Here is a 144,179-nt window from a genome sequence, read left to right as displayed (position 1 = left end):
CTCAGTTGAAAGAAAAGGTCAAAGCTGGAAATGTTTTGTATGTTGATGGCTTGAAGCATAACCTTCTGAGTGTCAGTCAGATGTGCGATCAAGGAACCGAGGTAATATTTCGATCAAATGGATGTAGTGTTCGTGATCTTGATACAGGGAAAACAGTGATCAAAGGTAGAAGAACTCCAAATAATATATACATATTTGAAGAAAGACAACAACAATGCTATTTGAGCAAGGATGATGAACATTGGTTATGGCACCGGAGGTTGGGGCATCTAAGCTTTTCACAAATAAGGAAGGCATGCAAATATCAAGCAATTCGTGGTCTTCCAGATATCAAAATTCCAGACAACACCATATGCAAATCATGTCAGTTTGGTAAGCAAACCAGAACCAACTTCCCGGAGAAGGAAGGATCAGCCAGCAGGCCTCTTGAACTAGTCCATACAGATGTATGTGGTCCTTTCAGGACAAGGTCACCACGAGGAGAAGAATACTTGATATTATTCATTGACGATTTCTCCAGGTTTGTTTGGTTAGGACTTTTGAAGCACAAAGACGAAGCATTCGAAAAATTCAAATCCTTCAAAGCCTTGGTTGAAAATGAATCAGGTTACAAAATTAAGTGGCTCAGGTCCGACAGAGGTGGGGAGTTTACCTCAAATGAATTTTTCAATTTCTATGAAGAACATGGGATAAGAAGGGAATTCTCTACAGCTAGAACACCTCAGCAAAATGGAGTGGTGGAAAGGATGAACAGAACAGTCCAACAAATGGCTCGTGCTATGCTTGATGAGTCTGGAACTCCCGCAACTTTCTGGGGTGAAGCTGCATATGCTGCGGTTGTTATTCTCAACAAAACAAATGTCCGAGTAAACAGCACTCAAACTCCTCATGAGCTCTGGTATGGTGAGACTCCTTCGGTAAAGCATTTCAAAAATTTTGGGAGCAAATGCTATATTAAGAATACTGATGAGCAACTTGGCAAACTTGAACCTAGAGCAGATGAAGGTATTCTTCTTGGTTATTCTCCACACAGCAAAGCATATAAGTGCTACAATAAAAGACTTGGAAGAATTGTTGACAGCATTGATGTAGTGGTTGATGAAAAAGGATACATTCCTAGGCAAGTAAATCATGAAAATATCGAAGAAAATGAAGACTACCCTCAAAGACAGAATGATGAAGAAGAAGAACCTCAAGGAGCACCAGAGGAATAGATAAGGATAGAAGAGAAGACTCCATCCAGGTACGTTTAGAAGAATCATCCAGAATCTCAGATTTTGGGGCAGAAAGAAGCAGGTGTACAAACAAGAAGAACAATTGCAGAAGCTTCAAGCTATTTGGCATTACTCTCCTCCACTGAACCACAAAATGTAAGAGAGGCATGCAAAGATGAATGTTGGGTCAAAGCAATGGATGAAGAACGAGCAGATCGAAAAGAATAACACTTGGGAGTTGGTTCCTAGACCAAAGGATAAGAATGTTATAGGGACAAAATGGATCTTCAAGAATTAAAGTTGAATGAAAATGGGGAAGTAATTAGAAACAAGGCCAGACTTGTTTGTAAAGGGTATGCCCAGCAAGAAGGAATAGATTTTGAAGAAAATTTTGCTCCTGTTGCAAGACTTGAGGCCATCCGAAAGTTCCTTGCTCTCTCAAGCTTTCAAAAGTTCAAAGTATTTCAAATGGACGTGAAATCAGCCTTTCTGAATGGAGACTTAGAAGAAGAAGTATACATTGAGCAGCCAGATGGTTTCATTCTTGGAAATGATCCAAATCTTGTATGCAGACTGAAAAAGGCTCTCTATGGTCTTAAACAAGCTCCAAGGGCTTGGTACTATCGTTTGGAAAAATATCTTCATCAACAAGGTTTTTCAAAAGGATCAGCAGATAGCAATCTTTATATAAAAATTGAAAATGACAAATTGCTAATACTTGTTGTGTATGTAGATGATATTATCTTTGGCAGCAATGAAGAAGCTATGAGTCAAAGCTTTGCCTTGGTGATGTAGAAAGAATTCGAAATGTCTTTGCTTGGAGAGCTGACATATTTACTTGGATTGCAAATCCAACAAAATGAAGGAGGGATCTTCTTGTCTCAAACCAAGTATCTCAAGCAGATTTTGAAGAAATATGGTATGGAAGATGCAAAACCAGTATGTACACCCATGGTCACAGGATGTAACCTCAGTGCAAATTATGAATCAGCAGCAGTGCATCAACCAACCTACAGATCTATGATTGGAAGTCTACTTTATTTGACAGGTACCCGACCAGACATCATGCATGCAGTGGGAATAGTGGGAAGATTTCAGGCAAATCCAAAAGAAACTCATCTTCAGACAGTGAAGAGAATTTTCAAATATCTTCAAGGGACTCAAAACTATGGCTTATGGTATCCTAGAGATACAGATCTCACACTTCATGCTTATACAGATGCAGATTGGGCCAGAAGTGTGGATGACAGGAAGAGCACAAGTGGTGGTGCATTCTTTATGGGTTCTAGATTAGTATCTTGGTTCAGCAAGAAACAGAGTTCAATTGCTTTGTCTACAGCTGAAGCGTAATATGTGGCTGCTACATCTTGCTGCACTGAAATCCTTTGGATGATCCAGACCTTGCAGGATTTTCAAATCACTTGTACACCACCTATCTCCATCTTATGTGATAACACAAGTGTAATCAGCATTTCAAAGAACCCAGTCATGCATTCAAAGACCAAGCACATACCAATCAAGTATCACTTTCTCCGGGAACAAGTGCTTGAACAAAAGGTCAAGTTGGAGTATGTTCCTTCTAAGGAACAAGTTGTTGATATACTCACCAAACCATTGCCCAGGGAGACCTTTGAATACCTCAGGCAAAAGCTGGGGGTTGTTGATGCATCATCTTGTTGTTGACTCTCTTCTGATTGTTGGTTGTACGCAAGGTTCATCTGGGGTATATGCGTACATTTGCTGAGTTGCGGATTGATCGAAGATCGAATGGCACAGGTTCAAGGGGAGCATATAATGCATTGTTGGCATTATGGAGGAAGTACAGAAGGAATATTAGTGCAATATGTCTCTATCTCTTTCATGGTCATTTATGGTGTTTGGTGGCTTATGGTTCTTCTTGAAGAAATTTCTTTCCTTTGCAGATCTGGTTTATAGTCAGGGGGAGCATGTTCTTAGGGGGAGCATAACCCTTTGCCCTTGATGTCAAAGGGGTAGAATGACATTGAGGATCTTGAGGTTGCCATCAAGTCCAAAGGGGGAGATTGTTGGCATTATGATTCTGGTTTGGCTCTATGGTACAGGTGTTGTACTTGATGGCAACTCACTCAAGTGGCAAAACTCTGTTCAGGCTCTCAAAATGATGAAAATTACGAGGTTCGCAGGTGAATGGTTCAAAAGGTGCGGACCCGCAGGTTCGTCGTTCATGAAGTGCGGTCATACTCGCAGGTTACCCGTTCAGAAAGTGCGGTCCCCGAGTTCACTCACTTCAAGGCAGAGAAGTGCGCTCATGTGGGGTTTCTTATGTTTGGCCCGTGGTATTTAGCCCGTCGTTCATGATCCTATGGTTTTGGCCCGTGGTATAGGATCTAATTTAGCCCCGGTTTGGATCCCTTGTATTGGTTATTGATGGTTTTGTCCCATGGTGTGAATAAGGGCTTGACTATAAATAGGGAAGGAGATCACTTGGCTGAAATATCTTTGAAAGTTGAATATCTTAAGATCTGAATTTTGGGTTATCAGTTTTAAAATCTAGATCTAAATCAAGGTAAAATTTAAAGGCGAATCTATTGCTAAGTCGTGATCTCTCGGGCACATGATCAGATCTGTGGATCTGACTGTTTGTGGTAAATTGGAGGACTGTTAATTTGGCCCTAATTAGAGGTTCGCAGGGGATCTACAGCGTAAATGCGGGGGTACGCAGTACAGAAGAAGGCGCAGTGCGGGTATACGCAGCGCAGCTGAAGGCGCAGTGCGGGGTACGCAGTACAGAGGAAGGCACAGTGTGGGTATACGCAGCGCAGCTGAAGGCACAGTGCGGGGTACGCAGTACAGAAGAAGACGAAGTGCGGGTATACGCAGCACAGCTGAAGGTGAAGTGCGGGTATCCGCAGGCTTATATTGGTGAAGTTGCGGACCTGTTTTGAAATATTTGTTGGCTGCCTGTTTTCTATTTGTTGTTGTGTTCTGGGTTTAGGTTACTGGTGTTGGTTTTCTGTTTACAGCATTCTGAGAAGTTTGGGTGGCTCATTGGTTTGATTGTATAAGGATATTGGTTGATTCACATGTTATTGATGTTTATTTGATGTTCTTGGATCCAGTCTGAAAATTAATGAAAAGTGGTCCTTGAAAGAAAAGAAGTAGGGGGTTGTAACTCCCTTCCAGGAGAGACTGGAAAACGAGAGAGAGTTGTAGCTCTCTGTAGGTTGCAGCCTGCGTACTGGTAAAGGACTGCACCAGTACAAAATCATTGTAAAAGGAGTTTCTAATTGAAAGAAGATAGAGACATATTGCTGCAGGTGGTTTTCACCCACATTGGATTTCCACCTTATATCTGGTGTTCTTTGGTGTGACTATCTGTTTTTCTTGTTCATGCTCATTATTTTATGGTACTGACATACAATATCTAAAGAATAATTCAAAGTATAAATATATTGAAAAGAATTTGATAATACTGAATCACCCCCCCTCTCAGTATTATTTCCAACAAAACATAACGAAGTATTCTTTTGGCTACTTTCCAATGACTTTCATGTGGTTTGTGCATAAACCGAGCAACAAGGCCAACAACAAAGGAAATTTCAGGACGGGTACGGATCCGATACAAAAGTTTTCCAAAAAGTTAACAGTATAAGGTAACATCAACTTCACGGGAAGTACAAGTGACTAAAAGTTTGACTCCAGACTGAAATGGAGAAGGGGATGGCTTACAGTCTTCCATGTGAAAGTGGCATAGAAAATCATAGGCATACTTGGATTGGGAAAGGGAAATACCTTGTTTGGATTGCAAGACTTGAAGACCAAGAAAATAATGCAAGTGTCCTAAGTCTATCATTTCAAACTATTTTTTAAGGCTAGACTTCACATGGTTTATAAGGTTGGGATCATTACCAGTAAGGATAAGATCATCAACATAAAGCACAAGAATGATAAGGGACTTACCCACTTTCTTGGTGTAGACAGTATTGTCAAAATGACACCTAGAAAAGCCAATATCTAAAATAAATCTATCCATTTTGGCATACCAAGCCGGAGGGGCTTGCTTGAGACCATAAAGGGATTTCTTAAGGTGACATACAAGGCTAGAGTCTTTTTGTATAAAGCTAGGAGGTTGTTCCATATAGATTTCTTCATGCAAGAAGACGGATTTAACATCTATCTGATGGAATTTCCATTTGAAAGAGGTAGCAAGGGAAAGAACAAGGCGAATAGAGTTCATTTTGGCAATAGGGGAGAAGGTTTCAATATAGTCAATGCCTTCAACTTGTGAAAAACCCTTAGCAAGAGGACGAGCTTTATGGTTATCAACTTTTCCATCTGGTCCAAAATTGGTTCCGTAAACCCATTTGCATCTAACATTTTTTTGTCCCTTTGGAAGAGGAACAATGTCCCATGTATCATTTGCCAATAATGAACGATATTCTTCATTCATAATTGTGTCCCAATCTAGATGCCCTGAAGCTTCTGCGATGGTGTCAGTATCATAATTCACTGAAACTTGAGCCAGTAAAGATGAGGCTCTATCGAACTAAGAACATGTACGACGTTGATCTATAGGATCACCTGCTGCATCCCGAGGAGCGTGGACTCATTTTGGAAGCTGAGGAGCTGAAGGAAGATCCCAAGAAGGTGGGGGAGGATTGTCATCCTTACTTTCATCATCTGAAGAAGGAACATTTTCAGAAGTAGAAGAGATAGAAAGAGGTGGCACATATGTCGAAATAGGCTCGTAGGCCAATATATTTTCATCAAACTTTACATCTCTTCTAATGATAACATTTTTGGATTTAGGTTGAAGAAGTATATATCCTTTGACATCTTCAGAATATCCAACAAAAATAAATTTTTCACTCTTAGGTTCTAAGGCTTTATGTTTCTCATCTGGAATATGGGCCCATGCTTCACTTCCAAAAACACAAAAGTGACTTACATCTGGTTTAATTGAGCTCCATGCTTCTTCTAGAGTGAGATTCTTTAAAACCTTAGTAGGAGTGTGATTTACTATGTAATTTGCATAGATAATTGCTTCTGCCCAAAAATTAAGACTAAGTCCTTTAGATTAAAGCATACAATTAGCCATTTCCTTTACGGTGCGATTCTTCCTTTCAGCTACGCCATTTTGTTGTGGAGTATATGGAACAATATGTAGCAATTGAATTCCATGCTTAGTGCAAAAGTTGATGAATTTGTTGTTAACATATTCTCTGCAATTATCAGATCTTAGCTGAAGAATTTGATGTCCAAATTGCTTCTCAATAAAGGCCTTAAAGGCCAAGAACATGTTAAAGACTTCGCTCTTGAGTTTTAAGAAGTATACCCAAGTGCGTTTGGAGAAATCATCAATGAAAGTTAAGAAATACTTGTAACCAGAGAATGAAACAACTGGAAGTGGACCACATAAATCATTATGCACAAGTCGTAAAGGGGTTGAGGCATGCCAAGAGGCACGTTTTCAAAATTATCCCGATAATGTTTTCCGAGTACACATCCCGGACAAATGCCATCTCTGCAAGATACCATAGGAAGACCTGTCACCATATTTTATTTACATAGATTTTGAAGGGAGCGATAGTTTAAGTGACCAAATCGCTCATGCCAAAGTTTGCTCACTTCATCATTATGAGCAACAAATACCGAGGGAAGAGTTGATGACCCAAGGTTGTTAAACTTATACAACCTTGTAGAATCATCAACAATGACAGTAACTAAAATCTATCTAGGATCTCTTAGGTCCTTAATTACAACATCATGAGCTGAAAATTCAACGATTTTACCTTCACCTGAATGAGTTGCCTGATATATAGATAGAAGGTTGTAGGATAAGGTAGGAACACATAATACATCATTAAATTGACCATTGTATAGATGAATAGTTCCAATCCCTACAACACTAAGAGATCTATCATCACCAACATATATATTTTTGGTGTTAAAATCATTTAAAGAAGAAAACATGTCTTTGCTTTTGGCCATGTGATAAGAAGCTCCATAATCAATGAGCCACTCATGAGAATGAGAAGAATAAGATACATTTACCACATAAACAAACCGAGATGCTTGACAACCACATGCAAAAAGTGTTATTCCTAAAGATGAAGTTGAAGTTGAAGAGTGCTCCAAATGGATGTTATGCTTCTTCATTATTGCTTCCAAGGCTTCCATATTCTTAAAGCATTTGGATTCTAAGTGGCCATCACAATTACAAAAGTTTCAATATCTATCAATATTCTTCCCTTTGTTTCTATTTGCCTTATCATTTTTTTGAGTTGATTTTTCATTTTGAGACTGAAATTGCTTAGGACCCTTGTTTGGTTTAGGACCATTCCTTTCGGGATGTTGCTTCTTAGGGTTCTTTAAACTTGGTTGTTGCTGGGTTGCTAAGGCTTTCTTAGAATAGTTTCTAGTATTAAGAAGACCAAGATGTAAGAGCTTTTCTTGTTCTCTTATTAAAGAATCACAAAATGCATCAAAAGAGGGGGACTTGTAGTCTTGTCCTTGAGAAATAAAGGTTTCTTTAGTAGAATGGAAGGTGGAAACAAGCACAGAGTAGGCTAATCCTAACTTAGTAAGAATGGAATAGATAAGGCTACCATCTTCCTTCTTAACCTTAACACCTTCCAAGAGAATTCTAAGGATGTTGAACTTGGACCAAAAATCTTCAGTGGAAGAAAAATTATTGGGGTCCAAAGTAAGCAACTCATTTCGAGTTGATGGACTATAATTTCATTTTTAATTCCAAAAACAATACTGAGCTTTTCCATTGCTTCATTGGGGGTATCAATTTCTGCTATATGGAATCTAAGGTATGGAGAAATAGACATCCCTATCAACCCACGTGCTTGATCTTGCTTATTTTCCCATTTGACTAGCTTATCTTCATCTTGAGGTTTAGACTCTTGGCCTAAGATTATTATATAAAGACATTTACTTCTAAGTAAATGCACCACGTAGGATAACCATTTGAAGTAGTTGGTGATGTCAAGAATAACTAGGCATGGGCTTTCCATTTTAAAAGAAACTGAAGTTGTATATGCTGAAACTAAGTGTTCCAATGGAAAGATCTCGAAAAATTAGGTCAATTAAAAAAAAACGACTTCCAGATGAAGAAGTTATAGCTTTTTGAAGAAATGTTGTTGAAGATGCCAACAATCAATGTGAATGTTGGGAAGTTGATGATAATGTTATATTTAAAACAAAAAAAAACCCTTTCCAAACTTAATCTAATTAGCTCAATTTAAGAAAAAGAAAATTACTTTATGTGACGCACTTTTATAAATAAGTGAAAGTCTCTTTTACAATGGTACTTTATGAACCATCCACTAAATTGTAACTTAAATAAAAGATAAAGTGACTTTAAAATTATAAGTGACTCAACTTTTATAATGTCTAAGAACACTTTTACATAAAGTAACTTTAAAACATAAGTTACATGTGCTTTTTGAAAAAGTAATTCAACATAAAGAAATACTTGAACCCAAGACCTCTATTCTCGTAAAGTAACTTTAGACCAAGTGAGCTAGTAAAAAGGTTTAGTAATTGTTAGAAAGGAAGAAGGGTTTTTTTTTTGCTCACTGAGGCTTTGGGGTGCGTGCTTACTTGAAAAACCCATTTTTGCGTGCAAAACAAAAAAAATAACCACACAAACCAAACGAACAAGCAAAAGTATCCAAGCCTTATGCCTTACAGTTAGATTTGGCCAGAAACTAGATATTTTCCTCAATGTTTCTAATTTTTCGAGATCACACTAAGGCACAGCAGAAAATAGCATACACATGAGAAAAACCATTTCTTTCTGTTTCTGGGTTGCCTAGATCGCACAGAGTCGCGAGGCAAAGAGCATACACAAAAATGAAAGATATAGATCGGGTAAGAAAAAAATTATATATCACTATAAACCGAAATAAATAGAGAGATAAATAACTATAACTGCAAATAAAGACTATATACCTCCAGAACTTAAAAATGACGTAGCTAGGGCTACCAGAAACCTTTTCGGGTGAAACAAAAGGGGTTCCTCACTGGAACAGATGCTCCTAACACAATAGAGTAGTCCTCTCGGTCTCAAAGCGGTCAGAAACAATATATCTAGGAAATGACAGTCAGATGCAGTTGTACCGGCTTCGGATTTGGATCACCAACGAATGCAGCCCTTGAATGGCTCTGATACCATGTAGGAATTTACAGGGTAAGTTCCTTAGATTGAACACCAAAGGACACCACTCACAAATAGATCACAGATCAGTACACCAGTATTCTTGACATGGTTAAAACCTTCAAAGAGGGAAACAGTCCAAGGCCTGAGCCAACGCGACCACTTCAGACAATCTTATTAATAAAATGAAATAAAATTTACATAAGCTTCTCTCATAAAACGGTCTTCATCAAATGACCCTCCATTCTCTTTAAATAGAGATCATGGACCAATCGGGTGTTAAGCCACGGATCAAGTATCGGTAATACCAAAGAGAGAATGAACCGTTGGATCACTTCATGTCTAAAACATATCATGACCGTCGGATTGTAAGCTAAAAAGTACATACTAAAGAAACACATTTTACCTAACTATACACTAGACCAAGTTATACTTAATTATTTCGTATGTGTCGGAATATCCTAACATCCCCCCTCAAGAACAACTTGGGATAAGATTGAAGGATGTACAAAGATGACACAATAAGAGAAGGAAGGAGGCATTAGAGCTTATAATAAATTGATTCAACACTCTGAGGAACCCTTTGAGACACATGACCTTTGCAACTTAAACTTAGATTTCTTAAAAATCTTTGTAGAATTATGACAAAATTGATCAAGAGAGCCATTTTGTCTATTATTTACAGTAGTTACACTAGGACAAAAAATTAAAAAAGACAAAAAAAAAAATATTAATATTATTTATTTTTACTATCATTTTTAGTTACCATGCCCCATACCTTTGTCCATTTATTTTTCAGAATATTTTTACTTACCATACCCATACTTTTGTCTTTGTTTTTTCCCAATATTTTTACAAACCCTACCCATACCTTTGTCAATGTTTTTTCCAAACCATACACTAACCAAAGTACCTACTTCTTATATAAATAGTAATTGATAATTTTAATATATATATATATATATATATATATATATATATATATATATTTTTTTTTTTGTTGGTTAAGGTAACTGTATTATATTATCAAAATTTCAAAAACATCGTACATCAACAGTTGAACTGTATACATCATTGCTACCAAACCAGGAAAAATAACAGGCTTAAGAGCTAACAAGAGAGCTGCTTTGAACAAGATTGAGCCTGTAAGGAAGCCAAGACAACCCGTGTCTTTGGTTATTTCCGAAACAAAAGTAGCACAAGAAGAGAATTTGCCAGAATTACACATTACAGAGGAGGATTGGGGGGAAACAATGGCGGGGCTGCAATGAATGCTTCCCTCTCATGCGTGTGGTAGTCGATATGCTCTACCCGGGTCTCCAATGCACGAAGGTGGTCATTTGTTTGCCGAAGCTGTCACCGAAGGCCATCTAGAGAGTCTACGAGTTCATTCTATATGTGTTGGAGGTCGTTGATGTAGGCCACCAATTCATTTCGATCGTCGTAGCACTGCTCCCTCAAAGTTTCCATGCTCAGTTGAGTCACTACGAAGTCCAAGGTAGCCGAGGCCTCTATGTGGCCCTGGGAGCGATATAGGGATATGGTTGCCTCTACATCAGTGTGGCATCTCTCGCTTGACTCCAAGCCCGAGCTAGGTATGTCTTGTGGTGGATGATTCTCCATAAGGTGACCGACTCCTCCTCTGCCGGCACGACCTCGCCGCCGCGACATGTAGCCGGCTCCTCCTCTACCCGTTACACGAACCTAGCTGCTCTGAGCAACCCACCACACCAATCGAATATGAATAAAACACAAAAACACGACTTACCTCCCCTGCATCGAAGTTCTTAGATTTCCTAGTGCAATTCCCATGCACCTCCCCACTGTCTGCCGACGAGTTGGGTGGCGCGTTGCAGGTCACGAAGGTAGACTAGCCACACCCTACATTCTCTGCCTAACTGCTGCTCCAAAGGAGCAATTCCTTGCCGGAAGAAGACCCAAAGTGAGACAGGGGAAGCAAGAGCCCACCACCTACTCACACCAGCCTCGAGACTGCAATTCTTGTCGCTATAGTTTGTCGTGTTCTCTCCCGTATCCCACGAGTTCATTCTATATGTGTTGGAGGTCATTGATGTAGGCCACCAATTCATTTTGATCGTCATAGCGCTGCTCCCTCAAAGTTTTCATGCTCAATTGAGTCGCTACGGAGTCCAAGGTAGTCGAGACCTCTATGTGGCCCTGGGAGCGATCTAGGGATATGGCTGCCTCTACATCAGAGTGGCAGCTCTCGGTCGACTCTAAGCCCGAGCTAGGTATGTCCTGTGGCGGAAGATTCTCCATACGGTGACCGACTCCTCCTCTGCGGGCACGACCTCACTACCGCGACATGTAGCCGACTCCTCCTCCGCCCATTACACGAACCTAGCTGCCCTGAGCAACCCACCACACCAATAGAATATGAATAAAACACAGAAAAACATGACTTACCTCCCCTACGTCGAAGTTCTTAGATTTCCCAGTGCAATTCTTGTGCACCTCCCCATTGTCTTCTAACGAGCTGGGTGGCGTGTTGCAAGTCACGAAGGTAGACCAGCCACTCTCGGGGAAGAGCCACACCCCACATTCTCTGCCTAACTGCTGCTCCAGAGGAGCAATTCCTTTCCAGAAGAAGACCCAAAGTGAGGCATGGGAAGCAAGAGCCCACCACCCACTCACACCAGCCTCGAGACTGTAATTCTCGTCGCTATAGTTTGTCATGTGCTCTCCCGTATCCCTTCAGTCTCTCTTGTCTTCTTACTTATGTCTTGCATTATGTTTTGGTTTAGCCTCTTTTGCTTGTGCTTCAGTTTTGCTTTCTTGTTGTATTGTGTCTTTTATTTTTTGTTCCATTAGTAAGACCATGCATGGAGATGCTTTCTTGGCCCAAAAGGGAATGTGGAAAAATAGAAAAGGACTTTGTAACACTATAACATTTGGCTAACTCTCTGTCCTTCTTCCTTGTCTGGGTTACATCTTTTGGTCGATGATGTTCTAATGGAAAATACGATCCTTGTGTTAAGAAAACCTTGTGTCGAACCATGACCTCCATGTCTATTCCAGAAACCTCATGCCTACACTCAGGTTTTTATGTTTCGATGTTTCAAGTTGATCCAATTAAGTATTGAAGGACAAGGGAAAAATATTAATGAGAAAACTGATACCAGAGGTCTTATATATGCTTCTCTGAAGGGACAACCTCTTCTGCTCTCAATAAGTCGGGATCCCTCTTTCGCCCATGAAATAAATAAGTGTTGATGCATAATCCTATATAAATAAATAAATAAAGGTGAAAGAAGAGAAATGCTTCTTGTGTAGAGAGGTGGATCAAGCAACTCTGTCAGGGTACTGTCCAGGCTCATTGGCAGCGAAGCAATGTTTGTGTCCCTGAAGTGACTCTACTGGGGTATAGTCTAGGTTTGTTGGTAGCGAAGAAACACCAAAGATGAAAAAATATACTTTGAAAATATAAAGCTTGTGAACTTCATTACCCTATCGTGAATTGAAACATTGTGTGATTACTAATATTCTATTTGTTTTTAACTGAATAAAGGAATGAAGGGGACTATGTTTATACACAGGGTGGTGGGGAAGGCCCAATAATCTCAATGATGAATCAATACTTCCTAAAGAACTAGATCCTACACGAGAGAATTGACCAAGGCAGAGAAGCTAGAGTTCTACCTGTGTGTCGCCAAGTGTTGTCATTGCGACAAACACCCTCCAAAATCTTGCATACACTCGAATTTTGGAGCCTATTGTGGATCTTGCAATCGGTCATTCCATAGTCACTTCTTGGTTGGATGATTCTTTTGAGCTTCCTGCTTGGATCAAAAGTGTCGAAGGTCACTTGCTCACACATGCTTAGTCTACAACATGTTCATGAGTTCATCCTTTTACACAAGATTGGACAAGCATAGCATGTTCCATCAAGACTGTGCCTGTGCGATATCCAATCCATGTCGACAGTCAGTGCGCATTGACAACAATAGTTTCTCACATTGTAGTTGCGTTCGTACTTCCATTTCGGTGAGTTTTGCAAACTATCGCTTTCGTTCACCTTTTCTTTCACAAGTGTCATTTTCATGTTTTCAATTGTCGCTTTCGCTTGCCTTCACTATAACTAGTGTGTTTTTCATGTCATCTTTGCTTTGGCATGCGTTACTTTCATTGTCGTCCACATATTGCAAGAGTCGATCACAATTTAGCAATTGGCGTCTTTTCACATGTTAGCTATCAGACATTGTATGTATGCTTGTTCGGGTGGTTTCAAGGTGTTATCTTTGTGTGAATGAGTTGGTATAACCATGTAAACATCGTTCACACTCATTCCCAAAGTTCTTAGCACTGTCACACAAGTGTCGTCACGATCATCGCGAAGTGTACCTTTAGTGTCACACTTGCTGTAAAGTTGTCGCAAGGTTGTCGCATTGAGGGAAATATTTTGTTAACATGTTTCAGATGATCTATGTTGTTGTGTCGTCAAAGTGTTTCAAGTGTGTGATCACATTCAAGTCATATCACTGTTCACATCAGTCTCTTCAGTCCCACACTTAGCCAATTTTCAGAAATTCCCCAACAACCTAGCCTCATCCGACCTTCCTCAACTGCGCACTACGCAGTTCCAACCCTCAAGATACATCCTTGTCCCTTGACACTGCGCAATTCATAGTTCCTACTTCCTAGGACTGCTGCACTGCATAGTTCCAGTGCTCAAGCCCGACCTTCCCTCCCAAAATTGTGCAATTCATCCTCCCAACCTGGCCTTAACTGCACATTGCGTAGTCTCAAGCCTGAAGCTCATCCTTGAGCTCCTAAATTGTGCAACTATGCAATGGCCCAACCTCCTCTGCCTCCCAAAACTGTGTAGTTCTCCCAAGCAATGCAAACCCCCGCAACCAAGCTCACTGAGTCCAAAAACTGCGCAATTTGTCTCCCCAGTCCTACTCGAACTACCCATTGCACAGTCTCAGCGCTCAAGCTCACCATTGACTCCCTGAGATGCGTAATTGCACAATCACTTGGGCTCATTTGTCCTCCAGAACTGTGAAATAGGCTAATCACTACCCATCCCCTCAATCTTTCACCCTTAGCTCCCAAACTGCATAGTTTTCTTCCTCAACTGAGCCTGAACTGTACACTACGCAGTCTCAAGGCTCAAGCTCACCCCTGACTGCCTGAGCTGCGCAATTGCGTAGTTACTGAGCCTCTTTCCCAACCTGTCATCCAGTTCCAGCTCAGTCAGTGGATCAATATGCACCATCTTAGATTAGGGGTTTATCAGACTGATATTGTCTTGTCATGAGTGGATTGCAGACACAGGTACTCTATCATGCTATGGAAAGATGATGAAGAAGGAGATGGAGAAGGAGGACATGCTATAAGACACATATGGAATTGAAGAAATAAGATAATCATCAGGCCATAAGACGAAGGAATTCCAAAATCTAACAGAGGATGAACATCAAGATCACATGGAAGACTCCTCATCTTCAAGTCATAAGGAGGAGGAAGAAGAAGAACATGTACCATCTTTTCAAGAAGACACAAAGAAAGAAGTAGCAAGAAGGACAACTTGGCACTGTCACATCATCATGCAGTTCATGTCATCAATGTCATGTCATGTCCTGTCACAAGTCATCATATGCCACATCATTATTGTGGATTATGTAATTACCTATTTGAAATGTATTGTAAAGTGGAAGTCCAAAGGACACATTCAGAATATGAAGAGTCATGTAAGGTAAAAAATTCATAAGAAGTCAAACAATCATGAGGGTAGTCAAAGAGCCACCAGGAAGGTGAAGCATCACCTCTTTGTTATATATACACCTTCATTGTATGAGCAAAGAACTTTTCACCTTGGCTCCCCCCACAAGGTATTAGAGAGATAAGCTAGTTCTTTTGAGGAGGAAGGAGTGGCTCTAACGCTCCACTATTGGAGCTAGTGGTGTTCATTGTATACATGTGTCTTGGAACTTTTACTTAATATAAGAAGCCTTATGGGTCGACATGTTCTTCATGCATGGATTATGGATATTTGTAAGACTATTATGTGAATGTTTGTAATTCATGTTTGCTTTCATCCGTAGTAAAGTAGTTGAACCATTCTGGTTATTTCAGTACTTATCATATTGAGAATGTATCGTAATTGTTATTACCACTGTCGCATCCTCGTGGAATATTCTGTTGGATATTAGACAGATCCTCCTCATTACATTGGTTGCACTGACCGTCACATCTCTATGGACTATTCTGCTTGATGTTGTACGGATCCTTCTCGTTTATGTGTGTCTCTAATAGGGTGCTACTACTACCTCTCTCTTAGAGGCCCACTTTTCCTCCCTCCACAATGAAAGAAATTTGACACACATATGATCGGACACTCACCAGGCACACCCCCTTTGCTTTTCGAAGGTACATTTGCATTCTTCTCTCTTGTCGATGGTTAGAGCCAAGGCATATCTTTAAGATGAATGACAACCGGCCCATATTCCAGATGGGGCTCCTACTCCAAACAGTGTGATGTCTAATTGGGACTTCACATCAGGGAGACCCCTTGGTTGACGGAGTTCCAACAACGTCAACACGTTGGAATCACTATGATAAAAAGAATCCAATGGAAAGGGTATCCAAGGTAAATTCATTAATCTACATCTTCACAATCCTCAACAAATGCGGGGCTTCAACCTAGTCATGCCATCTAGCTTGGTTCTTGAGCTAAGGTCTCATTAATCTGCATCATCTTATGGACATCATCACATCAGTGACCTTGGTGACCTCTAATTGACTTTAACATCAATGACTATATCTGCACTCACCTTGACATCAATGACAACATGCTAAAAAGCAGTGTCCACTATTTTTTTATAAATTAAACTAGTAAACAATAAAACCATAAATCTATGAACCTTTAAAAAATCTCAAAATTCATCTTTAATTTGGTTTACAGTGCAAATTTGAACAAGCTGATTTCGTGAAGGTTTGGCCTTAAAATTTCTCCTTGAGATTTATCGAACCTAAACAAATTTAAAGAAAATTTTGACGTTTTCCAAATTTTGAGCACCAAGGTTTGAATTCGGAAAACCTTGTGACATAGCCTGCACCTACCACCCAATGGGGTGAGGGGAAATATTGGGGGAAACAAATAATTGATATTATTTTCTTTTAACATTATTAATTATTTGTTTTTCCTAATGTTTCCACCCACCCTCGCTTGGTTTGTTCAGTGTGCGAGCGAGGGTAGCTAGAAATATTGAGAAAAATAAATAATATCAATTATTTGGCTAGCGTGCAGGTAAGAGTAGGTGGAAATATTGGGAAAAACAAACAATTAGTGTGCAGGTGAGAAATATTGAGAAAATCCAAAAAATATTATTATTTGTTTTTCCTGATATTTCCCGACCACCTCTTCCCAGTTTGTCCAATGTGTGATAATTTTTTTTTGCAATATTTCTCCCCACTCCCTCCTGCAATATTTATTGCCATGCCCACCCACAATATTTTTCCTGTCGCAATCTAAATGTTCTATGTTTTGATTATTTTCTAGGTATATTGTCTAGTTAATTTTGTTCAAATTCTGGTAGGATTTGTTGGAATTGCAAGTTTGAGATTTAAATTTTGCATAACCTCAGTGCCTCAAGCATTTTTCTAGGTGTTGTATCCATTTGTGCTTTCAAAAATGCAATTTAAACAATAAAAAATGACAGTCTCACCAAAAATTATAATGCAGATTCAATCCAAAAAACGAAAACATAGAATAATTAGATTGCACCTATTTCCCCTCACCCTGGCTCAGTTTGGCTAGTGTGAAATATTATTTATTTTTCCCAATATTCCCCCATCCCTGTCGAATACTGCACATTAGCAAAACTCGAGGGGGTTGAGAGAAATATTGGGAAAAACAATTAATTAAGGTGTGGGTGGGGGAAACTATTGTGAAAAAGCAAATAATTAAGGAAGGGATGGGAGAAAATATTAGGAAAGAGAATTAATATTGATTATTTGTTTGTAGCAGGTCAAGGTGGTGGTACATTTTTGTTTTTTCCAATATTTCCCCAACCTCTGCCTCCCAATATTTCCCTTCACCCCTTGTTTGTACCAATATTCCCCCAATCCACTCAATTTGGTCATTTTGCAATATTATTCGATTTTCCAGATATTTCACCCTACCCTCACTTCTACACGAATAGTTGGTGGGGGGGGGGGGGGAATTTAGGGAAAAACAAATAATATTGATTAATTGTTTGTAGTGGGTGGTGGCAAATATTGGAAAAAAAATATTAATATTATTTATTTTTTCCTAGAGGGGAGGAAATACTCGAAAAAATAAATAATATTAATATATTTGTTTTTCTTAATATTAATATATTTGTTTTTCTTAATATTAATATTAATTTTTTCCCAATATTCCCTTCCACTCATCACAATTATTTGTTTGAAGCTGATAATGGTGGGAGGAAATATTAGGAAAAACAAATAATATTTATTATTTGTTTGTGGTTGGTGGAGAAAAATATTAATAATTGGGAGAAGGTAAGGGGAAATATTGAGAAAAAAAAATATACCAGGGAAAAAAAATTCAAGGGTTGGGGAGAAATATTGATAAAAACAAATAATATTCCCAAATAAATAAATAATTATTTATTTCCCCAATATCCTCCCCTCCTCCCTCACAATCCTAGTTTGGCCCTACGTAAACATCGGATAAGGGTGGAGAGAAATAGGCACAATCTAACTAATACACAAAATGACCCTTTTCTTCTTAATCTAGTAATACAATTTTGGGTGATATTGTGATTTCTTTTTGTTTAAAATGTCTCCTTGAATGCATAAATTTAGGAATTTACAAGGTAAGTTCCTTAGAATGAACACCAAAGGACACCACTCACAAACAGATCATAGATCAGTACACCAATATTCTTGATGTGGTTAAAACCCTTAAAGATGGAAATAGTCCACGGCTTGAACCAACGCGACCACTTCAAGAAATATTATTAATAAAAAGAAAGAAAATTTACATAAGCTTCTCTCATAAAACGGTCTCCGACAAATGACCCTCCACGCTCTTTAAATAGAGATCATGTACCAATCGGGTGTTAAGCCACAGATCAAGTATTGGTAATACCAAGGAGAGAATGAACTGTTGGATCAATTCATGTCTAGAACATATTGTAATCGTTGGATTGTAAGTTACAAAAAGTACATACTAAAGAAACACACTTTACCTAACTATACACCTAGACCAAGTTATACTTAATTATTTCCTATGTGTCGAAATATCCTAACACCCCCCCTAAGAACAACTTGAGATAGGATTGAAGGATGTACAAAGATGAAACAATAGGAGAAGGAAGGAGGCATTAGAGCTTATCCCCCCTTAGTGACAACTTCCTGAACTCCAACCATAAATCAAAGTTTAGTAAACTTCGCCTCTGTGAGAGCCTTTGTAAAGATGTCTACAACTTGATCATCGGTTGAACAATATTACACTTTAAGAACATGGTCATGAATGAGCTTTCTGATGAAATGCATGTGTAGTTCAATATGTTTGTTGTGTTGATGTTGGATTGGATCTTTGCATAGTTGAATGACACTTTGATTATCACACCAAAGTGTAGTCGGATGTTGTTGTTGAAAACCAAACTCTGACAGGATCTGACGAAGCCACGGGGCTTCCTTACTAGCTTCAACGACGCCATGATACTCTGCTTCTGCTGAAGAAAGAGAAATGGCACTTTGTTTCTTGCAAGCCCATGTAATAGGTCTAGAACCAAGAGTGAAGACATAACGTGCAGTAGACTTCTGATCATCAGGGTCACCAACCCAATCAGAATCAATGAAACCAACCAATAAATGAGATGCTTCTGCACAATAATGAATCCCAAACTGAATTGTACCTCAAAGATAATGAAGTATTCTTTTAGCTGCTTTCCAATGGCTTTCATGTGGTTTGTGCATAAACCGAGCAACAAGGCCAACAACAAAGGAAATTTCAGGACGGGTACGGGTCCAATACAAAAGTTTTCCAACAAGCTGACAGTATAAGGTAACAACAACTTCAAGGGAAGTACAAGTGACTGAAAGTTTGACTCCAGAATGAAATGGAGAAGGGGATGGCTTATAGTCTTCCCTGTGAAAGTGGCGTAGAAAATCACAGGCATATTTGTATTGGGAAAGGGAAATACCTTGTTTAGATTGCAAGACTTGAAGACCAAGAAAATAATGCAAGTGTCCTAAGTCTTTCATTTCAAACTATTTTTTAAGGCTAGACTTCACATGGTTTATAAGGTTGGGATCACTACTAGTAAGGATAAGATCATAAACATAAAGAACAAGAATGATAAGGGACTTACCCACTTTCTTGGTGTAGACAGTATTGTTAGAATGACACTTAGAAAAGCCAGTATCTAAAAGAAAGCTATCAATTTTGGCATACCAAGCCCGAGGGGCTTGCTTGAGACCATAAAGGGATTTCTTAAGGTGACATACAAGGCTAGAGTCTTTTTGTATAAAGTTAGGAGGTTGTTCCATATAGATTTCTTCATGCAAGTCCCCATGCAAGAAGACGAATTTAACATCCATCTGATGGAATTCCCATTTGAAAGAGGTAGCAAGGGAAAGAACAAGGCAAATAGAGTTCATTTTGGCAATAGGGGAGAAGGTTTCAATATAGTCAATGCCTTCAACTTGTGAAAAACCCTTAGCAATAGGATGAGCTTTATGTTTATCAACTTTTCCATCTAGTCTAAACTTGGTTCTATAAACCCATTTGCATCTAACAAGTTTTCGTCCCTTTGGACGAGGAACAAGGTCCCATGTATCATTTTCCAATAATGAACGATATTCTTCATTCATAGTTGCGTCCTAATCTGGATGCCTTGAAGCTTCTGCGATGGTGTCAGGATCATAATTCGCTGAAAATTGAGCCAGTAAAGAAGAGGCTCTATCGAATTGAGAACGTGTACGACGTTGATCTATAGGATCATCCCGAGGAGCATGAACCCATTTTGGAAGCTGAGGAGCTTAAGGAAGATCCCAAGAAGGTGGGGGAGGGTTTTCATCTTCCTTTCATCATTTGCAGAAGGAACATTTTCAAAAGTAGAAGAGATAGAAAGAGGTGGCACATACGCCGAACTAGGCTCGTAGGCCAATATATTTTCATCAAACTTTACATCTCTTCTAATGATAAATTTTTTGTATTTAGGTTGAAGAAGTCTATATCCTTTGACATTTTCAGAATATCCAACAAAAATACATTTTTCACTCTTAGGTTCTAAAGCTTTATGTTTCTCATCTGGAATATGGGCCCATGCTTCACTTCCAAAAACACGAAAGTGACTTACATCTGGTTTAATTGAGCTCCATGCTTCTTCTAGAGTGAGATTATTTAAAAGCTTAGTAGGAGTGCAATTTACTTTGTAATTTGCATAGATAATTGCTTCTGCCCAAAAATTAAGACTAAGTCCTTTAGATTGAAGCATACAATTAGCCATTTCATTTAAGGTGCAATTCTTCCTTTCAGTTACACCATTTTTCTGTGGAGTATGTGGAACAATATGTTGCAATTGAATTCCATGCTTAGTGCAAAAGTTGATGAATTTATTGTTAACATATACTCTGCAATTATCAGACCTTAGCTTAAGAATTTGATATCCAGATTGCTTCTCAACAAAGGCCTTAAAAGGCCATGAACATGTTAAAGACTTCACTCTTGAGTTTTAAGAAGTATACCCAAGTGCGTCTAGAGAAATCATCAATGAAAGTTAAGAAATACTTGTAACTAGAAAATGAAACAACTGGAAGTGGATCACATAAATCATTATGCACAAGTTGTAAAGGGGTTGAGGCGTGCCAAGAGGCACGTTTTTCAAAATTATCTTGATGATGTTTTCTGAGTACACATCCTAAACAAACGCCATCTCTGCAAGATACCATAGGAAGACCTGTCACCATATTTTCTTCACATAAATTTTGAAGGGAGCGATAGTTTAAGTGACCAAATTGGTCATGCTAAAGCTTGCTCACTTCATCATTATGAGCAACAAATACTGAGGGAAGAGTTGATGACCCAAAGTTGTTAAACTTATACAACCTTGTAGAATCATCAACAATGTCAGTAGCTAAAATCTATCTAGGACCTCTTAGGTCCTTAATTACAACATCATGAGGTGAAAATTCAATGGTTTTACCTTCACCTGAATGAGTTGTCTGATATATAGATAGAAGGTTGTAGGATAAGGTAGGAACACATAATACATCATTAAATTGACCATTGTATAGATGAATAGTTCCAGTCCCTACAACACTAAGAGATCTATCATCACCAACATACATATTTTTGGTGTTAAAATCATTTAAAGAAGAAAACGTGGCTTTGTTTTTGGCCATGTGATAAGAAGCTCCATAATCAATGAGCCACTCATGAGAATGAGTAGAATAAGATACATTTAGTGCATAACCAGACCGAGATGCTTGACAACCACATGCAAAAAGTATTATTCCTAAAGATGAAGTTGAAGTTGAAGAGTGCTCCAAATGGATGTTATGCTTCTTCATTATTGCTTCCAAGGCTTCCATATTCTTAAAACATTTGGATTCTGAGTGGCCATCACAATTACAAAAGTTTCAATATCTATCAATCTTCTTCCCTTTGTTTTTATTTGCCTTATCATTTTGTTGAGTTGATTTTTCATTTTGAAATTGAAATTTCTTAGGACCCTTCTTTGGTTTAGGACCATTCTTTTTAGGATGTTGCTTCTTAGGATTCTTTGAACTTGGTTGTTGCTGGGTTGCTAAGGCTTTCTTAGAAGAGTTTCTAGTATTAAGAAGACCAAGATGTAAGAGCTTTTCTTGTTCTCTTATTAAAGAATCACAAAAGGGATCAAAAGAGGGGGACTTGTAGTCTTCTCCTTGAGAAATAAAGGTTTCTCTAGTAGAATGGAAGGTGGAAGCAAACACAGAGTAGGCTAATCCTAACTTAGTAAGAATGGAATAGATAAGACTGCCATCTTCCTTCTTAACCTTAACACCTTCCAAGAGAAGTCTAAGGGTGTTGAACTTGGACAAAAAATCTTTAGTGGAAGAAAAATTATTGGGGTCCAAAGTAAGCAACTCATTTCGAGTTGATGGACTATAATTTCATTTTTAATTCCAAAAGCAGTATTGAGCGTTTCCATTGCTTCATCAGGGGTATCAGTTTCTACTATATGGAATCTAAGGTCTGGAGAACTAGACATCCCTATCAACCCATGTGCTTGATCTTGCTTATTTTCCCATTTGACTAGCTTATCTTCATCTTGAGGTTTAGACTCTTGGCTTAAGGCTATTCTATAAAGACATTTACTTCTAAGTAAATCCACCATGTAGGATAGCCATTTGAAGTAGTTGGTGATGTAAAGAATAACTAGGCACGTGCTTTCCATTTTAAAAGAAACTGAAGCTGTATATGCTGAAATTAAGTGTTCCAATGGAAAGATCTCGAAAAATTAGGTCAATTAAAAAAATGGCTTCCAGATGAAGAAGTTATAGCTTTTTGAAGAAAAGTTGTTGAAGATGCCAATGTCGACGTGAATGTTGGGAAGTTGATGATAATGTTATATTTAAAAAAAAAAAACCCTTTCCAAACTTAATCTAATTAGCTCAATTTCAAAAAAAAAAAATAGATTACTTTACGTGACCCACTTTTATAAATAAGTGAAAGTCTCTTTTACAATGGTACTTTATGAACTATCCACTAAATTGTAACTTAAATAAAAGATAAAGTGGCTTTAAAATTATAAGTGACTCACTGTTTATAATTTCTAAGAACAGTTTTACATAAAGTAGCTTTAAAACATAAGTTACATGTGCTTTTTGAAAAAGTAACTCAACATAAAGAAATACTTGAACCCAAGACCTCTATTTTCATAGTGTAACTTTAAACCAAGTGAGCTAGTAAAAAGATTTAGTAATTGTTAGAAAGGAAGAAGGTTTTTTTTTTTTTGCTCACTGAGGCTTTAGGGTGGGTGCTTACTTGAAAAACCCATTTTTGCCTGCAAAACAAAAAGAAAACCACACAAACCAAACGAACAAGCAAAAGTATCCAAGCCTTATGCCTTACAGTTAGATTTGGCTGGAAACTAGATATTTTCCTTAAAATTTCTAATTTTCCGAGATCACACTAAGGCGCAGCGGAAAAGAGCATACACATGAGAAAAATCCTTTCTTTTTGTTTCTGGTTTGCCCAGATCGCATAGAGTCGCGGGGCAAAGAGCATAAGCAGAAATGAAAGATATAGATCAAGTAATAAAAAAAAATTATATATCACTATAAACCGAAATAAACAGAGAGATAAATAACTATAACTGCAAATAAAGATTATATACCTCTAGATCTTAAAAATGATGTATCTAGGGCTACCAGAAACCTTTTTGCATGAAACGAAAGGGGTTCCTCACTGGAACAGATGCTCCTAACACAATAGAGCAATCCTCTCGGTCTGAAAGCGGTCAGAAACAATATATCTAGGAAATGACAGTCAGATGCAGTTGTACAGGCTTCAGATTTGGATCACCAACAAATGCGGCCCTTGAATGGCTCTGATACCATGTAGGAATTTACAGGGTAAGTTCCTTAGATTAAACACCAAAGGACACTGCTCACAAATAGATCACAGATTAGTACACCAGTAGTCTTGACGTGGTTAAAACCTTCAAAGAGGGAAATAGTCCAAGGCCCGAGCCAACGCGACCACTTCAGACAATATTATTAATAAAATCAAAGAAAATTTTCATAAGCTTCTCTCATAAAATGGTCTCGACAAATGACCCTCCATTATCTTTAAATAGAGATCATGGACCAATCGGGTGTTAAGCCACGGATCAAGTATCGGTAATACCAAGGAGAGAATGAATCGTTGGATCACTTCATGTCTAAAACATATCATGACTGTCGGATTGTAAGTTACAAAAAGTACATACTAAAGAAACACACTTTACCTAACTATACACTATACCAAGTTATACTTAATTATTTCGTATGTGTCAGAATATCCTAACATCCCCCCTCAAGAACAACTTGGGATAGGATTGAAGGATGTACAGAGATAACACAATAGGAGAAGGAAGGAGGCATTAGAGACTATAATAAATTGATTCAACACTCCAAGAAACCCTTGAGACACATGACCTTTGCAACTTAAACTTATAATTCTTAAAAATCTTTATAGAATTTTGACAAAATTGATCAAAGGAGCCATTTTTTCTATTAGTGACAATAGTTACACTGAGGACAAAAAAATTAAGAAAGACAAAAAAATATATTAATATTATTTATTTTTACTATCATTTTTACTTACCATGCCCCATACCTTTGTCCATTTATTTTTTCAGAATATTTTTACTTACCATACCCATACTTTTGTCTTTGTTTTTTCCCAATATTTTTACAAACCCTACCCCATACCTTTGTCAATGTTTTTTCCAAGCCATATACTAACCAAAGTACCTACGAAGAGTAATTAATATATATATATATATATATATATATATATATATATATATATATCATCTAATTTTTTTTTGTCGGTTAAGGTAACTGTATTATATTATCAAAATTTCAAAAACATCGTACATCAACAGTTGAACTGTATACATCATTGCTGCCACACCAGGAAAAATAACAGGCTTAAGAGCTAACAAGAGAGCTGCTTTGAACAAGATTGAGCCTGTAAGGAAGCCAAGACAACCCATGTCTTTGGTTATTTCCGAAACAAAAGTAGCACAAGAAGAGAATTTGCTAGAATTACACATTACGAAGGAGGGTTGGGGGGAAACAGTGGCGAAGCTGCAAAGAACGCTTCCCTCTCATGCATGTGGTAGTCGATATGCTCTACCCAGGTCTCCAATGCACGGAGGTGGTCATTTGTTTGCCAAATTTGCTGCCGAAGGCCATCTAGAGAGTCCACAAGTTCATTCTGTATGTGTTGGAGGTCGTTGATGTAGGCCACCAATTCATTCCAATCGTCGTAGCGCTGCTCCCTTAAAGTTTCCATGCTCAGTTGAGTCGCTACAGAGTCCAAGGTAGCCGAGGCTCTATGTGGCCTTGGGAGCGATCTAGGGATATGGCTGCCTCTACATCAGAGTGGCAGCTCTCGGTCGACTTCGAGCCTGAGCTAGGTATGTCTTGTGGCGGATGATTCTCCATACGATGACTGACTCCTCCTCTACGGGCATGACCTCGCTGCCGCGACATGTAGCCGGCTCCTCCTCCGCCCGTTACACGAACCTGGCTGCCCTGAGCAACCCACCACACCAATCGAATATGAACCAAACACAGAAAAACATGACTTACCTCCCCTGCGTCAAAGTTCTTAGATTTCCCAGTGCAATTCCCGTGCACCTCCCCACTGCCTGCCGACGAGCTGGGTGGCGCATTGTAGGTCACGAAGGTAGACTAGCCACTCTAAGGGAAGAGCCACACCCGACGTTCTCCGCCTAATTGCTGCTCCAAAGGAGAAATTCCTTGTCGGAAGAAGACCCAAAGTGAGGCAGGGGAAGCAAGAGCCCACCACCCACTCACACCAGCTCCAAGACTGCAATTCTCGTCGCTATAGTTTGTCCTGTGCTCTCCTGGATCCCATGATCAAAGAGCTTGCCAATTCCAATCCCCCGCATACCCTTCAATCCCGAAACCATCCTACATCGTCGCCCCAAGCCTCCGTTTGAGCTAGGACGCCATTACCTCGCTGCTCTCTCTCACCCAATAGTCCCTCCTCATCGTCCACCCATTGCAAATGACCACCCTGTTGCCTCCTTCCTGCATTAAGTAACACTCGCAGGAGAGCTCGACTCCCAATAGCCATTAAGTCGAGCGTGCTACGCGTGGAGGCCCAACTGGCTCCACGCTCCAACCCGCAACCACCTGTCTCCTTGATTGGACACCGCCATCGAGGTTACCATCTAAATTAAACATTCTTTAATATAAAAATTTCAAAACTAATTGAAAATCAAAGCTTAAATAAAAAATAATATAACTTGCCCATAATATAAAAATGTTATAAAATAAAATTAAAATAAAATATTTTGATTTTAAAATGAGTTGTGGTTTTTGAGTAAGTGTTATTTATAAGCCATGGTAACGACCCATAGTATTATAACAAAGCCTATTTACAAATTAATAATATCTATTGTAAAATGAGATAAATATCTTATTTATTAAGTTTTAATTTTAAAAATATTAGAAAACAAAATATTTTGATTTTGAAATGAATTATAGTTTTTGAAAATGTGATTGTCAATAAATCATGATATAGTAACAAAGGCTAAATTATTAAAACATTTGACCAATATAATTATTTTTAGATTTTTTTTTTTATATATTATCATTCAATTTAAAATCATATATAAAAATAATAATTACCCATACATACACATAAACATACACATAAAACATTACTTTTTAATTTTCAAAATTTCCAATCTAATATATTTTTTTTTCCAAAATTTTATTAAATATAAAATTAAAAACAATATACACTACCTGCCCGGCGATAAAAACATTCGTAAGTTCATAACCTATAGTCCTCCAAAGTTGCCCAGATCAAAGTCAGAGATATCAATCAAGAGTCAAGTCCAGCAGGCAAACAACCAAACACCCGATATTAGTCAAAGCACGCTTTCTCTCACTGACCTGAGTTTTATGTTTACATTTAAAAGCAATTGATTGTTACAGATCCGAATAATTATTGCTGTTTTCAATTATGCTGTGAAGAAGGCGAGGCAATTATCCTCTGAAGAATACGAGATGCCTGAGAATAGCAGCCAGCAACGCGCGCCTTTTGGGGGATGGAGACACCGAGCTTCCCAATTTTATATGCTTCTCATTCTGTTTGGTTTCCCCTTGTTCAGGTATTTATGCCTAACCGTTTTCTGTTTTTTAACTCTACTTTCTTCTATTTTCGGGCAAGCTTCCTGCAAATCCTCTGTGGAGACCTCGAAATCGATCTCGTGACCACAGGCTAGTAATTGCAATCAACTAGCTGTGGACAAAAACCCACTCGGAAACGGAATCCATACGCATTAACTGAAGGAATTATTGAAATAGATATTACAATTTACTGTCACAATCGAGGAAATGGGCCTGTTGCCCAAAATACGATCGTATGCCACAGCCTTCAAATTATGAGGCAGGCCCACTGTAAAGTCCAATAATAACGTATTTTTTGGATTCCTGACAATTCTATATTTATGGCTGAGGACAGAGCAACATAGGACTTCGAGATTTCTATGGAAGCAAATACATAATGTTTATCTGAATGTAATGTATTTATCAAAAGGAGCGCTGACTTTCATAGACAGATTAATCAAAATGAGTTCTGGAGTGGGTTTGGAACTGTTATATGTTAAGGTTACAGTTAAGTATTATCATAACCAGTTTTGATTAAATTATTCGGGTCCACAAACTACAGCTGGACCTCCTCTTACCCCCTCCCTTTTTGTGTTATTCTGGGACGTGGTTAAAAAAACACACTTGGTGGGCCACACCACACAGAGCGTACTTCCTTTCACATGGCCTCATCCCTATGAAACCCGTCCCGTTTGGACGAGGCGAATTAGATCGAGGATGGAACTCCGGTGGACAGCTTAATACTATGTTGACCTAAATAGTGAACCAATTCCCTGTTTTTAGACGTGGACATCCTTTTACAGATTTGATTCCATATAATTAGGAAAGCTAAGAAGTTTAAACCTCATACAGGAGCAATTGCTAGGTAGTCGGAAGTCCTAATAATGTTTTTTCTGGGTCATAGTGGGTTTGCTATAGTGGCAAAATGATTTCGGGTGGTGTATTACTTTTATTACCAATGGAGTCATTGCTGTATCAATCCTGGACATCCTAGGTGGATGCAATGATGCTGACGAACTACGTCTAAGGAAGTTTTTTTCTTCTTCATGTTTTCTGGGTCCAATTTAAATTTTAGGTTGATAAGCACAGAGGTTTTGTAGTTTCCTATTTGCTTGTGTCCATCAACTAATACTTAAATGATAGATTGCCATCGACTTATATCGTTAAAATTAATAATTCCATCATTTTAAACATTTTGTTCGAGAGTAGTTTTGATCATTGTTGAAAACATCAGCATTGGCAAAAAAATCACTATTGGTCTAGAAACATTGGCATTGGAAAAATCGCTGAAAAAATAGACAAATATCGGCAAGATCCAACAAGCATTAAAAAAATACAAAACATTTTTTTTTTTCAAATTTTTAAACATATAAACTAACAAGTTCAAATAAACACATTGGCACAGAAGTATGGAAAAGATACTAAGATATATGGAGTGGATTCCAAATAGAAAATGATACATCAAAGTCGATACCAAATCCTAAAACTGAAACTTAATGACACATCAAAGTTGATACCAAATCCTGAAACCTGGTCTAATTAAGAACTCAACCGTGGACAACCAATACAAAATGACATCAAATGTATAAAAATGTATGTCAACATCCTGGGTCATCTAGTTTCTACAATTATGAATCTAGTAGCTCACTGTCAATTCCCTCACCCCCTTACAAGAAGAGGTGATGACTCGTTTGCCACTAGATAGTCCTACACCATCCAGCTGACGATCACTGGTGAGTGTAGGTGTATCAATTTGTGTAGAAGGTGGCACTAATGCTACCCCATCACCCTCCATACTATCAAAGTGCTCCTTTACCTCTCACTCTTGCTAGTGTTGCTCCTTTACTTCTCAGAACGCTGTTGCCACTCCTTTAACCACCTAGGTGCCTTCTCCTTCTCTAACCTAGGTGTCTTCTCCTTCTCTATAATAGGCATCTCATACTCCACTCCCCCACCAAGACAATACGCTAATGTTGTCCAAGGAAATGGCATCAACATCAGGGATTTTCAAGCCATATTATGTGGGACAGCTTCTTGCAAACTGGAGATTTAGTGGACATAGGTCATATTATTTTCAAGTGTCGAAAATCCAATCGGGTCATAATAAATTTAATGAATCTTGAGGGTCATATTTAGGATCATAAATATGTTAGGGGTCATAAATAATCAAAATTGTAATTGCTTAGTTGACGTCTTAACTTGTTATGCTTTTTTGAATGCATTTTTTGTGTTGGCAACCTAAATCAGTATAGATTTGCCTCAGCATCTGAATAGAAAAATTCTGTAAGAGTGATATTTTTGTGCCATAATTTCTCCACCAAGCATCTACAACAATAAAAAAAACTCTAATTACATTTTGTCATTTTATTATAATGGAAAATAGGAAATAAAGAAAATATAATTCAACTTTCAACTAAAAAACATAGTTAAAGTTCTAAAGTCTAATAGCTTACATGAAAATAGTTCGCGGGCATCCCTATACATTTCCATCTTGTGATTAATGGTTTTGCGAGCTTCTTGATTTGGTACCATCTTTGAAGACATGTAAGGAACCCTTTTATACCCTTGCCATCGAAATCAAAATTACATGAGTAAGCAAAGATAAGGCTGAGGACCAGAATTGCCACATGAAATGGAGCATCCTAGTCCATTGGTCGTCAATCAAATTCTAGATCTTCAAATATTTTTAATGTCTAATGGTACCCTTTCCCACATAATATGATTTGATTATTTCTTTGGTCCTATACATGGCCTCACACAGCTATCTCCTTGCGAGCTTACTCCCATCAACCAGGTAAAGAACCTTTACCAAAGGTTTTGCTAACCATGCTCACTGAGTCCACTCCTTCCTAGAAGGAATCTGTCTACACTACTTTAGTGATGGCTCTCCCATCCTATCTTGTGCTAAATGTACAGTTGCACTCATTGAAAATGAACATCTACTTCACTTCAAATTGGCAATGGAGCATAATTTGAAGAGAAGTGAAGCTTCTAGCAAGATGTGCAATTGTAGGACACAGCAACTCCCTATTTCATCCGAACTGCCTTATTAGGTTGGGAACAAATGCATATATGAATTTTGTGATGTTCTTAGCCTGATCAATGATTTCCTTGATAAAGAAGATTTTTTCCACATCCTCAAGCATCAGTTGATGCAATGGGAAGCACATGGAGTCCAAAACAGTGTGCGGTGCCTCTGATAAGCCCATTTAACAATTCACATAAGAATGTCATAATTTTCACATACACTGATGCGTCAATAAATTTAATAAACATTGTACGCTTTGGGCAATGTACCAAGAAATTAAGGAGGGTCCTATCCTTCTCATTTGTCCAACCATTGGACATTAGCATGCATCTAGTGGCCTGCCATAAATATTTTAGGTCCTTCAATCTAGCTTTGATATCATTATATTTTACTTGAAGAGCTGGCTTCCATAATCCCTAGTAGGTCGGACACTTTATATCCCTAGGCCAACAATAGCAATGTGAAATTCCCTCACCCTAGGTGACTTTTTTTTCATTGGAAAAAAACCATACTTCCATTCATAAATGTGAAAGAAAATACATTTTGTATATACACACAGAAGTGTGCATTCACTAGGATACTTCCCAGATCCTGTATTGGTATTAACAAAGTCAGAGAACGGAAAAGATAACTACTGTCCTGACATATTATGGATTTACAAAATTAATTTTTCTGTACATCAGCCAAAAATAAATATAGAGTTTGCTGTAGTGCTGTCGAAGCAGCAACCTCTGATAAACAGTGACAAAAAATCTCGTCACCCTAGGTGACTGTTGTCCTAATATTTCTATTAAGTGAATAACTCAAAAATTAATCTAGTTAACAACATATATTAATTTTTGAATATGCAACAATCACACAATATCTAAAAACAGTAACTAGCAGAAGCATAAAACAATTCACACATACATAGGTAATTTCCTCTTTCAAATCTGTTTATCATTCAACTAATGAAATCTTACAAGGGAACCTCCACAACTATTGAAACCTAGCAGTTACATGGCAAACAAATCCACCCCGACTTGAGGTCTATGGGCCATTGAAAAGAGATACAACTTGCACAAAAATCCAGCAAACAACAGTTGCTATTATATCATTGTGTGTCTTGTTGTATGATTTGTTGTACATTATTGTACGGATCGGTGAAGCCCATACTCTGCAAGTATACATCTATCTTGGAATATGATACTCTTGATGCTTGCTTGAATCCATGCAAGACCTTCTTAAATCTACAAATATGGGAATCCTTTCCATTTACCTCAAAGCCCTAAGTTTACTTTACGTACACTTCTTCCTCAATGATCCCATTAAGGAAGGTTATCTTCACATCCATCTGATGTATCCTCTATCCCATAACTGAAATTAAAGACGTAATGGCTCTAATGGAAGTGTACCTGGTGACTTGAGCAAATGTCTCCTCATGGGCCACTCCCTGTCTTTGGGAGAACCTTCTCCCCATAAACCTCATTTTGAATTTCTTAATGCTACCATCTGTAATATGCTTTATTTTGTGGGGCCACATGGAATTCACCACTGACTTCCTCTCTATTCTAGACACCATGCTCCATGCATCATTCTTCATTATAGAGGTATACTCCACGATGGCATCCCGCTAAACCTATTGGTTTGCTTCACCTTGAAAGCTCGAAAGCTTTGAATCTTATGATGTTGCTCAGCAATGCCATGTAGTCTAGAAATTTGTTTAGAGGTTTTCTCTCCCTAAATGCGCTCTTAAGAGTCTCAACATACTCTTGAGTGTCCCTTAATGTTTGAGTGAACCATCGACGTATCCTGACAAAAGTGGAAGGTACTTTAAGGTTGTCCTGTATTGAGACCCATTGATTTTTGTGGTGACCCAGGCTCATGTGCTTCTTTCCGCTCATCCTCTGTCTTTGGAATAGTCTCATGGTGCTTCTAGAATGCAAGATTCTCCTTGAACTTTATGTCCTTGCTCTTTACTATCTTCCTTTCATTTGGAATATAGACCCTATTGGCCTTTGGAATCTCACTATAACCTACAAATAAACCCTTTTCGCTGGAGGGCTCCAACTTGGCCCTCTTCTCTACCAGTACATGAATATAAATTTGTTAAATTTGGCAACTAGGGCCAAACTCCACCTTGGACAACTCATATGATGAAGCTGATATTTTTATTGGATTCCTCTTTCCGAGAGGTGTAGGATTGATCTAAAGATCATCTCATTCTGAGATGTACAAATGGAAATATGAATTTATTTTGTTTATGGACAAATTGCCAAGGTCGGCCAGCAATCTAATGTAGGCTCAGAAGCCCAAAAGACATGTCTTTTCATCTTCAACGTTGCATATAAATAGAAGGTGCATCTATCTCATTTGGACATCATTCATCTCACACATATTTCTCTCTCCTCATTTGATTGGGTCGTTCAAACTTCAGGCTGCCTTCTTCTCCCCTACATGTGTGAAGTTTGACTGCAATTTTCTGTTTCTAGCATTGACCAAGTTGCAAGAAGTTTGACTAGCGTTGACCTTGTTTGACTGCAATTTTTGTCGAATTATTTCTGTTTGGGTAGGCCGCATTTCTAGGCACATAAATCGAGGCATTCTGAGCTATTTGACCAACGTTGACCGCAGGTTTGACTCTGTGTTGACCAAGTTTGATTGATATTTTCGGGACTGTTTTGGGTTGATTCGGACTATCCTTGGAGGCCGAGTTGACTGGGTTTGACCGAGCTGATTTGGAGGAAGATTTCTGCTAAGTTGACCAACGTTGACTTTCTGGTTAGGGCATCTTGTTGACTGTAGTTTGATTGGACAGATTTGACTGTAATTGGGCAAGTGAATTTTGTATATTGTACTCTCTCTCTCTGTGCTGAACTTTTGAAGAATAATAAGAAGATTTGATCAAAGGGTTTTCCCACATTGGGGTTTTTCCTTGGCATTCGCCAAATATTGTGTCCTCTTGTCTTGGCTTGTCTTCTGCTTTTTATTTATGTTCTATTTGCATTTACTGTCATGTTAATGTGATTGCTAATCTGGAAATTGATATTGGGCTAATAAGGAAAATTGAAGTAAATTGCTCTTAAGCATAGAACATACCATTGTTATCTAAAATTAACATGGAATCGGAGCTGAGGTGAAGACAAAGCCCAAGCAAGAGTGAAAAGAGCAATCACTGAGATTTGTTGGACAAGGACAAGAGTCAATGGCCTCCGCATCTTACTTCAAGCCTGATGACAAGCTCAATGATAAGTCTGATTATCATGCATGGAAGATGTCTCTTGATTTGACTTTGGAAGAGCAGGATGTTATGGACTATGTGCAGGGAAAGATCATTGAACCTCCTTCAAATGCACCGGTTGCCGCTAAGACAAAGTACAAGAAAGGTGAAGTCAAAGCAAAGAAGATCATCAGGGATTCTATTAATAAGCATTTGGTTGCATACATCTTTGATTTGAACACATCCAAGGAGATGTATGACAGGTTGGTTGGCATGTTCAAGGTTAGCAATGCAAACCAAGTCCTCTTTCTCAAAAACAAGTTGAAGGACATAAAGAAGGGAAGAGGTGAAGATATCCAATCCTACTTCATGAGGATTACCGAGATAAAAAATGATCTTTTTTCAATTGGAGAAGTTATTGCTGATAGGGAGCTCACTCTCATTGCCCTTGGAAGACTCCCTTGTGAATGGCATGTGTTCAACACTACTATCCTCAACAATGATAGGATTTTAGGTTTTGATGAATTGTTGACTAGATGCACTCAAGAAGAAACAAGGATGATGGAGAGAGACATGCCTTCAAATAGGAATGAACCTACTGCATTCTCCGCTCATGCTAAAAAGAAGAACAATGCAGGTTCAAAGAAGCAATGTCAAGGAAGATCGGGATTCAAAGATGGAAGGAAGGGAAGATGCTTCATTTGTAACAAGTTTGGCCACTATGCTAGGGAGTGTCCTAATAGAAGGGATACACCTCATGATGATGACAACCACAACCACAACAATTTTAGGGGCAACAACAATCAAAGGAATGGCAGATTCAACAACAAAGGAAAAAGGAATGCTCCTGCTACTCAACATGGAAATGGTCGACCTCCCAAAAGATCAAGAAACTCCAGGTATGATGAATCTAATGTTGTAGATAACAAGCAAAAATAATTTTATCTTATATCTGCCCTCTCTACTACCTCTCCTCCGGATACCTTGGGAAATTGGTTGATTGATAGTGGTGCCTCAAGGCACTTCACTAGGTATAAGGAAGCTCTTTCGAATCCGATAGAAAATGATACAAATTTGGAAATCATTCTTGGGCACAATGCCACCTATCCCGTGAAGGGAGTTGGGAATGTTACTCTTCAATTGAATCAAGGCAAGGTTACTTGGGAGCGGGAGCGAATCCCAGAGTGTTTTTTTATATAATATATATATTTTTTATATTTTGATGCATATATGTCAACAAAAACATGTAGAATGATGATTCAGATATAAAAAACATAAAAATCATAGATTGACCCATATAACAACAACCATCTAGAAGTTATAATCTTCATCAACCACGTTCACAAGTTAGTAACATACAACATATTGAGTCTCATGAATCATGATTCATCAATCTTAAAGTTTCAAGCTTTCAAAATTCAATATATAACGTTTATCGTCATTGATCACCAAAGTTGTACTTGTAAGCTAAGTGTAACCATTACAACAAATAGTATCTAACATGAAATGAAATGTTATAAAATGAAATGAAATGAAACAACTTTCAATTTTCACGAAGCATCATATTCATAATTCATTACCAATGAGTTATAATTGCCAACTTCCAACTTAAATTGTCATATATTGTTTACAAAAAATATCATAATAAATATGAAAGAGTCAATAGTTATTAAAACTACTAGAAACTAGAAAAGACAAGTAAATCTATCATCTATTGCTAATGCTTGGGCCTCTTGAGTCTTGCCACCACGAGAAATGTCTAATTTTTTAGTCTTGTTGGAAAATCAGGATCTTTGTCATTAATATCACCCTCTAAGCATTAATATCCAGAGGTATCTTTGTAATTACCTCTGGATCTGTATAGGATTCTTTGTCATTAATATCACCCTCTAAGCATTAACATAAGATAGAAAAAACATAGCATGTCAAGTCAAGATTTTGTTTGAGTGACGCGTACATTTTTAGGAGGGTCATGAAAGAGTAGTTCGACAACCAATGTCACTAACATCAAGGTACATAAAGGGACTGGTGCTCTTGATTAAATACGAGTTCCATACCCTAATACATGACAAAATCCAATGGAAACATTGCAATCCCCCCAATCTTGAAATCCTGAAAAACTGATAAGTCTGCTCGATTTTGAATGAAATCTAAAATTCTACTTTCTCCATATGAAATCCAATGAGGTCGGAACCACTCTCAAACACCTTGAGTCATTTCATGGTAATGTTAAAATTTAAGTAAAAGGATGAAAATGAAGATTAAGGAGAATGTCACTTTTACTTTAAGAATTTAACATTACCATGAATCACATATCAATACTAGGGCCATAGGTTTGATCATTAGGTTGCCCCACTCAAAACTTATTTGTTTCTTCAAAAAAATTTGCATTTGGAATATTACTGCAATTTTTTTTGCAAAAAAGACTAAACGCTCCCAAAAAGGCAGGGAGCGCGCTTCCAGCATGGATTGGGAGCAGGAGCGAGAGTGGGGGGGCGCTCCCCTGCAACCTTGAATCAAGGTAACACCATTCATCTACAAGAAGTACTATACATACTTGATCTAAAGAAGAACCTGGTATCTATCTCGGCGATGGAGGACAAAGGATTCAAGGTAGCATTCATCGATGGAAAGGTACGTGTTTGGAAAAGGAATATCAAAGAATCATTTACTCTTGGATTCAGGGTTGATAGCCTATATCAAGTTGGAGGAAGCCCATTGGGAGCTATGTCTTGCGACACATCTCTTCAATCCGAATTGTGGCACCGGAGGTTTGCTCATCTACATTATAAGGCTCTAACCGATGTGAGGAAGATGGTGACAGGTATGCTCGAAATTAAAGTAGAGCATAAAGGTGTTTGTCAGGGATTTGCCGAAAGAAAACATACAAGGGGACCATTCCCCTCAAGTGATAGCAAGACTACTGACATTTTGCAATTGGTTCATTCTGATCTATCTGGTATGATGCCCGTGACATCTTTGGGAGGATATTTATATTATGCTATCTTTGTGGATGATTTCTCTTGCAAAACTTGGATATATTTCTTGAAGAAGGACGAAGTATTCTCATGGTTCCGTTCTTTCAAAGCCTTGGTTGAAAATCAAACAGGGAAGAAGATCAAAATATTGAGGACCGATAATGGAACCGAATATGAATCAAATGAGTTCAATGACTATTGTAGAGAAGCTGGCATTAAGAGGGAGACTACTACCACATATACTCCTGAGAAAAATGGTGTTGCTAAAAGGAAGAACCGTTCTATTATAGAAGCCACTCGTGCCATGCTTCATGATCAAAGCCTTCCGAAGTTCTTATGGGCGGAAGCTGCCAACACTGCCGTGTATGTTCAAAATAGATGCCCTCATCAAGCATTGGACTCCAAAACTCCCGAAGAAGTTTTCATCGGTAAGAAACCTGATGTTTCTCACTTTAGAATTTTTGGTAGCCCCATATATTTTCATGTGCTGAAAGAAAAGAGAAGCAAATTGGATGCATCTGGGAAGAAAGGAACATTTGTGGGCTACAGTGAAACTTCTAAGCTAAGTAACCAGATTCATCCTAAACCCCCTACGAATCCCGAATCCAGCGAATCTGACACGATTCGGTCTGGATTCGTGTCCAAATCATATGACACGTCGAATCCGAGGTCGTGTCACGATTTTCAAAAGCGTGTCGCGATTTTGGGAATCGTGTCCTGTTTCCAGGACTCGCTAAGCTCAGCGCAGGTATGAAAAGGGCGTGTTTGATCATTAATATTTTCATTTGGCAAGTGATTTGTGTTGTTGCAGCAAGGAGTAGAGCATTCAGCAAGGAGAATCGACCACCGGTCCACTAGGTAAGTGCATTTGCAGCATTTCTGATCTCACTGTTCAGTGTTTACAGTTTGTAGAATGCAATTTCTTCCATATGGCATAAACTAATGAATGGGGTGGTGAACCATTAACGGTTCCGGGTTTACATTATGGCCCCTCGTGCTGTCCATCAGTTCACTAAGCAGCTCCATGCCACAGACTTTTCTGACCTCGGATTACTAGTCAAGCCCTTTGACAATCCTCGGTCTCCATCTACAGGTCTGTGGCCTATATTTCTTCACTTGTTGGAGTCCATATCTCGGTCTTAAAAGGCCTTCTCACCTGGGTTGTGTATTGAGGTAACTCAGGCTTCTATTCTGCCAGCAACCAAGCTTTATGGCCTCCTTTTCATGGTGAACAGAGGCTTGGCCCTCCTCCACAGAATTGTGGCCATTCTCTCATAGATCAGAGAATATAATGCCTATTCTCGGCCTCTCCTTCCACAGGATCAAACTGCAATCTTGGAGAAAACTTGGCTGCCCAAATACACTGAAATCCTGTACGAGCTTGGCAAGATCAAAACCCTTCTTTGCTGCGAGTCATGAAATAACTTTATATCTGGACAATGGAATCTATTTAATTATAATTTATGTGTATTGTAACCTTCAATTTCTCAGAATACTCTGGCAAGTTGCAACCTTGAATTTCCAAAAGACATGCTAAAACTGTCTCTGTTCTAAGACTGGCATTTCACCTCCATTTTTTTGCATTTTTTACAGCAGTTTGTATATGATTTTCATTTTTTATTTACAAATTTGTGCATGCTTTGTAAGTTTGCTCATTTTTTTTTACAGGTAACAGTGTTCATGGCTCAATCAAAGGCAGCAGTTAGGGGGCAAAGGAAGGGCAAGAATGTCATGGGTAGAGATGCCCCTCCTCCCCCAATATCATCAGAGTCTGCTGCAAGTAATGTTGAGGGAAGAGAACTTAAAGACAATGATAAATATCCATTGTGGAAATATGTCACAAGAGAGGATGGGCCAAACAACAAGGGAAAGGGAGGAGGCAATGTGCAATGGAAATGCAATTTTTGTAACATTTCTTTCAAAAGCACATATTACCGTGTGAAATCACATTTGTTGGCTCTACCTGGTTGTGGGATTGGATCTTGTAGAGCTATTACTTCACAAAAGAGAAAAGAATTGGAAAAGGAGGCCAATGTTGGTATGGAACATGTGGCACTGGCTTCAAAATCAAAAAAACCCAAGAATGAAGACCCCCTTCCATTTTTGGGGAAAGCCACCACCAAATTTCCATTTGAGAGTTCTACTTCTACTGGGGGATAAGCATCAAAAAGAAGAGCACTTGGTCCAATGGACAAGATTTTCCAAAAAGAGAGACGGGAAGAGCTTGATCTCACCATTGCCTTCTTCTTCTATCAAAACTTCATATCATTTAATGTTGCACATTCACCTTTATTTGTTGAGATGTGCCGAGCTCTAACTCAAGGGGCTCCAGTAGGGTATGTGCCTCTTGGGTCAGAGAAGTTGAGAACCACATTGTTGACGAAGGCAAAAAAAGAGGTGCAAAAAATGCTTGAGCCTATTGTGGCATCATGGCCAACATCTGGGGTTAGCATTGTTTCTGATGGATGGACAGATCCAGCACGACACACAATCATCAACTTCATGGTGTCTTCCTTGAATGGTCCAGTTTTCATGAAAGCAGTGGATACACTTGGTGAATACAAGGATGCACAATTTATGGGTGAGTTATTTATTAAAGTTGTTGAAGATGTAGGTGTTGATTCTTGTGTGCAAATCATTACAGATAATGCACCTGTTTGCAAGGCTGCTGGCATGATTGTGGAAGCTAAATATCCACAAGTGTTTTGGACACCTTGCATTGTCCATTCATTGAACTTAGCACTGAAATCCATTGCTTCTGATGTGCTTTGGATTGGAAGCATTATTGAGGATGCAAGACATGTCCGTAACTTTGTGCAAAATCATACAAATGCCCTCACTATCTACAAGGAGTACAACAATCTATCATTGTTGAAGATTGCTGATACACGGTTTGCATCTTCATTCATGATGTTGAAGAGGTTGAGGGAGGTCAAGACCGCTCTTGGGTCCATGGTTATTTATGAGTTTTGGTCTTTTTGGAGAAAGACAGATCAGGCAACCTCTAAAAGAGTGAAGGACACAGTGCTAGATGATGCTTGGTGGGAGAGGGTAGATCTAATTATTCGGATCATGGACCCTATCATTTCTTTGCTTCGAGTTGCAGATACAGACAAACCCATCCTAGGAGAGGTTTATGAGGGATGGGATTCCATGATTGAGTCTGTGAGGAGCATTATTCTACAGAGTGAGTGCTCCGAGTATGAGACATCAACAGAGGCCTTCTGCGATACCATACATGATATTCTTGTCAGCAGATGGGACAAAAATTGTACACCTTTACATTGTTTGGCTCACTCATTGAACCCCAAATACTACAGCCATGAGTGGCTGAATGGTGGACCTTCCCGCAGATTCCCTCCTCACATGGATGGTGAAATCTCATAGGGGAGGAAAGAGGCATTCAGGTGGATTTATCAGGATAGTGCATTGCTTGCTGAGGTGGAGGATGCCTTTGCAGAGTTTTCCACTGGCAGTGGTCGATTTGGAGGTTATGATGTGATTAGAGGCAGGGGGGCTAAGAAGCCCTATTCTTGGTGGGCAAATCATGGGTCAACAAGCCCTCCTCTTCAGCAGTTAGCCATGAGGCTCCTCTCTCAGGTGACTTCATCCTCTTATTGCGAGAGGAATTGGAGCACATATGGGAATTTGCATAATGTGAAGAAGAGCAGGCTTGAGCAGTCCAGGGCAGAGACAATGGTGTATGTGCACACCAACCTTCGTCTTATTTACAGGCAGAGGGAAGAGTGGTTGAGGGGAAAGACAAAGATGTGGGATGTCTTTCCTGATGATATGGGTCTGGACACCACTGTTGAGTTGGCATTGGCCAACATGGATCTCAATGATCCAGTGCTAGAGCCTGTTAGATTTGATGACTTAGAGGGGTCAACCTCCATACCAGCAGATGCAGAGGCGACTATGGATACAGGGGAGGAGGAGGATGCAGAGGAGAGCAGTGGGGACCATGATGATGGGGACAGTGATGCTGATTGATGCCTTGAGGCTTGTATACCTGTAGTTGTTTTATATTTTCTATTTCTATTTGCCATTGGCATTGCACCAACACTACCTATGTAACACATTTTGATTTGATGACTTAATGAGAAAACTACAATTGTCAGTGTGTTTATCTTACTATCTTGTAGTTGTAAGTTGTCTTTCAGTTATGAATTATAAATCATGATTTAAATTTTTAATGGATTTATCATTTATGTGACTAGTACCACTGGCATTTATTTGAATTTTGTATGTACTATGCATGCTAATAGCTATAGATGAAGATCTATGTTTGAAATCAATAAATTTGTATCATTAATTAAAATTTGTGTAAGAAATATCTAATTTTTAATATATATATATATATTTTAATTTTTATATATATATATATATTTTTTTTAATAAAATAATATATAACGAATCCTAACGTGTCCTGTTCCGGGGGGTCAGCGTGTCTGAATCCGACACCGCGAATCTCGAATCCTACGTGTCCCGAATCCCCGTGTCAGGTGACTTAGCTTCTAAGGCATATAAAATCTATGTGCGTGGTCAAAGAGAAGTGGAGATAAGTCATGATGTCACCTTTGATTAAGATGTTGCCCTTGGGAAGATTCATAACCTTCCTATTCCAAGAAAGGACAAAGAAGCAGGGAGAACCACAGGATGAGCCGATGCCCAATGTTGAAGGACCAATGGATCCCATTGATCCACCTCCTCATGAGACCTCCTCCTCAAAAAGGAGACCCTCATGGCTTAGGGAAACTCTTGAAGATGCCGAGAGACATATTGCACCAAGGGGGACATTTTGTGAAAGTAAGAAGCTGAATAGGTACCAAGGGTACTTAACTGCCATGAGCACCATTGTTCAAACTGAGCCTTGCACATTCAAAGAAGCTGTGAAGCACCAAGTTTGGAAAGATGCTATGAACGAAGAGTATGAGTCGATTATGAAGAATGATGTCTGGGATGTGGTCCCTAGACCCAAGGACAAATCTGTTGTCACCTCGAAATGGCTCTACAAGATCAAGCATGGAGCTGATGGAAGTGCTGAAAAGTTCAAGGCCAGGTTTGTTGCTCAAAGCTTCTCTCAAAAGGAAGGTGTGGACTACGATGAGAAATTTGCACCAGTTGCCCGATATACCCAGTGTTCCACGGGGACTCGCCCCCCACCCTAGGGGTCTAGTTTCCTCGCTCCCCCGCGCTCCAGGGACTTGGGGACGAGTAGGGGACGTTTCCCCACGCTCCCAAAATGGAGGAAACTCGGGGGGACGTGCCAGGGAAACGTTTCCCTTCCTTGAGGGGACGTTTCCCCACGCTCCCAAAAAAATGGCCTTGCTTATAGTTTATGATTTAATAGACCTAAAGTGGTACAAAGCTACTCATGTTCTGTATGGGGATAACGTCTTGTGCTGTCTTTTGGTTTCAACAAGCGTTATTTTAGAGGGTCAGTATCATGGAAATTTGCTGGACCATATAGCACGTACATGAATTTTCCCTTTCAAAACTTCTCCTTTTTTTCTCAAGTGATGGCTGGATTACAGTGGGGAGATAACTGGAGTGACAGGCAAAGAATATGAGACATTTAGTTTGTGTTTTTAATTTGCATGACATTTGACATACAAACTATGGAAGCAACACCTATGTCATGTGGCAAATAATTGGGTGGACTATAGACTAACATGCGTTTACTGCAAGCATGACAAAATACTATGGGCAACAAGAAATCTCAGGAACTGTCGTTATATATGAATTTATACAGTTACAAAATTTACACAGAGCACAGTGGCTCAGCTTGAATTCTCAGGTCTGAAAATTATTTTCACCCCTGAAATACACTGCTAGTTTGAAGTTTGAACTGCATGGCATTGCTCTAATAAGGTAGACAAATTATCCATGCCATCGTTGGTCACCCAAGTTGGTTCGCAGATGGTCATCCTGCAGTCAATGTCATTTGATAGTAAACTGTCAGAAACTCTTTCATGTGATCTTCTCATCTCTCCTGGAACTAAAACTCTTCTTTCAGCATATGGTGTACTGTCTATATTATATATAATATAACAAACTTTCTAGCTGTTGGATCCAATACAGTTGGACAACCCATTGTAGTTCCCCCTTCTACTGCCAATGCAGTGTTCCTGATCTGTTCATTTACCTTTTCACAGAATTCAGTGGCTACCTTATCAAGCTGAAGCTCTCCCTCTGTCTGACCGAAATCTAAATTAGAATTTGACCAAGCTGAATTAGAATTTTAAATTTATTATTTTATATGATATTATAAATTTGGATAATGTCAAATGATATTCATATCAATGATCATGCTTTGCAGCTTTTCAATTCAAACCAAATTGTCATAGTGGACTCAATTAATAAATTATATTTTATATTTATAAATTTTTAAGACCCTGACGCTCCCCCACGTTTCCTAAAAAATGGTAGGGAGCTTTTGCATAGGCCGCTCCCGCGCCCCCTCGCTCCCTCGCCCCCTCGTCCCGGAACCTTGGTGGAACATTGGATATACCACTATCCGTTCGATTATAGCCCATGCTGCCTCGCAAGGATGGAACCTACACTAGATGGATGTCAAAACCGCCTTCTTGCATAGTTCAATTAAGGAGGAAGTCTATGCAGAACAACCCGAGGGGTTCGAAGTTCAAGATCGTCATACACATGTATGCAGGTTGAAGAAAGCCCTCTATGGGTTGAAGCAAGCTCCCCGAGCTTGGTATGAGAGGATCGACAACTATCTGATGAAGTTGGGTTTTACAAGAAGTGAAGCTGATCCGAACCTTTACTTTAAGGTTGAGAATGACAGACCTCTCATCTTGGTACTTTATGTGGACAATCTCTTTCTGACAAGTGCAGATCCTCTAAATCAATGTAAGAGGGAGTTGGCTTCTGAGTTTGAAATGAAGGACCTAGGACTGATGCATTATTTCCTAGGGTTGGAGGTATGGCAAAAGCCAGGTGAGATTTTCCTTTCTCAAGGAAAATACATTGTGAAGCTACTTGAAAGATTTGGGATGGTGGACTGCAAGTCTGTGACTACTCCGATGGAACTTAATTTCAAGAAGTTATGTGGAAGTGACGCTGGGCCTGATTTGAGAAATTCTTCTGAGTATCGTCAACTCGTGGGGGCCCTGATGTTCTTAGTGAACTCCTGTTCGGACATATGTTTTGCAGTGAATACATTGAGTCAGTTTATGGTCGAGCCTCATCACATACGTTGGATTGCTGCCAAGAATCTCTTAAGATATTTTCGGGGCACAATCACCTATGGACTGAGATACACTATCGGGAATGTGAGGCTCCATGGTTATTCTGATGTTGTTTGGGCTGGCAGTGTGGTGGATCGTAAAAGCACACTGAGATGTTGCTTCTCTCTAGGTTCTGCTTTGATATCTTGGATGAGTAGGAAGCAGAAGTCAATTGCTTTGAGCACCGCTAAGGCTAAATATATTACTGCTAGTATGGCCTCCTGTGAAGCTGTTTGGTTGAGGAAGCTCTTTAGTGAGCTGTTTGGACATGTGCTAGATACCATCGTGATCTTCTGCGACAACCAAAGTGGGATTCGTCTTTCTGAGAATCCCGTGTTTCATGACCGCTCCAAGCATATTGATATCAAGTACCACTTTATCCGGGATATGGTACAACGGGGAGCAATAAGGCTCCATCACATTGGGACTGATGATCAGGTTGCAGATATTCTTACCAAGCCCCTGGGAAGGTCAAATTCTTATCGTTTTGTGAACGACTTGGAGTCATGGAAAGACCCTCTTATGAGGGTCCCGTTTGATTCAGATATTGAGCTCCGGGGGGCTTGGGGTACTTCTTGGAGCGATGAGCGACCATAGGGTGAGTGGTTCATGTTGAAATTTGATGACTAAAAAGTTTCCTGCAATCCCAACCCGGTTTTAATTTCACCTTATTACTCCCATTCAGTTAAATGCCCTTTCCCATAAACATACATTCAACATATAGAATTCTGGAAATGAAATTTTCAGATTAAAACACATGGGACTGTCAACACATACTGAAAATAATTATGGACATAAACAGAATAGCAACCCACATAAAAATACACAGATTTTTGGTCAACTTAGACCCAGGCAAAACCCCTTCAATCTTCTCCAGGGAAAACCTGTTAGAGAGCTCTTCAAATTTATTTATCTTTCAAGTTCAGGAAAAATACATTTCAGACAAAAGAAAACAGCAAAATACAACTTATCTCTTCAACTCGAAACTCCTTGAAAACTGTGCCCACTTTGCCCCGATTTCTGTGCCCACTTGAAGTTGAAAATATGTACTATAGGGATATGGATTGTATTGTACGGATTTTGTACCACTGTACAGACTGTACATATTTTTTTTTTTAATTTTTTTCTCAAAAACTTCTCTTGAATGGCGTGCAACTCACAGCATTAGATGTTGTTTGTACTGTATCTTTTGCTGTCTTCTATGCCTTGATTTCTGTGCCCAACTTTGCCCAAAAATCACTCCTTCAGCTTGCTGCAACAAATTTCTCCTTCAGAACTTTTCTCCAACTTTCGGCCTGCTTTCTCCAATTTGCTCACGAACAATGAATGCAATCTCTGTTTTCTTTTCCCCCTTTCGTTTCCCTAAATGACTTTTGGGCAACCCTAAGATCTAATGGCTTAGATTCATTTAGATCAAGGGATGAGAATAAATGTGCATTTAATTCTCACTTTCTATTTTTTAACTCACCCTTTAAATAAAGTACCCACATTGTACTTTATGTCTAAAGTCACTTTTCACTTTATAATTTAACATTGACTTTAGCACTTATAAAGTCACACTTAGGAAAAGAATAATTTTGGACACTTTTCCCTAGGTAGAGACTAACCTATGGGAAACCACTTGTCCAAGGTACATTAAAAATGAACACTCCCTCTTATCGAGGAAAGTGTTTCTCACCACACCCATCTTTTCCATGAAATGGACATGCTTGCCTCTTGGCAAGGACTTCGTGAGAACATCAACCACCTGCTCATTTGTTGATATATACTCCAGCTTCACTGCCCCCTTCTGAACATAGTCCCTGATGAAATGATATCTGATGTCAATGTGTTTTGACCTATCATGAAACATTGGATTCTCTGTGAGTTTAATGCAACTCTAATTATCACAGTGAATAACCATTGGTCTCAACTCCTGATCAAATAGGCCATACAACAACTTGCGAAGCCAAATGGCCTCACAACTAGCTTGGCTAGCAGCCATATACTCAGCCTCAGAAGAGCTCAAAGCAACTGACTTTTGCTTTCGACTGAACCACGACACAACTACCGAACCTAATCTGAAGAAACACCCTGAAGTGCTTTTCCTGTCAGAAGCACAGCCTGCCCAATCTACATCTGTGTAACTTGCCAACCTCACTCCATTTCCCCGCCTATAGTCCAGACCATAATCAATAGTCCCCTGCACGTAACGAAGAATGTGCTTTGTAGCTACCCACTGCATTGTCTTGGGCTCAACCATGAACTGGCTAAGTGTGTTCATTGCAAAGCATATATCTGGCCTATTGTTGACCAGATATATCAAGGACCCAATAAGCTGCCTATACAATGTGGGATCCACCAAACTAGAATCTGAAGCATGAAGCTTCTTCCAGTTGGTGATCATAGGTGTAGACATGGGTCTACAGTCTGCCATGTGAAATCTGCTCAACACATCCACAACATACTGCCCCTACCACAGAAAGATATGCCCCTCCTCCTGCCACACCTCAAGCCCCAAAAAGTAATGCATCAACCCATTGTCCTTCATCTCGAACTCCATAGCAAGATCCTCCTTGCAACCACTAATCAGTCTCTCTGCGCCAGTAATTAACAAGTCATCAACATACAACACAAGAATGAGCGGATCATCCCCTACAACAATGTAGTATAGGTTCGGATCTGCATCACTCTTCGTGAAACCCATCTGCTGCAAGTAAGTAGCAATCTTCGAATACCAAGCTCTTGGAGCTTGCTTAAGTCCGTAGAGTGCTCGCCTCAATCGATATACATGGGTCTCTCGCCTAAGTACCTCAAAGCCCTGTGGCTGCTCAACATACACCTCCTCTTCTATAACTCCGTTCAGAAATGCGGTCTTCACATCCATCTGATGGATCTGCCAACCCATTTCTGCAGCAATAGAAATAAGGGACTGGATAGAAGTGTACCGAGCTACGGGAGCGAAGGTCTCATCATAGTCAACTCCCTCTATCTGTGAGAACCCTCTAGCCACAAACCTCGCCTTGAACTTCTCAATGCTGCCATCCGCAACATGCTTGATCTTGTAGAGCCACCTGGAAGTCACAACTGACTTGCCCTTAGGCCTAGGCCTTGGCTACATAACTGCAAAACCGCTCAGGTGGCACACTCTCCTTGTTCACCCTCTTCGGAGGACCAACGGACTTTGCTTCCTTCAAGGTGCCTTGAAGCCACTTGGGCCTCCTCTTCCCTGAAGAAGCTTCCCCATAGGGAACCTCATCCTCTGCCCCCCAGTCTGGTGAACCTGAAGGTCTGCCAACTAACCCTGGTGTGCCTGTACCAGCACTTGTCCTCGAAGAACCTGTACTGGCACCTATGCCTGTGTCAGCTGAAGTGCCATGTGAACTCTGTACCAGTGGACTCCCTAAAGAAGTGCTTGGTGAACTCGCCACTGGTGCCCCAGATGTCACTGACACTGAAGTACCTCCTGTACCAGTCGATCCAGAACCCTGAGGTCCTGCTCCCTGTACCTGACCTCCTTGTTGAGGAGAAGTCTGTGACTCTCTCTCATCATACTCCTGTGATCTCCGATAGGCCCTCTCCTCCTCGAATTTCACATCCCTCTTAATCACCACTCTCCATTTAGAAGGAATGAAGATCCGATAGGCCTTCAAAGTCTCGTTGTAACCCATAAAGATACCCTTCTCTGCCATGGGTTCCAGCTTCGTCCTTTGCTCCTTGGGGATATAAGAATATGTGAGACATCCAAAGATACGAAGATGTCCCACATGAGGCTTCTCTCCAGTGAAAGCCTCCTCCAGAGTCATATTCCCCAATACTCTGTGAGGACTCCTGTTCTGAAGATAAACAACAGTATTGTAGCCTCAGCCTACGAAAACAAAGGCAACCCCTAATCATGAATCATCGCTCTAGCAACCCCAACAATAGCTTTGTTCTTCCTTTCAGACACCCCATTCTGCTGGGGGTTGTAAGGAACCGTGAACTCTCTCCTAATGCCCTCCTGTGCACAGAAGTCAGAAAACCCACCATCGGTGTACTCACCACCATTGTCTGACTGCAAGACCCGAATTTTCTTACCTGTCTGCTTTTCCACAAGAGCTTTGAACTCTTTAAAGCGACTGAAGACCTCACCCTTGGTCTTTAGGAAATATATCCAAGTCCTCCTAGAGTAGTCATCAATGAATATAACATAATACTCATAACCACCCAAAGACACATGAGACATACGACCACTAACATCAGTATGAATCAAGTCTAGTATACCTGTAGATTTGTTGTCGCTCGCTGGGAATGGTAACTTGGTGTACTTGCCCAAAGCACACCCTCTGCAGACCTCATAATGCTCGACACTGAAATCAAGAAGTCTAGTAGTGATCTCCCCCAATACTCTCAAAGCTCCATGATGCATATGCGCCATCCTCCGGTGTCATAATCCACACAAGTCTCTACTGCTGGTGGTACTAGTGTGAGTGATACCAGATGTGCTACTCACCAATGCTCTTGCCCACAAAAAACTGAACCTGTATAGTTTCCCAGAGCAGACTCTAATCACTTTGGCCGAAGTGATGGAAGCTCCCCTGGGATGCATCAATACCTACCCTCCTGAGAAAGTGACGTCAAACCCCTTCTCCTCCATAGTAGACATTGAAATCAAGTCCTTCATCCCCGGAACATACAAAACATCCATGACCTTCAAAGGAGGCAAAGACTTCCTCTCAAAGGCCACAGTCCCCACACCAACAACTCTCACAGTGCGGTCATCTCCTAGTACAATCTCAATATCAAGTGCCCTCTTTGCAAGCTCTGAAAAGAACTCCCGTGCACCTGTCATATGGCGGGAAGCCCCACTGTCTATGTACCACACATCGGATGATGTACTCCTACTAGATGTAGAAGTAATAAATGCAAAGTCCTAGTCAAACTATGAAGCAAACTGCTCCACCTCTACTGAAGCTGCAGTAACCTTCTTCCCCTTGTTCTTCCTCTCAAGACACGTAGCAATGTAGTGTCCCATCTTCTGACATGCCCAACATTTGACTTTGGACATATCCGTATCTTTCTTCTTCTTCTTCTCCTTTCCCTTAGCCCATTTGATGAGGCCCCTTTCTTGGCCTTCCCTTTGTTCTTCCCCCTGGTTGTCAAGGCTACATCCTCCTCATCTGCTATCTTCACCCCACCATTGCCAGTCTTCCGTATCTCATGCTGCACACAATCATCCCAGAATCTGTCCCAATTGGGAAGATTCTCCCTAGCGGTAACAACATCTCCAAAGACTGATCGAGACTTAGGAAGTCCCGCTACAACTATCCTGACTAACTCTGTGGGTGCAACTACCTCACCAATAGCAGTCAAATCATCACGTACCTGTTTGACCCTGCCAAGATAATGAACTACACTTTCAGCCTTTGTCATCCTGATGTTCTTCAATTGTTCTTTGAGTACCATCTTCCTGCACTCATTGGTACTTTGATAGAGAGTGGTTAGAGCTGTCCACATCTGATATGCATGTGTGTTTCCTCTCACCTGAGGAACCACATGATCTTTTAGACTGTCCATCAAAATCCTTTTTGCCTTTGCATTATTTTTTGTGAATTCAGCAAGTTCATCTGCAGCAGTAGGAGGTACAACCACTTGCTGCATTATGTCCCAAACTGCTGCCTCCTCAAACACTGTTTGAATTTTGTCCTTCCAAACAGCATAGTTGGATATCCCATCCAGTCTGTCCTCTATCCTTAAGAACATGGCCATGACTGCTGTCCAAAATTTACAAAACCAAGAAAATGGAGAAATGAACTTTCCAGCACACTTTGCTATCCCAAAAGTTCAGTTTGTGTGAAATTTCACCTTGCTGTCCCAAAATATTAGTTTGCTGTCCAAAAATTCAGTTTGTTGTCCAAACCACTGTTTGCTGTCCCAAACTACTGTCTGCTGTTCAAACTGCAATTTTCAGCCTATAGCTCTGATAACATGTTAAAATTTGATGACTAAAAAGTTTCCTGCAATCCCAACCCGATTTTAATTTCACCTTATCACTCCCATTCAGTTAAATGCCCTTTCCCATAAACATACATTCAACATATAGAATTCTGGAAATGAAAATTTCAGATTAAAACACATGGGACTGTCAACACATGCTGAAAATAAATATGGACATAAATAGACCAACAACCCACATAAAAATACACATAGATTTTTGGTCAACTTAGACCAGGCGAAACCCCTTCAATCTTCTTCGAGGAAAACTTGTTAGAGAGCTCTTCAAATTTATTTATCTTTCAAGTTCAGGAAAAATACATTTGTAGACAAAATAAAACAGCAAAATACAACTTATCTCTTCAGTCCAAATCTCCTTGAAAATCGTGCCCACTTTGGCTCGATTTCCGTGCCCACTTGAAGTTGAAAATATGTACTGTACGGATTTCCGTACCGTTTTACGGACTGTATGGATTTATTTATTTATTTTTTCCTCAAAAATTTCTCTCGAATGGCGTGCATCTCACAACATTAAATGATGTTCGTACTGTACCTTCTTTTGTTTTCTATGCCTTGATTTCTGTGCCCATCTTTGCCCAGAAATCACTCCTTCAGCTTGTTGCAACAAATCTCTCCTTCAGAACTTTTCTCCAGCTCTCAGCTTCCTTTCTCCAATCTGTTCATGAAGAATGAATGCAGTCTCTCTTTTCTTTTCCCCCTTTTGTTTCTCTAAATGACTTTTGGGCAACCCTAAGATCTAATGGCTCAGATTCATTTAGATCAAGGGATGAGAATAAATGTGCATTTAATTCTCACTTTCTAATTTTTAACTCACCCATTAAATAAAGTACCCACCTTGTACTTTATGTCTAAAGTTACTTTTTACTTTATAATTTAATGTTGACTTTACCACTTATAAAGTCACTTTCACTTTATAAAGTCACACTTGGGAAAATAATTATTTTGGACGCTTTTCCCTAGGTAGAGACTAATCCATGGGAAACCACTTGTCCAAGGTACATTAAAAATCAACAGTTCACCTTCCCCTAGTGGTGCGCGATGTACAGAGTGAATGGTTCACCTTCTCCTGTGATACCCCATGATGGTTGAGATATGCATAGGATGAGTGGTTCACCTTCTCCTATGGCATATGAGCATCATGAATGGTTCACCTTCTCCTGCCGATACATCCTACCCATGCAATCCGGGACTCTTGGGAAGTACCTCCCATTTGGCCAATGAGTAGGGAAATGAGGATAGGGACCATAACACTATCGATGGATGCATCGTGTACTACCGTACTCCGTATGCTAGGATGTTTAATATTGATCTAGGATCAATAGAGACTGACTTCGGGTCAGTGGAGAGTGGTATGATACACTTTCGATCATTGGGGATTGACTTCGGGTCAGTGGAGAATGGTATGACACATTCAGAGCAGAGTATAACATGGATGTCAGAGAACGTACATATTGACAGATGATTTGGCAGGTGGAGTTCTTCCTAGTTGAGTTAAATTTGGCAACTAGGGCCAAACTCCACCTTGGACAGCTCATATGATGAAGCTGATATTTTTATTGGATTCCTCTTTCTGAGAGGTGTAGGATTGATCTAAAGATCATCTCATTCTGACATGTACAAATGGAAATATGAATTTATTTCGTTTATGGACAAATTGTCAAGGTCAGCCAGCAATCTAATGTAGGCTCAGAAGCCCAAAAGACATGTCTTTTCATCTTCAACGTTGCATATAAATAGAAGGTGCATCTACCTCATTTGGACATCATTCATCTCACACATATTTCTCTCTCCTCATCTAATTGGGTTGTACAAACTTCAGGCTGCCTTCTTCTCCTCCACACGTGCAAAGTTTGACTGCAATTTTCTGTTTCCAGCGTTGAGCAAGTTGCAGGAAGTTTGACTAGTTTTGACCTTGTTTGACTGCGATTTTTGTGGAATTATTTCTGTTTGGGCAAGCTGCATTTCTTGGCACAAAAATCGAGGCATTTTGAGCTGTTTGACTAATGTTGACTGCAGGTTTGACTTTGTGTTGACCGAGTTTGACTAATATTTTTAGGACTGTTTTGGGCTGATTTGGACTATCCTTGGAGGCTGAGTTGACTGGGTTTGACTGAGCTGATTTGGAGGAAGATTTCTGCTAAGTTGACCAGCGTTGACTTTCTGGTTAGGGCATCCTGTTGACTGCAGTTTGACTGGACAGATTTCACTGTAATTGGGCAAGTGAATTTTGTATATTGTACTCTCTCTCTGTGCTGAACTTTTGAAGAATAATAAGAAGACTTGATCAAAGGGTTTCCCCACATTGGGGTTTTTCCCTGGCATCCGCCAAATATTGTGTCCTCTTGTCTTGGCTTGTCTTCTGCTTTTTATTTATGTTCTATCTGCATTTACTGTCATGTTAATGTGATTGCTAATTTGGAAATTGATATTGGGCTAATAAGGAAAATTGAAGTAAATTGCTCTTAAGCATAGAACATACCATTGCTATCTAAAATTAACAAAATTGGACAACCAAGGACACAAAAATGATTAATGCTTGGCTTCACACTAGCAAATGCCTCCTTTGGTGTCTTATCCTTGAAAATCTTGTGGCTATGAGGACACCTGTTCTGGATGTAAACTAATGTGTTGCATGCTTTTGCCCAAGGAAATATCAACAAGTCTTGGTCATGAATAATGGCCTTAGCAACCCTTATGATGGATCAACTTTTTCACTTTTCCAACTTGGTCCTCTTTCTACTAGTACATAGATATAAATTGGACAACCAAGGATACAGAAATGACTCACCTTGGGCTTCACACCAGTGAATGCCTTCTTTGGTGTCTTATCCTCAAATATATCGTGGCTATGAGGACACCTGTTCTGGATGTAAACTAATGTGTTGCATGCTTCTGCCCAAGGAAACATCAACAAGTCTTGCTCATGAATCATGGCCTTAGCAACCCTTCTGATGGATCAGTTTTTGCACTTTGCCACCTCATTCTGCCATGCGTTGGGCAGAACATCAACTCGCTCTTGATCCTTGCCTGATTGCAAAAACTCTCAAACTCCTTGGAGGTATACTTACCCACATTGTTGGATCTCAAGTCCTTGTTCTTCTTCCTTGTTCGGTTCTCAACTTAAGCTGTTACTTCCAAAACCTGCTAAAGACCTCATTCTTGGATTTAAGAAGTAGGTCCATGTCTTGCTAGAGAAGTCATGAATAAAGGAAACATAGTGCATTTATCCTAAGATTGATGCAATTAGCATTGGTCCACAAACATTCAAATGTACTAGGTCTAGAATCTCCCTAGACCTATGCTCAATACTTGGGAAGTAGCCTTGGCATGCATGCCAAGTGTGAACCCTTTGCGTACTCCCTGCTGCTCAATGCTGGACTTTGGAAGACCTTTGACTATCACCCTTAGAATAGGCAATGCTCTATGATGCAGTTACCCCATCCTCTTGTGTCACAACTTGCACAGGTTATCACTTTTTTGAACTAGGACTCGAACATGTTCACCTTGCAACCTGTAGAGATTGCCTTCTCTCATGTGTATCACTTGTGCTACTTTTGGGTTAGACTCCTTGAGTCTGATGAGCATCTGTTAGTTCTTGAACTTTACTACACAACCCTTATCTTCCATAACTGGAACTCAAAGCAAGTTCTTGCTAAGACCTAGAACAAATGAAATATCGTCGAAGTATAAAGAGTTACTTGAGTAAAGCTGGATGAGAATAGTAACAACTCCTGATACTGGGTACTTGGTTTCATCACCAAGTTCAACTTGAACTTTTGAGTTGTGCTCTTTTAGACTAGAGAATGACTGCTAGGTTGATGTCATATGCTGATATGCCCCACTATCCACATACCAAGCATCCCTTGGAAATATGCTTGTAGAAAGGCAAGGTACCATTGAGAAATCCTTCTCGAACTTGGTAGCAACTCGTCATCCAAGTTTTGCAGCGGTTACCACTTGCTTCTATTGCTATTGAGAAATCCTTCTCGAACTTGGTAGCAATCTTGTTCATCCAAGTTTTTGCAGAGGTTGCCACTTGCGTTTGTTGCCGCTTACCTTTGTACTGCTTCTTGTTTAGAGATTGTATGCATAATGCTCGTTCTTATGACAAATGAAGCATTGGATCTCGCTCAAGTCTTCCTTCCCGGATTGTGAGGTTGACTCCTTATTCTTTCCCTTACCTTTGCTAGGTCCTTTTCCTTTGCCTTTCTTTGCCTTTCCAAATAGGTCTTGGTTATTGTGAACACCTTTATAACATCCATAATCATCTGCTTGGCCTTCACTTCCTTCTTCTTGTAAGCTGCCAACTGCTACGGATCTACAGGCATAACCACATCATCTTTGACAATGTCTCAGAGATCGTTCACTTCCAATCAGTGTTGTTAAAATCGCGATTTTTTCATCTTGCCGATCAAATCGCGATTTTTATACGAAAAAATCGCCTACTTTTTTTTTGCCGATTTTTACTGAAAAAATCGCGCTTTTTTCAAAAAATCGTGATTTTTTTCGAAAAAAACGCGATTTTTAACGAAAAAATCGTGGGGGCTCAGGACAGCATAGTTTTATAACTTTTTTTGGGTTTTTTCATGCAATGTTTTTTGAAAGAAACAAATAATTTTTGAGTGGGGTAGCTTAATGATCAAGTCTAGGCCCTAGTATGGATATGCTATTCATGGTAATGTTAAATTCTTAAAGTAAAAGTGACATTCTCCTTAATCTTCATTTTCATCCTTTTACTTAAATTTTTAACATTACCATGAAATGACTTAGGATGTTGAGAGTGGTTCCAGCCTCATTGGATTTCATATGGAGAAAGTAGAATTTTAGATTTCATTTAAAATCCAGCAGACTTATCAGTTTTTCAGGATTTCAGGATTGGGAGATTGTAATGTTTCCAGGTGACACCACCTGCCCGGGCTACCCCTGCCACCAGTAGAGGACGTGGTCTACCTCCTATAGCTCCTACTTCTAGTTCTTCAACGTCTAGAGCACATCAGACTCCACTGCCATTTCCACCTGCACGGGCACCAGCATCTACATCTAGAGGGAAAGGGAAAGCTGTGGCATTTTCTCGCAAGAGGGGCAGAGGAAATCAATAGGATTAGACTTTCATTTTATTGTATATGACATTATGACATGATGAGATACATTATCATATTTTTTGTTGATATTTTGAGGCTGAGTTGGGACTCAGGAGTCAGGACTTACTATTCAGGACATGATTCAATGTTATGTGTGATTTTAGCGCTAGAAATGATATTAAACATCTTATATGTTAGTTTTTTTTATCATATTTATGTGTCAATGTATTTATTTTATGTTGTAGATGGTTTGGATATTAAAAAAATTGAAAAAAAATGAAAAAAAATGAATATTTTTGTGCCAAACGCTTTTTTCCCGCTTTTGCCGATTTTTTCCGCTTTTTTTCCGGCGCCGATTTAATCCCGATCGCGCTTTTAACAACATTGCTTCCAATAACATTGGTACCCTCACTTTCCAAGACATGAAATTTGGACGCTTTCCAATCTGTCCTCAATTCTGAGGCTACCCAATGTCGTCCTTAAAATCCAGTGCACAAACTCCTAGATTTGATAAATAGGTACGCACAACCTTTGAAATCCTCGAAAAACTCAATTAGATAAAATGCTTTGATATCATGTGAAATTTCCTCACCCTAGGTGACTGCTGTTCTAATATTCTGTTAATTAAATAACTCAGAAATTAATTTAATTGACAATATAAATTAATTTATGGATATTGCAACAATGACAAAATAGCTAGAAACAGTAAATAGTGGAAGCATAAAACAATTCACAGATGCACATGTAATTCTCTTCTTCAAATCGAAGCGACAATCATGTGGCTCTTGCAAAATCTTCATTACGAGTTTGCACAGATCAAAACCCACTTTTGTATAGTTTTTTCATTGCTTTTGACTCGCTAATTTAATTGACACGGGTAGAAAACAACAGCTTCTGTTATACAGCTTGTTGTGTGGTTATATGACCTATCGTATGGTACTGTATGATGCTGTATGACACCGTACAATATTATTTGGATCTTCTGTATGACGGTACTATACGGCCTTTTGTTGTTTAGCTGATGTAATCTGCTCTCTCTCTTTCTCTCTCTTGTTGTCCCTGTCTGACAAGAACTGTGTCTGAACTCTCTGTCTTGAGCTATCTTTATCTTTTTGTTGAAACCTTAATCTCTTGTTGAGATGCACAATTGAGATTAATCCTAGTCTAAGTCATTAATTCACTAAATATACTTTATCTGACCCAACCGCGAAATTTAAGACTTTTCACTTTTTCCTAAAGATAATTACAAAATAGAATTACTCTTCCAAAATGAGATTAATCGTAGTCAAAATTATTAATGTATTAAAGACACCTTATCAGACTCAATAGCTAAATTCAAGACTTTTTACTTTTTCCTAAAGTGAATTACAAAATAGAATTACTTGAATCTATGCAGAAGTTCTTGTCTGAGCTATATTTTTCAACAAGCAATAACATCAAATATTGACTGGAAGAATGGATTGATCTTTGTAACTATCAAAGATATGTTGCCCTAGTAAAGACACCTCTCCACCATTTTGTTCGTTTTTTGCTTCTCCTTTCTTTTAATCATTTGATAGTATGAAGTTTGTGCCCTACCTCTGCTTCTTGAAACAAAGAAAGCTGAGGTACTCACAGAAGGTGAACCAGTGGAGTCCCTCTCATTGTGCTTAGTCCTAGATATGCCCATGGTTCTTGAGGTTCTAGCCACTCCATTGGTGGCAAGTTCAACTTTTGAGAGCGGTTGCATCTTCCTATTTTTCATTCTTTTGATAAATAGCTTTGTGGGCAGCTAATAAAACCTCTGCAGATGACATACTACAAACTGCAATCTCCTTCCTTATGATTCTAGCAAGGTGGTATTTCAACTGGCAAATTCCCCGTCATGAACTGCCCACACAGTTTACAGTTCAACCTTTTGATGGTTTGTCCCATTTTTGGGCTCATCATACTGCCAAAATAGGTCCAAAAAATGAACATCATGGTTAAAAGATAGACCTGTAAACTGTTATATGACCCATAAAAAAATGATAATAAGAGGCGAGCCACATGCACTGAAAAACCCTGCATAAATCTGGAAAAAATTAGTTAGGAGGGTGGAGTTTTAAGAAACTCCTATGATCTGAAAATATGAAAACCGTAAGTAGATAAATCCTCACTCCAAGAAAAAAAAATCTTTGGTGGGGATGAGAATGATTGTTTGGTTGTTGGTGATGGTAAACTCCTTCCCTCTAAATCTCCAATTACCGCAAAGATAAATGAATAAAAAAAAATCCCAAATCAGAACTTTATGAGGGTTTATTTGTTACATGGGGATTTTTAAGGTCGTGACACATGTTTTCTTCACATTGCAATGTCATTATTTTTGGAAAAAATCACAATATTTTCCAAACAAAAAATCATTTCTTGTTTGGATTTGTGATTTTTCTGAAATCTTGATGAATTTCTTCTATAGTTTTGATTAATGGAAATAGTTAAGTAGCTTTTATTCACACAATGGCTGCATCATATCTCTTTTTAAGGACACACACGGTTTCCTAAGATAATATGGGAGCATACTTGCAAGTTATAGTAAATGAAAGGTGTCTATAAGCCCAAAGCATTTCCAAGGCAATGCCAAAGACATATGTAACATAAGCAATTGCTTGTGAGGTCAGATGAAATTCAACATATAAAAACACCAACCTGACATGATGGGCGTAACAACAGCTATATTAAAGCTACAGACATGTTGCTCTAGGGAACTATATCGATATGTTGCTCTAGGGAATTATATCGATATGTTGCTATAGGGAATTATTGATGTTATATATGTGGCTACATAGTGAACAGGCTTCTTATCTAATACAGAAGCGACAATTGACTTGATACATGAGGGCAATTATTGCCTTACCTTCTAGAATGAGCTTCCTTTTGGAGATTTGTGGACCCTAATATTTCTGCATGACATACAGTGAAATTCAATATGGTAATTTATGATTATTTACATATACACAAATCGAGTCACATCTAGAATTCAACTTCTTCTTCTGCTATTTTTTTCTAATACTTCTTACATTACTTTATGGAACAAAAAAGTACATCTTAGGTCAGAAAATTACATCATTCACACAACAGGGATTCTGGGAAATCCCACCCTCAAAAATCCAACAATGTAAGCATATGTGCCTGTGCATCAAGAAGAAGGGACTCAGCATCACAATGAAAGACAGTAAGTTTGACTTTCTCAACCAAAGCCAACCTCTGCTTAAAACTCCTTAAATCCCCTAAGTTAAAAGTGGAAGTCTCCTGAAAAGTAATTCTACATCAGCATTTTCAAAGAAAGTCAATAGCAAGCAACCATACTGAGTGCCACAAGGATTTGTAGTTGTTCGTAATCATCCAGGTGTCTCCCAGGAGAGGATCTTTCCGTGATGGTGTGCCTGTGAGGAAGAAGTGATATCCAGCAGGTTACCATGACCAAAACACCTTGGCAGCTTGGCATTGCCAAAAAACACAATTCCATTAATGATAAGCATATATATTTCTGCTATGTATTAGATTGTTCAACACTGATGGGAAAACCTCATTTAGGGTAAAGCTTCCCTCGGGTGTAAGAAAAGGGATTGTAACTATATTGTTTGATGTTAGAAATAACATGCCAAATTTACATTTTCAGTAAGGATATCAATAAATATATTAGTGTAAATTATTGTTTTTGTTGTTAAATGCATGCATTACAATGAATCACAAACCCTCTTAAGCTTTTATGGAAAAGTCATAAGAATGATCTCCCAATGACAATGCAACAACAAAAAACTAGATAATTGGGTTGGTAAAGAGATGGACTCTTACAGTTACATTGGTGCTATAGCTTTGCATAAATCGTTTTTTGCCCTGGAAGCATAAAGGCCCACTGTTTATTCAAATGGAATTAGCTTTTGCTATTTTTCTCCTTTGGGAAGTGTAGACAACTTACACGGAGTGAGGCTAGGATGGGAATATAACCTACTCTACCTAAGGAAAGATTTCTCTGACCATCTAAAGTAACTAGGGCCACCTAGTAGTTTAGGGGTTTGACCCATTGGCCCAATGGATGGACACCCTATTGGCCTTACTAGACCATCTGAAGAAATGGTGAAGGAAGATGTTATCCCCTTGAAAATGCATGGTTCATTTTTTGCATTTTCATGGGCCTCTCTTCTCTTACAAAGTATAATAGGTGATCCTTGGAGTTCAGTAGCAGTTACAGTTTGATGGAAGCTTTTTTGAGACCACATTGATGGATGATATGAGCAAGAAGAAATCGTTGGAACAAGAATTCCCTACCATTATAGGGATCTAGGGCATTCTATATTGCAAGTTAATGGGTCACGTCAAATACAACCAAAAGTAAGAATGCTTCACACTGGGAGGTCCAGAGCAAAAACACCATAGATTGGAGGAGGCTTGTGTTGAACAAATTGCTGCCATTGATGGCAATCCTGCAATGAAACATATAATCCACCAAGAATAGAAAGAATCCCCCCCTTGCTGCAATACTCCCCTTATTTGCAAATCTCTTTCTTGGACATCAATGACAAATGCATGCTCCCCTTGAATTTGTGCTTCTCACAATTGCTATCCAAAGGAAAGTCCCAGTTGATTAGTCAACTAGACAACAAGACAACATGGTCTAGTTGATTAGTCAACTAGACAAGAGCACATCATTATTTGCCAATCCAATTCTCTGTTATGCCAATAATCTTTATCAATCACCATAAAACACAATCACATCTATCAACGACATAATGCAGTTGGTCGCACAAATCCCAGTCGACCCATTGACCAATCTGTTAATAACTCAGTCAAATCAATAACTTCAATAACAATACCCCCCTCCCCCATGAAAGTAATGGGGTTTTCAGTGATTTCAATACCTCCCCCTTGGAATTGTGGGAACAATCAAACCACTGTTGACGAAGCACCCAATGAAAACTCGGTCGACTGGTATCTTTGGTCGATCCACAGTCAAACACTGTCAATTCTTTAGTTGCAAGGAAAAATAGAGCTATACGATTGTATAGTCGATAAGACACATTTGTATGACTACGAAGTCCTCAAGTAGCTTTTCAAAGCATTCCATAACCGTCCTTCAATCCATCCACAGTCGATTCGGATAGACAGCGTTGGTCCATGATTCATCCTTTCATGACGCTTCTATAAAGATCTGAAAGCATGATCGCTATTATTCCAGGGGATCTAATTCCTGGTCAAAATTTCAAATGTCTCTGGTTCTTATGACGAGGAGAGTTGTAAGGCACAAATTTCTGGTCTATTAGAGCAGGGGCAAGGTCTGATTTACAAACATGATTCAAACAACCTGGCATATCAACAATGTTATCATCAACATTCTTAACTGCTGTAATAGCCAACTGATCAATCTGTTCATTACAATTAGCAAGGGGTTGCTCTTCAGATTGAATCCCACTTGAAACAAATATAACTTCCGTGTGTTTAATAAGGCTAAGTGTAGACAATGAGGCAACAACAATGACATTATATGCAAGTTCTGCTCTAGATGTTTGTATCTTGGGAGAAATGAGGGCAATAATTCCCTGTCCATTCTTTCTATGTCTGCCACTAGTATATCCCATTTTGCTAAAATGTTGGGATCCAATACTTGTCACATGTTTTTAAAAATTGGGAGAAACATCATTGGTGACCATCTATCAAGCAAGGACTCGTTCTGCAATTGGAAGTGTCAAGAAAAGGGTGCGAAGACTAAGGAAATAGGAGACAAATCAAGCAAAGGAATGGGAGACAAGTCAAGTAAAAGAACTGAAGTTTCTGCCACACGTGCGAGGGATCTAAGGCTAAGTTGCAGGGGCCAAAGGTGCAGGATATATTTCAGAAATTACAGGGAAGAAGCCGAGATTCAAGATGACTTGATTTGAAGAATTTGTGTTGAAGGCTGACTTGGTGGATGGAGGGATTTTCTATCTTGGTCAAAGGGTCTAGGTTGTCTCATTTAATTTGATTCTAAAGAAGAGGAAAAAAACTTTTGGGTTTTCCCCTTAGAGGGTTTTTGGTTGATTTGGAGTAGCATCGGATGTGCTCTAGCCATGAAAATTGGTGGATAGGCTAAAACACATGAGATCTCCAAGACCCTGAAATGGTTTGGGAAATTCCACTCGGTTAGAGAGATATTAAAATAATTAATATTTTTAATGGGTTCCTAAGTCTAAACTTAGGAAAATAAAAATATTAATGGGTATTAATATAAAACTGGGTGAGAAGGTTTTAAATGACATGGATCAAGCCAAATCTAATCTTAGCCGTTGATCAGAGATTTAATCTCGGCCGTTGAAGACTCAACAAAAAAAGTATAAGAGGAGGCTTGAGGGTCAGTTGGAGATACACCAAGATTGATCAATTAGTTCGATTTTTTGGAGTGGGGTTTGCTGAGAGAAATTGAACCAGTGATCAGAGTTGCAGCGAGGGGCAATGAGTGCATAGCAGAGAGGTAGAGATAGTGCTAGAAGACCAACGCATAGGCAGAGAAGGCTACGCAGAGCCAGCAGGAGCCACGCAGAGGGCCATAGTGACTGCACAAAGGGCCAGAGGGCCTGCGTGGGTGACGTAGAGGGCTAGAGAGCCAGTGCAGAGCATCAGTAGGCTGACGCAGAGGGTTCTAGGCTGATGTAGAGGCCAGGAGGGCTGACGCAGAGCCTCAGAGAGGCGTTGGAAAGATTTTCGTGGAGCAGACTTGCCAAATATCTGCTTTCGAAGAGAGGTATTACTGCCAAATAGATATCTCTGTTGGGTGAGCCAGTTTGGCACCCTAGTTGTACTTGTACTCAAGAAAAGCTTCTTAACAATAAAACCCTCAGAACTGCTGCACCGGTTTTCCCATGTTGGGTTTTTCCGGGGACGATTGTCCAAAAATAATGGTGTCCCTTGTGTGTTTGTCTATTCTTTCAATTGATGATCTGTAGATGGTTGAGACTGTACTTGTATTTATTTTCAGTATTTATATGGTTAAATAACTTTTTAAGAAATTAAACAAGTAGGTGAAATAAATCAGATAGTGCATGAAAATTTCTAACGGGTTAGACTTAGAAATTTCAACAGTTTTGCCCTGGTTGAGTGCCTACATCTTGTGTCCATTTATTTTTTTTGGTGATCTTCATGTTTTGGTAGTTGTTTGATGATAAAGAACATATTAATAACAACAACAAGAAGAAACTAATTAATCAAGTAAAAGAATGTCACAAACAACTATCAAGTTAAAGAGAATTCTAATTAAAGGTACCCTAATCAGCTACCCTAAGTCAACATGGTATCAGAGCTAAGGTTAGTGAAACAAGGTAGCTAGAAGATCAATGTTGGTTGAAAAACAAAAGTCTCATGTCAAGCCCTCAAGATTGAGCCACCTAGAAGGAGGACCAAATTAAAATAACTCATTTCTGGACTTGTTTATAAGACAAAAACTCAGTGGTTCGGACGTAGGCCTGAACTAGAAAAACAAAGTAATAAAGGGAGCCGTGAAGCATCAATTAGGGATCCGAGAAGGGTAATCTATAAGCCTTAACCAAGCTAAAGATCTCTGGAGGATAAAGGGAAGGTCTGTGCACGAAATGTAGGGTCTGAATTGACCTTAAAAATCTGAATTCGAAGCCATCTCAGAGATCTGTAATTATAAGGTTCCGTGAGTAACTAAATTACAATTTCAAGACATATTTTATGAACTAGAATTAGTCCTTACAACTAGCATAGAAAGGGACCAAGACCTATTTGCTTAGAAGCATTGGAGGCCTATTTGAAAGATCCATTATTGAAGCTACAATCACTATAAGGAGCCGAAATTCTTGTGAAGGTAAACAAAGTCCAGTGCACCATTATATAAGAAATCCAAACTCTCTCAAAAGACATAGAAGCTGACAAAGAGAATCTTTGTTGTGTAAGGCAGTTTTTGAGCATTGTACCATAGCGATTAGTGAAGCCCTAACCAGAGGGCCATAGAAGTCAATGTCAGAAAAGTACATCAAATTTTGAAGATTATCCTAATCATAATTCAAGGATAGAAGCAGCCTTATTATTCAAGATATGGAACGTTGAAAAAGAACAAGGTCTGCATTCCTTGTAGAATAGGTGCATAGCCTATCGTTGAAGAAAGGAAACCGTATTATCTCTGTCTCAAAAGGAAGCAATCTATATCAGTGTGAGGAGAAGTCTATTTGAAGACCTGTAGTAGCTCATTCTTGGAAGCCTCTACTATAGTCAAGAAAAGGCATCTAGCATTTTGGGACCAACTTGAAGTCCTCATCTAAATCAAGTAAGTATTGATATTACTCTTTATGTTTTAGTCATCTAACAATATGTCTTCAGTTTGCAAGAAGAAGCAACAAGCTCAATGGAACATCAATCTTTCAATCATGAAAGACAAAGGTATGTAATCTTGAGGTATGTATAGCATGTTCATTTGTTAAGAGTCTAGCATAAAATGTTTTAGGGTTTAGTTACTTGTATAATCCTGGGGTTTGCAAGCTCTCATTGTGTTAAATTTGTTAATATATAAGATTGTAAAATTGTACATATGAAAACCTAATTCGCTTGTTCCCTCTTAGAAACCCTATCTCATAATGTTTAGGGTTTGTAAGGTATATGGCAAATCCTTGCAAAAATGGAATTGAATGATGTCTAGGTTTTGTATTCAAAACCCTAAGAATTCATCTTCTGAAGTTTAATGGAAACCATAGATTATACTCTTGTGCTTGTGTGCTTTTGATAGTAAATGTTGCAGGTGCATAAAAATTGTTGATGCCATACCTCGAGAGGGAGCCCTTCACAAGGAAACCCTACAAGGTTTGTAAAAGACCAACTCAAGGTATGTTTAAGACTGCATGATTTGTAGCTAGTCTTGTTCATATAAAAATGATATGATTATTTTCGGAATTTGCTTTATATTACTACCTCTAGGGTTTTGAATAGTCAAGATTCATATTTAGGGTGATTAATCTCTAGATTAAATCAACTCTCGTCTTACTATTGTTTGTTCACTTTGGTAAAACCCTAACCTTTAGGGTTCACTGTAAAACCCTATCCTTTTAGGTTTTGTTGTTGATGTCTAAGTTATATGATGAAACCCTAGACTTTTAGGGTTTGATGAATTAGGGTTTATGACAAAACCCTTGCAATAGTCAATGTAAGATCCTAGGAATGAAACCCTAGGTGTATTTGCTTTCGTTTGATTGAAGCCCTAACTTGGTCAAGCCGTTGTATATCTAACATTAAAGGTTTGATAATTGTATCTAGAGTTTACGACAAAACCCTAGTAGAGTTTGATATAAGATTCTAGGGTATGATAATGAAACCCTAAATGTAATAATGCTTTCTCTATGATTAAATTGTTGATATCTAAAGTTTAGTTTTGATGATGGACTCTAGGGTTTGTGACAAAACCCCAACATAGATTGATGTGAAAGTCTAGGACATGCAAAGTGTAACCCTTGTTGATTGTAAACCTAACTAGGTTTAGGTTTTGATATCTAAAGTCTGATTTATTATGCTCCCGTTGTGTCGACATGCTAACCCTATATTGATAAAGTTGAATTCATGCTATATATTTGTGCTTGGTTGAACTTGTTGTTAAAGTCTTGTAGGTACATAGTCTTCAAGATGTTAAAGATGCTTACCTACCTCATACTTGATGATGGCTTGATGTTGAGCATGATGGAAAGAGGGAGTTGTAAGAATCTTGGTAACATTGAAATGTACATTGCTGATGACCTTGTTGCTAAGTAAGGATAGAAGGAATGTTGTTTCGGAAAGTTGAAGTTCTCTGATGATATGATGATAGAGCCTGTGTGCTGAGTTGTTGATGGATTTATCTCCTAGTAGAAGCTTGGATAAAGAAGGTGTATATCTCCCCAGTTTAGAGGGAGGACATGTTGTGACAACTATAATGAAGACTATGAAGAAAGAATGAAGATTGGAGAAAGGCTAAAGCACATAGATGGTTATTTGTGATTAATAAAGTTGTGTTCATGATTGATGAAGTTGTGAATAAGAATTGGATGTTTTGGAAAGTGTTGAGGATGAGTTTGATGTTGCTGGAAAAAGTTGAAGAAGGAAGCTTCCATCGAGATGTGTTTGGATATTGTGATAACCTAAGCAACATCATAATAGTTGAAGGCACCGAAGATTGTGCTAGCATACAAGAACATATACATTGGAAGTTTGAATATTGGTTGGGGTTGTGAAGCTACAATACGTGCCAACAGATGAACAAGTAGCTGATGTGTTGACGAAATCTCTTCCCAACAAGAAGTTAGTTTTAGGAGCATGCTCAGATTGGTGGATGTGTTGATCTCTTCCTAAAAAGTTGGTGTATTGATAAATGTCTCTGATTTGGTTGAGAGGGAGAGATGAAGTACCATAAAACTGCCTGTATGATGGTACTTGGGTGGACATCATGGCCTAGTTAGTATTTAGATCTAGTTGATGTCTAGCTCCCAGAGGGAGGGTATCGTGTGGAGCTCTGGTTTAGTGTTGATACTTAGATCCTTGTAAGTGTTGGTGTCAAGGCATAGAGGCCTAGATGGATACCAGGGTTGTAGCTTGATGGTACCTATAGTGGCAAATGCCTAGATGACACCTTAGTCCCGGTTGGATGGATACCTTGGTAGTTTGGGTATTGCTAGCATTGTGTATGCTGCTGTTCTCTTCTTAAGAATATTTCAAATTGAGGTCAACCTTGTACCGGTTGAACAATTATGAATACCTCCCTAGTTAAGAGGGAGTGTTGAAGAATGTAACAAGTATTGATCTTCATAATTGTACTTGAGTCATGATGTAATGTATTTGTTAAAAGAAAGAAAAGAAGGATTATTATAAAAGAAAAAATTATTCTATAAGCATGGGTTTCATGCTCTATGTATTTTGTTTCTAGGTCAAGCCTCCATTGAAGGCTTCTAGGGTTGAGTCATGAGTCATTGTACTTGTCATTATGTATTAGACCCTTATTAGGTTCTTTAAGTCAAGAAAGAAAATTATTTTATGTGTCTTGTCCCTCATCCACCAAGTCGACTTCCTCACTCATCAAGTCGGCCTCAAACATCTGTCAAGTCGGCCTCATAATGAAGATACGACCACTATATATAAGAGGAGCATTTGACCTATTGTATCCATCTATCAAGCAAGGACTCGTTTTGCAATTGGAAGTGTCAAGAAAAGGGTGCGAAGACTAAGGAAATAGGAGACAAGTCAAGCAAAAAAACCGAAGTTTCTGCCACACGTGCGAGGGATCTAAGGCTAAGTTTCAGGGGCCGAAGGCGCATGATATATTTCAGAAAGTGAAGGGAAGAAGCTGAGATTCAAGATGACTTGATTTGAAGACTTTTTGTTGAAGGCTAACTTGGTGTATGGAGGGATTTTATATCTTGGTCAAAGGGTCTAGGTTGTCGCATTTAATTTGATTCTAAAGAAGAGAAGAAGAACTTTTGGCTTTTCCCTAGGAGAGGGGTTTTTCCCTGGCTGAGTGCCTACATCTTGTGTCCATTTTTTTTGGTGATCTTCATGTTTTGGTAGTTGTTTGATGATAAAGAACGTATTAATAACAAGAAGATGACGAAAATAATCAATCAAGTAATAGAATGTCACAAGCAACTATCAAGTTAAAGAGAAATCTAATTAAAGGAACTCTAATTAGCTACCCTAAGGATTTCTCAATAGGGGGGTAGGTGGGGTAAATCAAAATAAGTCAATTTTTACTTATTTAAACATTCAGCACCATAAGAAAACAATAACATAAAATCTATCAACTACAGAATGTGGAACACAAGATTTACATGGAAAACCTTTCGAGAAAAAACCACAAAACTTCTTTTTATAATTCTTTGTAGGCACTAACCTACTATTACAAAAATTTGTAGGCACCATCCTATTGGAGACACAAATCCCCACTGGTACAAACCTTGTTAGGCACCAACCTACTCTTCCCAATTTTCATAAACACCAATGTACTGGAGACACCAATCCCTATTGCTAAGTACCAACTTAACAAGAGACACCAATATCTTTGTTTGTGAATCATCAACCTATATATAGCTTACTAATTCAAATCTACTCTTTAATGTGCCAAGTGAACGTTATGGTAACTTCCCCAAAACTTGCTGATTTTTGGCCTCTTCTCAAGAGCAAACTTGTATAGCATGCCACATGTCTAATTGATTATATCTGATTTTGAAATGTTTACCTAAGTCACTTTGGTGTGTCACCTCAGATTTCTAAAAATTTCACAGTCTAAAGTGTCCAAGAAAAGGAATTACAATGAACATATCATGATCACTGTTTTGAACTTGATTTCGGGACCATTCACAAACCTTGACTTCCACAGGGTATTACCGTTATTGCTGACGGTCTGTCAAAGGCTTCTCTTAGTTAAGTGCACCATTGACAAATTAAACCAAAAAGGGAGCATTCAGGTGGAAAAAAGAACCCGACAAGACGTTTAACAAGCTCAAGGAAGTAATGAGTTCATGTCCAGTTTTGTCCCTCCTCGACTTTAGTCAATCCTTTGTATTCGAATGTGATGCATCAAGGGAAATGATAGGGGTTGTCTTAATGCAAAAGGGCCACCCCTTTGCATTCAAAAGTCGGAAGCTTTATGACACTGAGAAACTTTACTCCATATACGATAAAGAGATGCTCGCTATCATGCACGCCTTGGCAAAATTCAGACAGTATTTGGTGGGAAACAGGTTCGTAGTCAGGACAAACCACAACAATTTGTGTCATTTTTTGGAGCAAAGACATGAACGAATGATAATAGAAGTGGGTAAGTAAAGTTAAAGCCTATGATTTTGATATTGAGTATGTATAGAGGAAAAGGAATGTTGTGGCCGATGCACTTTCCAAGAAACTGGTAACATGTTCCATCATAGAGCTTGCTGAAGATTGGAAGACTCATCTCTCAGCAGAACATGGCAAGAACCAGTTTGCATGTGCGCCGATCGACAAACTCATCCAAGATGACAGGTACAAAATAGTCGATGATATTATTTACTACAAAGACAGGATATACCTGGTTCCCGAATTTGCCCTCAAGGAGAAGATTTTGAAGGTTATGCATGACGTTCCATCAGCTGGACATCAGGGGTTCTTCAAAACCTACCGACAAATTAGGGAATGATTTTCATGGAAAGGTCTCAAGGAAGATGTGATGAAATACGTCAAGGAATGCATGACATGCCAACAAAATAAGGTCGAGCACACACATCCTGCAGGGCTTCTCCAACCTCTACCAATTCCATGAACAAAAATGGGAAAGCATCTCAATGGACTTCATCACTGGGCTACCCAAAGCACAGGGCAAAGATTGTATCTACACTGTGGTGGACAGATCAATGAAATTCACACACTTATTTGCAATCTCAACTGACTATTCGACCAAACAAGTAGCAGAACTCTTCTTCAAAGAAGTCTTCAAACTCCACGGACTACATAAAAATATAGTCAGCGATCAGTGTTGAGAAATCAATGCTTAGGGTTTGATTCCTCTTTCTTGATAATTACTTGTGATTTATGTTGGCTTCTTTTAATTCTTTGTTAGTTTATCTTTCATCAAGCAATTACCAAATTAAATGTATATGAAGGCCACAAGAACAAGAGACACAAGATGTAGGCACTTAACCAGGGCAAAACCCAGTCCAACTCTTCTACTACTAGATTCAAATCAAGATGAGATAATCCAAGACCCTTTAGACCTAGACAAAGACCTCCTCCAATCACCAAGTCAACCCTTCCTTCCAGTAGTTGATACCTGCGAAAGTCCCCAAGTGTCAGCGTCTCAGATGCAGCTTCAATCTAGAATTTTGGCCCAAGCTACAGTCCAGTGACATCGCACATGTGAGAGAGAGTTGCCCAAACACTCGGTTCTTGTCTTCCCTAGCTTCTTCCTTCTTTCTCCTCAAGTTTTCTTTCTCTTGTAGATCAAACTTGTTGAGTGTGTGTCAAATGAGTCGAGCTACCCCTCTATATATACTGCTTTCGCTGGGTCGAATAGCCCTAATCTAGGTCAACTTCATGAGGACAAAGCTGACTTGGTATGGAGGTGACAAATGACACTTTTGACTCAAAAATAAATCTTTTTACATGATACAAAAGCCCAAGAAGGGTCTAATAAAAATGACAATGACTCTATTGACTCATGACAAAACCTAGAAGCCTTCAATGGAGGCTTTGACCTAGAAAATAAATAAAAGAGCATGAAACCCATGCTTCAAAATAATTTTTCTTTTACAATAAATTTCTTTTCTCTTTCTTTTCATCAAATACAATTATGAAGACCGACACTAGTTACATTCTTCAACACTCCCTCTTAACTAGGGAGGTATTCATAATTACATACATACATAGGTACATGGAAGATCTCAAAATGATATGAACTATGAAAAGTCATAGCACACGCAGTGCTACAGATTAGATACCTGACCAGGGTACTCTAATTGGGTGGGACTAAGGTGTGTTCAGGCTTTAGCCATTCTAGGTACCATCAGGCTTTTAATCTCTAACACCAACCCAGGGATCTAGGTGTGTATCCAAGGTTGGAGCTTCAAGACCAACGCCACCCTCCCTACTTCGAGATCTAGACATCAACAGATAGGTCGGCCAGATGTCCTCCCAGGCATCTTGTTGCCACAAGACGCTTCATCTCTCCCTATCAACTAAATATTTAATATCGACCAATCCAAGCATGCTTTTGAAATATTCAAACTTCTTATTTGGAAGAGATTTCATCAACACGTCAGCTACCGTTCATCTCTCGGAATATATTGTAGCTTCATGACCCCATCCTGCACCAAACTTCCAATGTAGTGGTACTTGCTATTGATATCCTTGTCCTTGCATGAGACACGAGGCCTTTAGACATCTTGATGTTGCATTGATTATCACAATTTATCGCAGTAGGATCCAATGGCCTTCCAAACAAATTTGACAACAATTTTCTTAACCAAACTGCTTCCTTTCCTATTTCACATGCAACAACATATTTGACTTCAACACTACTTAAAGCAACAAGATCTTGTTTTCTACTCATCCATCAAATCAATGCAGATCCCAAACTGAAATAGCCACTAATAGTACTTCTTCCATTAGTCTCACTGCCACCCCAATTAGAATCGGTAAAACCTGTTAATTTAACTTCCTTTCCATCATACTTCAGGCAGTGATGAATTGTTCCATGTAGGTATCTCAAGATATGCTTGGCAGCTATCCAATGGTCATGACGAGGCTCCAATGAAATTGATTAAGAATGTTTACAACAAAGCATATGTCAGGTCTTGTATTCACCAAGTACATCAAAGAGCCCACAAACTTATGATAGTTTGTAGGATCAAGGAGACTAGAGTCAGAGCTTCTCAACTTCTTGAGATTTGTGATCATGGGAGTAGTCATAGGCTTGGAATCCATCATACCGATCTTTTGTAATTGATTATGTACTTTCCTTGACCAACATATATCTCACTTGGTTTTTGCTAAACTTCCAAGCCCAAGTAGTAATGCATGAGTCCCATATCTTTCATTTCAAATTCTGTTGCTAGCATTTTGATGCATTCTAGAATTCCACGCTCCACACTCGTAATAAATAAATCATCCACAAATAAAAGTATAACAACTGGTTCATTCTTCACTATCTTGATGTGTTTGCATCAACAAAACTTTTGACAAACCCAATCCTTACAAGATATGCATCCATCCTTGCATACCCAACCCTAGGAGTTTGCTTCAAGCCATATAGAGCTTTCTTTAGTTTGCAAACATGAGTATCCCTGCTATGTATCTCAAAGCCTTCTGGTTGTTCAATATATACTTCTTCATCAATGATTCCATTTAGAAACGCTGTTTTGACATCCATTTGATGGATATTCCATCTTGTCAACAATTGTCGCCTGACACAAACACCTACCAGTTAGTGAGAAAAGCCTTTAACCTCACAAGGTGTGGTTGGTGGCAATGACCAAGAGATGGGGTTGTCACCTATTCCCAACTCTCTCCGTTTAAGTTATCTCCTAGGTTAGCCAAGGGGAGTGGTCCCTAAATGGAAAAATAAGTTAAAAGGTTTCTAGGAGATATTAAATTATGATTATTTGAGATTGTGAGCAAATAAGATGAGCAATATAAAATGAAATAAACTTTAATAACCATCAACACATGATATAAGCATATATAAAACTAGTGCTTTCAAATATCACTTTAAAATAAATGATACTTGCTCAAAATAAAATGAAGTGTTTCAAATTGAAACACAAGCAATCCTGTCAATCAAACAAAATATGTTAGCAAGATATGATGTCAATGTAAGATATAAAAAATGCTTTCAAAATATATGATCATTCACAAATTCAAAGCATATAAGGAAGCAATATGGAAATGACTTGCAAAAGAAACAGGTTAGAACTCTACTTGCAAATATAAATGAAATGATATTTGATCAAATAAAGTATTCAATTCAAAACATATTCATCAATAACAAGTACATGGATAATTTGCAAGTAAAATAGTAAAATTTATTCGCATGAAATGCACCTAAACTAAAGTTTGATGCAATTATCTTGGTTACTTTTAATCTAAATGCCTATTCTAGATGTGACCTTTCTTCCCACTGTTTTGAAACAAGTCTCTTTTGTGAGTTGTGGAAGTGGTCCAAGAGAAAGACAACAACAATTGTATCAACGATACCTTCCTTGTATTACCCAACACACCGGATGCCTCTAGCGGTACAGAGACTGTGGCTCTGATGACTGCAAGGTCACCGTGTTAACCACATAAGAGGGTCCATGTCCCTCAAGTTTATGAAAGAAACGGGTCCCTAAAAATGTCTTTCAACCAAGTTTATGCTTGGACTTAAATTAATTAAAAAATGCAACTATATTAAAATGTCTAATATGTTATGCAAGTAAGATTACAAATGCTTTGTAAAAAATGGAAATGCTTCAAGTAAATATGCTCAACAAGATAACTTGGATAGTTGTTCAAAGTAATGCAAGATACATAAGCTTCATAAACATATAAGATTGTAAGTTGAAAGTAATTGCTTTGACAAATGATAAATCAATAACCAACTAAAGCAATGAAGCTGGAAATTTATATGCTTGTAAAATGAGCAAATAACTTAAAATAAATGAGCATGTAAACAATGAGCCTATTGTGAGGCCAACATGAAGCAAATTGTTAAACTAACTAAATCAATTTTGCTACTTGAAATGAGATGCTTTGCATAAAATGAAATAAATTGCTCAAAAAGTAAAATTCAAAATTGTACTTTAAAGCAAAACTTGAAGTTGCAAAGCATAAAATAGAACTAAGTAGCAAAAGAAAATTCAAAAAATCAGATTGTGATGGTCAGGTTGTGTTAATTTTGATGTTCCACCGAGTTTCTGGGATGGGGAAACGCGGGAGCGAGGATACACAAAAGGGGGACGTATATAAGCAACCCCAAAATTTAGGGAATTTTTGGGGAAACGGGTGGACGTCATAGTCATAAAAATGATAAAATTATAAATTATTAAAAATTTAATATATAAAAATAAAAAATAAAATCCCAAAAATATGTGAATAACTAAATAGAAAATCTTAATAATTATGAAATGTACATCTAAAGACTAAATATGATCATCATTACATATTAGACTAGTATCATTTATGAATTATCATTTGACATTTTGCATTGTAAATCTAAAAGTAAATAACAAAATTGAATCCATCATTTGACATTATGCAATGTTCCTTCTAAATTCATCATTTGGCATGATGCAAGGTACATCTAAATTAAATTAATAAGTTCATCATTTGACAATTGAAATTATACAATGCGCATCAAATTTTCGAAAACGATACAAAGTAAAGTCATCATATGACAATGACATTGACATTATGCTGAAGTCTAAAATAGCCATAGAATACTAAACTAAAAGTAAACATAGAAAACACTGAAACACTAGTAAATTTCTCAAAAAGTACTAGTAAATATTGAAAGCAATGAAATAATAGTAAATTTCTCAAAAAGTACTAAATAATATTAATAAATACTAAGTCTTAAGTTTTTCATAATATGCTTTAAGTTTTTTTTTTTTTTAAATTTTTGTTATTGTTTTTATTTTATTTTTTATGTTATATATATATATATATATATTTTAAGTTTTAGGTTTTAATGTAGTTTCCTTCTTTTATTTTTTCATATATTTAAATTCGTATTTTTTTTAATGTTTTATAAAAATTATTAGACAAAAAATGGGGGCTTGCATCCCCCCGGCGTCCCCCCGTCCCCCTTTCAAAGGAGTCATGTTTCGTCGCCAGAAAAACATCCCCTTGGAGTTTCCCCGAGTTTCCCCAAAAAGGGGACATAGGGGAAACGTTTCCCCAGGAGTCTCGCCGTCCCCGGAGTGTGGGGGAGCGCCTGGGCGCGCGCGTCCCACACCCTGGGGGACGCGTCCTCCTGGAACACTGGTTAATTTTAAGGCATGCAAGATGAAAACTAAGAAAACAAGTGCAAGATCAAACCACCCACATGTTCCTCCTTTTGAAAAAGGAGAAAAAGATGTATTGGGAGAAAACCCAGGCTCCCAGAAGAAAAACTAAGCTCTCATTAGATGTTACGAGATGAGAAATCTTCCAAGAGGTTTCAAGTAAAACTTTAAGAGGGATCTTTACAATCCATGAATCTTATCAAGTTGTAGATCTCCTCCTTGAAATTCAAAATCAGAAAATGAGAAAGCTTTCAAGATTGAAGAAGTTAAGTGTCTCTTGATGTATCAAAGCTTGGCCTCTAGAGGTGAATGAAATGTTGCACAAGACAAGGAGCCAATCCTCCTCAAATGCCCACGGCCTTGCCAAATTGCAACCCTCCTCTTTGTCCACGAGCTCCTCAAAAATTCGACTTTGAAAGGGGTTGAGAGGTCCTACAAGAAAATGATTAGAGTTTGTATGATCATTTTTTAATGATCTTATCACCAACACTCTACCTATGGGCTGCAAGATCAAGAAATAAATTAATATAGAGAGAATATGAAAAAAATTAAATAAAATACAAATAATATACAAGAAACCAAATCAAGTGATGGGATTGAACCCCATCACTTTGTTTAGCTTGGAAAAGCTTTCAAATAACTAGTATGAATCAATGAAGCACTATTTAAAATATTAAAATTTTTAAATTGATTACATGCATACAAACTATGTCCAAACGAATCCCTGCAAGACACTTTCGTAAGATAAACTATGAAAATCCAAATAACAAATGAGATTTCCTTAGAAGGTGCTTTAAGAGTGGGTTGGTCTCCCAAATGTGAAAATTCCAAACTGGAATCCTATTGCAAACAACTGGAAATTATTCTCCTAATTGTTAATTTATTTAACAATTTATTTGTTGTTTCCTACGATAAATACTGAATAAATCACTCTACAAGTCTGCAACCTACACAAATAAAACCGCGGAAGAATAAACACTAGAAGAAATGCTAGCACACACATAAAAATAACTCAGTTATTTTTGGACAAAAGTCCCTGTAAAAAACCAACTTTGGAAAACCGGTGCAGCAGCTGAGGGTTTTATTATTAAGCAACAGTGAAATAATATGAGTACAATCTGGATGTCGAATACTGACAATCCTGCATAGAAATACTGGCAAAAGTCTAGTGAGGAATTTTCCTCACCCCACAAGTAAATTTGGGCTTTGATTGCAGCGCCAAGTGAGTCGTCCAAACTGCCTCTGCGCTGACTCTGCATCACGCTAGCGCAGTCCCTTTTGCGTTCAGTCTGAATCAGCCTCTCCTCAAGTCGTCTAGTTTGCTACTGTTTGGGAAATTTTTTTTCCTGGCCACCAGAACCTCTGCCCAGCTTCTGGCATTGAAACTCGACTTTCCCCAGTAGAATTGAAATTGCCTCTAGAGGCTACTGCGCTACCCCAACATCAGCCTCTCTATGGATCTTCTGCCTCTCTGCAAATGCACTCACCAGATCTGGAAATCTTCCTTCGACTTCACTATCTCTGCCCCTCTCTCACTGCTTTGATCTCTAGTTCTCTCTCCGACAACTGACTGCTACTACTTTGGAAATCGATCTGCTCAGAAATCGAACCTCTAAAGTGTATTCTCCATCACCACATCGACCTCCTCTTATAATCCTCTGTTGGAGCACCAATGACCAAGATTAAAACATAATCGATGGCTAGGATTATCTCTGGATCGATCTGTGTGAGTTTCTCGATGATTCTCGCCTTGACTAAATTAATACTAATTAATTAACCATATTTTCTAAGTTTAGACTTAAGAAATATTTAAAAATTGGTTAATAATTTAATTGTCATTTCTAGGCGGAATTTCTAGAAACGATTTTTGGGTTTTGGAGATCTCATGTATTCTAGCCTCTCCACCAAATTTCGTGGCTAGAACACATCCGATGCTACAAAAACTAACACTCCCTCTTAACGAGGAATGTGTTATAGTCTATGAAACCGGATTCGTCCAAAACAGGCCACGTGTCTAAATCCCATGAATCCGACACGATTCGATGGGAATTCGAATCCAAAAATGAGACACCACGTGTCCTAACGGGACACCATCAACTCCCGGTTATGTCCCGTTAGGACACATCGTTTCCTGATTTTGGGATTCGAATCCCAAAAAAGTGAAGGTTTATGAGGGAGGTTTTTGGAGGTTTGTGAGGGTTTGTGAGGGTTTATGAGGGTTTATGAGGTTTGTGAGGGTTGGGTGGGTTTATGAGGTTTGTGAGGGTTTATGCAGATATTTGAATTTTGTATGTACTATGCATGCTATTGTTACTAACTTACTTTGTAAACAGTAAAACTAACATCTAGATGAAGATCTATGTTTGAAATCAATGAATTTGTATCATTAATGAGAATTTGTGTAAGAAATATCTAGTTTTTAATATATATTTATATATTTTTAATATATATATATATATATATATATAGTTTAATAAAATAATATATAACGAATCCTACATGTCTTGTTCCGGGGGGTCAACGTGTTCAAATCCGACACTCGAATCCCTGTATCCTACGAATCCCGAATCCCTATGTTAGGGGACTTAGGTTCTAGTGCTACTACACACCTTGTAGCAACACCCTATCTCTACATCATCTCCTGACACGCTATTGATGTTTGGCTATACTGCCCACCAACCATTGTGTAACTCTGATATACACTGCAGCTGTGCTACTGCTGACCTTGTTGAACCGCTGCCAACACTGTATTTGCACTGCAACTCCCTCTCATTTGTTGCGGTTGCAACTGAAAAACATCCAAAATACTGAATCAACTATGATTAGTATAATGCATCTGCCACCCGAGTCTTTGACTGCTGCTAGTATCTGCACTGTCATTGAAGAATCTGCGGTGCTACTAACTCTGCATTGTGTCAACTGCACTGCTGCCAACTCTGCACTGCGCTCCCTAGCATCTGACGACTCCCAGTCCTTGCAATTGTCACTCTGGCATATGCCTGCATCAAATGTCATTGTTCCATCCTGCTACTGAATAATGTGGGCCTTCGTAGCAAGGGTATTGATCCATGAGGTGGACTCCTCAAAGATCCTGCCTGTTTGTAGCGCTCTAGGGCTACAACAACAAGTCACTCCACTTCACTCCCGGAGGTATATTAGCAAACATGGCGAAGTCTTCCTCTAGCCTAGAGGACAACCTATCAATCTCTATTGAAACTGCCTGTTGGTCCTGCTTCTCCTCCTTGTTCTTCTTCTTGAGATGACATTGGGTACTGTAGTGACCAAGCTCACCACATCTGAAGCACTTGACCTTTGATAGGTCCTTCTTCTTCCTCTGCTTCCCCTGCCCCTGTTGGACCCTTAGATGCGAGAACCACATTTTGCTCTTCCTTCTCCTGCTTCGATCCACTGTTGCTGCCATTGATGGAGCTCTTTAGAAGAGCTCGCCTCAATTCCTCCTGCTGCAAATTGGCCCACATCCTGTCCCACCTTGGCAATGTATCTTTTCCCAAGATACTTTGGGCGAATACTTGACACTCCTCTGAGACACTGTTGAGTGCCAATCACACTAGCTCCGTGGGTTGATGCGCTGCCCCAACAACTAATGCGTTGCTCAGAAGTACCTTGGTATAGTGTGGAGAGAGTCTCCCACATCTCTTTGGCAGTATCTTTGCCAGTTATATGTGAGACAATATGATCTCGAACTTTGTCTAGGATCAACCTCTTCGCCCGTGCCATCTCCTTTTTGTGCTCTTTCAGCGGATCTGCATTCGTGGGAACTGCTACCATTGCATCAATATATGTTTTCAGGCCAAATTCATCTAGAAGGAAGGACATCCTTGCCTTCTAGATGACGTAGTTGGAAGCTCCGTCCAACCTATCCTAATCACGAAGCCCAACAGTGGCCATCTCAACGATCTGTCAAAAATTTGCTCTTTCCTTCTGCTCAACTGTTGTTTTGCTATTCGCACTTCCTTTTGGAGTGAGAAGATCTGCTCACGATGACTGTTGATCGGCAAGGAAAAATTGAACTTCTTGAAACTAGAAGTTCCCTGAGGAAAATTTTCCCTCTGTGTGTGCTCTTCTTCCTTCCACTCAACGCTGGCTATGCTCTAGCATATTGTTGCAAAACTTCTGCATCCAGCTAGAGATCTGCTCAACGAAAAAAAATCTGAGTTGCTCCCTCTGCCTCTGGAATCACTCGATCTAAAAAGATCGATTTTTTCTTCCTCACTCTAAAAAATCGAGCCTCCACAAGTAACTCAGCCTCCTGGCAGATGATTGCATTGCTCTTGGGAATTTCGTTCTGCTGCCCACAATGACCAACGAAATTCCTTCTCTTTTCGCCTCTGAGCTCTCTGGCTGATCAACTGTGCTCTGATACCATGTGAAAATTCCAAACTGGAATCCTATTGCAACAACTGGAAATTATTCTCCTAATTGTTAATTTTATTTAACAATTTATTTGTTGTTTGCTATGGCAAATACTGAATAAATCACACTGCAACCTACACAAATAAAATTGCGGAAGAATAAATGCTGGAAGAAATGTTAGCACACACACATAAAAATAACACAGTTATTTTTGGACAAAAGTCCCCGGAAAAAACCAACTTGGGAAAACCGGTGTAGCAACTGAGGGTTTTATTATTAAGCAACAATGAAATAATTTGAGTACAATCTGGATGTCGAATACTGACAATCCTGCAGAGAAAATACTATTAAAAATCTAGCGAGGAATTTTCCTCACCCTACAGGTAAATCCGGGCTTTGACTGCAACTCCAAGTGAGCCATCCAAACTGCCTCTGTGCTGGCTCTGTGTCACCCTAGCGCAGTCCCTTCTGCACTCAGTCTGAATCAACCTCTCCTCAAGCCGTCTAGTCTACTGTTGTCTGGGAAAATGTTTCTCTTGGCCCCCGGAACCTCTGTCCAGCTTCTGGCACTGAAACTCGACTTTCCCTGGTAGAATCGAAATTGCCTCTAGAGGCTACTATGCTGCCCCAGCGTCAGCCTCTCTGTGGCTCTTCTGCCTCTCTGCAAATGCACTCACCGGATCTGGAAATCTTCTTCCGGTTTCACTGTCTCTGCCCCTCTCTCATTGCTTCGATCTCTCACTCTCTCTCCGGCAACTGACTGCTGCTACTTTGGAAATTGATCTGTTTAGTAATCAAATCTCTCAAGTATATTCTCCATCACCACATCGACCTCCTCTTATAATTCCCTGTTGGAGCACCAACAACCAAGATTAAAACATAATCGATGGCTTGGATTATCTCTGGATCGATCCGTGTGAGTTTTTAGATGATTCTCGCCTTGACTTAATTAATACTGATTAATTAACCATATTCCCTAAGTTTAAACTTAGGAAATATTTAAAAACTGGTTAATAATCTAATTAAGTCATTTCTAGGCAGAATTTCCAGAAATGATTTCTGGGTTTTGGAGATCTCATGTCATCTAGCCTTTCCACCAAATTTTGTGGCAATAACATATCTGATGCAATAAAAATTGACACCAAAGACTTTTCCCCTCACGCTTGATCCAAAAATAATTCTTCTACAATACTTAAGGCACACATTAGTCCATGTAGATTTAGATAAGCAAACAATGAATTGAAAATTTTAGAAATTTATTTGAAAATAAACTAGAACTTTCAAAATCTAGAATTCACTTTCAAATCAAATGCTAATACAAGATAACTTTGCACTAGCAAGTTCACAAGAATACATGGAAAATGAAATAACTCAAAGCATAGAAAATATTATACCAATAGCTCACAATGCACCATGTTCCAAAGGAAGAACATCCATGAATGGACCCCCAAAGTCTATTTATTGATATTCTTGAAAAATGTACAAAGTAGCAGCACTTCAGCAAGCACAACAACTAATAAACAATGGATACATAAGTCAGAACACAAAACTCTTATTTTATAGAAGCTTGGGAGCCAATCCCAAGGCAAATGGTCACAATCCCAAAGAAAATGGGTGACAATCCCAAAACACCTTTATGCCAATTGAATTTCTCAAGTGGCATCAAGAATCCCTCAATCAAAATTGAATTCCATGATGAAATGACAAGTGTATATGGGTGGGAAAGTGTGGAGACAATTTCCCATAAAAAACTTTGCTAAATATTCTCCCAAATCCTCTCAAATGTGCATTACAAATTCGAATTTCCCAGTCAAAAGCTGCTGCATTTATGTCAAGAAATTTGATTTTCTTGAGTGGGCCATGTTTTTATGATGCAAGGTGCCAAATCATCCTCCAACTTGTCATTTGACTCACTCCTTTGACTTGAAATAATTTCTAAGTCATTTCCATGTCATTTTGTCACATGGAGCAATTTATTTCTCTCCATTTAATTTATTTCTGGTTTAATTTATTGCCAGATTTCATGCCAAACTTAGGAAAAGTGGGTTTTGAGAGTCTAGAACACATTTATAACCTCTCAAAGTGTCATAGTATAAAGCTGAGGGTGAGAGGTGTAATTATTATTACTCATACCCCATATAACTTCTATAGATATCATTTATTACATTTCATATGCAAATTTTATTCCAATTTCCGCCCTGCGGGAAATTTTAAAAATTAAAAAATGACCCCCCTAGACCTAATCAAATTCCACGATTTTTTTTGTGCGCTCTAGTATGGTAATAATAAATATACAATGACCCTAGACACTAGGACTCACCCAAAGCTTCACCGTCAAGCCGTACTCCGACTTTGGGGTTTTGCTCGGAGGAAAAAATTTAATTAATTATTAAGTTTTCGTAAGGAGATGATAATTAACCAAGTGAAAAAAACCTCCCAGAGTAATATGCACTTGATGATAATGTCTGAGGCCACCCAGGTTTGTTACATGACTCGATTCTTCATACTAGTATCACTTTTAGATTGTCCCCATAGGAAATGTGGAATTTGACTACAACAAAAATGATGAGAAGAAGAAGCAGAGTTGAAAAACTTTGGTGATATGATGATCTCTGATGATACAAACAACTTTTGGTACATCCTTGGACATGGAGTCTTCAAAAAATCTTTAGGTGCCACTCCAATGTCCAAAACATCCAATAGTAGTAGCTAGCAAAACCAAAGATATAATAGTAGTGTACTTGGCAGTGGAAGCAAAGGTTTCTTCGTAATCTATTCCTTCTTTTTGAGAGAAACCCCTTGCAACAAATCTTGCTTCCATCAACGACATGTTTGATTTTGTAAATCCATTTGGAAGTGACAATAGATTTGTCGCTAGGTCTAGGAACGATTTCTTAAAACCCATTCTTCATGATGGATTGATATTCTTCTTGCATTGCTTTCTTCCATTCTTCTTGATGAGTGACTTCTTCAAAAGTAGTTGGTTCTGCTTCAATTAACTTCGTTATGTATGCTGCATATCTTGAGTGTCTTTTCGGTCTTTTCCTTTCTCTGAATGTTCCTTTAGTTGCTCCATGTCCTTTGGCATCTTCAAGTGTAGCTTTTAACCAATTTGGCCTCTTCTTTGTTTTGGGAATGATTATAGGTTGAATAGGCTCACTTGGTCTTTCTTCTTCTTGGTTGGTAGGTGACTTGTCATGTTTCTCTTCTTCAAATAGAGGTACATATTCTTCATCAGATTTGATTGGTATATCCTTGGATCTTTTGTAGGCATGCTTTTCATCAAATATGACATCCTTGTTAACTTCAATTTGTCTTTCTTCTTTGATGTAGATTTTATATGCCTTTGATGAAAGACTATAACCAACGAAGATACCTTTTATACTTGTAGACTCTAACTTCTTTTTGCTTGTCTTTTGGAACATGAATGTATGCGGGACATCCAAAGATTCAAATATGGTCTACACATGGCTTTTTCCCTGTGAATGCTTCTTCCGGTGTCATATTATCAAGGATTCTATGAGGACTTCTATTTTGTATGTACTGCTATCATCGCTGATTGGTAACTAGGGCAAAAATTCATGTGGGTCATCTTATTAATGGCTGATAATATTTTTATTAGATTCCTCTCGTTGAGAGGTGTAGGATTGATATAAAGATCATCCGATTCCGATAAGTATTCATGGAGATGTGAATTTATTTTGATTATGGAATTATTATCAAGCCGACCTACAACTCATGTAGGCTCAGAAGCCCAATAGTCGCATCTATTCAAACACCAACGTTGTGTATAAATATAGGAAGACTTTTCCTCATTTGGACTCACTCATCTCATCACATTTCTCTCTACTTGCAGAAACGAGTCTCTTCTCTACTGCGCAGAAAAGGGTCTCTCCCTCACACATGTGAAGCCGGAAGCTGCTGAAACTGAAGCTGCAACTGTAGAAGTAAAGTTTGACCTGCATGAACTAGAAGATCTCCTCATATGAACTGCGCTGTAGGTTCATCTGGATTCTGAACCTCCTCTGAAAGCCGCAACTTTTGGTGGTGGAATCAAGTCAATCCGACAGACGGTTTGCAAGATATCGACTGCCCTAGTTTGAAGGAAGCTGCTGAAACTGAAGCTGCAACTACAGAAGTGAAGTTTGACCTGCATGGACCAGAAGATCTCCTCATCTAAACTACGCTGTAGGTTCATCTGAACCTCCTCTGGAACCTGCAACTTTTGGTGGTGGAATCAAGCTGATCCGACAGTCGATTTGTGAGATATCGTCTGCCCTAGTTTGATGAAGAAGCCGCTAATGCTGATGCTGCTGATCTAGGGTTTGCTACTGCTGATATAAATCAAATTTATTGTACTATTTCTCTCTGCTAAATTATTGAAGATAAAAGAAGATTTGATCAAAGGGTTTCCCCACACATTGTGGGGTTTGTCCCTGGCTAGCCGCCACATCTTGTGTCTCTTGTCTTGGCTTGTTTTCTGTCGATCGTTTAATGTTCTATCTGCACTTTACTTTATGTACATGTGATTGTTAATCTGTGGAATATGATAAGAAAAAGAAGTAAACTGTTATAAGCATAGAACATACCATAACTTAACATGGTATTGGAGCTGAGGTGAAGACAAAGCCCGAGCAAGAGCAAGAGCAATCACCGAAGAGAAGATTGGCGAGGCTATCCTAAAAGAACTATGGGGTCCTCAACACTCTGCCGAAGGCAAGCTTCGTGAGAAAGTTGACTATCACAGATGGAAGATGTCTATCGATCTAACCCTAGAAGATCAAGGAGTGCTGGACCATGTAAGAGGCAATATTGTTGAGCCTCCATCAAATGCATCCGTTGCTGCATGGAACAAATGGAAAACCGGAGAAGTCAAAACAGAAGATCATCCGGGACTCTATTGACAAGCACTTGGTGGTCTACATCTTTGACCTGAACACCTCCAAGGAAATCTACGATAGACTGGTGAGTTTATTTAAAGTTAATGATTCAAATCAAGTTTTGTTTCTTAGAAATAAGTTGAGGGAAATCAAGAAGGGTAAAGATAAGAGTATGCAAGCATACTTCTTAAGAATCACCGAGATCAAGAACGATCTCCTACCTATTGGGGAGATTATTACTGACAGAGAAATGGCATTCACGACTCTTGGAGGATTACCATACGAATGGTACGTGTTCGGGAATACTCTTCTGAACAATAATGTAATTCCTGGTTTCGAGAAATTAATGGCTAGATACATTCAAGAAGAAACAAGGGTAGAAGAGTAAGAAATGCCCATGCCTAAAGGTCCTCCTGCTGCCTTTTCTTCTCATGCTAAGAAAAGAAATAATTCCGGGACTAAATCAAAAGGAAAGGCTGGACCTAAGGGTGGAAGAAAATGACGATGTTACATCTACGATAAAGCAGGTCACTATGCAAGGGAGTGCCCTGATAAAAAGGACTCACACCGGGACGATGATCAAAATCCCTCTGATAGCAAAGGTAAAAGGAATGCTGGAAATCAAGGAAGAGGACAACCATTCAAGAAGGCTAGAAATTCCAGGATGTATTAAATGCACCTGACCTCAAAAAGACCTTGGTGTCCATCTCGGCAATGGAAGACAAAGGCTACAAGGTAACCTTCAGCGATGGCAAGGTACGTATATGAAAAAATAATGTTAAAGATGCCTTTACTCTTGGGTCTCGTGTTGATTCATTATATCAGGTCGATGGAAGTCCGCTAGGTGTCATGTCTTATGACACATCTCTTTAGTCCGAACTTTGGCATCGGAGGTTTGCCCCCCTTTCATTATAAAGCTCTACTCGGTGTAAGACAAATGGTGACAGGGATGCCCGAATTCTGAGTAGAGAAAGAAGGTGTATGTCCAGGATGTGCCGAAGGAAAGCTCAAAAGGGGACCATTCCCCTCAAGCCTAAGCAAGACCTCCGATATATTACAGTTGGTTCACTCAAGCATACTTGAGGTTGGCATTAAGAGGGAGACTACTACACCACATACTCCAGAGCAGAATGGTGTGGCACCGTACGATTGTGGAAGCTGTCTCTATGGGTAGATGATGTAACAATGCCTGATGTGGAAGAACCGATGGATCCTATTTATCCACCTGAGCCTTCCTCTTCCAGGAAGAGGCCTTCATGGCTTAGGGGGCTACTTGATGATGCTGAAGGAAATGCTGCACCCCGAGGAACCTTCCGTGAAAGTAAGAAACCCAACAGGTATCAGGGATACCTGACCAGTATGAGCACAATCATACAAAATGAGCCTTCATCATTCTCAGATGCCGTCAAGCATCAAGTATGGAAGGATGCTATGACCATTATGGAGAATGATGTTTGGGAAGTAGTTCCCAAACCCCAGGACAAGACAATTATTACTTCAAAATGGCTTTACAAGATAAAGCTGCAACAGATGGAAGTATGGAATAGTATTAGGCTCGTTTTGTTGCTCGTGGTTTCTCCTAGAGGGAAGGTATAGCCTATGATGTGATATTTGCACCTGTTGCCAGATATACGACCATCTGCTTGATCATAGCCCTTGTGGCTTCACAAGGATGGAACCTACATCAGATGGATGTCAAGTCCGCGTTGTTGCACGGTTCGATCAAAGAAGAGGTCTATGTGGAGCAACCCGAAGGATTTGAGATTTATGATTGAAAATCTCATGTATGAAGAAGGCTCTCTATGGGTTGAAGCAAGCACCCCGAGCATGGTATGAGAGGATCGATAGCTACTTGATGAAGCTGGGATTCACTAGGAGTGAAGCCGATCCTAACCTTTACTTTAAGGTTGAAGATGACAAGCCTCTCATACTGGTGTTGTATGTGGATGACCTCTTTCTAACAGGTGCATACCCTCTCATTCACAAATGTAAGAGGGAGTTGGCTTCTGAATTTGAAATGAAGAACCAAGGATTTGAAGTGTGGCAGAAGCCAAGGGAAATTTTCCTATCTCAAGGAAAATATGTGGCGAAGATTCTGAAAAGATTTGGTATGGTGGACTGCAAGCCTGTGACTACCTCGAGGTTCTTAACTTTTAGAAGTTATATGGTAGTGATGTCGGACCAGATTTGGGAAATGCCTTTGAGTTTCAAAAACTCATTCGTGTTGATGTTCTTGGTGAACCTCCGTCCAAACATATGTTTTGCAGTTAGCATTGTGAGCTCATATTTGGTTGAGCCTCACTAGATTGGTGCCAAGAATCTTCTAAGATGTCTTCAAGACACAATCTCTCATGGATTGAGATACACTGCCGGAAATATGAAACTGCATGATTATTTGAATGTTGATTAGGCAGGTAGTGTGGAGGATCACTGGAGCTCTTTTTAGTGCTGTTTCTCTTTGGATTCTGCTTCGATATAATGGATGAGCAGGAAGCAGAAGTTGGTTGCCATAAGCACCGTCGAGACTGGATACATATCTACGAGTATGATCTCGTATGAAGCTGCTTGGTTGGGGAAGCTCTTCAATGAGCTGTTTGAACACATACCACTGTGATTCTCTGTAACAACTAGAGGTGGGATTCGATTATTGGGGAATCTCGTATTCGTCGACTGCTCTAGCAGATAGACATCATCTGAGATATGGTAAGTCGATGAGCAAGGAGGCTCCATCACATTAAGATGATGTACAGGTCGATACACCTTGTCAAAGCCCCAAGGAAAGATCTAATCTGTGATTTTACCAAACGACTTGGAGTCGTTAAGAAACCCTTGTACAAGGGTCCTGCATGTTGCATACATTGAGCTTTGGGAGCTCTAAGGGCTTGCGGTTCTTACTGGAGCAACATACGACCACAGGGTGACTCACCCTCTCCTGGTGGTGCGCACTGGAACAAGATGATTCGCTCTCTTGTGGGACAAGATGATTCGCTCTCTTGTGGAACAAGATGATTCGCTCTCCTGTGTAGTAGGATGATTAGTTCTCTTGTGAGGCCTGGATTGATGTGTTCTCCATGGCGATTGTAGCAGGATTAATGTGTTCTCCTGTGAGGCCTGGATTGATGTGTTCTCCATGGCGATTGTAGCAGGATTGATGTGTTCTCCTGTGAGGCTTGGATTGATGTGTTCTCCATGGTGGCCTGGATTGATGTGTTCTCCATGGCGATTATAGCAGGATTGATGTGTTCTCCTGTGAGGCTTGGATTGATGTGTTCTCCATGGCGGCCTGGATTGATGTGTTCTCCATGGCGATTGTAGCAAGATTGATGTGTTCTCCTGTGAGGACAGGATTGATTAGTTCTCCTGTCGAGGCATCCTACCCATGCAGTCTGGGACTCATGGGAAGTACCTCTCATCTGATCAATGAGCAGGGAAATGAAGTTAGGGACCATAGTAGTACTGATGGACGCATCGTTGTATCTACCGTACTCCCAACACTAGGATGACCTCCATTGATCTGGGATCAATGATACTGGTCTGGGACTAGTGGTAGGAGTTGTACCATACTATGACACCGACTTCGGGTCGGTTGAGACTGCTCTGTGACCAGTGGTACATACTTTGAGACTGACTTCGTGTCAGTGTAGTTTTGGTCTGGGACCAGTGAGAGTGGTACATACTATGACGCTGACTTCGGGTCGGTTGAGACTGGTCTGGGACTAGTGGTACACTCTATGAGACTGCGATACTGGTCTGGGACCAGTGGTAGGAGTGGTACTTACTATGAAGCTGACTTTTGGTCAGTTGAGGCTGGTTTGGGACCAGTGGTACGCACTCTGAGATTGACTTTGAGTCAGTGGAGGATGATACTAGTCTGGGACCAGTGGAGTTGTACTCACTATGACGCTGACTTCGGGTTGGTTGAGACTGGTCTGCGACCAGTCGTACATACTCTGAGACTGACTTTGAGTTAGTATGATATATCCTTGATCATTTCTTCTTCTACATAATTCAGACAAAAGCAGAGCAGAACAGAACAATGCAAGAGCAGAGCAGAACAGAGCAGAACAGTACAGATCAGTACAGGGCAGAACAAGACAAAGCAGAACAGGCAGAATAGAGCAGAGCAGGGCAAGGGTCAGGCTGTACAGGGCAGTGCATTTGATGGATGAATAGTAACGATCGATAGACAGATTGCAGATGAAGTTCTCCCTAGTTGAGAGGGAGTGTTAAAATTGGCAACTAGGGAAAAACTTCATGTGGGTCATCTTATTCATGGCTGATAATATTTTTATTAGATTCCTCTCATCGAGAGGTGTAGGATTGATATAAAGATCATCCGATTTCGATAAGTATTCATGGAGATATGAATTTATTTTGATTATGGAATTATTATCAAGCCGACCTACAACTCATGTAAGCTCAGAAGCCCAACAGTTGCATCGATTCAAACACCAACGTTGTGTATAAATACAGGAAGACTTTTCCTCATTTGGACTCGCTCATCTCATCACATCTCTCTGTCTACTGCGCAGAAAAGAGTCTCTTCTCTATTGCGCAGAAAAGGGTCTCTCCCTCACACATGTGAAGCCGGAAGCTGCAACTGCAGAAGTAAAGTTTGACTTGCGTGGACTAGAAGATCTCCTCATATGAACTGCACTGTAGGTTCATTTAAACCTCCTCTGAAAGCCACATCTTTTGGTGGTGGAATCAAGTCAATCCGACAGACGGTTTGCAAGATATCGACTGCCCTAGTTTGAAGGAAGCTGCTGAAATTGAAGCTGCAACTGCAAAATTGAAGGTTGACCTGCATGGACCAGAAGATCTCCTCATCTAAACTGCCCTGTAGGTTCATTTGAACCTCCTCTGGAAGCCGCAACTTTTGGTGGTGGAATCAAGCTGATTCGACGGTCGGTTTGTGAGATATCGTCTGCTCTAGTTTGATGATGAAGCCGCTAATGCTGATGCTGCTGATCTAGGGTTTGCTACTGTTGATACAAATCAGATTTATTGTACTATTTCTCTCTGCTAAATTATTGAAGATAAAAGAAGATTTGATCAAAGTGTTTCCCCACACATTGTGGGGTTTGTCCCTGGCTAGCCGTCACATCTTGTGTCTCTTGTCTTGGCTTGTTTTCTGTTGATCGTTTAATGTTCTATCTGCACTTTACTTTATGTACATGTGATTGGTAATCTGTGGAATATAATAAGGAAAAGAAGTAAACTGTTATAAGCATAGAACATACCATAACTTAACATTCTCCCCATAGAAATTTTGGCAGATCATGATCAAATATCATAGTCCTTATGCATTCTTCAATGTTTCTATTTTTCCTTTTTGCTACTCTATTCTGTTCGGGGTTGTAGAGAACAATGAGCTCCCTTTTAGTGCCTGCTTCTTTACAATATGCTATAAGTTCTTTTGAAGTGTATTCAATTCCATTATCGAATCTCAAAGTCTTTATCTTTCTTTCGGTTAAGGTCTCAACTTTAGATCTAAATTCCTTGAACTTTTCAAATACTTCGTCCTTTGTCTTGAGAAGATAAAGCCATGCCTTTCTAGAGTGATCATCAATGAAGGTCACATAGTAAAGATGGCCTCCAAGATATTTATTAGACATGGGCCCACAAACATCAGAATGAATGAGGTCTAATATCTCCTTAGATCTTGTGTCACTACTTTTAAAAAGTTTCCTAGTGTTCTTTTCCAAAGCACATCCCTTGCATACTCCTTCATGGTCTTGCTTGATGTTTGGGATGCCCTTTACCATTTGACTTAGAGAGGGTATTATCTTGTAATGAATATGCCCATATCTTCTATGCCAAAGTTCGATAGGATTAATCTCCATGTGAACAAGGGCTTGAGGAGATGGTGTTATAACTTTATATAGTCTTCCTTCACGAATTCCAATAACCCTTGCCTTTTCAATACTTGAATCCTTTCTCCCAACCAAAATTTTATCATCTACAAAAGCAATCTTATTGCCTTTATCTTCTAAACAAGAAATGGAAAGTAAATTCTTTTTCAAACCTGGGACATAGAGGATGTTGTTGAGGTGTAGCTTTGCTCCACTTTCTAGCTTCAATGATGTAGATCGAAGGTCCTTGACTGCATAGTTGTTGTTGTGTCCTAGCTCCACTGCATGTGATGATGATTCTCTTGATAGAGTATGAGGTTGCCCACTTTCTCCTGTCATATTTCTCGAGGCACCACTATTTATGATCCATGCATTGTCATCATCAAGTTTACCTGTAAGTGCAACCAAGAATTCTTCACTCTCGACTCTTCTAGATAGATTGTAGATGATCCTTCCAACCCAACTTCCTGCAATTTTTATGATATTGAGTCCCTTCTTCAAATAACTTGCCATTGAGAGAGTGACTTTTTCTTTCAAGATTGCTTTTCCTTCCTTCAATTAATAGCCAACAAAGTGATCTTCAACTAGTCCTTCTTTCACCTTAGCTCTGATACCATGTTGAGAAATCAATGCTTAGGGTTTGGTTCCTTTTTCTTTATAATTACTTGTAATTTATGTTGGCTACTTTTACTTCTTTGTCAGTTTATCTTTCATCGAGAAATTACCAAATTAAATGTATATGAAGACAACAAGAACACGAGACACAAGATGTAGGCACTCAGCCAGGGCAATACCTCTCCAAGGGGAAAACCCAATCCAATTCTTCCACTAGTAGATTCAAATCAATACGAGACAATCCAAGACTCTTTAGACCTAGAAAAAGACCTCCTCCAATCACCAAGTCAACCGTTCCTTCCAGTAGATGATACCTGCTAAAGTCTCCAAGTGTCAGTGTCTTAGATGCAGCTTCAAACCAGAATTTCGGCCCCCAACTACAAAATTTTGGCTACTAGCTTCAGAATTTTGGACTTGTAGTAGATTAAAAAGTTTTGGCCCCAACTACTGTCCAGTAACTTCGCACGCGTGAGAGAGAGATGCCCAAAAATACGGTTCTTGTCTTCCCCAGCTTCTTCCTTCTTTCTCCTCAACTTCTCTCTTCTTTTTTGCCTCTTTCTCTTGTAGATCGAACTACTTGTGTGTGTGTGTTAAATGAGTCGAGCTGCCTCTCTATATATACTGCTTCTGCTGGGCCGAATAGCCCTAATCCAGGCTGACTTCATGAGGACAGGGCTGACTTGGTGTGGAGGTGACAAATGACACTTTTGACCCAAAAACAAATCTTTTTACATGATAGAAAAGCCCAAGAAGGGTCTAATAAAAATGACAATGACTTTATTGACTCATGACAAAACCTAGAAACCTTCAATGGAGGCTTTGACCTAGAAAATAAATAAAAGAGCATGAAGTCCATGCTTCAAAATAATTTTTCTTTTACGATAAATTTCTTTTCCCTTTCTTTTCATCAAATACAATTATGAAGACCGACACTAGTTACATTCTTCAACAATCGGGACAATAGATTTATGGGTGCATTCTAATAGGAGCTCTTCAGGTTAGTGGGAATAGAATTCACCCCTAGCACTAGTTATCATCTACAAACAGATGGGCAGATAGAGATCGTGAATAAGTGGATTGAAGGGTATTTGCGAACTATGTGATGGGTCAACAAAAAGCATGGGTCAAATGGTTGTACCTTGGGGAGCATTGCTACAATACCACTTACCATTTATCCATTGGGATGATGCCTTTCAAAGCGATATATGGATATGACGCACCCTCCTTTATCGACAGGGTTTTTGGAGACAACAAAGCACCCATTGCTAAATACTAGATACAAGAGAGTTAGGACATCCTCTTAATACTCAAGGAAAACATGCAGGCTGCCTGAAATCGTCAGAAGATGTATGCAGACCAACATCGAACAAAACGTAGCTTCGAGATAGGAGACCTCGTTTTCCTAATTGCGGCCCTATAAATAGTCCACGCTCAAGAAAAGCGATGCTGAAATGCTGAAGCCCAGGTTTTATGGAACCTATAAAGTTCTTCGAAGGATTGGTGAAGTAGCGTATGAGTTAGAACTCCCGAAAGACAACAAAATCCATATCGTTTTCCATGTATCATGCCTCAAGAAGCCTGTGGGGCAACAAGTTACCACCTCCATCAAATTGCCACCATTAGATGAAGAAGGACAACTATAACTAATCATCGCCATGCAAGAGAAGAAGTTAAGAGGGAGGGTAATTTTAGAATACCTTATCAGATGGAAGAATCTACCAGAGGAGGATGCGACATGGGAAGGAGAATGGATTTTGTAGCACCTGAATTTGCAATTGCTTGAGGGAAAGCAATTTTAGGCAAGGGGGACTGTAATGTCCTCTACGAATTGAGGATGAATGAGGACTAAATAACCTATCAATCACCGTAGGCTATAGTCCGCCATAAAGGGGCAAACCCCAAAATACCCAATGTTTGGGCTAGTTTTGGAGCAATTGGGCGAAGAGACCAAAAATTGGGGTTTGGCGTAAAGTTCACTCGATCATTCAAGAAGAAGAGACCCCTTTAGGAAATCTATATATAGAAGGTTGATTTCATTTTGGATCATCAAGTGTGGATAATTTCATTTGTTTTTTGAGCATTAGCTTTGAGGGTTTAAGACGCCTTTCTATCTTGTCAATTTAGGTGGTGAAAGATTCCACCCTAGTTGACACCTTCTATCTTTTTTCACTTTGTTTTGGCACAAGAAAAACCATCTGGAGAAAACAACGAAGTTCTTGTTGATTAGATTCTTGTTTGGCATAGGAAGGTCTTTAAAGGTAGCGAAGTTATCCTTGCTTTGTCTCGTTCTGGCCGCAAGAACCATCCACTTCAGATGGCAAGGTCTTTCCTTTGATCGATCCTAGTTCTGGCAGTCATTCATTTAAGACAACAATGACAGTTTAGCGGGTGTTTCTTTTGGATCGGAATGAAGTTCATGCATAGAGAAACTCTCACAAGGCACCTGGTAGCGGATTTACAGACTCCCGCATGAGCTACCGATAGCAATAAACGACCTGTTGGAGGAACGAATCACCTTGAAAGTGTTCGAAGGTTTCTGTCTTAGGGTTTCCAAGGGAGCTGATGTCAAATTTTAGGCTTTGATTGGGAACAGTAGCTTGTACGTAGGCATGAATCTTGGATGTGGATTGAGAACAAGATTTTGAAGGAACAAGGATTGTCACTGTAACTTGAAGAAGAACCCAACCAACAGAAAACCCTCACGGAGGACTAAATAGGGTCAAAGTTTGTGCTTGGTAAACAAAAGAAAGCCGAGGGATGTAGTATCTAGTATAGTGAGTAGTTTAATATCAAGAGTTGATCTGAATCAAATTTCAAGTAAAATCCTTCATTGTGGGCCTCTGGTCTTGTAGTTTGAATTGTTACATTTGAAGTCGAAATCTGTTCTAGACGAACTTACGTATGGATTTGATTTGGCAATATATCGGTTTAGTATATTGTTGAATGACATATTGTTTACGCCACTGTTTTGTATCGCTATTAGCAAAAAGGGATTGAATTGTTTATTGCTCCATCATAATAATATTTGAGTGTTTATTAAATTAAGTCACTTTATTAGGAAGAAAGGGACAAATTGCTACAAGGAATTCTATGACAAATTACCCTAGATCACTACATGTATATTAATTATATTATTGTCCGAATTCTTCGGATGTTTTTGATTGTATCCATAGTTTTAAAACCGGAACCAGGTTTTGAACTGACCACCTATCTAATTGGGATTCGAACCAAAACTAGATCAAACCAGATTCAATTTACCGAATATGAAAAAAATGCATAAAATAATCAATTTTTAATGAAAAATAATATTTTTAAGATTTCAAGCCATGATTCCAAACCATTAGAGACAAAATATACAAAGTTTGTTCATCTATATACCATGTAAGGGTGAATATATCAAAATGGTATAGAGTGCAATACATATCAACAACAAAATACATAATCGATGGGGCTCTAAGCGGGCTCTAGAGTCCAAAAACAATGCTACAAGTTATTGGGTCACTGGCCTGCTACAAATCATGGATCAACATGATCACTCATTGAACTCATCATTGATTCACCACTACTAGAAATGGGATCATCAACAAGGGCTACATAAACATCATCTAGCTCAAAGTCTTCAAACTTGGGTTTCTCAACCTTATAATATTGTAGAAATTGAAAAAGTTTAACATGTTTAACCAATGATTTTGGTTTGAGCGAATGGCTCATCTCCTAAACCTTATAATATGGTAGAAAAAGCTTAGCATGCCTAACCAATTGTTTTTCTTTGAGTGAAGGGTACATTTTTGTTAAGGCCATGGTAGAGGAGTTCAACGATCAATATGACCAAAATCAACGAAGTTCAACAATTAATACCCCCAACTTCAAGCTACATAAAGGTCTTCTTGCTCTTGATCAAATGCCAATCCCGTACTCTCACACATGACAAAATCAATTGGAAACATTGCAATCCCCCAAATCTTGGAATCCTTAAAATTATTAAGTCTACTGTATTTTGAGTGTGATCCAAAATTCTTGTTTTTCCATATGAAATCCAATTAGGTCGAAATCACTCTCAAACATCTTGAGTCAATTCATGATAATGTTTAAAATTTGAGTAAAAGGATAAAGGAATCACTTTTACTTCAAAAATTTTACATTACCATTGATTGCCAACATTACATCACTTTTACTTCAAAAATTTTACATTACTGTTGATTGCCAACATTGCTAGGGTTGAGTTAGATTTTTATTTAAGTTTAGGGTTTAGTAAGTGGAGGGTTGGTTTTAAGGTCAAGAAGGGTTGTTTTGGAAGACAACAACCATGGTTTTCCTCCAAAACAACCTGAAAAACCGCCATAAGTGGTCCTAGATTCCCCCACAATTGTGAGATCTAGCCGAGTTGGTTGAGCCGAGAGGCTCATTCTACAACCCAGTGTGAGGAGATGTGTAAGTATGTCCGTCCATCCATCACTCTTTAAAATAAAAATAAAAAATAAAAATTATCTTCTCAATAGAAAAATAATGTCAGCTATATTAAAAAAATCAATATGTTGTCAAGTAATTAGAAGTAAAAAAATGTGTGAGTAAGATGTTTAAATCTTATACTTTTCAAAAATATTTCAACAAAAGATTTAAATAAACTATTTTAAGATCTATAATAACTAATTTATGTCCATATCAACTTCATATATACTATATATAGAAAAATATTTGTTAAAATAAAATATTTTAATTTGGTATATCAAAAAAAAGTCAATGTGGATTATCAATAAAATATTTTAATAGGAATTAATATTGACATATAGATAAAAATATATTAATAATAAAAAACTATAATGTCAATTACATATACATTAAATATCATTTTAAAAAATGATGCATATATACATTATGGTTGAAACGTTTATTTGGTCTTATATATACTCTATTTAGCATTCAAGAATACAATTTAAATCAATGTTGCGAACATTGGCATTGGGATAAAATCGGCAAGGGTTCGGAAAACCAAAAAGTCGTAAAAATCGGGAAAAAATCAGTAAAAAATCGGCAAACATCGGCAAACTTAAGATACCATAAAAATATTTTAAAAAATCGGCAAACATCGGCTAGGCCAAAAAATCGTGATTTCGAGATAAAATCGGGATGTTTGCAACACTGATTTAAATAATGAAAATTAACACATTATATTTTGCACTCTAAAGAAGTTTGCACGTGAAAAAATTAGATCCCTCTCGGCTCATGTTAGATCCGTACTTAAGATGGATCTATACTGGTTAGGTACCAAACCGGCTGGTTTGTTACCTAACAGGTACAAATCAGTCCTCCAACTGAGCTTTTCTACCAGTTTGTTACATGGGCCTGTCTGACTGACCGGTTTGTGGTTCAGAGTGTCTGGTTTTTAAAACTATGTTACGAAGACATGGATATGTTGGGGGGTAATATTGTTAATGAGTAGCACAAATGGGATCCCAGAGCAAAATTACAAGCTCACTGTCTAAAGAATGTATATAAATGCTATGTACCTAAAATGAACAATGATACTTCTACTTACTTCATTATACTTCTACTTGTCTAAAGAATGTTTGTGGTTCAGAGTGTCTGGTTTTTAAAACTATGTTACGAAGACATGGATGTGTTGGGGGATAATATTGTTTATGAGTAGCACAAATGGGATCCCAGAACAAAATTACAAGCTCACTGTCTAAAGAATGTATATAAATGCTGTGTGCCAAAAATGAACAATGATACTTCTACTTGCTTCATTATACTTCTACTTGTCTAAAGAATATTACATGAGCTTGCTAATCTTGTTGGTAGGTTTTAACTTTTAACAGAAATTACATGTTAATGTGTTTACATCAGAGCCTAATTAAAATTTAAATCACTTAAAATAGAGGCTAATAAGTCATTTAAGATAATAAAACACAACCTCATAAATACACTTAAAGGGCCACTTCACACAAGCCTGTGATTTAAGAATAAGATTGAAATGATTTTTCCATTTCGGAATGAAATCTCTTAAAAGGATAAATTCAGCTAAACTTAAATGCCACAGATCAATGTTAGCAACTTAGCACTAACCTGATGTTGAGGCACCATATTTGTGCAAATGCTTGTTACTTGCAAGGAATCCTGTTGCTAGTACCTGTTTCCAGTTTCTTGATGAGTAACCCTTTTCCTGAGAAACACCACCTGTTTTTGGCCAAACCGTTCCGTTTATTCAAGAAACCATTGGCCTTTCTGAAGCAACCCAAGCCATGTGCCAAGAAACAACAATGTAAATGAAAAAGTGAAACAAACAATTAAAAATAAGGAAAAACACCAATGCAAGTTTGTAACCTTAAACCTAAATGCTAAAATAATTTTCTAAAGCCATGAAAAATCATTGTTATCACATATTCTGTTTGAAAGAATAGCAGAGACTGCCCACTGCAGAAGTTTGAGAGCATTTGCTACTTTCTGTGCATGACTATGTCAAATTAATGATCACTACACTACATTGTATTGTTTGAGAGCGAGGCCTGAAAGGTTGGAAACCAACATTGTATCCTTGGAGGCTCACAGAGAGCTTGAGAGTGGTGTTTAAACACCGGAGACATGAAGAGAGCATCAAACCAACATCACATGTCAGTGACATTTCATCTACTCTCACTCTGCACCACACTACAGAGTTACAAAAGGTTGACATATGTTTCTTTTCAATTTTTTTGTTGCTTTTAGTTTTATTTTTATCATTTCAAAATTTTATTTCTTCTCTACTATGTTGTGATTGTTCTTTATCCATGTTCTTGGGTTTTCATGCCTTGGGCTTCTTTATTACTTCTATGACTTCCTTTTGAGCAGCTAAGTTCTTGAGAAAACCTGTTCCGTGTACCATGAAAGGAAGAGTTCCCACAAGGTTCTCTTCAAACTTAGTTGTTTAAATGTTCCATGTTAAGTAACTAAGAGCATGGAAAAGGTTGAGTTATTAGTTGTGGGTTAATGTTGGAAGGCTTTCTGCAGAGTGATTATTTTCACATATGTTAAAATTTAAAAAAAATCTGAAAATGTTACTTGCACGAAACCTAAGAATTTTTGTTTCTTGTACCTTACCTTTTTCCTGATTCTAGTTTATGGTAACATAATGACAAAATTGTTAGTGTTTTGTTAAATAACTCAGGATGTGCCTGATTTTAAAATTTTCTTAACTTAAGATGACTGTTGTCTTATGTTTCTTTATTAAATCACCCAGACCTTGAATTACTTCAATAACAAAAATATAATTGCGAACTTGTAGCAGTCACATATATAGATGAAAATATAAACAGCAGAAACTAACTTTTCAAGTACACATGAAATTCTGTTCTTCAAATCAGTTTATTGTAAATGATCAAAAACTTATAAGGACACCTCAAAACTGAGGTTTTCAACCTTCTAGACACTCAGATTTGCTAGATCTGCTTGCTGTTCACTTAGATCTGCACTCAGATTTGCAAGATCTGCTTGCTGTTCACTTAGATCTGCTAGATCTAACTGCTGGATATGAATGTAAGTACTTTAAATTCTTTAGATCTGAATATCAACATGCATAAGTAATTGAAATAAACTGTTAAAATACTCAAACACATCAATACACAAGATTTACCTTGGGGAAACCCAATAAGGGAGAAAACCCCAGCAAAGACATTCTTACTTTATTGCTTTTGAACAAATTTGCAGGCACAACACCCTTCTTGAGGGCGCTACAATATAGTTCGTTGGGAGAGAGGACGACTGGAGACAAATGAAGCCTTAACTAACTAGAAACTTTTTGCATGCAGGTGAAAATGACTTGGATCAATTCGCCTTGAGCCAAAGATGTCAGATCTGAAGCAACACGGACTAGATCTGAGCTTGTATGAAGTAGGTCTGAAGATTACACGGGCGCATTGTAGAAAAATAGGCAAGATCTGGGTGAAATGGCTGCTGAACTTTGAATGCTTATATCTAACAGCTAAGAACTTGAAACCTTGGGCACTCAAGAGGGATAGGTGCGCCTTGGAGAATAGATGAAAAAATGTAGAAAAATAACTTGTATAGCAAATTGCTTTCTCTTGGTCCTTTTATCATTTCTCTTGGCTAGAATGGAGCGCCTAGATTTAATCTTGGATTGACATTGGATAAGTTTCATGATCCTTCTAGAAGACTCCATGGAAGAGGGGTTAACAACTTAAGTTGTTCTCTCTAGACACAAGTGCGCCCCCCCTTTCTTCTAATTTTACATTGACATCTTTAATATAATAATGCCTTTATAAACTTAGGCAAACTTAGGCTTTTAGCCTTTACATCATAACATTACATTATAACATCTCAACTAGTCACTAGGACTAGGAGTTTACATGACAAACATTTTTACATGACTCGTCGCTCAAGGTTTTTACATAAACATTTTATCACTCTGTCAACCAACATGGCCCATTCACCTGCAATTACATTTAAATACTTATGTTCAAGATAACAATAAGAAGAAGGCCTTTTCCATGTGATCATTTAGTACTACAACTTGGACACTTGTTGGAGTAAGCCTAGGAGGGGCCAAGTCCTAGGTAGTCACATCACAACAAGCCAAGGAGTCCATCATACCAAGTACTAGCTCATAGGGCTTCTTCATTCGTCGTGACTCTTGCTAGACTGAGTCTTGACTGTTGCTCAAACAGCTCACAAGACATTGCCTTGGATTTTTCACATGGCTCACCAAGCATTCACTAGCAGCTCCTTCATCCTGACTCTTGTCAAAGCTCACAAGGCTTCTACCTTCGCCTTGACTTTTGCAGTGGCTCACAAGATTTATTGATTCTCCAAATCTTCCCTAGTTAGCCTTAGGGTGGCCATTTAAGGCCTCCCATTGGAGAATGACTTCTGATGCTGCTATTTTCAACACTCCCTCTCAACGAGGGAGGCATTCTCCGCAACTCCAAGCTTGCCTCTTAGGTGCGCAAACTGTTTTACTGGCAAGGGCTTGGTTAGGATATCTGCAACCTACTCTTGTGTTGCTATGTACTGTAGCTTGACTATTTTCCTTTGGACCATGCATCTTACATAATGATACTTCAAGTCTATGTGCTTTGTTCTCTCATGGAACACTAGATTCTTAGCCAATTTTATGCAGCCTTGATTGTCACAAAAGAGGACTGTAGTCTCTAATCGAGGTTTGTACAACCCAGAAATCAACTTCCCGAGCCACACTGCTTCCCTACATGCATCACTTGTTGCAATATATTCAGCCTTTGTTGTACTATGGGCAATGGACCCCTGTTTTCTATTGGACCAGGAAATCATGGTTGATCCAAGACTGAAACAGTAACCTGTTGTGCTCTTCCTGTCTATTGGACTTCCAACCCAGTCTGAGTCTGCATAACCATGCAAAGAAATACCACCGTTGGAAGAGTAACTTAGACCATAGGTAATGGTCCCTTTCAGATACCTCAGAATATGCTTCGCAGCAACCCAATGTCTCTGTCTAGGCTCGGCCATAAACTGACTTAGTGCACTCACTGAATAACATATATCAGGTCGAGTATGAGCTAGATACAACAAGGAGCCGAATATGAATGGAACATGAATGTAAACTGGGCAACCAAAGACTCTAAAGTGGCATACATCAGGCTTGATTCCAGTGAAGGCTTCTTCAGGCACTTTATCTTTGAGAATGGAATGAGGGCTATGGTTTTGAATGTAAACAACTGTCCTGGTAGCTTTGGTCCAAAGAGAGATAGGAAGGTGTTAATTTTAGATAACAATGGTATGTTCTATGCTTAAGAGCAATTTACTTCAATTTTTCTTATTAGCCCAATATCAATTTCCAGATTAGCAATCACATTAACATGACAGTAAATGCAGATAGAACATAAATAAAAACAGTAGAAGACAAGCCAAGACAAGAGGACACAAGATGTGGCGCATGCCAGGGACAAACCCCAATGTGGGGAAACCCTTTGATCAATTCTTCTTATTATTCTTCAAAAGTTCAGCAGAGAGAGAGTACAATATACAAAATTCACTTGCCCAATCAAAGTCAAATCTGTCCAGTCAAACTGCAGTCACAAGAAGCCCTAACCAGAAAGTCAATGCTGGTCAATGTGGTAGAATTTCTCCTCCAAATCAGCTCGGTCAAACCCAGTCAACTCGGCCTCCAACAACAATCCAAATCAACCCAAAACAGTCCCGAAAATATCAGTCAAACTTGGTCAATGCAGAGGTCAAACCTGTGGTCATCTTCCCTGTGGTCAACGCCGGTCAAACAACTCAGATTGCCTCGATTTCTGTGCCCAAAAATGTGGCCTGCCCAAACAAAATATTCCCCAAGAAAAATGCAATCAAACTTGGTCAACTGCAGCTTGGTCAACGGTAGTCAAACCCTCTTGCAATTTGGTCAACGCCCAAAACAGAAAATTGCAGGCTGTCCTTCGCATGTGTGGAGAGAGAGGCTGCCCATAAATCCGTACACCCAATCAGATGAGAGAGAGAGATGAGTGTCCAAATGAGGTAGATGCTCCTTCTATTTATATGCAATGTTGAGGATGAATAGATGTGTCTTTTGGGTTTCTGAGCCTACATTAGATTGCTGGCCGACCTTGACAGTTTGTCCATAAACGAAATAAATTCATAATTCCATTTGTACATGTCAGAATTAGATGATCTTTAGATCAATCCTACACCTCTCGGAAAGAGGAATCCAATAAAAATATCAGCTGCATCATATGAGCTGTCCAAGGTGGAGTTTGGCCTTAGTTGCCAAATTTAACAGAAGGTCTTGGTCAAACATCATTGCTTCGGAGGCTTCAAAAATTGTTCTATTTTTCCTCTCAGCTACTCCATTTTGCTGAGGATTATAAGGGGCAGTCAATTGTTTTCTTATGCCATGTTCTTTACAAAAATCCATAACAAGATGGTATTCATACTCCTCCCCATTATCAGACCTGGGAGTTTTAATCTTCTTATCAGTTTGATTTTCCACTAGGGCTTTAAATTCTTTGAATTTCTCAAAGGTCTCATTCTTGTTTTCCATGAAATACACCCAACATTTTCTAGAGAAGTCATCAATAAAAGATACACAATACAAATAGCCACTCAAAGAAGGACAAGTCATAGGACCACATATATTTGAATGAATTAGCTCTAGGATATCTTTAGATCTGCTGTCACTGCTATTAAATGATTTCTTTGTATTTTTCCCAAGAAAACACCCTTTGCAAACTTCATTTTCTAAAAGTGAAATATGGGGCAAGCCTCTTACCATGTGATGCAGATCTGGAAGTGCCTTGTGGAAGAGATGGCCGAACCTCCTATGCCAAAGCTCGCTGTTGCTGACAGTATTTTGAACAAGAGCTTGAATGGGATAGCCAGTGAGCTTGTAAAGTCCACCTTCGCAAATTCCAATTGCTTCAGCTTCCTGGATGCCTTTTTCTTTCGGCCATAGATATGCTTGCTCATCTATAAAGGCAATTTTGAAGCCTTTCTTTTCCAAGGTAGATACTGAAATAAGGTTCTTCTTCATGTCTGATACATGTAAAACATCATTAAGATGCAAGATAGATCCTGAATCTAGCTGTAAGGATATGGACCCAACTCTAGTAATCTTGTTGACACCTAATCCTCAACAGATGGGTGAACTGGAACGTGAACAGTCATCAAGAAGATGAACTGTTCTGTCTCCTTTTTGTATATAAACATTAGTTCTCTAATGAAATAAAATATCAATTCTTTCTTCCGCTCATTCTGGAGTTACCCTGGCCTGACATGGTATCAGAGCGCAGGTCCCAGATTCCTTGTAACTCCTCTGCCTGAAACGTTTGCCTGGCTATAACGCCTCTGCCTGCCTGAACGTTAGTCTCTCTGCGCATTGATTGTCTGCCTGAACGTTAGTCTCTCTGCGCATATGCCTGAACGTTTGCATTCTCCTGAGCGCTGCCTCTGTCCTGACATAGCGCTGCCACTGCCTCTGGCAGACACCAACGCATACTATGTCCTGTAACGGGAAAACCACCGCCTATCGACCAGATTGTCGGTACCAACAATTTGAACGTGGTGAGACCACGACATTGTGGCTCCTTTGAAGCATTTGATCGGCGTGTGTTTCCAGGCGGGCACTAAAGCAAGGGAAGGGGTAGGCTTTACTTTCTGCTCTGCGCAAAGAACGTTGAAATCAATCGTCCTTGGTCTGGCGTGACTATTAGATTCAATTTCTTCATGGCCGTCTTCACATACCCATTCTTTACCGGTTCAGAGCTGTGATCTTTACCACAATCATGGTTTGTGTTTCCAGTGTTATGATCTGAGTGAAGTTCGTTCTTTTTCTCGTGACCCAGGCTTGATACTTGGCCGGACCTTTCTGAGGACGGAAGCTTTGGAGGACAGTGAAGAGACCAATCAATGACCAAATAGTCATGACACTGTAATTTATTTGAAGCAGTTTTGTCATCGCTGATTTGGTATTGTGCGTTTAACTATCCAGTCCAGAGCCTTTCATTTATTTGAAGCAGTTTTGTCATCGCTGATTTGGTATTGTGCGTTTAACTATCCAGTCCAGAGCCTTTCATGACAAGTTGTTGATGATCAGATCCGTATTAGTAAATTTTTCAAAGACAAGTTCCATAATAGTAATGCTGTTGTGAAGTAGGGAACGCCATGTATCATGTTTTTGTTTGCAAATAACATCTGGCAGCGGTATTAAGAGAGCACGTTGGAGCAGTTTTTTGAATCATTGTTTGGTATTGTTTTAATGTAACGAATCTATGGCAATTTTTTATAAGCTTCAGTGGTGGTAGTTGCCTGATTTGATGCGATCCCCAGCCAGAGACTCAAGAGACTCAATGTGCTGTAACAGTGAAGACTGTGAAGACTAAAACGTGCAGTATCATATTGCGCTGCTTTCATAATAGTTTTGCATTGATATATATTGAAGTAATATATCCTTTATGCGTTTTGCATTGATATATATATTGAAGTGATCCATTGCGCATTTTTCAAAACATAGTAATATTGCAGTGATATAATAAATGCTGATGCTTCTATCAAACGTTAGAAGAAAATAAAGTGCATAAGGCTGTGGCATAAGGATTTTTTCAGCAGAAGTTTTTTTATCAACAGAAGTTTTTTTTTAGCAGAGACATTCTTTTACAGAATGCATTCAATCATCTCTATGGTCGGAATAGTTCTCACTGGCAAGGAGAACTATTCTGAATGGTCTCGGATGGTAAAACACACCCTCATCTACAATGAGTTGTGGAAAGGAGTGTGTGTCGGAGAAGAAGACAAAGACCCTGTGCAGCCTACATCAGATAAAGAACTTGTCATTTGGGAAAACAAGAACAGCAAAGCCTATGCATTGATCGCAACATCTGTAAATGAAGAAGTAAGTCGTCATATTTCATCCTATTCCACTGCCTTTGAAGCTTTACAAAAGCTGAAAGAACTCTATGATTCACATTCTGCACTTGAAGTTGTTCAGCTCATGATTAAACTCTTCACTCTTGAACTGAAAAATAATGATCCCCTTGCTCTTGCATCTGAAATAAAGTCTATAATGCATGATATTAAATCCACTAAGGTTGAGTTGGATATCTCTCTTATTGCCTTTCTCAAAGCACTCTATCCTACCTACTCCAATTATCTTGAGTCTTTACAAGCAAATGGAAATCTTAAAGACATAACCTTTGAGTCTCTTGTGAAAAAGTTTGCTGAAAGAGAGAAAGCCTTTCGAAAGAAAACAGTCCCTGAATCTTCTGAAGAGACTGTTTGCCTTGCTCATAAAGAAAAGCATCCTGCTCAAGATTCTACAAGAGGAAGAGGTGGACGAAGAGGAAGAGGAAGATACTTCAGAGGCAGGGGGGCAGACATTCTCAAGCAGAAAAGGCAGATCTGCATTGCATTCGCTGCAAACGAAATGGATCACATGATGCTTCTACATGCAAGCTACCATGGGACAAAATTGAGCAGAGAAGAAATCAGCAGAAAGGTAAAACTGATGACACAGACAAAGGTAAAGCACCTGAATCCGCACACTATATTGAGGCACAATGTATAAATGAAGATTTGTTTAATGCTTCACTTGCTTCTTCGAAAAATGATTGGTTGCTTGATTCAGGAGCAACCTGTCATATGACTCATAGGAAAGATTTTTTTGAAGATTTCACTGACAATGTTGATGCAGCAGTATACTTTGCAGATCAGTCAAAAATCAAGCCATCAGGGCTTGGCACAATCAGGCTTAAACTGCCTGGTCTTCCAGACTTTCTTCTGGATCATGTTCTATATCTCCCACAGCTCGAGAAACTTGCTGTCCCTGGTCCACATCCACCAGCAAGGTCACTCCATTCATATGTTTGATGGAAAGCTTGAGGTAAGAAAGGCATCTGACCACTCACTTGTCATGAGGGGTATAGAAGAAGAAAGACTTTTTAAACTGCAAGGAACCTCTGCTCATGCACAACATTTCTCATATATTTCTCATCATGAAGAAGGTACACTTCCGTCAAGTTTATTATGGCATGCTAGATTTGGACATTTAAACTATGATAGTCTCCGCTTGTTGAAGAAAAATGGTGTTGTTGGTTTGCCTACAATTCCTAGAAAACATAAGCAATGTGATGCTTGCATTCTAGGAAAGCATAGCAAACAATCTTTTCATGATTCACATTCAAGAGCACATAGGAAGCTTGAACTCATTCATTCAGATTTATGTGGTCCAATGCCTGTTCCTTCTGCAAATGGAAATAAATATATCATGACATTTATTGATGATTACACCAGAATGTGTTGGGTAACGAGTTTATTTATTGAAGAACAAATCTGATGCTTTTCAAACATTCAAGAATTTTCATAAGTGGATTGAAAATGATGCACAATCTCATATTGGGTCTATTCGCACTGATAATGGAAAAGAATATACATCAAATGAATTTGAAAACTATCTTCGCCAACATGGGATCAAACATCAAACAACTGTGCCTTATAATCCTCAACAGAATGGTGTAGCTGAAAGAATGAACAGAACAATTTTGAATTTGGTACGATCCATGCTTTTCTTCAAAAATGTAAAGATAATGTTTTGGGCTGATGCTGTTCTATGTGCTGCATATATAAAGAATAGATGTCCATCTAGTGCTATAAGAAACAAAACTCCTTATGAATTGTGGTATGGACATGTTCCTTCGGTAAAACATCTCAGGATCTTTGGTTCCACCTGTTATGCTTTAATACCAAAGGTACATAGAAACAAACTTGGTGCTAGAAGTCGTAAGTGTATCTTCCTGGGGTATTCAAACACATCTAAAGCATACCGTCTCTATGATGAAGTAAATAAAAAGTTTGTTGTATCTAGAGATGTCATTTTTCTTGAATCATCCAAATCTGACAGTGTTGTTGAGCGGCAACTTGATCGCTTGGATAGATTCACAAAACCGAAATCATTCCAAGAGTTTGATAATCAGATTCCACATCTTGAAGGGGGGATTCCTATACTAGATCAACATGTGGAATCTTCTTCTGAAGAACAATCTCCCCTGCATGACACTCCAACAACGGATGATGCTTTAAGTGATGTAATTGATAGAATTGGGAGACTCAATCTTGATTCAGACCCAACTCAATCAACAGAGCAGCCTGGACCATCTCAGAAAGGCCCCCCAAAGTGGCTGACAAAGACACTTGAAAGTGTTCATCCTGATGAAATTGGAAAAACAGGAACCAGAAATACAAACCGACAAGATGCAGGTGATGTAGATAACTCTAATTCATCTGTTGATATGGATGTTACTTATGATTGTGAATTGAACTTGTCTACAGATTTTGAACCAACTTCCTTCAAAGAAGCTGCTTCTCATGATGAATGGAAAGAAGCGATGCAGAAGGAGTATGATGCCCTCATAAAGAATGGCACTTGGAAGCTGGTTGATCCTCCATTTGGAACCAAACCAATTGGCTGCAAGTGGGTCTACAAGAACAAGTACAAAGCTGATGGCTCACTTGACAAGCACAAAGCTAGGCTTGTGGCAAAAGGTTTTGCACAGAAGGAAGGGGTCGATTATGAGGAAAATTTTGCCCCCACAGCAAAATGGGCCACCATCCGGACACTCTTTGCACTAGCTGCTCAGAACGGTTGGAAAGTCCATCAAATGGATGTAAAAACTGCATTCTTGAATGGAGATCTAAAAGAGAATGTTTTTATGTCCCAGCCTGAAGGATTTGCTGTGAAAGGACATGAACACAAAGTATGCAAACTTGTGAAGTCCTTGTATGGCCTCAAATAAGCACCACGAGCCTGGTATGAAAAACTAACTGAGCATCTTCTGAAACTCAACTTCAAACATTTTGATCTTGATGATGCAACTTTATTTGTCAAGAAAGTTGGCAAAACAGTTGTATATCTTGTGGTATATGTAGATGATATTTTAATGACAGGGAACAATGAAAGCTATATTGCATCCATAAAGAAAGAATTAGGAAAAAGTTTTGAAATGACTGATTTGGGCTATGTTCATTACTATCTTGGCATTGAAGTAACCCAACATCCAAAATCCATATTTCTTTCTCAAAAGAAATACATTGGAGATTTGTTAAACAGATTTGGCATGACAGAGTGCAATCCTCTTTCTACTCCAATGGAACAAAACTTGAAGCTCACATCTATTGAAGGAAAGGAATTTGAGGATGCAACAAAGTATAGACAGCTTGTAGGAAGTCTCATCTACCTCACTACTACCAGACCAGACATTTCATTTGCTGTTGGAATCCTCTCCAGGTTTATGCAAAAGCCTTGTGAGGGACATTGGTCTGCTGCAAAAAGAGTTCTAAGGTACTTGAAGGGAACTCAAGACCTTGGAATCAAGTATACACAGGTGGACGACTTCAACTTGATTGGATACTCTGATTCAGACTTTGATGGAGACAAAGAAACTGGGGTAACTACTTCAAGATATGCTATGAGTCTTGGATCAGGAGCTGTCTCCTGGAGATCACGCAAACAATCAGTACCAGCAGATTCCACAACAGAAGCAGAATACGTGGCAGCAGCTGAAGCAACGAAAGAAATTGTGTGGCTCAGGAAAATTCTTGAAGATTTGCAGGTAAAACAAATACAATCAACTCCACTCATGATTGATAACACCTCTGCAATAAAGTTGGCCAAGAACCCAAAGTTCCATGATCGTACTAAGCACATCAATACTAAATATCATCTGATCCGACATCATGTTGAGGCCAAAACAATCCATCTCCGTCATTGTTCCACAAACGAGCAAATTGCAGACATCTTCACCAAAGCGCTTGGAAGAGAAAAGCTTGAAAGATTCAGAACGATGCTTGGACTCACCAACATCCCTTCAGATTAAGGGGGGGAATGTTGACACCTAATCCTCAACGGATGGGTGAACTGGAACGTGAACAGTAATCAAGAAGATGAACTGTTCCGTCTTCTTTTTGTATATAAACATTAGTTTTCTAATGAAATAAAATATCAGTTCTTTCTTCCGCTCATTCTGGAGTTACCCTGGCCTGACAAATCTCATGATTGGAGTCATCTCCTAATTCCACCTGAACACGGAATGATTTCTTCTTGTAGTTTGAAAGGATATCTTTGTAACCTGTCATGTGGATGGAGGCACCACTATCAATCAGCGATGTGTCTCGCTTGGAAGACACCGAACCAGAGAGAGCTGAAATTCCCAAGTATTCCTTCCTGCCTTCACTTTCTTGTTCATGGAAAGAACTCCTAGTTCTTCTTCTTGGATTTTCTTCTTCAGCAGTAGAAGCATATTGTTTGCCTTTGTTATAATTACCTCTCTTCCTAAACCTGCAGTCTTTAGCCATGTGTCCCAATTTGTTGCAATTATAACATTTAATCTTTGAAATATCAAAGTGTTTACCTTTATAGTGCGCTTTACCTTTCTCCTTTTGATCATCCTTGGGAGTGGAAGTCCTTTGGAAGGGTGGTCTCCTTCCTCTTTTCCTTGTTTTGGTGGCAAGTGCATGAATCTCATCCTTGGAGGTTCCTTCTCTGATCATTACTTTGCTTTCTTCTTTGACACAATCATGCCAAAGTCTCTCAAAAGTAGGTTGTTCAACTCTTCCACTTACGCTTGAAAGGAAAGTTCCCCAAGAAGAAGGAAGGCCATCATAAATGGCCTGCACCAAATCATCATCTTCCACTTTGACTCCAGCTACTATAAGCTGATCTCGTATCTGCTTAATCTTTGAGCAGAAATCTGCAACAATCTCTCCCTTTTCTAGCTTTAGGAACTTTAGTTTATGTTTCAAGTATCTCTTCTGACTTGTTGCAGACTTCTCATACAGACTGGAAAGTGAATCCATACATTGTTTTGGAGTCATTGCAACTGTCATTACCCGAGGACATTATCCTTCATAGAATCAAATATAATTCTCCTTGCTTTTCCATGGTTTCTATCAAAAGCAACACCCCCAACAATGGAGGTAGGGCGCTCTGGTTCAAAATTGATAAAGTGGAGCAATTCTTTCTCTTGAAGGATGTTAGTGATCCTCATCTTCCAAACATGAAAGTTGGAGGACCCTTCCAATCAGTCTTCCTTCTGAACAACAGTGGAGGAGGAAGCCATAACTCAACCTGCAAATAAACCTTGTGTAGATCTGGAAAAATAAGCCTCTGATCTATGTGGAGTCTGAATGCTGCAAGTCAGAGCTCTACACACCTTGCTCTGATACCATGTTAAAATTTTCTTAACTCAAGATGATTGCTGTCCTATGTTTCTTTATCAAATAACCCAGATCTTGAATTACTTCAATAACAGAATTAAAATTCTGAACTTGTAGCAGTCACATATATAGCTGAAAATATAAACAACAGAAACTAACTTTTCAAGTACACATGAAATTCTGTTCTTCAAATCAGCTTATTGTAAATGATCAAAAACTTATAAGGACACCTCAAAACTGAGGTTTTCAGCCTTCTAGACACTCAAATTTGATAGATCTGTATTCAAATTTGCTAGATCTGCTTGCTGTTCACTTATATCCGCATTCAGATTTGCGAGATCTGCTTGCTGTTCACTTAGATCTGCACTCAGATTTGCTAGATTTGCTTGCTTTTCACTTAGATCTGATAGATGTAACTGCTGGATATGGATGTGAGTACTTTAAATTCTTTAGATTTGAATATCAACATGCATAAGTAATTGAAATAAACGGTTAAAATCAATGTTCCACGGGGTCGCATCCCCCCACCTGGGGGTCGAGTTTCCTAGCTCCCTCGTGCTCCGGGGACGACTGGGGGTCGTTTCCCCACGCTCCCAAAAAGAAGGGTATGCGCGGAAACTTGTAAGGGGGTGTTTCCTTGATTTCCGGGGTCGGATCCTCCAAATGGGGTCGTTTCCTAGGCAAAAGGAGTCGCATGGGGTCGTTTTCCTAGAAAAAAATCACAATTTTTTTTTTTTTAACAAAGTCGGTTGCTGTATTAATAGCTGAAAAAAAAAGGGGAGTCAGGACTCCTGAGATACATTGAGTGTTGAGGGCAGCCTGGATCAATGGAGTTACAAAACATATATCTCTCCTTGATCCTACTCCTACTTGTTCTATCTTTAAGGACTGCTAAACTACTGTAAACTCTTACATATTGGAGCAGCAAAAATTGACATTTGCAAAACATTTCTAATCTATGTTTATATGACTAATGTGCCTTGCAGTAGATTCCTCCGGCTTTTCATCCCTTTCTACTTGCTTGGCGCTTGAGGAGCTTGGGGCTGCGTTGTTGCGTTTGTCCATCATGTATTTCAGGATCGTTATGGACTCTTCCGCATGGCTGCACCTGTTTGACAAATGATTGAACTGTTCATGAAGTGAAGAGACCCTGTGCAAGAAGAGATCAATTTCTGCTCGGTATTTGTCATTAATGATGCAGTTCTGATCACTGATTCTGGCTTCCAAAATCCTCTGCTGGGCTCTGATTTCTTCCATCTCAGCTTGCAGGTCCGCACAATGCAAGCAATCCTCATTGCGAGCCATAGCTGATGCTGTGGATGGGGAGATTAGAGGGCAGATGGGAACGAAGAGAGGCTGCCAGAAGATTCGATTAACAACTCGGGAAGCAGAAACCTTCCAGGAAACAGAGGCGAAAGAGGAGAGTCGGATTACGACACAGCACAAAAAAGACTTCCTGAGGACCTGGTAGTTCCACTTGTAGTCGGAGGCGGGGATGAGAGGGTCGCAGAGGGGAGCAATCGGGAGATAGATCCACCTGGAGACAGAGGCGGGGGAGAAAGAATCGCAGAGAGGAGCAGTCGGATAGAACCACCAGGAAACAGAGGCGGGGATGAGTGAATCGCAGAGAGGAGTAATCTGGGGATAGAGCGCTGGAGTAAGGAGGAGGGAGTGAAGATATAGGGGGAGGCGGGAGAGGAGGGAGCCGGTCACGAGAAAAGTGAGGGAATCCTGAGAGAGGCACGGGAAGGTCAGAGAACTGTCCTGGATAGCCCGAGAAACTAGACTGAAAAGATAGAAACCGACAGAGCTATTGAGATTGATAAGAGCTTTAAGAAGATCAAATCTATGCCATATCCCTATGTGGATTGCTAAGATACCGGAAACGGCTCCCTGGCAGGCAAAAACGCTGTTTTACGTATCAGAAACGTATTCAGCCCAGAAACGGCAAAAAAACGGCTGAAAAACGTTTTTGTTGATTTGGAAACGTATCAAATTTTTTTTTGCCGTTTTTCAGGTGTTTTGAAGGAAAAAACGTCCCGTTTAAAAAAAATTGATACGTTTCAGAGAAACTTAAAACGTATTTCGAAATTTTTAAAACGTATCTGCAAAATCGTGATTCGTATCTAAAAAATTTCAATACGTTTTAGTTGCTTTCACTTGCCCGCCGGGAACAGATTTTCAAAATCTGGCATTTTAGGTTTTGAACTTCACTTTACGGTATTCAATGTTCATTCTAGTCACTAGTGTAACTATCTTACCTAACCTAATCCCTAAACGACAAGTATGAAGAGTGAGTGCCGCCGCTGAGTTCACTGCCCAGTGCCGCCGCTGAGAGTTTTCAGTTTCAATTTTCATTGCGTGGAGTGACTGGTCACTGAAGTTTGAAGTTCCTGCCGGCATCATTGGACAACTACAAGGTACACGTAACACAGCTTATCACTGATCAGCGTCTATTTTAAATTTTTATGATTTTATCGTTCGATTCATACTACTGGCATGGTAATTCTGCTGTCGAATCCATAGTCACAGTTTTACTGTTTTAATAGCTTTGCTTGGGTTTTCATAAAAATAAGTTTGGGATTTATAATATATATGCATCATATTTTGACCCGATCCTATGGCCCGATTCAAAAACCTATGGCCCGATTCAAAAACCTTTGCATATATGCATTACAACCCTCTAAGAGATGGGAGAGTACTCCCATTAAGCTCAAAAAGGTAACAATAGCAAATGATCAGATACGTGTCAGTGACTATAGTAAATTTACAAACACATATTATATACTGGTTCTCGCTGCTCAGTTATTCCTCATGTAGGCCCTGGCCTTGACAGACTTGGATCATTAGGTGAGTTTCACATCAATCGATTATTGCACAGAAATTATACCTTTCCTGAAACGTATATGATCAAACTCTTTCCAACCAATAAATGAACAGGTTGTTCTTCACCTAACTCATCAATCCCTTCAAGAAGTCTCTCATTGATGAAAGTATTTCAATAATTCAGCGTAACTTTCTTCCTAATAAAGCTCTTCTGTTTATTTCCAGTCTTTCAGATAAAACAATAGCGTGTTTCTTTGCACCCCTAGTGAAAGCTCTTCTGTTGATTTCCAGTCTTTCAGATAAAACAAACAAGGTACATGGAAGTATTGCTACACATTTGTTCGCCAATGTGCTGTCAGAAAAGGAGATCTGTAAAACATGGAAACATTACATGTATAATTTAAAAAACAACCTTTTATTCGATGCTATTGAACGACTTTACCTATAAAATAAGCTCAGAAATAGTTATCATTAAAACCAGTGCACCAGTACCACAAACAGAATGCAATGGAGGCCTCTTAGCTCAGGAGTCAGCACTTGTGAAAGACAATACAGTATTATGGGCATTCATAATTACTTATCAGACCCTCCCTGAATTACAGTTTAGTGTCAGCCTTCAGGACTCAGTACTTGATATCTATTTCAATGACACTACTGCTGAAGCAATCCGTTCAAGAGTTCATATAGAGTTTCAGGCTTTACCCTTCAGGCTTCACATAATTCCAGGACTATCTCAGCTTCTTCCTTTTACACAGTTCCATGCAAGATCCTTCACATATAGTTCCAGACTCGAAAAATATGATCCCATAAGCCCAACTTCCACCAGCATCACAAATTACAATCCTTCCAACCCTCGAAAAATATTTTTAGTTAATGTTGATGTTTCCTGTTACTCATATTTTCCTTTTATTAAATTGTTAATATTAAAAGTTGAACTGAAAAACCCATTTCAGAATGTTTGATGATGGAATCACAGTATCCCACGAATTCTCTCAATCATTTCTTCAATTCGATGGAATCTTCATGTTGAGTTTCCCCAACAGTGGCTGTTGTTCTAAGAACAGTGTTCTTGCTTCAATGTTCGCTGTCATTATGAAACAGAGTAAAGAGAAAGGCATATAATTTTATAAATAAATGATGACATAATTTTATTAGCATCCAGAAATGACCAAATAAATTTTTTTAAATAGTAAAATACATATCTGAACTTGAAGACTGATATTTGTCAGTTTTCTTTTTTCAGTTTCAGACTTCAGTGAATGTCATCATCATTAACTTTTAAACTTTTGAACAACCATATGAATTATGAGTAATGATATTATGATAGTAGACTGCCAGTCATAGTTCATTTTGTACTTTCATAGTATGTAGTAATTAGTATGCATTATTAATTTTGGTAATGATGGTGTTTGGGTAACTTGTCATGTTGATAACTTGATGTTTGAAATTTGAAACAAAAACTTGATGATATGTTGAAACTTGAAACTTGAATCATGAATGTTATAATAATCGTTAATAATGATGGCAATGTTGAATGTTTATGCCATATGGCATATGTTGAAAGTTGAAACTTGAATTGATGATGATGAATCAAGAATCATTCAATCATGATAGATCATAGATGATAATTTAGATTCTGAAATATGAATGGTAATATGAATTTTTTATTTTTAATATATATATATATATATTTTAAATTTTTATATATTTATTATGTGTCGTTTCCTGCCGTATCGTATCCAGATTTTTTGAAAATTTGCCGTATCCGTTTCAAACCCCGTACCCGTATCCGTTCCCGTATCTGTTTTCTGGTAACTTAGGTGGATTGCGGTCTTGCTGAAGGCCTGGTAGGGCTGATTCCAATCGTTTCTGTCAGTGCTGTCCGATTTGGTGCATAATAGCTTGTTTCGGATCATGGCAGGGGCTGATGGATCTCCTCAGAGTTGCAACGCAGGCTACCTACTGACCTTTCACACGCTCTGTTGGCATATCCGTCGGCCTGCTTGTTGAGATTACGAAGGATATGGTGGTACTGCAAATCGTCCATTGTCTGATGCAACAGTTGATTGCGCTTGATCACTTGCTGGAGGAGGGTATTGGGCGATTCCTTCTGGTGAACCATGAGGTGGATGACAACAGAGGAATCCCTAAAGATCTTTGCCGATTTTATCCCCAGTTTGCTTAACTGAGTTAGTCCCTGAAATAGAGCTAACGCTTCAGCTCTATTATTCGAGACGTTCCCTAGACCCCATTCGTAATGAAGGATGCGCTCCCCATTAGCGTTGATGATCTGTCCCCCTGCTCCGGCTGTACCTGGGTTCGATTTAGATGCCCCGTCGAAAAAAAGACAGAAGCAGTTGCAATTTTGTATCCAGTTGGCGAACTCCTCCTCTTTTAATCTGACTTTCCAGGAGTTGGTTTCCAGCCTGCGTTGTTCATTCGCCATGCTACCTTTCTGTGCATTGTAATTTTTTTCCAGAATGTAACTTATAAAATCTCGCTCTTCCACACTATACATTGTTGCATCTACCCTGCTTGTAGTTTTGATTGAGATAGTTTCCAGGGCGAGATTTTTGGCCTTGTTACAGATGATTCTTGTAGCTTAGCTTTTGTCTTGGAATATCTTCCGATTTCTTGCCAGCCAGATTCGCCATAGCAAGGTATAAGGGAGAGTGTTCCATACTCTCTTCACCAGGTTGCTTCTTTTTTCTTTCCAGGGGCAACTTTTTCTCCAGTTGTGAATTGCTTCAGCTATGGAATGCTGAGGATTCCAGGGTAAGTTACCAGTGAAAGACAGTCTTTTCCAACAATCAACTGCAAAGGGGCATTCTACAAAGAGATGGTGCATCGTTTTTTCGGCATTGTAGCAGTTGGGACATCTAGATGGGCCGTTGATGCCTCTCTTTTTCAAGTTCTCTGCTGTTAAAATTTTTCCTTTCAACAGAAGCCATATGAAATTTTTTATTTTTGGGAGCGCCTTAGACCTCCAAACTATTTTCCAATGGTTCCATAAAGTCATGGGAAAGGTGTTATTGCAGAGATATTGGTGGCCTGCTTTGACTGTGTAATTTGTTCCGGTTGAATCCCAACGAAACCCATCCCTCTCATTCTTTTTGATGGGAGCTTTACTGTGAAGGAGAGTCTGTAGATAGCATAGGCTAGGCTTTAATTCACTGGGTATTTCTGGAAAAGACCACCCTATCCAGATGTGGGAATGGGGATCCCAGCTGGAGATTTGATCCAGGTGGTGTATGCCCTTGTTGAAGAAATTAATGATGGGTATGGCTTCTTCATGCATGTTTATAGGTTGTTGACCCAAGATTTTATCAGTTCCAATGTTGATGCTAGCTCCCCCCCAGGAACTTTAGAAATATTCTGAATCATGAGAGGGATGGCTTTTTTGCATAGTCGCCAGATTTTAGAGGAGTCTCTATTGGGAATATTGGAGTCAAGGAGTTGCTGCTTGGGGAAGTTTAGGTATTTGGTCTCCAACACCCTTTTCCACCACGATGAGGGACCTGTTATGAACCTCCAAACACTTTTCCCACCAAAGGCAAGATTTAAGAACCTAGGCGACCTTATACCGAGACCTCCTCTATCTTGGGTTTGGATGACATGTTTCCAGCTGACTAAGTTAAACTTGCTTTTGTCGTTCTTCCCTCCTTGCCAAAGGAAATGGCGTAGAACAACTTCCATTTTGTGGTGGAATGTAGCAGGAGCTTGATGAAGAGAGAAACGATAAAGGGGGAGAGAGGTGATACCTGACTTGAGAAGAATAAGACGGCCTGCTGGGTTGAGCCACAGTGATCCCCATTGCAGCACCTTCCTCTTCACCTTGTCAATGATTCCATCCCAGGTTCCAGCCTTCAAAGGGCCTAGGCTCACAGGCATGCCCAGGTAAGAGAAATGGGTCCACTCTAGATTGCATGAGACACCAAATATATTTGCGATACTGTGAATAACCTGATTTGAAGTGTTCCATCCATATATACAACTTTTAAGCTGATTGACCAAGCCTCCAGAGTACCCCATAAATTGGTCAAGGAGTTTCTTGAACCTCCTTGCTATTGTGGTGGAAGCTCCTCCAATTAACAAAGTATCATCAGCAAACTGTGAATGATTGATGTTCTTGGCTCCATTCCCGAATTTGATTCCAGTTATGAGGCCCACTCTCCTGTTGTGGTCCAGAGCTTGACTGAAGGATTCCGCCATGAGGATAAAGAGATAGGGGGAGAGGGGGCAGCCTTGTCTAAGACCCCGGGAAGATTGAAATGCTTCACCTGGTCTGCCATTGATCAGGGGGGAAATCCAGGGCCCAGAGATGCAAGCAGCTATAAGGTTAATGAAGGGCAACTCGAATCCCATCTTTTTAAGGACAGCTATAAGGAAGGAGTGCCTAACTTTGTCAAAGGCATTGGCCAGGTCGAGCTTGAGGATGAACCCTTTTTCCTTCCTGGTGAGGCTCGAATGTATGGCTTCTTGAACAAGAAGAATGGAGTCAGTGATTTGTCTATTAGGCAAGAAACCTCCTTGATTTTCAGAGATCAAAGAGGGGAGGAGGGGTTTAAGGTGAGAGGCTAGAATTTTGGACAGAATTTTATAGGAAGAGTTGCAAAGGGAGATGGGTCGGAATCTGGAAAAGGAGGTAGGTCGATTTTCTTTGGGGATGAGGGCAAGAAAGGTGGCGTTGGTGAACCCACCTATTTTACCCTTTCTTTGCATCCATCGAATCATCTTGATCAGGTCCTTTTTTATAAGACTCCAGAACACCCTATAGAAGCAAATGGGGAATCCATCAGGCCCAGGCGCCTTATCAGGTTGCAGATTCCAAATCGCTCTTCTGATTTCCTCTTCTTCAATTTCCTTGTTTAGACTGTCGTTCATCTCCTTAGTGATTCCTTTAGGCAAGTGTTGGAGCAAATCGGAGTAGTCCTCTTCACCTTTGGTTTCAGTTAAGAGGTCTTTATAATGCTCGGAGGCGGCCTTTCTAATGGTCTCTTGAGTGCTGTGCAGATTTCCTTCATTATCCAAGATTGAGCTTACATTGTTCCTGAGCTTTCAAGCAGTGGCCTGTTTGTGAAAATAGGCTGTGTTTTTGTCTCCTCCTTGGAGCCATAGTTGTCTGGATTTTAAACGCCATTTGGTTTCTTCCTCCCTGTTTATGTGGCTCAGCTGTGTATAGAGTGCGCATTCTTGCTCCTTGTTTTGCTGAGATAAGCCTTGTTCTTCGATCCTTAATTGGACACTCTCTAAATCACTCTTGATTTTGTTTTTAGCCTCCTCTGGCTCCTGGTAATTCTCTTTGGCCCATTCCTTTATCAGCTGTTTGGTTCTTTTTAATTTGGTTTCCCAGATGAAGCCTGGTGAACCTTCTACATGCTGGCTCCAAGCCTTCTGAACAATTTCTCTGACTGCTGGAATCCAATTCCAAAGAGGGCTGTATTTAAATGGGATAGGTCCGAGGGAGCAATGGGTTTCCAGAGTGAGGGAAATAGGGTAGTGATCAGAAGCTGAGGTATTGAGGACATTGGCGTATCCAACAGAAAAGGAAGAGAGGTACGAGATATTGACTAGGAATCTGTCAAGCCTCTCCATTATGTTGCCGATGCCGATCCTACGGTTACTCCAAGTGTACCTGCGATTTTTGGGAACAACATCAACTAATTCATGTTCCTGAGTGATAGCCTCCAGTCGACCTCTGAAGGGATCTGGGGTGAAACTTCCTCCCCTTTTTTCATTGGCATGCAAGACCAAGTTGAAGTCGCTTGCTACTATGATGTTTGAGTTTGGCTCCCCATCGATACTTGTCTTCAGGTCATCCCAGCAGATTTCCTTTTCTCTATAATGGTTGGGGACATAAACATTGTAAATAATTACTGTGTGGCTGCCTGTTCTGCTGTCCAAAACAGTTCTGATCCAATTCTGGTGGAGATTTGTTGAAGTGCAGTTCCATTTACTATTGTTCCAGATGGTGGCAATTCCTCCGGAGGCTCCTCTTGAGTCACTGATGCATCCTATATATTGTTTCTGCTGATCTATTATTCTTCTCATTTCATGCTGGTCTTGTTTTGTCTCCTGTATTAACATCATATCTGGCTTTTCATTGTGAATTAGGTCTCTGAGGGCAGCAACTTTGGAGGGGTGCCCTAAACCCCTGCTATTCCAAGATGTGATTTTCATCATTGGGTATTGGGCATGCGGAGAGGTGCTCGCCTCTCTTGGTCTTTGTAGCTTGTCTCTTTCTCTTGATGCCCCAGAATGAAGGATTCTATGGGAGTTTGCGTTCCCATGGCTATGTCTTTCTGGGCATTCTCATCCCTGTGTTGCTTAGCTGATTTCCTGCCAGGTCCCAGTTTTTTGTAAATGTCACTGGTTGTTCCATGTTCTTTCGAAGAGCTTCTGGTTATTCTTGATAGAGAGGGCTCAAGAGGGGCCTGTGATGAGATGATCTGGGAAGGGTGGGGATCAGAAGGCTCAGAGGGGGGATCTTCTGGGGGAGACTCAAGGGTAGAGAGGACAAGAAAGGGGTTGGAAGAGGGTGGGAGGGGCGGATCAGGCGGGAGGGGGACAGATGGAGAGGGGGAGGAAGAAGAAGGGCGCAGAACAGAGGGTCCGGGGGTATCAGTCTCCAGGGGAGGCTTGGGTGGAGGAGCAGACTTCTTCTTTTTAACTGTTTCCCACTGACCTTCTTGCTCGTCACTCTCTGCATTAACAAGTTTAGTACATCTATTAGCAAAGTGTCCGTATTCGTGACATACCTTACATTTAAATGGTATCTGCTCGTAGTCCAGTTGCTGGACATGACTCCATTCGTCCACTTTCAGCTTTATTGCTTCAGGCAGTCCTTTGCCTAGATCCACTTCGACACAGATCCTTGCACAAGCTTGCATGTTGTCCTTCGGCTCGCTGCGATCGATATATTTGCCTACAACGTTCCCTATGGCCCGAACTGACTCATCTCCCCAGCAATGGAGAGGGAGGTGAGGGAGACGGACCCAAACCGGAACAGCACTGGGAACATCCAGCTCAGGGTCAAAATCTGGGGTCCATTTGTTGAGGTAGAGGCCCCTGGAGTCCATGAAGTACGGCCCGTTCCTGAAGATTAAATCCTTATCCTCTTTGGATTCAAAATGGAATGTATAGTACCCTTTTCCACAAAACCTAATTGATATTTTCCCTTGGATTTTGTCTGACCAATTTCGTTCAACCCATCTTTGAACTGTTCTTGGAGAGGGCTAAAGGCCTGTAAATTGTCCTATGAGACCTTTTTCGGCAAGAGATAATGCTGCCATGCGAGGCAGGGTTGGAGGCAGTTGAACTTCTTGAAGAACATCTAATTTCTTAACAAATTTTGAAAGTGCAGGTCTGGGGCGTTGAGGAGGGAGGGATTTCACTAGATCTGAAAAAGCTTTTTGTGGATCGATTTCCTCCCGAGGTGATTCCGGGAGGGCCATGGCGGGGGGCCAAGGCCCTGGCCGCCGCGATGCCGGATGGGGGATGCTATCTCAGAGGGCGCGCGCAGGCTGTGGCGAGGGCGCATGCAGCGATTTAAAAATCACAATTTATTTTAATGAAACAAAAAATCCTAATTTTTATGAACCGAGAAGGGTTTAATCTTTATTTTCAATGTTCATTTCACATTGTTTCATCTTTTCATGATATTGCTCTGCTTATTCGTCCTCTAGTCCTTTCACATTTGCTTTTCTGTTTCAAACTACAGTTTATTTTGAATCTTGATATATGATATATTAGACTTGAGTCTCGACTCTATAAAAAATTGACTCTTGATGTATCAGTCTGATTCAGTTTTTACTTTTATTTCAATATTCAATATTCACAGTTGGAACTTCAATATGGTTTAAACTTTAAAACTTTAAACATTTATTTTCATTGTACATTGTTAGTAGTTACATTGTACAATTACAAACTTACATGTATGATGTATGATTATATGATATCATGCTTTTCGCTTTAAATTTTCTTCAGACTTAAGTTATATGATTCATCGATTTATCATTTATCCTTCATGATGTAAGTGTTATATATTATATAATGATAAAGACAGTTACATTATAAATATTAAAATTTCAATGATATATCATATATTTTTATATCTATAAGTTTTTAAGACCCCGGCGTCCCCCCACGTTTCCTAAAAATTGGAGGGGAGCTTTTGAATAGGCCGCTGCTGTGTATCCCCAGCTCCCTTGCCCCCATGTCCCAAAAACATGGTGGAACATTGGTTAAAATACTCAAACACATCAATACAAAAGATTTACCTTGGGGAAACCCAATAAGGGAGAAAACCCCAACAAAGACCTTCTTACTTTATTGCTTTTGAACAAATTTGCAGGTACAAAACCCTTCTTGAGGGCGCTACAGTACAGTTCGCTGGGAGAGAGGACGACTGGAGACAAATGAAGCCTTAACTGACTTCAAACTTTTTGCATGCAGGTGCAAATGACTTAGATCAAATATCCTTGAGCCAAAGATGTCATATCTGAAGCAACCCGAATTAGATCTGAGCTTGTATGAAGTAGATCTGAAGATTACTTGGGCGCATTGCAGAAAAATAGGCCAGATCTGGGCGAAATGACTATTGAACTTTGAATGCTTATATCTAACAGCTGAGAACTTGAAACCTTGGGTGCTCAAGAGGGATAGGTGCGCCTTGGAGAGTAGATGAAAAATTGCAGAAAAAGAACTTGTGTAGCGAATTGCTTTTTCTTGGCCCTTTTATCATTTCTCTTGGCTAGAATGGAGCGCCCAAATTTAATCTTGGATTGACATTGGATAAGTTTCATGATCCTTCTAGAAGACTCCGTGGAAGAGGGGTTAACAACTTAAGTTGTTCTCTTTAGACACAAGTACGTCCCCCCCTTCTTCTAATTTTACGTTGACATCTTTAACTTAGGCAAACTTAGGCTTTTAGCCTTTACATCATAACATTACATTATAATATCTCAACTAGTCACTAGGACTAGGAGTTTACATGACAAACACTTTTACATGACTCAAGGCTTTTACATAGACATTTTATCACTCTCTCAACCAACATGGTCCATTCACCTGCAATTACATTTAAGTACTTATGTTCAAGATAACAATAAGAAGGAGGTCTTTTCCATGTGATCATTTAGTACTACAACTTGGACACTTGTTGGAGTAAGCCTAGGAGGGGCTAGGTCCTAGGTAGTCACATCACAACAAGCCAAGGAGTCCATCATACCAGTACTAGCTCACAGGACTTCTTCATTCGTCCTGACTCTTGCTAGACTGAGTCTTGACTGTTGCTCAAAGAGCTCACAAGACATTGCCTTGGATTTTGCACATGGCTCACCAAGCATCCACTAGCAGCTCCTTCATCCTGACTCTTGTCAAAGCTCACAAGGCTTCTACCTTCGCCTTGACTTTTGCAGTGGCTCACAGGATTTATTGATTCTCCAAATCTTCCCTAGCTAGCCTCAGGGTGGCCATTTAAGGCCTCTCATTGGAGAATGACTTCCGATGCTGTTATTTTCAACACCTGAGAAATTTGTCCATAATCTATGCGCTGTTATGAAAATTACTTTATTTTAAAATTTATATTAATCGAACATATCAGTCAGTAAGAACCATAGTTTTAAAAACCGTTCCGGTCCAACCGGTTACCGGCCTAACCGGCCGGTTGGGAGGCTCACCGGTCAGAACCGGTGAAAAAACCCGGTTAGAAGCCCCATGTGCCCGGAAAATTGACCTAACCGGTAAAAACCGGCCGGTTTAGGTCAAAACCGGCCGGTTTATTGCTAACCGGCCGGTTTTGTCCTAAACCGGCCGGTTTATGGACAGCCCACTGAAACATGACAAAAAACGCAGTTGTTTAGTGGTTTAGTGGTTTAGGGGTTATGATTTTCATGACTTTATCAATAGGAATGATACATGTTCTAGATACTTCATCTCTCAAACCTTACTACAATTTTCTAAGTTCTTAAAATATCACTGCAATTCGGGAAAATTGAAATACCATTGTAATTCAGACCTTTGTAATCCACTGAAATCTTCAGACCTTCTTTAGTATCATTATAGTTTCGGACCTCTATTAACCAAGGAAGATTTTGTACCTCTGCAATGTTATTAGGCCTACAATCTTCGGACTTCTATACGAAGTTACTGTGATTCTTGGGTTTCTGTAATACTCCGGACTTTGGATCTTTGTGATTCTTGGGTCTCTGAAATACACCAGACTTTGAACCTCTATGATTCTCGTGTCTCTGAAACACCTCAGACTTTGGACCTCTATGCAGACCTATTTTAATTTAGGGGCAGACTTTTTGTCTGTCATTTGGTTCTCTTCTTTTGTATAAGCTTCTTCCTAGTCTTGTTATACTTGATCTCCAAATGATCAAGCTACAGATGAAATAGTGATATTTCCAGCTACCAAGGATACAAACCATAGCTTTGATACCATGTTGGAAAATGGTTAGGGCAACATATTAAACCTAACATTTTCCTTAGATGAAATTTACTTGTGATATTAATATCTTCTTAGTGGTTTAGAGCCTCATTGCTTATGTATTTTGTCGATGATATGTATTGCACTCGGTGCCATTTTGATATATTCACCTTTACATGGTATATAAATGAGCAATCTTTGCATATTTTGTCTCTATTGGCTTGGAATCATGCTTTTAAATCTTAAAAATAGTTTTTTTCATTAAAAAATAATTATTTAATGTATTTTTCTAAAACCGGTTCGTTTAGACCAAACCAGTCCCGGTTAGACCGGTTCCGGTCGGTAAACCGGTTCATTAGGTGGACCGGTCCGGTCACCGGTTCCGGTTTTAAAAACACTGGTAAGAACAGAACCATATAGCATCTTTATGCCATCTCAGAGCGGAATGGAATTGCTAAAACAAAAGATACAAGTCTCTGAAGGTTAGTTGCGGATCAACTAAATGCAGATTGGTTTCCATTGCGCCTATAGTGACCTTGAGATAGAATCTCCTTTTACAGACTTTAAACAAATTGGTATAAGAAGATCAATATAGACTGAAAAGTCCATTGTTGTGAAGAATTCACATGTTGTTGATCTATGACTTTAAACACATCTCACTACATGGTATATAAATAAACTATATCGACAGTTTCTGGTTCTGACTTTCTAATCTTATTAACTAGTAACTAACTAGGAATGTGTTCAGAATGGAACACTTTAATAATATAAGAGTTGGAGATAGTTGCTGTATGATCTGTGCAAATTCATAGGAGTTGAAGAGGTTCTTCCGTTGCTTTTTTATTGAATATTCTGCTAAATTGAAAATATGATCTTTTGGATGCATTTAAAATCTGTATCCGAATTTGCAGCAAGAGGACAGAAAACTGTTTTTAATATATCCCTAATTTACCATGTTTACAGTGCTCCTTGCCCGAAAGGTGAATGTTCAAACCCCGTGGAGGTTGTTGCTGTGCATCTGATCTCTAAAGGAGTCAACAGTGCAATTGTGAAGGCAGTTCTGTACCCAGGTGCCCTCTTCTCCAAGTTGGAGGCTATTGTTTCTGAGGATGAACCAATTGGCCTACCTGATTTGGAATCATTGCTAGACGGCATTATGACAAACATAAAAGATAAAGGGAAAAACAATACAACTTTTGAACTGGGTTTAATTATTGGAAGCTATTTATGTCTTGCTGGAGCTATTGCTTGTGTTCTTGGGCCTACAATTTTTAGTGCTTTTGGACCTTTGGTCATTTTGTGGTCTGTCTACAAAGCGGGTGCAGCACGTGAAGATTTTTATTTGTTGCCTATGTTTTCAGTTACGTTTTTTTGTGCTATCAGTGGAGTAAAATTTCTAACTAAAGCTCCTAGAGGAATTGATAGTCCAGGTCCCTCTGGTGATTCATCCAGTAATAATGAGAAATCAAGTTCACCAAGCAGTGACAAAAAGGCAAATTAAGCTAAAATGTAATTGCATTTGCGTCAGCTGTTGGGCTGGTTGTGAAGATCGAAATTATTTCATGGGGGAAGAAACTATGAGGTCTTCTCTTTTCTTTGATGCTATTTATTTTGTATTATTTGAAACTGATATATGGTTTGGCTTACTAATAGATAGTTCAAGCTTGATATTTGCATTTAGTTTTCCTCTGACGTTATGGCTTGATATTTGATTCACAGATATCCTCTACTTTACATGCATTCTTTGATGTGACTTAGTTTATTCTTTCATATACATTGCTTCACATATAATTGCCCAGTTTCTAATGCAGCAGGGTTTAGGAAGTGCACTAAAAGGTATTTAAAAGTGGGACATTTTGTATTTCATGAATCTATTGTGAACAATTAGTTCATTTGACTCAATAGGCACCATTCATTTATCAGGATGGCTTACAGCATCCCACAAAAAAAGCAGTTAGGCTGCTTGGAGAAGATTAGGATAGTTTGGTTCAGTTGACATTAATTGAATAACTTGGGTTTCACCTTTAGAGAGTTTCAAAGTTTGTAAATCCTAGCAGAGCTTTAGAAGTCTTCAGGACACTTTGGATGGTGATCCAAAAAGTATGTTTAACTACTATTCAATATGCACTTATATCCAGGTTTCTTCTGAATTCTGTAAACAAATTCTAGTAGATTAGTCTGGAATAAATAGTAAATACTATTGGTTTTGTTCATTTCTTGAAGTAACTCTAGAGATGCAGACAGTAAGGATTTGTTTTGTCAATAAATTTGTTATTTTTCTTGCAGAAACTGCAGAATCAGGTTCACCTGATTTGAATTGTCTGTGGGATTGAGCCCCTAATGTAAAGGGCAATTTTCCTGTATTCATGAAAATCTTCATGGTCATTTCTAAACCACAGACTTTAGAATTTTTCCCGGAGCAAGTGACACTGATTTAAAATATTCCTTAAATGTCAAGCCTAACTATCAAGAGCAATACACCCCAACTTTTCTCTGCTTGGCCAATTGTAAACTCCCTGGAGTAATACCTGATAATGCTTCTTTAATACATAGTGCTGTTGTTACAGATGCATAATCAACGGATCATAAATTTTTTTCATGCATGCAGTATAAACAAATTCATTAAATCCTTGCAAGATCATGCTGCAGAATCAATGCTAATGACTCTAGCTTTAAGTTAAAGTCACGTGGCAATCATTTTAAACTAGTCTGACTGACTGATTGCAAAAAACACAAGTGATCATTCTGCTGGCTGCAAAGATTGAATTATGACATGGTAGAAGAAACTATCAGTGTCTTATCCTTACTTTGATGCTATGTATTTCGTATTATTTGAAAACAATATATGGTTTGGCTTACTAATAGCAATTTTGAGCTTGATATTGGCTTTGAGTTTCTCTGATGTGATGGCTTGATATTATATTTGTACATATCCTCTATTTTGAATGGATTCTTTGATGTGACGTTATACACATTGCTTTGCATATATTTGCTCAGTTTCTAATGCACTAGGGCTGAGTAAGTGCACTAAAAGGTATTTAAAAGTTGGTGAGTGTAACAACCCCCTCATCGACCCATAGCCTATACTAAGTGTAGAAAGAGGTATTAGTGTCATTGACCCGACCTCAAAAGTCTGGTTACGGAAATGGGCTCTTAAAATTTCGTCATTTTTCAAACTCCTCAAAACCCAAAAGAAACATCGTCATTGCGTCCATCTCGTCGAGATCTTCCGACGATATAAAATTTTCCTCAATCCAACTCCCGGATCAAAAGTTATGGTCATTTAAAGTTTTGCCCAGAAACCTCATGCCACATCACCACGTTTTGCCACATGGCACCCATGTGGTGCCCCCGTGTCATCTTGTCTTACTGCCATGTCACCCCCCTTATTAGTTCGTATCATAGCTTGCTTACATGGTGCCACCATGGCAAGCCTTTGTGGCATCCATCTGACCACAGTGTGGCACCATGAAACCCCCTTTTCCATGGTTTGCAATGCGTGAATTTCCCTTTTAGATAGATCCTCGGTCCTTGGCCAAAAATCCAGCATACAATGAAATTTATGGGGTGAATCAGAAATCCCTCCCTGTCAACCGATGAAGGGATTTCCCGTCTCGGCCCCTCTCTCTTGGTCATTTCCCATCAGTGCCCGAGGCTGAGATGAAATCTACCTTGTTGTCAATTGCCGTATGTATTTTTCCTGTCTCTGGACATAAATTTCTCGCTCCACTCTCCTGTGTGTTGAGCTCCATGATGGCGATACATGTTGGCGCTGAGGCAGGCATTTCCACGTCAAATGATGGGAAATTTTCCCATCTGGGGACATAAACCTCGGCCCTTACTTGCTGCCTCCCCTTTGGAATTGCTGAGATGATGTCAGCCTGAGGTGACATCACTCTAATGTCATCCTATCCATGTGGCCTCCCTTAGGAGCGCCACATGTCATCCATTTTTTGGCTGCTTGGCCCTTCCAAAAGGCCAATGACACGTGCCACGTGGTGGCCCTCCTGGATGCCACGTCATTGTTGAATTTGTAACTATGGTTAGTTTGCATAATGTATATTTGACCACCTGATGTACTTGTATTGATTATTGTAAAAGCATATTTTAAATGCTACAGTTAAAATATTTTTTTTTTTTGAGTCAAAGTCCCATTGTGACTTTTAAAATAAGAAAATTTGAGTTTTTGAATTGTAATTTTTTGGCTCCAAAAATTGTCAGGTCGACCTCCCTCCAAGTCAAGTCAGCCCAGGGTAAAGACACACCCCTTCGACCCAACATATCACTATATAAAAGCAGCTCGACCTCATTTCTCCACCACCAATTTGCATCTCTCTCTCAAGCAAGTTTCTATGCAAGCAAACAGAGGACAAGAACGACTAAGAGGACGAAATCATCTCTTCTATCTCTCTCTTCTAGATCGCATGTGTGGACAGTCTCTCTCTGTAGTTCGCATATTTCGGGTAGTTCTATTGTAGAGGGCTGAAATTCTAGGCAGTTGCAAGAGGGCCGAAATTTTGGGTTAGATAAGGGAAAGCGGAATTCTAGATCAGATTGGGAGCTTGACTTGGAGGGGTTGACCAGGTTTAACCATAGGTCTAGGTGTGTCTCTTGTTGAACAAAATAATATCTCTATTGAAAAGGTTGCTGGATTTTTCCCCTTGGTGGGTTTTCCAAGGGTAAATCTTGTCATCTTCTTGTGGATTGTGATCTCTATTGTTCTATTGTTCTTGTATGGTTAAATTTCTAAAGTATAATTGCGGAATGATATATTGGAATAAAATAAAAGAAGATTAACATCAAAAGTAATTATTAGTATTTCAAAAATGTTGTGCTAGTCTACATTGCACATAGAAAATCAACATGGTATCATAGCTTTGGTGAAGGAAAGAACATTGAGATCACCTTTCAAGAAACCCTACTTTGAGATTCTATTGTTGAAGTCCTTCTTGTTGATTCGTATCCATGGTTTCCTTTATGAAAGCTTAGAGCTTTTACTCGATCCGAAAATTCATTCCCTAAAGAATTTGACAAGTTAGAAGGAGCCTCAAACTTCAAAGCTTGGAAACTTAGAACTGATCTTATTGTTGCAAAGAGCAATGTTTTGGATATGATGATAGAGAAAGTTGTGGAACCAGTAGATGCTATAGGAAAGGAGAAGTTTAGGGAGGATAACATTAACACCATGGGTCTTATTGTGGACTCCATTAGAGATCATCTCATTCCCTAAATTGCAAAGCTTGATACTTCAAGAAGATGTATGAAGCCCTAACTAATCTATTCACTATCAAGAATGTTGGTCATGCCACAAGTTTGAAGAATGAACTTCGAGATGTGACGATGACGAATGATGACCCTTTAGCTTCATACTTTGTAAGGATTTCTCAAGTAAAGGACCAAATTCAAGAAATTGGAGAAACTATCTCTAAGAACAAACTTGTGACTACAACACTCAATGGTCTACCTAGATCATGGGATGCATTTGCAATAGGTATAAGTAGCTGGAAGGAAGCTCATTCATTTGAACAACTATGGACCTCTTGTGCTCAAGAAGAATCAGGGCTCATATCAAGAGATAATAAAGAAGAAGCCTTTCAAGCATTTGCAACTTGCTTTAGAACAAAGGAAAGAAGAAGTTTGGTTCTCAACACAAGAAGTCAGGAAAAATACCTCCTTCCCAAGGGAAGAAGTACATGTCAAAGATTCAATGTTATGGTTGTTAGAAATTTGGACACTTTAAGAGAGATTCTCTAGAGATATCTAATAACAAGAAGAGAAAGGGAAAACAACATGCTTCTGCAGTCGATGTTGAAGATGAACATCCAAAGAAGCCTAAAGGTGACAAAGACTTCTTTTACTTTTTTGCTCTAATAGGTTCTATTGCAGATGATGATGACATGTGCCTGATAGGTAGTGGTGCATCAATACACATGATTGGAGATTGTGGAAATCTCTCTAGCATGATGGAAAAGAGGTTGTCCCAAAGGGTAGAGCTTAGAGACAACCATAGCTATGCAGTCAAAGGAGTTGGAAAGACATCCATAGAGTTGGAATCTGGTAACAATGTGCACCTCAACAATGTTCTATATGTACCAGGTTTGAAAAAGAACCTTGTCTCTATATCATGTTTATAAGATAAAGGAGATAGAGTGGCTGTTGTTGATGGAAAAGTACTTGTATGGTCAAAGGGCTCTAGTATAGACAATGCTAGGGTTATTGGGATTTGTGACAAAAGATTGTAGACTTGCGAGTCAACCAACTCAATCCCTAGTACATGATGAAATCAATCCAAGTGAGCTATGGCATAGAAGGTATGGTCATCTTCATTATGTTGGAAACACTGAGAGGGGGGGGGGGGGATGAATCAGTATTCCTTTTCAATTGTTATTTTTACCAGTTAAATCATTTATATTTAGAACACAAAATGAACAATAGGAATAAATGCTTTTATTAATATAATCTTTACAATAAATCAGGTACAATATATATAGGGCTCCAACCTGTTGCCAAGCACCAACTTGGACTTTTTGTGAGGCTCCAACCTCTAGGGCACCAACCCTGTCTTGTCAAGGCACCAACCTTGGATTTAGGAGCACCAACTCCAAGGACACCAATCCTTCCAATTCTGAGGCACCAACCCCAAGGGCTCCGACCCTATCTTGTCAAGGCACCAACCTTGGATTTAGGAGCACCAACTCCAAGGACACCAATCCTTCCAATTCTGAGGCACCAACCCCAAGGGCTCTGACCCTATCTTGTCAAGAATTGTTTTGATTGTATTACACTGCTCTCAAAATCTTCTTCACTATGTTCTGTCAATCTACAACTTCACTGTAGTCTCCATGCTACATCATCAATGACAACCTGTCTTCATATGAAGGAGTCTTCACAACTCTTCATATTGCCCACACAGAGTCTGCAAAGTTACCTCATGATGATTTCAAATAGCCATCATGATCTCCAATAATGTCTCCAAGATCTGCTGATGCTTTTCAACAAGATATCTTTGATAAGTTGCGCTAAGCCTCAATGTTTGCACAAAAAACAATTCTCTGTTTCAACCTGTTGTTCTATCTGCCGCGGTAAGTGCTTCAGGAGTGACTGCTTCTCACTGTTCTTAGTGTCGCGATATCTTACTTCCAAGGATCATACTCACAAATACTTCAATACTGGTGTAGTCTATTGCTCCCTTCAAACGATGGCAGATCAAACCTTATTTCGCTTCACTGAATTGTTCTTGGAGTTATGCTTTGTTTTTTTCTATTAATTCATCACAGGTTCAAGCCTTTTAAAGATTAACCCATTTAGCAAAGTCGCTTGACCTTCAGCTTCTTTCTCGTTTGATCTTCGACTTCCTCTATCTCTTCAAGTTCACGAGTTGTGAACTTCTTTATGCTCTACTTTTATGCCCGAGATAGATACTCAGAACTGAAGCGTTTTAACTCGTTTTTATACGAGTTTCACCAATGACCAAAGGACACGTCTATTGGAGGGAGGCCGACTTGTATATTAAAAATATATATATCAGAGAGTCTTTTATGCATAGACTTGATTATTCACGGAAACCATATAAGAGCTGCTATACCCACATGGAGGTCCCACATGCCACGTCATCACCTTTAATCCCGTAATCACAATTTCATGAGAATTGGAGTCATTCCTTTAATCCCGCAATCGCAACTTCATAAAAATCGGAGGTTTTACAAGTGTGCACATGCTCTGTCTTCCGATGGAGTGGATGCGATATTCAATGAACTGTTTTTAATGAATCCATGGGGTCCACAATATTATCGCAATCAGCGGTTGGGTTCACAAGTCTTATCGCAATCGACGGTCCGACGGTGACAACTCTTATGATTTGCGTAACTTCCCCGATATCTGGACGCGATACTACATAAAGGTATGTTCTAATGGAGCTATCAGGTCCGCGTATTATATCGCAATCTATGGTTTGCGGGACTTCGACTGGCACACGGATTAAAATGGCCTTAACCCCTGCAATTGACTGTGATCTAAGAGTTGAATATGAGATCGACGACTAGGATTGAGTGCGGGACTTCAGCCACGATCAAGGAAATCTGTACTTTCCTACCCCCGCAGTTGCTAATCACTGTCGATCTAACAGATCTGTCGATCTGACGATCCAGATCTATTCCTCCGCCATTCTTCTTCCGCAAGCACTTGGGTTTGATCTCCGCCGTTCATTTCTTGACTCCATTATATTGCAATCGGGGGTTTGAGCAGTGTTTACATAACTTAATATAATAGAACCGCTGATAACGCGACAATATAATTTCTTTGATAAAGCGTCGATATCTTAACTCCCTAAATTGCTTCTCTTCTCTTACTGGCTTTCAATGACTTCTTCCTCTTACTCTTTGGCTTTCCTCGGCTTCCGATAGCCTTCCTCCTTGGTTCCACTATTTCTATTACATCTGTATTCAATCCTTGGATCCTCCATGAGCAGTATTAAGATCAATGGGCATCAATAGGAAACATCATGTATTAAGGAATTTGCCATCACAAACACTGCTATATTGACATCAATGACAACCTGGATTAACAATCTCCCCCTTTGTCATTGATGGCAATATTCTTCTTCTCTCCCCCTTTGACATCAATGGTGAAAAAAGGTGCACAAGAACTCCCTCTGTTGAACTGCTCCCCCTGTCATGCAACATCTTTATGAATCAACTTAATGTGATGCTAGAGAAATAACCCCCATCTTTTGGCGAAGATGTTCAAATGCTTCTCGAGGAAGAGGTTTTGTGAAAATATCAGCTATCTTCTCCTTAGTATTGATATATTCCAAGTTGATGTTTTGTTCAGCTACTTGTTCACGAAGGAAATGATACTTGATTGGTATATGTTTGGTCTTTGAGTGCATCACTGGATTTTTGTTGAGACTGATAGCACTTGTGTTATCACAATAGATGGTGATTGGTTGATTGGTACCTATGTTGACATCTTTCAGAGCTTCCTTCATCCATAATATTTGAGTACAACAATCTGCAACAGCTATATACTCGACTTCAACTGTAGATAGTGATATGGATGTTTGTTTTTTGCTGAGCCAAGATACTAGACAATCTCCCAGGAAGAATGCATTTCCACTAGTACTTTTTCGTTCATCGACACTTCCAGCCCAATCAGCATCGGTGTATGCAGTCACAGTAAGAGTTGAGCTCTTAGGGTACCAAAGAACAAAATTAGGAGTTCCTTTCAAGTATCTGAGAATTCTTTTTACAGCCAACAAATGGAATTGTTTAGGAGTTGACTGAAATCTTCCCACCATTCCTATTGCTTGCATAATGTCAGGTCTCGTAGCAGTTAAGTATAGGAGGGCTCCAATTATTGCCCTGTAATGAGTTGCATCTACCAGAGAAGAGTCATCATCTTTGCTTAATTTGCAATCTGTGGTCATAGGTGTGCTCATGGGTGCACAGTGTTCCATACCATATCTTTTAAGCATGTCTTTAAGGTATTTTGCTTGAGATATGAACATGCCTGTCATGGTTTGAGATACTTGTAGTCCAAGGAAGTAAGATAACTCTCCCATCATCGACATTTCGAACTCTTTGACATATTTGAGCAAACTCATGGCTCATCTCATCATTATTACTAGCAAAAATCAGATCATCAACATAGATAAGAGTGACTAGTAACTTATCCTCATCCATCTTCATGTAGAGATTACTTCTTGCCACCCTCTTCTTGAAGCCTTGTTGTTGTAGATAGTGATCCAATCTTGTGTACCAAGCTCTAGGAGCTTGTTTCAACCCATATAATGCCTTTTTCAACTTATAAATAGAGTCTTTTCCTTCTGCTAGATTAAACCCTTTTGGTTGCTCCATGTAGACTTCTTCCTTGAGTTCCCCATTTAGAAACGTTGATTTTACGTCCATTTGATAGATTATGAATCCTTTTGAGCAAGAAAATGCCAAGAACATCCTTATAGCTTCCATACGAGCTATTGGTGAAAAGGTTTCTTCAAAGTCGATTCCTTCAATTTGTGAATAACCTTTACAAACAAGCCTTGCCTTATTTCTGATGATTTGTCCATCTTCATTCATTTTGTTTTTGAACACCCACTTGGTTCCAATTATATTTTTATCCTTTGGACGAGGTACCAGCTCCCATGTCTCATTCTTCTCGATTTGAGACATTTCTTCTTCCATGGCTTTTACCCAATGAGGATCCTTGCTTGAGTAAATGTTTCTGGTTCTATCATAGATAGGAGAGCAACATCATTTTTCTTTGGTGTACCAGTCATCCTTCTTCGGGTTTGCATCCCTTCATCTATATTGCCAATAATTTGCTCTTCTGGGTGATGTTTTTGGAGAAACTTCACCTTTGAAGGGGTTTGAGATGGTTCTTTTTCCTTGTGTTTTTCTTGATCTTTTTCCTCTTTTTCAGGTTCTTCTTTGTTTTCTTCAATGAGAGGGTCAACTTTATGATCTTCAATTTCTTTTTCTGGAAGGTCTTCATCAATCTCTACATCAATGCTTTCCACTATTTTCTGTAGTCGATTATTGTAGCACTTGTAGGCTTTGTTCCTTATAGAATATCCAAGGAATATTCCTTTGTCAACCCGAGAATCAAATTTTCTTGGTGAGTCATCATTGATTTTTATGAAGCACTTGCTTCCAAAAATCTTGAAGTATTTTACTGAAGCAGGTCTTCCTTTCCACAATTCATAAGGAGTCTTCTCATTATTTGATTTTAGTTGAGTTCGATTCAAGGTATAAACGGCTGTCCCGACTGCTTCTCTCCAGAACTTTCGCTGCAAGTCAGCTACTATTAACATTGTTCTTGCCATTTCTTGAACAGTTCGGTTTCTTCTTTCAACTACCCCATTTTGCTTGGGTGTTCTGGTAGCAGAGAGTTCTCTTTTGATTCCATGTACTTTACAGAATTCATCAAATTCTTTTGATGTGAATTCTCCCCCTCTATCCGTTCTAAGACATTTAATCTTAGAATCCTTTTCATTTTCTACAAGAGCTTTAAGATTCTTAAAACATTCAAATGCCTTGGATTTATATTTTATGAAATATACCCACATCATTCACGTATAGTCATCAACAAATAAAGCAAAGTACCTTTTTCCTTGGAGTGCTGGAGTTCTAGTTGGTCCACATAAATCAGCATGGGTGATCTCCAAAGGTTTTGATGTGGAGAACTCCTTGGTCTTGTGGCTGGTTCTAGTTTGCTTTCCATGTTGACATGGACCACATACTACTTGATTTGGCTTGAATAACTTTGGGATGTCTCGTACTGCATTAATCTTGCTGATATTAATCAAGTTATCGAAACTTGTATGTCCAAGTCGCTTGTGCCACAACTAACTTTCATCTGTTTGACTTAAGTAACATTTATCTTCTTGAATTTTGTTCAGAATGTAGACGTTATCTGATGTTCTAACTCCTTTCACCACAAGTTCCCTTGAGGAAGAGTTCCTTATTTCACAATCTTTAGTGCTAAAGACGACATTATGTCCTTGATCACAAATTTGGCTAACACTCGAGATTGTGTTTGAGCCCGTCTACTAGCAAAGCATTTTGAGCCTTTCCTTTTCCATTAATAAGGGTAATAGTTCCTTTTCCAGCAATTTTGGTAGATCCACTTCCAAAGGATACATTTACTTCCTTTTGTCACATGTCATATGTCTGGAGCACCCAATATCCACAAACCAATTATTTTCATCACTGTGAGCACATAGAGCTAGGCCACATTTATTCGTGTTGGGATTCTCATTTTTTGCTTCTCTTCTTTTGAGGGGGCAATTTTGTTTATTATGTCCATTATCATTACATAATGAGCAAATTGGATCAAATTTGGCCAAGGGATCAAAAGAGTTGTAGGCCTTGATTTGTCCATGCCCTTTGAGACCATATGGTTTGTTTGTTTGATCCTTCAATTTTGGTGTTTCATTCTTACGAGCCATGCAATGTTTAGCTTGATGACCAAAATTTTTACAATAAAAACAATTGCCAAAAAAGATAGTTTTGTACCTGTTGTAATAGCCATGATTTGAATCAACATTCTTCCTTGGAGTTACTCTCTCTTCATTCTTTGGATTTGAGATGGGCCTTTGATGAAATAATCTTTCTTCTTTTGGGTTGCTGGAAAGTATGTCGGCATAGCTTTTCGCATTATTCTTAGTACTTGATGATTTTCCTTTAAAACCTATCTCAGATTTGTCATGTTGAGGTTTTTGAGCATTTAGGATAATGTCAAGTATTTGAGAGCTTTCCGAACCCTTTTTGACTTTCTCCAATTCCTTCCTCAGAGATATTATTTCGGCTTCACGTTCTTCACAAATTTCTTCTTTTTCTTTTAGCTTATTTTTCAAGAGGTCTTCCCTTCTTTTTGCTTCCTCCTTTTCTACCTTGAGAGAAATGATTTTATTTTGTAATTTCTCATTTTCTTCAATGGCACTCATTAGCAATTCATCTACATTTCCTTCTAGACCTGAATCATCATCATTTTGAATGCCATGAATAATACTTCTTGGCTTCCAACATAGTCATTTTCTTCATCTGATTCATCATTACCTCCTTTGCGATGAGGGAAATGATTAGTTGATTTCTTTTTGATGACTACAAATTCATCTTCATCAGACTCATCTTGCTTAGAGAAGAAATTCTTCTTATTGAACCCTTTTTTTTGTTGTATACCATCCTTTTAGAATTTTCCTCATCATCACTATCATGCTTAAGAGGACATTTTGCAACATAATTACCTATTCATCCACATTTGAAACAAATAAGAGGGTACTTACCTTTTAGCTTGGATCCTTTCTTTAGTCTTCGTACAAATTGCGCCAATTCGGATTCAACATCGGAGTCATCACTACTGGTATTCCATTCTTTCCCCTTTTTTGATTTTGAGGCCTTGAATGCTGCATCTTTGGAACTTGGGCTTCTTTTTCTCATCTCATAGGCAATGAGGATTCCATGAAGTTCATCGATCTTTAAAGTATTTAGGTCCTTCATTTCTTCTATAGCACTTACTTTGGAGTCAAATCTGTCTGGGAGAGATCTTAAGACCTTTTGAACAATAGTGCTTTCTTCAATGTTTTCTCCTAATCCTTTAAGAGAGTTGACCACTCAGCTACTCGGAGAAAGTATGACGCAATATCTTCTTCATCATCCATTTTCGGACTTTCAAATTGTCTTCTATGACTTTGAAGCTTTGCCTTCTTAACTTTGGAGTCTCCATCATATAAGTTAACTAGCTTATCCCATACTTCTTTGGCCGAGTCACAATTCATGACTTTTGTAAATTCAGAATCAGTGATTCCACTAGTGATGGAATTTAAGGCTTTTACATTTGCAATGTAAGCTTTCCTTTCGTCTTGATCTATTGGAAGAGTGGAAGGCGCTGTGTACCCATTTAAAACCGAATGCTAAACTTCAGGTCCAAGGGACATTAAGTAGTAGCACATTCTTTTTTTCCAAAAACCAAAATTTGTGCCATCGAACAAAGGAAGTCTTCTCAACACTTCTTGATTTCTCATTGTGACTAAGAATCCTTCTTCTAGCTGTTAGGCTAATATGAAGAAGCTGGCTCTGATACCAATTGTTTGAAATACTGGGGGGGTGTGTGAATCAGTATTCCTTTTCAATTGTTATTTTTACCAGTTAAATCATTTATATTTAGAACACGAAATGAACAATAGGAATAAATTCTTTTATTTATATAATCTTTACAATAAATCAAGTACAATATATATAGGGCTCCAACCTCTAGGGCACCAACCCTGTCTTGTCAAGGCACCAACCCCAAGGGCTCCGACCCTATCTTGTCAAGGCTCCAACCTTGGATTTAGGAGCACCAACTCCAAGGACACCAATCCTTCCAATTTCAAGGCAACAACCCCAAGGGCTCTGACCCTATCTTGTCAAGAATTGTTTTGATTGTATTACACTGCTCTCAAAATCTTCTTCACTATGTTCTATCAATCTACAGCTTCACTATAGTCTCCATGCCACTTCATCAATGACAACCTGTCTTCATATGAAAGAGTCTTCACAACTCTTCATATTGCCCACACAGAGTCTGCAAAGTTACTTCATGATGATTTTAAATAGCCATCATGATCTCCAATAATGTATCCAAGATTTGCTGATGCTTTTGAACAAGATATCTTTGATAAGTTGCGCTAAGCTTCAATGTTTGCACAAAAAACAATTCTCTACTTCAACTCATTGTTCTATCTGCCGCGGTAAGTGCTTTAGGAGTGACTGCTTCTCACTGTTCTTAGTGTCGCGATATCTTACTTCCAAGGATCATACTCACAAATACTTCAATACTGGTGTAGTCTATTGCTCCCTTCAAACGATGGCAGATCAAACCTTATTTCGCTTCACTGAATTGTTCTTGGAGTTATGCTTTGTTTTTTTCTATTAATTCATCACAGGTTCAAGCCTTTTAAAGATTAACCCATTTAGCAAAGTCGCTTGACCTTCAGCTTCTTTCTCGTTTGATCTTCGACTTCCTCTATCTCTTCAAGTTCACGAGTTGTGAACTTCTTTATGCTCTATTTTTATGCCCGAGATAGATACTCAGAACTGAAGCGTTTTAACTCGTTTTTATACGAGTTTCACCAATGACCAAAGGACACGTCTATTGGAGGGAGGCCGACTTGTATATTAAAAATATATATCAGAGAGTCTTTTATCCATAGACTTGATTATTCACGGAAACCATATAAGAGCTGCTATACCCACATGGAGGTCCCACATGCCACGTCATCACCTTTAATCCCGCAATCACAATTTCATGAGAATTGGAGTCATTCCTTTAATCCCGCAATCGCAACTTCATAAAAATCGGAGGTTTTACAAGTGTGCACATGCTCTGTTTTCCGATGGAGCGGATGCGATATTCAATGAATTGTTTTTAATGAATCCATAGGGTTCACAATATTATCACAATCGGCGGTTGGGTTCACAAGTCTTATCACAATCAGCGGTCCGATGGTGACAACTCTTATGATTTGCGTAACTTCCCCGATATCTAGACGCAATACTACATAAAGGTATGTTCTAATGGAGCTATTGGGTCTGCATATTATATCGAAATCTATGGTTTGCGGGACTTCGATAGCACACGGATTAAAACGGCCTTAACCCCTGCAGTTGACTGTGATCTAAGAGTTGAATATGAGATCAACGGCTAGGATTGAGTGCGGGACTTCAGCCACGATCAAGGAATATGTACTTTCCTACCCTGCAGTTGCTAATCACCGTTGATTTAACAGATCTGTCGATCTAACGATCCAGATATATTCCTCTGCCATTCTTCTTCGACAAGCACTTGGGTTTGATCTCTGCCATTCATTTCTTGACTCCATTATATTGCAATCGGGGGTTTGAGTAGTGCTTACATAACTTAATATAATAGAACCGTCGATAACGGGACAATATAATTTCTCTGATAAAGCACCAATATCTTAACTCCTCCCTATAAACTGCTTCCGATAAATTGCTTCTCTTCTCTCACTGGCTTTCAATGACTTCTTCCTCTTACTCTTTGGCTTTTCTCGGCTTCCGATAGCCTTCCTCCTTGGTTCCACTATTTCTATTACCTCTGTATTCAATTCTTGGATCCTCCATGAGCAATATTAAGATCAATGGGCATCAATAGGCAACATCATGTATTAAGGAATTTTCCATCACAAACACTGCTATATTGACATCAATGGCACCCTAGATTAACACATTATAGAGCATTACTTGAATTGAATCAAATCGTTTCAAGTGTTCCTAAATTACAGATAGAACATGAAGGTGTATGCAAAGGTTGTGCTCTTAGAAATAATATCAAGAAACCATTTCCAAAGAGTGATAATAGATCTAAAGAAGTTTTAGATTTGATACACTCTGATGTGTGTGGTTCTATGCCTATAAGATTGTTTGGAGGAGCATTGTACTATGTCACATTTATTGATGAATTCTCTTGCAAGACATGGATTTATCTTATGAAGACCACAGATGGACTCTTCACAAGGTTTCAAGAATTCAAAGCTAAAGTGGAGAACTTGACATGTAAAAAGATCCAGATTCTGAAATCTGACAATGGAGGAGAATACACCTCAAAAGAACTTGTTGCCTTCTGTAAGCAGGCTAGGATTAAGAGGGAGCTGATTTGTCCCCTATAATGCACAATAGAATGGTGTAGTAGAATGAAAGAACATGTCTATTGAAGAATCTATCAAGGCCGTGATGCATGATCAAGATTTGCTGATGTTATTATGGGGAGAAGCATCATTGATAGCTGCATATATTCAAAATCAAAGTCCTCATTGAGTTATGGAAGATATGACTCCTGAAGAAGCATTCTATAGAAGAAAGCCAAAGGTTGGACATATGAGAATTTTTGGTTGTCCTGTCTACATCCATGTTCTTAAGGATAAGAGGAACAAGCTTGAACCTTCAGGAAAGAAAGACATATTTGTTGGTTACGATGAATCTTCAAAGGCTTATAGAGTGTACATTGTAGAACGACGAAGGATTCAAGTAAGCTAGAATGTCACTTTTGATGAGAAAGTGGCATATTGGAAGTCCAAGGAAGTTTCCATGGATTCCTATGATGAAGTAAAGCATGAGGATGAGCATTCGAGTTCTACAAAAGGTCCTGTAGAGTTAGTAGGGCCTCGTGAACCAGTGGAACCGGTTGTTGTTCCATAGATTCGAAAAAGACCAGCATGGCTTAGATCTACATTGGAAGAAGCAAAAGGACATGCAACTCCTGATGGCACATCTAGAGAAATTAAGAAACCTAAGAGTTTTTCTAGCTATGCAACTCTCATGACTAACCTGATTGATGCAGAGCCTTCCACTTATGAAGAAGCAACTATCTAACAAGTGTGAAAGGAGGCCATGAATGAAGAATATCAATCTATTATGAAGAATGATGTCTAGGAGATTGTGCCAAGGCCGGAAGGGAAGTCAGTTGTGACTTCCAAGTGGATATACAAGATCAAACATACTACAGATGGAAGTATTGACAAGTACAAGGTGCAATTCATGGCTTGAGGGTTCTCCCAGAAAGAGGGAGAATATTATGAAGAGACCTTTGCTCCTATTGCTAGGTACACCTTTGTTAGATCCATTCTTTCTCTTGCTGCTTCGATGGGATGGAACCTACATCAGATGGATGTGAATATTGCTTTCCTCAATGGTGTGATTGAGGAAGAGGTGTACATAGAGCAACCTCAAGGGTTTAAGGAATAGTTTTAAAATTCGGCCGATTCGAAACTGAAACGGCCGAGTTGATCCATTTCAATGCCCAGAATTGTGACTCGGTGAAGGAAACGGTTCGGGAGGCCGAGTCAGCGAGTCATTGAATGACTCGGCTGAGTCAGCCATGACTTGGCCAACTCGGCCGTTTCCGTATTGACTCGGCCGAGTCATAACCTGCGGCCCGTAACCCCATCAAAACAACGATTTGTCATTTTTTTAATGAAATTTTGAAGTGTTTGCTGATTGGTTTGGACTCCAAGGTGTTTTCTAAATTAGTTAAATGCTATTTGGGGTCCATTCCCCTCTCCTAGTATTGATATGCTATTCAAATTTCATGGTAATGTTAAATTCTTAAAGTAAAAGTGACATTCTCCTTAATCTTCATTTTCATCCTTCTACTTAAATTTTTAACATTACCATGAAATGACTTAGGATGTTTGAGAGTGGTTTCGGCCTCATTGGGTTTCATATGGAGAAAGGAGAATTTTAGATTTCATTCAAAATCCAGCAGACTTATCAGTTTTTTAGGATTTTAGGATTGGAGGATTGCAATGTTTCCATTGAATTTTGTCATGTATTAAGGTATGGAACTCGTATTTAATCAAGAGCACCAATCCCTCTATGTACCTTGATGTTAGTGACATTGGTTTTCGAACTCCTTTGGGATTCGCTCCCAAACCAGGAGCTTCTGAAAATGTCGCTCCCGCTCCCGTTTTCCCTCTCGCTCCCCACTTTCGCTTCTGCTCCCAAGTAACACTGAGCCAGATGATGTTGGCAACTCTAGCAGTAGCCAGTAGTACTAGTCACAAACTTTTGTTGTAGAGGCCATTTATAGCCTCCTTGGTTATGTGTTTTTGTTCTGATCTCTATATCATCATCATGTATGTTTTGGACAGTGCACTGGGTGCCATTTTGATATAATGGATATATTCATGAGCCTACTTTGATCATATGTTGTCTTCTATCTATATTCTAATGCTGTGTGTTTGGAAACATGAATAAAAATCTTTAAAATTATGTGTTTTTATAAAAAAAAAATTTAATGTATTTTTTACAACGACCGAGTCATTGAAATCGAGCCGGCCGAGTCGATACCGAGTCGAAGTCGGAGTCGGAGTTTTAAAACATTGGTTTGAGGTGTGTTTTCGCACATAATGTCTAGGCACCGCGACAACGCTCAGAGTAAGGGCGGTCACTCTTGATCCTTACTCCATTTAGACTCTCTCCTAGGCAAGTCAAGGGGGGTAGTCCCTAAGTAAATGGATGAGGATAGCCTGTGAAAAACAGACTCTTGGAGATTTTAATGATGGACAACTTGACGAAATTAAACGAATCTCGATTAATTCAGATGAATATATTAAACATTAATGTAACTAAGACACGACCACAAGATAGAAACAATTATAGACCAGTGCATTTAATTTGAATTAACCATAGATTAAGTAAGAAAACAAGTCATCCAGAATAATTTTCCAATATGTGACGAACGATGACAATCATGAATGATCAATATAAACGCCCGAAACTTTAACATGCAAGAGATTCCATATTTAAAATGATTTTCATTAAGAATTCAGATCTATAATTAATTAACTTTCTCCAACAACCAAATATAATTTAAAACGTTTATTGCACCTTGACCATAGAAAAATATGCATTTAATAACACTAAGGAACTTCAAATTTAAATCTTAATTATTCCTTAGGGGATAACTAAAGAAGTAAAACAAATCAATGGGTTAAAAAATCGAAATTTTTACGTTAAATTTTTTTAATGTTAAAGCGCTTAATTTATTTTAACTCCTTAGTCACAAAATTTTAAATTTTTAGTTTTAAATTTTTTTAGGATTTTAGATCTTTTTTTTTTTAAATGAATTTAACATTTTTAGATTTTTAGTTTTTAAAATTTTTACAATTTTAGAATTTAAATAAAAAAAATATAATCAAAATCAAAATGAGATAATAAAAAAAAAAAAAAATATAAAAGAGAAACAAAAAAAAAACTTTTAATTTTTTCATGAATCAAACTAAAATGAAATCAGAAGCTTTAAAAAAGAAACCAAAACTTAAACCATAAACTTTAAAGCATATACATAAAAAAAAACCATATACATAAAAATAAAAATAAATAATAAAATGAATTGACTAAACTAACCATACAAGCCAGAATAAAAGAAAATCAAAATCTATCTAAACCCAAACCTAACCCGCATACAAATGAAAAATTAACTATATACAAAATACAAAGTAAATGAAATCAGACCGAATGTTTTAAAATCTAAATTTTACAAAAAAAACCTAATGCATATATGAAACCAATGAAATAAAGAAAAAGAAACGAAGGAAAGTCGTATTTGATTTGTTGTGTGCAGGATTGAAGAGCAGCTGTGTGGAATGAGGGTTTATAGTAGAAATGGATAGCGGCAGACAACGAAAGGGAATGGATGGTTCGAATGGATGAAACAACGAGACCTTTGCTGAAGGATGTAGAGGATATGGTAGTTGTTAGCACCTAAATTTGCCCTAGGCTGAAGGAAGGCAAAATTCAGGGTAACCACAAACCACGCTCAGTCTGGTAGCTAGCCCTACCAGAACAGGAGAGGGCTCTCTCCGAGTCACGCTCAGTAAATAGATAAGCAAAAACGGTCTGAGATGACTTACAGCGAAATATTGATCTTAGGCTAGTAAGTGAATATGGATACAAGAAACAATTTTTATGAATGACCGAGCTTCTGGGATGGTATGGGACCAACGGTTAGCAAAGAACAAAGAATTTAATACAAAGGCACAGATTACTTCGTGAGGCAAGACAGGCGGAAAGTGTAGCAATTTAGTTCGAAATAACGCGGAATGGAGGGATTGCTTAGGAGAGTGAAAAGGGCATAAGAACATGAATCCTTTTCAACAGAAGAAGAACACTGAACATGAAATTTTCCCACAGGCAGAGCAATAAAATTGAATTCTACCTTATCTAACTCAGAAAATTTCACTGGAAATGAACATGAATTGAACTATGAAACATAACGAAATACATATGAAACATAAGAGACACATTTGCTACACTCACAACCACATGAATCTCATGAAACAGAGCCGCTGCCTTTTATTAATTCTCTGTAAGAAATATACAGTGAAGAAACAAAGTTTCTTTCCCACAGTCTCCTAGAAGTTACAAGCCAACCAACCATTTGCAAATAGTTTGCATTACAATATATAGAATGTGCTATGAAGAGATAGAATGCCCAAGGGTTGGGGAGTTACTCGAATCATTACAAAATGGAGGTGAAGAGCCAACCATCAGCTACAGGTGCAGCGTTACAAACATGACAAATGGCTTGGGTGACCGTTTGCCTTTCTTCGCCACTTGGATAGAAGCGAATTTGGAGAGAAAATACTTTAAATGCCGCTTTAGGTGCCAAAAAAACTGAAATGTAGATGAGCGAGCCCACTTGGAGAAGTCGCAAATCGAAATTTCGCGAAACGGAGGTAAAATTGGGCTTTTTTCCTATATGCTTTTTCTGTGTGCGCCGCGCCACTTTGGAGCCTGTTTTGAGGCACTTGCAGGAGTCCAAAATGTGCCCAAGTGTGCTTGTTGGAAAGTCTGTCCTATCTACTTTCTAACCCAAGTGGAATTTCTGAATTTGGTGCTCATTTGCCCCTCCAAATCTTCATTCTCCCAAGACTGCTTCCTGGGGCAGAGAGGTCATTTTTTGGGTGTTTTTGACCTCCTGGAGACTCAGATCTTGCCCAAATTTCTTGTCCAAGCACTAGTAGTCATGATTTTTCATGCTGAATCCAAAAATGCAAACCATTCTTCATTTGGAGCTCCCAATTTTTAGCGCCGCGCCACACAGGGAAAAAAAACCTGTGTTTTGCCCAAAAATTTGTCATGTGACCAAAATTTCCCCAAATTTCTTGAAATTTGTGCTGGAGATCCTCTATGAAGTGCTATGCTGTGCCAAGGAAGCTTCAGCGAAGATTCGAAGCCGATCTTGCTCTTTTGCCTCTTTTGTTGCTTTGCTCAATTTTGCCTTCAAGCTCTTTATCCGGGCCCTTGCACTCATGTTTTGTGCCCTGTAATGGAAAGCCATGTGTCTCAGTAAGGCATGGTCCTTGTCGGCCTTGTCCAGCAGCCTCTCCAAGTGCATGTTAATGCTCTCGAGATGGGCCTCCCGGTCCTCATTGATCTCTTGCTCCAATGATGTGAGCTCAACTCTTCTCCTTTGTGCAGCTTGGCGATGCTCACGAATGTTTTGTAGCTCCATGATCGCTTGCTGATCCTCCAGCTGTTTTTTCCTCTGCTCCAGGTATTTCATGTTCCAGTTAGACCTCTCCAAGTCAAGGGATAAGGCCTCAATCATTGATTGCTGCTCCTGGATGATCTCTCTAAGCTCTGCATTTGTAGGTTCTGTATCTGTCTCATCATCATGAAGGAGAACGAATTCTGTCTCTCGTTCACCTGATGGCTCACCTGAAGGCCCCTCATCATGCATTGGCTCCTTACCTCTGTCCTATTCCTGTGTCGTCGATGTAGGAAGCGAGGCCCCTTGCACCCCGGGTGGAGATAACACTCGCTTTGTCGCTGCAAACAAATGTCTACTGCCTCTCTGATAGGTGATGAATACTGGCATAGTAGCGGTCTCATGGCGCTCATACTGATGAGAAGGACCACCTATCTCATGCTTTGCCTCTGATACTACCTGTGGAGTGCTGAAGAAGTCCTGGGAGATGAAGTCCTCCCAAGCAATGCCCTGCAATCCCAACTGATGATCCACCAAAATCTGGATAAGAGCAAAGTGATAAACACTGTTGAGCTGCTGCTGAGGGGTCTTATGCTGCATGAAACTTTTCATCCTCTCTATGTTCCCACAAATGAAAAATGGGAGGTTCATCATCCGCACCCTGGTAAAGTGCATGAGCAACCTGATGTGATAGGCATATAGGCGGGAGAACCTCCCCTCACAACTGAAGTATTTCATGATCAATTTCATGAGCGGAGCATACTCATCTTTCAAATATCTGAATGGGAAGACTCTTGTGAGATGCCTCAAACAACTAGCCTTAATGTAAGGCTCATAATGATGCCTATCCACCTTCTTCTTATGCCACTGTTCTCCAACATTTCGTATGCCTGTTGCCACTGAGATAGTTTCGGGTGTCAATGTGAAGGTGACCCCGGCCAAGATAGACTGGCCTCCATGTAGGTGAAGCACAAAAAGACGGGCCAACTCATGATGAACTCTAACGTTAGCTACCCTTTGACAAAATTCAAAACATGCTAGGTGCTGGAAACATGACATAGCAAGAGGGCATGCCTGCAATTCAGTGAGGGTGTTTGGCTCATCCCTAACATGTTTGCCACTCTTGTGATGTCTCCTGGGAGCCTGTTCTCCTGAAGCTGTATCACTGTGAGTTTCCACCTCATACTTTGATGAACCCTCAGATGCCATGACTGTTGTTTATGTACTGTACTTAGGCTGCCCTTTGATGATGGTGAAGCTGGGTGTTGTTTTTGTGATATCTGCGACCAAGGGGAACAATGAAACAAAGGGAGTATTAGGAGATGAGTAATATGATGGGAATAGGGGTTATGGGGAGAAATTTGTTTAGGGATATGTAGGGGGTTTGGGTATTTAATAGGGTAGGGTTTTTGGAGTTTTGACAAGGTAGGGTTTGGGGTTTGTATTGACCAAATAGTGGAGGGATAAGGAATAGGAGTTTGGTAATATTTTAGGGTAGTGATAATAGGAAAAATGGCATAGGGGGAGAAGGAAAAATGGTAAGAAAAGGAAAATGGAACCTTGGCATCAACACTACACTTATACAACCCTAGCAACAATGACTTTTTGGCATTTTCTTGTGGTTGGTTTTATGAAATTTGTTGCATTCAATCATGGGCATAAACCACCATATCACTCATAAAATTTGATGAACCAGTGATGTTATAGAGCCTACCTTGCAATTTGATGGGCTTCACAAAAGATTTGAGGAAGTTTGGCAAGGTTCTGAGCGCTTCCTCTGTGTGCGCCGCGCGCAAAACCCAGTGCGCCGCGCCCTGGGTGTGCGTCGCGCC

General features: G+C 39.1%; 1 protein-coding gene across 2 annotated transcripts; it reads left to right on the top strand.

Moving 5' to 3' along the window:
* Window positions 1–26,921: 26,921 nt before the first annotated feature.
* LOC149228950 (uncharacterized) lies at window positions 26,922–123,071 on the top strand. Of its 2 annotated transcripts, XR_016247910.1 has the most exons (3): window positions 26,922–27,227; window positions 121,822–122,440; window positions 122,670–123,071. XR_016247910.1 is itself a non-coding variant. In XM_089378429.1 (2 exons), exons 1-2 carry the CDS (start codon window positions 27,124–27,126, stop codon window positions 122,357–122,359), a joined length of 642 nt encoding a protein of 213 aa, XP_089234555.1. In that variant the 5' UTR covers window positions 26,922–27,123; the 3' UTR covers window positions 122,360–122,538. The 2 variants fall into 2 exon arrangements, 1 of the variants encoding a protein (XP_089234555.1); XM_089378429.1 differs by lacking the exon at window positions 122,670–123,071 and having other exon boundaries at window positions 121,822–122,538.
* The last annotated feature ends 21,108 nt before the right edge of the window (window positions 123,072–144,179 follow it).

This window comes from Pinus tabuliformis, chromosome J (genome assembly GCF_031772625.1).
Source record: "Pinus tabuliformis cultivar Carrire ecotype Pingquan chromosome J, CPIR1, whole genome shotgun sequence".
NCBI lineage: Eukaryota > Viridiplantae > Streptophyta > Pinopsida > Pinales > Pinaceae > Pinus > Pinus tabuliformis.
Note: the sequence above shows the minus strand (reverse complement) of the source record. Positions and strands in the feature narration are given on the sequence as shown.

Coding starts and splice junctions, on each gene's coding strand:
- LOC149228950 (XM_089378429.1), top strand. CDS start 27,124: ATGCCTGAGAATAGCAGCCAGCAACGCGCGCCTTTTGGGGGATGGAGA. Junction 27,228..121,821: donor TTTGGTTTCCCCTTGTTCAG/GTATTTATGCCT, acceptor CCATGTTTACAG/TGCTCCTTGCCCGAAAGGTG.